Consider the following 144,179-nt stretch of genomic DNA (forward strand, 5'->3'; position numbering starts at 1 on the left):
GCAGCACTTGCAGTAGAAACCTTTGGGCCGTGGTCGTCAGACACCAAAAAAGCCGTGAAAGAAATTCCTCACAAACTTGTCTGGGTGTCCGGCGACCTTCGTGCGGGCCAGTGCGGGCGAATATTTCGCTCAGCGGTTAAGTCTGGCAACCCAGCGAGACAATGCACCAAGCGTTCTGGGGAAGATGCCCCGGGCAACCCTATTAGGTTTATATTTTGTATATAATATGTTGCTGAGTTGCCTAAATAAGGTACAAAATTTTGGTAGCAAAAAAATAGTAATAGGTACTAAAATTAATAGTTTGGCAAGTCAATTTTAATGCCGTTAGAGCTTTTGTTTATTTTAAGGCAAGTACCAATTATTTATTTGGCAACTGAGTAATTATATTGGAGACTAATTGTAAAGCATATTTTAAAAAGAAAACGACTTCTTTTAAAATATTTAGATAGCAAATTAAAGTAAATGCACATTTAAAATTTGTATATCGAATTACTTAAGCTATAATTTTACTATAAAAAATAGTCTAATAAGTTATCGTGGTCTGAACGTCGAGCCTATGGGAAGAAAACTTGGAGGAAAGAGGAAAGGAGACGGCCGCTTCTGCATACAAACGTAGTACCCATTTTCCTCTCTGTATATTGACATTATAGAAAATACTATTTCACGTCAGCAGCTGGAACAAGGGTAATTTGCTGCCTAAAAACAGTGAGCAAAATCGCATTTTTCTCACTGAGTGAGACAAAATAACATTCAAGTGACCTTTATATTGAAATGTCATTTCAATGTGCGGGGCCTAATACAAGTTCGAAGTATTTGGATTCTATTATCTTTGTCCCTTTCACATCATTAGCAAAAAGAAAGAGACAAAAAAAGTGCATACTTAATTCAACGGTATATTGACGGTTTATAATAGACCCCCGAAATAAGTCAGACCGCATCGTTCCAAAACACCCTACGAGTGTACTTACTTATAATTAATTAATGAAATACAAGTTTAAAATTTAATAAAAACACCATATTTTACGTATTTTATTATACAATCAAAACAATGAACTTATACAAATTTACGCAATTGTTACGCAGTAAATAATTCTACTTAAGAGGCTGTCAATACCTAAAGCGCGCACACTGTCTATTTGTATCGGAGTAAATGAGATAGCACTGCCGCATGTTACTGGGCCTGGGCAAGGGAATAATAAGAAAAATATTTAAATAAAAAAAAGTGGATTATTAGTGTAATATTTTACTCAATAGCGGTTTAGATATAAATGTTTTGAAATTGTGATTTTAATTGCAGACCCATAAGTCAAAACAAAAAAGACATAAAACCGTTTAATTGTGATTTTAAGACCAATCTTTGCAATTATTTTCTATCGAGCCGATTTCGTTCAATCATGTATCGAGTATAACCACGGTCTTTGAAATATAATTAATATGAACATATATTTTTCTTACTTGACTAAAACAAATAGTCTTTCTTAAAAAACTGTTTAAGTAACATCAATTTCAAGGACATTGGGTGTTGACAGCCTCTTAAGTAACTACTTTTAACGATCTCTACTATAGGTAGTTGACAAATAGTAGTATCCGCAATTCGGACCGTATCTTACAAAGGTTTTTTTTTACAAAAAAAAGTTTTCGATTGAACTGTCAATTGATGTTCGTTAATTCATTATTTTCGTATTATTTTATTGAAATTTCTTTCGATTTGTTTTATTCCGGTAATTAAAGTTAATTGTTAGAATACCTTCAGAAAACATGAGTGAAATAGTGATGAAGACGGATTACATTTTTTCAGCTTGTATTTTTTGATGGCTGACTGACGTGAGAAATTTTGTGTACTACACGTGATCAAAGTTATTTACATCTCGTGCGCTTTCGAGTCCCTTACTACGCTCAAGATTCTAAATTAGATTCACTCGCTACGCTCGTGAATATATTATAGAATCTTTCGCTTGCACGAGACTCAAAACAAGCACTCGAAGAAATATCAAACTTTGCTCTCTTGTTATACAAATAACTATTATGTCATTTGATGTATATTAACCATAGCTATGCCCCTATGTTAGATTTATTGATTATTGTAAAAATGTAGAGTGGATAACTAATTCCATAAAAAAAAAATTAAATGCTCCTAATTCAAACACAAAAAAATCTTGTTGATGTACCTACCTACAACAAATTGTGTAAAATATTTTCAATAATGGCCATAAATACCAGTGAGGTATATAGTACTAGAATCGGCATCCATAAAAAAATGTTTCCGCACCTCAATGAAGTGCCGGCACTCCACTGTGTTTAGTACAAAAAATGTGTTTTTTTTTATATGTTCAAGTTTATATATAATTTTTTAATTTTTATTGTTTTAGACAAGTTTAATTTAGTAAAAAAACGTAGTTAAGATTATCACTTATACACCACCATATTACAATAAATAGTTATAACCGAGCAAAGCTCGGTCGCCCAGGTACTAAGTTTTTAAGTTACATAAACTCGGTTTAGTATTTGAGATAAAAAAAAAATTGAAAGGTTTTTTATAGTTTTCTCAAACTTGTAGCGTTTTAGAGTTAATATTAGGAAAAATAGCATCTTACATCCAGGCAAATAAATCGGCAAAACAGCAGTCAACTTGTTGTCTGCTGGGCTAAGATGGTCGGCTCTTTATCATTTGTCACCATGCCTGTCACGTTCTAACAAATATGTAAGCGCGAAAGTGACGGACATAGTGCCAAGTGATAAAAATGGAACCATGATACCGCCGCAGGCTGTCACAATGATGAATTGGCGAGTACCATCATCATATTCATCATGTCTATGCCTTGGTCTTAGATGGTCGCGCTTCGTTTGTCACATATGAGCCGATACATGGCTAGAATCTATAGCGTCCATGTTTCGCTAACACCGAAGACGGGAAGTTCATATTAAATGTAAGAAATAGTATAAATAAAAATAACGATAGGCTTGCGCCAAGCAAGCACCTACCTTGTTCCCAACTTACCGAACAACGCCCAAATGTATAATAACGAATAATTGATATTCCGTTCAATTTTATACCATGACAATTTCATGTTCTTGGGAATCAATGATATGGTTTATGATTGCAATGCATTGATGAGCAATTATAATTATTCGTTCTGCTAGGTACTCTAGAGTTCATATTGAACCAAAATATAAGTAGATTATTTCAAAAATAATTTAAAATAATATAATTAATCAATCTTTGAGTGTTATTTAATTCAATTCATTATTGTTCAAATATGGTAGATTGTTCCACAAGGGAGCAAAATTACATATATATATACTAAGTATAGTAAAGGATTAAAATTTTATCGTCTAAAGTGAAAAATAATTTCTACCATGTAACATAAACAAACTGCATTTCACATCATGACATCACCTATTAAGAATTAATTATATTTCAAAATATTATTTAAAAATATTAAAACTCAAACATGACATTGACATTATGCTCTTCATATTAGGCTGGGAAGTATTACGTTTCGGGCGCGGCAAGACGAGACATCTTTAATAAAAAAATTTACAAAGTTGCAGGCCTAGGCCCGGAAGTTGGTCTTTATTTAATTTTCATCACTCTTGCTCGAAAAAGATCTTATTTCACGCAGGTGTACTGAAGGGCAAAGGCCTATATTGTTCCCGCGGGAGTTGTTATGGATTGAGAAAAAATAGTTATAGTTTTTTTTTTGTTACGAATTCGTACGAATTAACTAGGTATAAATGAGTTTTACTTTTAAAATTGTAACATTTATAATTCAGTATTTTAGTTCATGTTTAAAACTAAAAAGGAACTGGAGACGCAGCAACCGTGTGTAATATTACATGAACCATTTATTGGACCCCTTCACAACTTGACCCCTATTTAATCTACACACATGAAATCTGGCACACTTATTCAAATCCCTTAGCTTGTCTAAAAAAATCATAAACGTAGCTCAAACAGTTATTGATAAATCAACGTTTAAAAACTGGCATTTTTGTGACTGACTGACTTGTAGATCAAAAACCTGACCCACTTCCAGATGACCTACTTGCGAACGCACGTTGTTCACCTGTCCACTGCGACATCGCGACTAAATAACCCGCACGAATAACGAAGCCAACGCGGCCCCCTCCCCGCTCCTCCGCTCAACGGTTACGGAGAAATTCAAAATTTAAATCCTGATTCTGCCACCGGACACACTGTAGAAACTTGAAATTTGGCACCTAGGTAGACTCTTCTTCCTCGCCTTGTCCCGGCATTTTGCCACCGCTCATGGGAGCCTGGGGTCCGCTTGACAACGAACAAGGTAGGCTATTAAGTGTACATATGGTAAAAAATCTAAAACTAGGAAATTATTAATACTTCGATACAATTAAGCATATGTTGCGACTGCAACTTAATATTATATAAAAATCAATGCAGTAGCTAAACGCAGCCGTCGGGCTCGGCTAGCATTCGGAGGCTTTTTAAAAGCACCAATAGGAGCGCTCCACATAATCTGTTTCGCGGCCAATTGGAAGCATTTAAATCTGAACCTTTGTACTGATCAAGTAAAATATTGCAAATCACTCTTGCATCATCCTCCATACTTTCAACACCTATCTTCTACATTGAACCGTTTTGACAAGAACCCTTGTAAACCAGTACCCCTTTGGAAGATTATACTTCACTTCATTATAAATCGAAGTTTTATTTAAGTCGTCGAGGCCCTGACCTGCACGGCGGCTACACATATATTGATAATTATTCGATTAATTAAGACTTATAAAAGTTATATACCAAAAACCTACCCCTCACTTCTAGACGACCTAGAAACTTGATAGTTGGCATGAAGGTAGACTATTAGGCGCATACAAAGGAAAAAGTCTGAAAACTGAAAACTTTTGACAATTGACCGCGCGTTAGCGAGGGTCTCCTTTTTAGCTTGAGCTCAAATTGTACATTCCAAAACATTTTTGAATTTTTTTCGTAGTGAAAAAAATTGATTTATTGAGGAAAAGGTGAAAAAAAACCATCTCCGAATTTTACCGACGAAAAATTATGAAATGTCTACATAATAATAACATTAGTATAAATTTTACAGGAAAAATATAATCAGACCTCTAACTTGGTAACTTTTTTAAAATTATTTAAAAACCTTTCCGAATTCAGTTTGCAATTTAACCAACATTACGTGTGTTTATTTTATTACACTTGAAATTTCTATGAGATATACAATTAATACACCCTTTTAGGGTTCCGTAGTCAACTAGGAACCCTTATAGTTTCGCCATGTCCGTCTGTCTGTCTGTCTGTCTGTCTGTCCGAGGCTTTGCTCCGTGGTCGTTAGTGCTAGAAAGATGAAATTTGGCATGGACATATAAATCAATAAAACCGACAAAGTCGTGCAATAAAATCTAACATTATAATTTTTTTTGGGGTACCTCCCCTACACGTAAAGTAACTATGACTAATACATAAGTTATAGAAATTTGACAAGACTACCGGTAAATGCACACCCGCATGCTTGAGATGCTCAATACTGAGGCCGTCGTGTCCAGGTGATTTTCCCCTATGCATCTTACTAATTTTACTAGCGACATGCTTGGCCGAAAATCTAAATAAAATAAGTACCTATATTTTAACATCAAATAGGTAGAATAGGTAAATGAAATTGAAAAACATGCTTAATATATTAATGTGCAGGGCCGACCCTAGCATTTTCATTAAACTGATAACGTTGTGTTCTAATGATACTTAAGTTAAGACGCTAGGTAGGCCCAATGTCCTTGAGCGTCTGAGCGGAATTGAGCGCTCTCTCCCCGCACTACCCGCTTACCTCGCTCACTGCGATCGTACGTGAATTTTATCTCGCTGCAACGCAACGAGGTTCAAAAAATAAGATCCAGCCCAGAGGCGCGCGGTTGGCGTTATACTCGTATTTGTGTATCATTGGTAGATCTTTTCTCGTTTTAGTATGATCTTGATGATCATGAGTTTGATCATGAGTTTAATGGAGGTCGAAAAATATAATAATAATATGTTCCCTTATGCATTCATAATACTTTACAAGCCTCATGTAGTTAATTTGTGATTTATCCGTTTCTTACAAATAAATACCATATGTTATGTCAAAACGACAGATTAAGATTAATGAAATAGGCAAAGTTAGCCACAAAACGGCCTGTTGTAATGTTTCTTTTATAGAGATATAAATCACAGGAAAAAAGTCAAACGTTAAAAATGTTGCACGGTCACGTCTGAAAATATCGACACGAAAAAATTGCCAAAAATATGTATACACGACTTTATTGCCCATATATTAAGGTAGTGTATACATATTTTTGTTACATTTTTTCGTACCGATATTTTCAGACGTGACTGTACATAGAATGAACATTCATAAATATTTTGAAGAAATATGCTCTAGAAAGTAAACGTTTTCGCCAAAAATGGCGCCTAGCGCCTTAAGTCAACGAGCTTGAAATTACTTCAATTATCCGCCAAATGAAAAATAGAATGAGTTTTGGTACCTATAGATTAAATTCCCGCGGTTTTAATTAAGTTATGCTCAAATTAATTAGCGATGCATCTACGGTATCTAATAAACCAATCTTTAACCGATGGCGTTTACCCTGATTTGTTACAGAATGCAAAAATTAAGTCTTTAAACGAAAATTAGATATCATATTAAAGAAAAGTAAAACTGAATATAATTTGATTTTTCCCAAAGTTGTATAGATGACAGCACCATCTCTTTCCCTATACCTATATCGTATTCCCGTAAGAGATTCGTTTAGGATGCAAGCACCTACTGCTCACTCTTATAGTTGGCCAAAGACGCCTAGTCTTTCTAAGATAACATATAGGTAGTCGAATAACATGGATCCATAAATCGTGCATGGCAACAGAACGGTTAAAAAACTACAATTTGGGTATACCTTTTTTTATGCCGCATACGGCCCGCCTGATGGTAAGCAGTCATCGTAGCCTATGGACGCCTGCAACTCCAGAGGTGTTACATGCGCGTTGCCGACCCTTTAAAAACCTGTACACTCCTTTTTTGAAGAACCCCATACTGTATACCCTCGGGAAAACACAGTGCGCAATCATTTAGGCTCTATAGGGTATGAGGATGAACACCCTGTCGACGGCGAGCGGTGCGGTGATAGAAAGTGGCCGTTGGCATCATGTCAAACAATTTTTCAGAGCACAGCCCATTGCACAAGCGGTAGAACACACACAAGGAGGCAAAGTCTCTCCTTAGACTTAATGGTTCAATGCCGCTTGTGAGTTTGGGATCGTCGACGATTCGTACAGCGCGCCTTTGGACTGAGTCGAAGGGTCCAAGCTGGCATCCAGGTGCTCCTGGTAGCAGTCTTTGCCACGGAGTAAAGTATCGCCTAGCTTTATTGAGCACACCGAGTTTTTTGGATGCAAGCTTAACCTTCCCTTCCAGGTGACTACGAAATTGGACGTCACTGGAAATGTCGACACCAAGGATCCCAATACTCCCTGACATGGTAAGAGCTGTGTGCTTGGAACTGTGGGACCACAGGAAATGGGGTTTTCTTAGCGGTAAACGCGCAAACTTGTGTCTTGGTGGGGTTGAATCGGACTAAATTGTCCCGACCCCACACCGAAAGTCTGGATAGAGTTCTCTCAATATCGGACACAAGCTTCCCATAGAAGTCCATAAGATGGCAACTTCGACAGGAGACCCCGATGCCAGACCCGATCGAACGCCTTCGCTATATCCAGGATAACTGCCAATGCCTAACCTTGACTCTCAATGGCCGAAGCCCAGCGGTGTGTGAGATACACTAGAAGATCACCAGTCGAACGACCGTGGCGAAAGCCATACTGGCGGTCGCTGATCAGATCGTGTTCTTCTAGGTATCTCAAGAGCTTTGCATTAATTATACGCTCCATGACCATAGAGAGAAGGGAGGTAATAGCCATAGGCCTGTAATTCGATGGGTCCGATCTATCGCTCTTTTTAGGCACAGGGTGCACAAGGGCCGTCTTCCACGAAGATGGAACATACTGTTTGGTGCTAGAAAGTGTGAAAAGGCGCGCTAACACGGGACACAACTCGGGAGCACACTGCTTGAGCACAACTGCTGGTATGCCGTCTGGCCCGCTCGACTTATGAACGTTTAGGGATAGCAATTCCCGCCGAATATCCTTCTGCGTGATCGAGATTTCTGGCATAGAGTATGCGCACAGCGGGATGGTGGGCGGCACGGCACTACCGTCGTCGTTCATGCTCGAGTTCGAGGCAAAAAGAGTACCTAGAAGATCGGCTTTCTCTTTTACACTATGGGCCAGATCACCATCAGTTTTCCGCAGTGGTGGTAAAGACGACTGACAAAAATTTCCCTCGGCAGCCTTGGCAAGTGACCAAAACGCGCGACTCCCAGTGGGGTAGCCCGCTAGCTTCTCACCAATTCTGCCGACGAAATCGTACTTAGCCCTGGCAATGGCTTTCTTACTGGACCTCGAGGCAGCGTTTAGTTTGAGTTTCACATCAGAGCCGTTCGGATCCTTATTAGCTACAGCCTTGGTCCAAGCCTTGTACGCAGCCTGCTTGCGAACTGTAGCTTCTTTACAGGGCCGATTAAACCAAGGAAGTCTCTGCTCCCGCAGCTATTACTGAGTTGGGAATGAAACAGTCCATTCCGGCTAGTATTGTCTCAGCGACACTGGCTGCGCAGGAGTCAAGATCATCTAATGTGAAACAGAGCTGCCTCCACGGGTACGACGCGTTGAATTCACGCAGTCCCGTCCCAATCTGCTGACTTATATTGACACACGCGTCGCGAGCTGGTTGGCCGTGGTGGATCGGGCCGCGCGCAGGGTGTCAGTGTCCGGACGAGGCAGTGATCGGACGAACCGAGAGGTGCGTTCACTGAGACGGAATATCCGTCCGGACGTGTGGTCAGCAGGAGGTCCAGTAGCGAGCTCGTATGGTCCTCGATATCTGGTATTCTCGTGGGAGAATTTACCAGTTGCGAGAATCCATAAGCCAGAGAAAATTCTTGAGCAGACCTCCCCGCGTGGTCGGTGGACCGGGAACTAAGCCACTCAACGTGGTGGGCGTTGAAATCCCCTAAAATCACCAGTTCTGCGGAAGGGTACTGCTCCAGAATTCTGTCAGTCGTCAATTGTAGGTGCTCGAAGAGCCGGGTTGTCTCCGTGTTTCCGCTATGAGACCTGTACAGGAACGCGTAGACACGAGTGTGGCCGCTGAAGTCCACACGCACCCACAGAACTGACAGGTCCCTGTCTTCAAAGGCATGGAGGCGGCGACAGCAGACATCCTGCTGGGCAAACATACATACACCAGCGTGTTTCATGAACTTGTGTTCGAGTGTATAGCCGGGATATAACAGGTACGAGTATGAAGTGTCCGCTGGGCAGGATATCTGCGTCTCCGTCAGAAATAGGATGGTCGGCTGCGCAGATTCCAGGTGGTAATGGACTGCGCTCAAATTTGAGTCCCCGAATGTTGCCCGGATGTACCTCCCATGTTCGTTTTACATTTTTTTCGCTTTAATCCAATTGTGTGGGATATCTTTGGATAAGTATTTCAAAACGAATAAGGGTCTCCAAAAAACATTTTTTGATAAAGTGAATACTTATTTTCGGAAAGATTCGCTCCGAAAGAAAAAAGATATGAAAAATTAGTATAACAAAAGTTTGATAAATACTTTCAATGAAAACTATATCGAACATAATTGGTCCAGCCGTTTTTGAATTATTGCAAAAAGTCATCTCTTCTTAGTAAAAATGACACTTGCTAGTCCTGGCGGTTCAGCCCGGAAATCAGTAAAATGCTGCAAAGGTGTTAAAGTTATGAAAATCGGTACGATTGAACTTTAGTACATTTAAATCAATTTGACCCGTAGCACCAAAAATAAATAAAAATTTGAGGATTTATGACGTCAAGCGCTGGTGGCCTAGCGGTAAGAGCGTGCGACTTGCAATCCGGAGGTCGCGGGTTCAAACCCCGGCTCGTACCAATGAGTTTTTCGGAACTTATGTACGAAATATCATTTGATATTTACCAGTCGCTTTTCGGTGAAGGAAAACATCGTGAGGAAACCGGACTAATCCCAACAAGGCCTAGTTTATCCTCTGCGTTGGAAGGTCTGATGGCAGTCGCTTTCGTAAAAACTAGTGCCTACGCCAAATCTTGGGATTAGTTGTCAAGCGGACCCCAGGCTCCCATGAGCCGTGGCAAATGCTGGGACAACGCGAGGAAGAAGAGAGAGAAGAGGATTTATGACGTCATTTTTTGTATGGAAAAAAAATCGGTAACGGACAATCCAATCGGAGAAGTGGGAGACGAGAAGAGTAACGGCGAGCCGAGAAGAGAACAGCATGTATTTACATTACACACTCGTTCTCGGCCTGTCTCGGGGTCTCTCAACGAGTGTGTGTTGAAAATATTATTAATCCTACCAGTGGCGGCGCGTCACAAATATTCGTAGGGAACCCGGAGCTGATTTTGCTTTCCTTTTCTCCATAAACCGATCGTGAAAGTACTCAACGGGGTGAAATTAGACAAGCCGGTGGGAATCGAGTTCTTTGAACGATCCGCCACTGAATCCTACTAATATTTATACTGATAGTCACTGACAGATTGATAGATCATAATTTATAATGAAAAATTAAATAAAAAAAACCTAAATCTAAATATTTTCGACATTCCTTTGTTGGGGTTAGATATGAGGATGTTAGGTATTACTTGAGGTATATTTTACAAAAAATAATTCAGTGGTATTGTATCTGGAGGAGCTCAAACTTGGTACGTTTTGAAAATTATTTTAAGGATTATACCACTGCACCTACTTATATTAGTAGATTTTACGTAATTTTTTAAATAATTATTTTAAGTGAAGGTTTCGCCCCCGCCCCAGCATGTTGGCAACTCCAACAGTAATATTCATTAATTCATGCATTCGTTCTAACACTTGCTCCGTTCTCGACGGTCGGGCAATCTGTCGCCATATTAAGTACGGTCACGTCTGAAAATATCGATACGAAAAGAGTGTCAAAAATATGTATTATTTTTTATTTATTTAAGCCATTTAATTCCTTAATAATACATTTCATAATTAAATTAATAAATAATAAATTAAATTAAATTAAATATTATCAAACTAATTTACATGCATTTTCAAATCAGTGGTAATTTTGTACAATAAGTTTAGTCATTTTTTTTATTATTATTAAGGACCTCTTGACGAGTAAAGGCCTTTAGAGGCCTTTAAAAATATGTATACACGACTTTATTGCCCATATATTAAGGTAGTGCATACATATTTTCGCCACATTTTTCGTACCGATATTTTCAGACGTGATTGTACATATATTTCTGTGTTTTAATCATTAAATACAATGTGACCATCAAGACGCCTTTCTGTTATTTGCGCATCTACTGAACCAGCCACTAGATCTCCGCTGAACAAGCATTATTTCACTCAAAATTCCTATGGAAAAATTAATATCGAAATTGGAATACCTACTTATGGTCCGCTGAAGCAAAATAAAACACATATTATGCGCAGTTATGTATTAAAAATGTTTAAATCATGCGAGGTCCGGCGTCCAAAGCTTGAAAGTTCTGTCGTAAGAGCACGTCGCTATGTACTTGTTGTCGAACGATATGTCGCCCGACATCACCTGTAAAATTATATTTTTTTATAGATCTAAGAGACTCAGAGACGCCACAGGAGATCAAAGAGCTGGCAGCTTCCTCGCTCAACGCATCAGTCTAACGATCCAGCGAGAAAATGCTGCCAGCGTCTTCAGTACAATGCCGCAGGGGCCATTTTTAGATTTATTTTAGTTTTATTTAGTCATATTTTAGTTTAGTTTACATTATTAATTGTAATAATTACTTTTAAAAATTCATTTTATAATACTTATGTAATAATTATACTATAACTAAAATATAAATATAAATGTTTATTTTTAAGTAATGTTATATTCCCATTTCCCACCGGGAACAGATGGGAATAGGCGCTTTATATACCTATACCGTGGGCTCGAGTAACCCGATAGATTTTAAGAGGAAAGGTGACGGCCGTTTTTCCACACACACACACACATAGTCCCCATTTTCCTCTATAGTTACGTACATTACGGATAATAATAATCTTTTGCCCCTAGGTTTGACTTTTTTCGATTTGGTTTATTAAAAAAAAAACATGAAAAACAGTTTTCATAATACTTTTTAAATTTTTAAAACTCTGATAATAATTAGAAATTCGAAAAAACGTAACATCCCGTACATAGATAGATTGATATACAACAAATTAATAATGTTAATATCCAAAGGGGAAAATGAGGAGTACGTTTATATGAAAAGGCGATGGCGTGCGGAGCCTCCACTTTCCCCTTAACAACACATCCTGAAGTCATAAGGAGCAAAAATGTCTTTTTACCACGTCGGTGGCAAACAAGCCTACGGCCCGCCTGATGGTACGCAGTCACCGTAGCCTATTGACGCCTGCAACACCAGAGATGGTATGTGCACGTCGATAACCCTTTAAAAACCTGTACACTCCTTTTTTGAGTTTTGGTCAAATATTAATTTGAGTTTAGCTCAACTAGGGACGTTGCAGGCGTACATAGGTTACGGATACTGCTTACCATCAGGCGGGCCGTGTGCTTGTTTGCCACCAACGTAGTATAAAAAAAAATTGTCACATAAGTATAGAAATTTCTTTTTAGCCAATCAAAACTTTTATTACCCAATCACATTTTTTACAGTACGTACGGTGCTACTTCACCGCGTAATGTGCTAATTATCGCACTAGTGCGGTAAAGTAGCGCCATATGTACTGTAAAAAAAAATTACCAATCACGTGCCGCGGCGCTCCCACAGAAAAGACTAAACGGGCGACAGATAGCCGCGCCTTTATGTCTTTTGTACTACATTTTTATCCAATGAAATATTTACCAATTTCATTAATTATTTAGGTTTTATAGTAAAAAAAGTATTATTACAGTACATATGGTGCTACTTTATAGCACTAGTGCGAAAATTAGCATATTACGTTACTGTGTCGAACATTTAAAGGGCCATATGTACTGTAAAACGTTGTACGATACATGTGCGAAATGGTAATTCGCAACTCGTGTCGATTTAAAACACTCCCTTCGGTCGTGTTTTAATTTATCGCCACTCGTTTCGAATTTCCTATTTTTCGCACTTGTATCGTAATGTACTATTTTAGATGACTCGTAGAAAAGTGTTGTATACAATAGTGATATAATCAAGCTTTTTAATATCGTACCTTACTTAGGCAACTCATCAAGCTCCGTTGCTTAAACACGGTGCTCGACTGAAAAGCTCTCTATTATATCACGTATGTATAAAATACTAATTTAATTGCGGGAAATTTGTGTATTGCGTTTGGATAATATTGATAAACAAAGTTGCGGGCGGGGTGTATTTATTATTATTATTTTTTTATTTTTTAGAAGCAGTGGTGGCCGAGTGGATATGACGTCCGACTTTCAATCCGGAGGTCGCGGGCTCAAACCCCGGCTCGTACCAATGAGTTTTTCGGAACTTATGTACGAAATATCATTTGATATTTACCACTAGCTTTTGGGTGAAGGAAAACATCGTGAGGAAACCTGCAATACATCTGCGAAGAAATTCAAAGGTGTATGTGAAGTCCCCAATCCGCATCGGGCTAGCGTGGGGACTATAGCCCGAGCCCTCTCGCACATGAGAGGAGGCCTGTGCCCAGCAGTGGGACGTATATAGGGTGAATAATTTAATTTTTTTATTTTTTTATTATTATTTTAATCACGCATTCCTGAGGTCATAAGGAGCAAAAATGTTATATGAGTTTTGGCCAAATTCGCAAAAAAAACCTTGGTAAAAAAAATCATTACAGCGAATAAGTATTTTATTTTATTTTACAAATAAAAATTGCGAGTTTACTTCAAAACTTTAATGTCTGTCAGTAAATATGTCTTACAAGGAAGGGTACCCAACTGTCCGACTCCGATTTGATTCATTTTGATATATGTTATAGAGTAGTCTAAAATAACGGACACGTATTTTTTTTTAGCTGCCCAAACTCAACCTATTGGGAGAAATTGTCCTCCAAAGTACTAAAAAGTTACTAAATCTTCTAACTCCTATAGAAAGTGATGCTCGAGCAACTTGCTAGTTAATGGCTTGTTTGAGTATATGTTTGAGAGCAGGAAAAAATTATGTACACGTGTTTTGTTATATCTGCTTAAACTCAAGTTTTCCTAAGACATTTCTGGTAATTCTTTGAATTTATCCGGCAACTTATTATAAATTTTAATGCACATGCAGTGAGACATGAACTGAAATACAGAAAAGCCATATTTTAAGTTGAAATTTCACCAAAAAAAGTTTTAAAGTTGTGAACAGATAAGGTGTAGTAGATATTCGGTATTCGGCCGAATATCGAATATTCGTGGCATCTCTATTTATAACTACACAACATAGTAAAATTGGTGTACAAGCACCAGGTAAAGGCTGCGATCGTTCCAAAAATAGCACCTTAGTTACTTACACATAACTTATTTCATACAATTTTATTGACTTGGTCGACTAATAGGGACCGTGCGCGTTGGAGGGTCTGCCATCTTGTGGCCTGAATCGGAACAATAAACATGTAAATTTACACGTCACGTGTTTTTCTTGTGTATAGTAGGTTCTGCCATCTTGTGGGCTACATCGATACAATAAACATCACATTTACGCCTCGCGTCAAAAATCTGACGGCTCCTGTGCTGCCTCCTACAGTTCATGCACGCTCCCTATCGGCAAGACAATCCGTATCATTAAATCGGATGTGTCATATATTGTACAGAGGATAACCGTTCGCTAGTTTGCAGTAAGTACAGCGCCATCTAACGGCAAATTCATCAACATGGCGTATGCCCAACTGAACCTTGGCTCCAGTGGGCCTACCGCGAATGTGTAGGTCAAAAACTTGATTCGCCCATATACAATAAAAAGGGTAGAAGTAAGTAGTACCTTGTTGTCGTGTCCGGCGAGCGTGCGGAGGGGATGCCAGGCCGGGTTGGACCACAGCTTTGCGCTCTTATCATAAGACGTCGTCATCAGGAAGTGACCGTGGCTCTTTTGATATCGCACGTCTAAAAAAAAATTGTTAGAAACAAATTACAATTTTGAATTAAATTGTGACCTTTTCTCAGTACAGCCGCCATCAGTCGGCCAAGGTGTCACAAATATGTGAACAAAGTCTTTGCTTTTCTGCTCCTGGCAAATTTGTCCTTACCAAAAAGCGTGATTGTTTTACTTAAATATGATGGTGATCGATCCGACCACATTGAGGCTTAGTCTTGCTCACGTCTCATGAATCAGCATGTATACACCGTGTTTTTATTGAATTCCGTTAACTTCGGGGTATTGGTAAGTACGTTAAAAGAAACTTCATGACATAGGTAGTTAATTTTCCAAAAAAAATTTTTTTTTTTATATTTTTTTTTACATTTTTTTGTTATAAAAAGTAATTAAATGTCGCATATAGCGTTGTTGTTGCACGAGCATCACATTAATCCCAATCAAACAATTGAAAACTGTGACATGTCAATGTCATTTCGAACATCGATCGTCCGAGATAGTACTTACGTTTAGTAGCAAATGTATTAACCCGTACTAAACACTAATCAATATGTGAACGGGCCCTAAGGTAAGTGTACACACTCGTAAGGGCTTTATAAGATAAAAATAAAATATTGATTATCTCCGAAATGGAGTTAATTAGAATACCGGTGTCTTTGAGAAAGTTACTTAATTTAAGCTCAGGAATGCACCCTTGAAATTAAAGCAAATCAAAAAAAACACGGTGTATATAAACATTTATATTTATTGAAAGAATAAAAGTAAATATGTGTATAATTACCGCTTAGTAGATGTGTGTGTGCAGCTATAGTGTACACGCAAGATCTCTTCCTTAGGTCCCAAATCTTAGCCTGCAAATTAAAAATTAAATAATTATTAAATAGAAGTACGCGCGTGAACTATTCTAGCAAGTTTCCGAAGAGTTCTGTTCTCATTTTAAAACTAAATGTTGGATTGTAATGGAATTTTACACATACAATGACATGAGGTATATCTATTCCTGTAATTATTTTATATAGCTACAGTTTATAAAACAAACGAATAGTGCAAAAACAAGTTTTATTCGAAAAACTTAAATTCGCTATATTTTTTTAACTATCTTATACCTTTAAACGAGCAATTCTTGTATGTATATATATATATACACCGTGTGTTTTTTTTTTGCGTTAAATTCGAGGGTGCATTCCTGAGCTTAAATTAAGTAAATTTCTCAAAGACACCGATATTCTAATTACCTCCATTTCGGAGATAATCAATCATTAATTTTTATCTTATAAGGCCCTTACGAGCGTGTACACTTGCCTTAGGGCCTGTTTACTTATTGATTAGTGTTTAGTGCGAGTTCATACATTTGCTACTAAACGTAAGTACTATCTCGGACGATCGACGTTCGAAATGACATTGATATGTCACAGTTTTCAATTGTTTGGTTGAGTTTAATGTAATGCCCGTGTTACAACAACGCTATATGCAACATTTAGTTACTTTTTATAAAAATAAAAATAGTAAAAAAAAAAAAAAAAAAAAAATTAACTATGCCATTTAGTTTCCTTAAACGTACTTACCGATACCCCGAAGTTAACGAAATTCAATAAAAACACGGTGTATATATTTCTGTGATCTCGGAAACGGCTCTAACGATTTCGCTGAAATTTGGTATATGGGGGTTTTTGGGGGTATACAATCGATCTAGATTAGTTTTGTTTGGGAAAACGCGTGTTTTCGAGTTTTCATGCGTTTTTCTTTCGACGCAGAATATGGTCGCTAATTTCGTGTTGCCGGCCACTGTCCGTCTGGTCCAGCGGGTTAAGACGCGGACGGCTAGAAACGAGTGTTACGGGTTCGAATCTCGCCCGGTGACTAACTTTTGTTTTTTTTATATGTTCAAGTTTATATATAATTTTTAAAATTTTATTGTTTCAGACAAGTTTAATTTACTAAAAAAAAATGTAGTTAATGTTTGAGATAACAATATATATTTCTCATAAATATGTCTAACATTTACCTATACTGATTACGTGAATAAGATTTATGCTTTCGAGTTTTTATTTTATCGAGACATAAAAAAATCATATTAGTTTTTAGGATCACTGAAATCAAACACCTGATCTACACAGAAATCGATTGTAAATAATAATAATTATCAGTTCACATTTTACTTTTTAAGTACGAGTATATGTAGATTATCACCTATACACCACCATATTACGATAAATAGTTATAACCGAGCAAAGCTCGGTCGCCCAGGTACTAAGTATTTAAGTTACATAAAGGAATAACAGGACTAGATATACGTTATCCTATTGTAAGTACAAAGTTTCATAGCAATCTAGCTCATCGTTTTAAAATGAGAGCATAAAGTCCGTTTGCCTGGAGACCCTAGCTTGCTGGGGACCCTTAACCATTCGGTGGTCAGTGAGAGCATATGATTTCGCTATGAGGGCGAAACAAAATTTTGACTGACAAATCATTCAAACTTCATTGTAAAATTTCACTTTTAAATAATGGCTTTTCTGTATCACTTTATAGTGTATGTTAAACCATTATCCCCCATTGTCCCCCAACAGCGAACGGGTTTCATGTCCAATTCTTTCACTGTTCAGGCAATCAGGCTTTGGAACGTTCTCCCACCCTCTATCAGACAAGCGCAGACCAAATTCACATTCAAGCGCATGTCGCGCAAGTATTTCCTTGAAAAACTTTCATCTTCATCAACTTAATGATTCACACTTGGTATAATTATGTATGTATTAATATATGTATGTTTATTTGTATTAAGTATATGTGTAAGCTTATCTATATATAGTTTATATTCATATATAGTCTCGGTTACAAATTCATTTACTTTAAAAAACACTGCACCTACTTAATCTTTCTGGTTTAACCCATTGGTTGACTGGTATAGAATGCCTTAAGGCATTAAGTCCGCCATTTGTACCTTCATGTATTGTGCAATAAAGATTAAATAAATAAATAAATTAAAGGCCCCCGACTGCTGAACCTAATAAACAGAAACTATGTATTTAGAAGCTCGAATTCTTGGCAATTCCCGAGACATTTTGAGTAACGCAACAAAAAACTGATAGTCAAAATGTTGATTCACCCATAAATAAATATATCTATATATGTGACGTTCCGTGGAAAAAGGTACCTTATGGAAAAAGGTATCGGTTGGCACAATCTTGGATCCTTTTTATTGAAAACGCTTTTTAAAAATTAGTTTATATTATAATTGTTACATATTTGCTGTTACTTATTTTTCAAAAGTGTTTTTTAATATATATACACGTCAAGATAGCTTATCTTCTTTCTACTGTTAAAAAAAACGAACTGTATTGCAGCGTTGTTAATAACAGCGTAAGTGCCAACCGTCATACAATACAATACAATACAAATACTCTTTATTGCACACCTCAATACAGAAACAGTACAAATAATACAACACATAAAGAAGAGGTAAACAACAGGCGGTCTTATCGCTAAAAAGCGATCTCTTCCAGACAACCTTTAGGTAGCGGAATTTAAAAAAAAATGATGTTATGTCAGTAGGTGTTCCAGATGCAATAAAAGAAGTCTAGCACAGAATAAACACAAAACAAAACAATATATATTATCACCGTCATTTTCGACGCCAACTACGGATATATTCGAACCGCAGGTTTAACGCCAACCACGGATTAATCCGTCACAGACCATAGACGTCATAAGGTACTTGTAACGGGGAAATAATATTCTAACTCTCGGCAGTTTTGTCTTCGGAGAAGAATGCGTGGTTGTTGCCTTCAGAGTGTCCCCTATGAGCTTAGAATGCTTAGATTTCATGCGTGCAAAAATGGAATATTGCCCTTTTGATTCAATCCGTCATTTTGACTGGAAGAGATCCCTTGTAGGGATAAGTTCGCCTTTGTACATTGCCAACATTTTATTTTATTTTATGTTTACCTCTCTTATTTACAATAATATGTATGTATGTTTAATAATGTTTAACTTTAAATTAACGGCGTCTAACATGTAATAGCAGACAACCATCAGCAAAAAATACCAAATTTCATCTTTCTAGTTGCCCCCAGTAGCACAAGGTTCGACACCCAACGTTTTCGAATCGATACGCCGTTAGCCAGTTTACGGTGGGCACAGCGCCATCTAACGGGGAATTGGGACAACTCAGTGGAGTCTGTCTATACTTTATGACAATTCCTCCAAGTCGCCTTTGGATAGGCTTAATTAAAAACATAATTGAAGAACTATGTTTTTACCGTATTTTTATTACTCAAATGTTACATTTCTAAATAAATTCATGTGCTATACTTCCAAAAAATTACTACAAACAGTGACAGCTGGGCTACAACCGCGAAAATCGAAGTTCGTCGATTGCGGGAATTTTTCTCTGTCACTCTAATTACGTCTTAGTGAGAGTAAAAGAGAAAGATCCCCGCAATTTGCGAAATTCGGCTTTCGCGACCCCTCCTCCATATAAAAATGAAATGACCATAATTGGGCGCGCAAGGGTCAAGCTAACTTTACACAGTATTGAATAGAGCAAACTGAGGGAGTTATAGATAACATATTTTCATAAAAATTTGTCATTAACGCATTCACTGCCACCGACGCATATATGCGTTCACCGTCATACAAGTTTGTTCCTAGGCCACGCCCCCTGGCAGTGAATGCGTTAATGATGACGTTGCCACACTTTAGTCATTGCAAATTACATGATGTCGGAACGCCTAATAGGAGTCTCGAGGGGCCACAGAGCGGGCTCCTTCTTTGCTCAGAGGTTGAGTCTGGCGGTGCAAAGAGGTAACGCCGCCAGCATTTTAGGGTCTATGCCGAAAGCAGGGGATTTGGGGGAGGTATTTTATATTTTTTTTTATACCACGTCGGTGGCAAATAAGCATACGGCCCGCTTGATGGTAAGCAGCCACCGTAGCCTATGGACGCCTGCAACTCCAGAGGTGTTACATGCGCGTTGCCGACCCTTTAAAAACCTGTACACTCCTTTTTTGTAGAACCCCATACTGTATACCCTCGGGAAAACCTATTTTAATATTTAGTTGTAGTCATAGTTTTAGTTTAGTACCTAGGTTTAGGTTTTAAGTTATTAAATTTATCTACATTTTGTTTATGCATTTTTAGTACATTTGGTTAATAAAGATTTGTACAGCGTAAAAAAAAACGGGCTGCACTCCGGGAGTACCGGCAGAAGTGAAAACTTGAATATTAACGTTGTGCATTTTTGATTGGTTAGGGAATAATTTTGCACTAATTTACTATCATTTATGTGGTTAAATACAATATTCATTTATTCCGCTATCGTACACAAACATGACAATTTATACTACATTAAAAATTTAATACTTGAGAACTATTGCAATTATTTAACATTAAAAACTTTATCTCTCAGAAGAATCAACTTCCATCCATAATTTCAAGGGCTTCGATGACATTGGAACAGTTTTTCGATCAGGTCACGTGTCCGTCTTACGAATTTTCAATCTGTCGGTCACGTGACCTGTCGCGAGTTTAATTTTTTTTTTTCTCCATCACTAAAAGTGCACAGCTCCGCTATAGTACATTACGATACAAGTGCGAAAAATAAGAAATTCGAAACGAGTGGCGATAAATTAAAACACGACCGAAGGGAGTGTTTTAAATCGATACGAGTTGCGAATTACCTATTCGCACATGTATCGTACAACGTTTTACAGTACATATGGCCCTTTAAATGTTCGACACAGTAACGTAATATGCTAGTTTTCGCACTAGTGCTATAAAGTAGCACCATATGTACTGTAAAAGAAGTTTTCACTTCAAAAAATATATAGGACTATTCTGTGTGTATGTGAATGTGATACATAGCTTCAAATTCAAAATACTACTACGAAACATTAAATCGAACGGCGTCGAACATGTAAATGCAGACGACCGTTAGCAAAAAATACCAAATTTCAACTTTCTAGTTGCCCAATGTAGAACAAGACTCGACACCCAACATTTTCAAATCGACACGCCGTTAGTCAGTTCACGGTGGGTACAGTGCCATCTAACGGAGGATTGGGACAACTCAGTACTCCGTCTAAGCACAGAATAAATAATAGTACTACAGTACAGAAATGACACGTCCTACAAAACCGAAGTGTGACAGCGACTCAGGGACAGATCATGCTGTCTCTTTCTAATGTATGTCACTATCCCTTTCGGCTATTTAGGGTTGTCAAAATTCAAGTCATTATCTTATCTGTGGTTGAGCACGCAAAGGGACGTCAAGTTCCAACCCTAATAATTGCTCGTAGCAATGCTGAGCCGAACAGAGCCGAGAATGCCCGAACGCTCTAGTGTCTCCCCAGTGGTCTAAGGATGGTATTATGGACGGTAGAGAAAGGACGACAATCTCTTATGGCAGAACCGTTGCAAAAGTGACCAGCTTTAAACAATAGTTCCTAATCTCTCCGGTAGCGCTAGGTAGGCTCATGGATTACATGAACCATAGAGTTATATAGAGATGAAATGGGGAGGGGTAACAAATAACCCGACCAAATCACATAGGTCGCCTTTGGCATGCTGTCAGGAATGCCATAACGTGTTTTGAATTTTGTCGCATTGCGTATGTTCTATCCGTCACTGGCGCACGCGTATAGCATCTATATAAAATATGGAAGGTAGAGTTAAGGAACGCAATCTCCATAGGCAGAACTTATGCAATAGTGTCCAGTGGTCAGCTATAAATAATAGTTCCAAATCTCCCCAGAGTAGCGCTAGAGTAGCTAAGAACCTAGGCGTTATTGACGGAGTGAAGTGCGCTGTCTATGATTTGTTTTTTTTTTTTTTTTTTCAAGTATTCTAGGTATTGTAGCGCCACCTATTTAAGGTTTTTTGATGACACTTTTTGGTATATGGAGATTCCATTCCTTATCTCCACCTTCCGTAATATGAAATACAAGGTGTATGGCATGTCATTTCGGTGTAGCGAATGTAGTACCTCTTAGAGATGTGTAAATTTGCAAGGCAAAATACTCACATGTTAAAATAAATAACCGGTCAAGTGCGAGTTCGTTTACCTCGCGCACCGAGGGTTCCGTATAAAATTTCAATTTTCTCATGTAACAGTAGGGACCGTGCGCGTTGGAGGGTCTGCCATCTTGTGGCCTGAATCGGAACCATAAACATGCACATGTACACGTCACGTGTTTTCTTGTGCATAGTAGGTTCTGCCATCAGAGAGCGCTGGTGGCCTAGCGGTAAGAGCGTGCGACTTTCAATCCGGAGGTCGCGGGTTCAAACCCCGGCTCGTACCAATGAGTTTTTCGGAACTTATGTACGAAATATCATTTGATATTTACCAGTCGCTTTTCGGTGAAGGAAAACATCGTGAGGAAACCGGACTAATTCTAATAAGGCATAGTTTAGCCTCTGGGTTGGAAGGTCAGATGGCAGTAGCTTTCGTAAAAACTAGTGCCTACGCCAATTATGGGGATTAGTTACCAAGCGGACCCCAGGCTCCCTTGAGCCGTGGCAAAATGCCGGGACAACGCGAGAAAGAAGAAGAAGAGAGTAGGTTCTGCCATCTTGTGGGCTACATCGGAACAATAAACATCACATTTACGCCTCGCGCCAAAAATCTGACTGCTCCTGTGCTGCCTCCTACAGTTCATGCACGCTCCCTATAATCACGAAAGACTTTTGACCTGAAGTATACTATTAGCCCTTTAGTGTCATAGGAATTTCAATTATAATAAACACCCGCAAACGTTACCCGATATTTTCTCTTATTCGTTATCCCAATAAACCATAATATTCGCAATGTTTTTATTGAGCATTATAGACTCTGATTGACGTTTTAATTATATTTAAATTATTGTTTCTTTTTTCATATTCTTATTTACGTATCTTATTTTATTAGATTTAATTTATAGATATTAATTAAGTAAATAAAAATTGATTCGGCATACTGTTAATTCCAATTAAAAAAAAATGTGAACAGTTTTGAGACAAGAAAGCAGGCAGAGCTTTAACGATTTCTATATCCAAACATATTATATATTATACCGGGTGTGGCCTGTAACACGAGCAAAAAATTAAACCGCAGGCTGTACTCCTCAACTGACCAACATTTGTTCAGAGAGGTATGGGCATTGTGAATGTCATCTCGCTTTGTGTGGTAGGGCACAGCCAGCGGATATCATTCCAAATCTAGAGTGGAGTCCAACTGGGGAAGCCTACCTCCACCTTACAGAAAACCGCAGCCAAATAACACTAGACCCTACTCATAGAGTTGTGATCCTGCCGGTGAGTAAGGTTGCCAGAGCTCAACGAGGGGGGGGGTGGGGGGGGGGGGGGGGAGACTCCTCTGGAGTTGCAGGCGTACATAGGCTACGGAGACTGCTTACCATCAGACGGGCCGTATGCTTGTTTGCCACCGACGTAGTATAAAAAAAAGAGACTTAAATATAAGTTGTATTTTGATTTTTAGCATAATTTAACGTTCATTCTAAGACGTAATTTATTGCAAATTTTATTAATTTTAAAGCGTGACACTCAACGTCAGTTACACAGATGACAACATACATAAGGTAATATTTAATTTGTATGAAAAATAGGAAATCTAAAATCTTCATAGTTTTTAAAGTCGCTGAACAAGTATTGGTCAATTTGAGAAGTACAGTCTACAGTTTAATTTTTTGGTCGTGTTACAGGCGTTGGAGGGTCTGCCATCTTGTGGCCTGAATCGTAACCATAAACATGTACATTTACACGTCACGTGTTTTCTTGTGCATAGTAAGTGCTGCCATCTTGTGGGCTACATCTGAACAATAAACATCACATTTACGCCTCGCGCCAAAAATCTGACGGCTCCTGTGCTGCCTCCTACAGTTCATGCACGCTCCCTATAGCAAAGTCGCCTCACCGCGTCTATCCTATCTGTTCGCTAACAACTTTAAAACCAAGGAAATTTAAAAGAAATGTACGCGATTTTTTCCTATCGAAACTTACATAAAATTTAGTTTCACTTTGAAAACTGACAAGCTGCCCATTAGTAAACGGTACCTAGCATATATATGTAGAACCGTCATCAAAAAATGTCAAATTTCAACTGTCTAGCTGCCGACACAGCACTAGACTCGACACCCAACGTTTTCACATCGACACACCGTTAGCTAGTTCACGCGAGGCACAGCGCCATCTAGCGGAGGATTGGGACAACTCAGTGGAGATTAGCGGTAAGGCGCTGCCACTGGAGGGCTTGTTCACTTTATAATGGGGATGTATATATGGAGCGTGCATAAACTGTAGGGGGCAGCACAGGAGACAACAGATTTTTGGCGCGAGGTGTAAATGTGAAGTTTATGCTTTCAATGTAGCCCACAAGATGGCAGAACCTACTATGCACAAGCAAACGTACGAGAACGGTAGACGGCAGCACTTGCTTTGGGGTGGACTGAGCCCCAATCCCCCCCCCCCCCCCCTAACAGTTCTCAGTGCAAAATTTAATACTCAAGCCGTAGCCACTTTGGTGGTGGGCAAGCTGTGTATGTGTATGTTTTTAGCATGTTTTTAGGGATGGAACGGAATAGCAATAGGGTTGTTTCCAATTTTTTGAAACGCTTGTATTACGTTCTATATTAACTAAAAGTTGCCCTAAAATTCAACTTTTATACTAAAAACGGCTTTAAATATGTTAAATTTAAAAAATATATTTTGACAGATGCTTTCGCGCCCAAAACGCTCTTTGAAAATTGTGTGACGTCACAGTTTACGGTTTGACACATAACTACATACACACGTAGAAGATACGAACTGTCAACTGACATTTGTCATTTGTTGTTTATCGCCTAACTGTCAACAGTGACAATCCGAGAGTTGTGACGTCATCAGAATCTTCAATAACATTTCGAGTTTGGTCACGTGACGTGTGCCAAAAGATATTTTAAATTCAATATTTACAAAAATATGGTCATTACAGGTCCCCTAAAAGTAGTTTAACATGTTCTTATAATCCAAAAGAATTTATTGGGATACAATTCTGCCCTAAGATTTGTAGATGGAAACAACCCTATTAGTTGAAGTTTCGATATCTTGACTAAAAATGGATATACCTTTTACATGTCTCTGCTTACCTGATGATCTTGCGCGGCAGTAGCGAGTGTGTAACCGCACGGGGACCAGTCGACCCCTAATACAGGGCCTAAATGACCCTCCAGGAACATGACGCAGCGCCCCGTGCGTAAGTCCCATACACGGCCGAATGCGTCCATGCCGCTGTGGAAAGAATACAAAACAATTAATAAATAAATAATAAATAAATATTAAATATTATAGGACATTATTACACAAATTGACTAAGTCCCACAGTAAGCTCAATAAGGCTTGTGTTGAGGGTACTTCGACAACGATATATATAATATATAAATATTTATAAATACTTAAATACATAGAAAACACCCATAACTCAGGAACAAATATCCATGCTCGTCACACGAATAAATGCCCTTACCAGGATTTGAACCCGGGACCATCAGCTTCGTAGGCAGGGTCACTACCCACTGGGCCAAACCGGTCGTCGTGTAATTGAAATAATTTTATGCGGAATAAATATTTCAATTGGTACGATGACACTCTGCAATGATTTGTCGGTTTTGATTCCGCTGAGCAAGACGAGATAGAGTGCATATATGGAGGTACGTGTGTAGACAAGACAAGAAGTTTCAAACCCCGGCTCGTACCAATGAGTTTTTCGGAACTTATGTACGAAATATCATTTGATATTTACCACTAGCTTTTCGGTGAAGGAAAACATCGTGAGGAAACCGGACTAATCCCAACAAGGCTTAGTTTACCCTCTGGGTTGGAAGGTCAGATGGCAGTCGCTTTCGTAAAAACTAGTGCCTACGCCAAATCTTGGGATTAGTTGTCAAAGCGGACCCCAGGCTCCCTTGAGCCGTGGCAATATGCCGGGACAACGCTAGGAAGAAAGAAAAGTGTGTAGACAAGACATCGTCCCATGCCTGAAATTCATTCAGCAAGAAAGACCCCAACCACGACATCATTAGTCTCGAGTCTCGTCGCAAGCGCGCTAGTGACAGGTTGTGACCTAGTGACCCGTGAGTGCGCGCATGCAAATTAACGGTACAAAATGGTTAAATGTTGTAATTGCAGTAGGGTAGTCAATATTAAAGCCCCCGGAGCACAGTGTAATAAGTGTAGTAAGTGGTGGCACGCATCTTGTGCCTCATTATCTACCGAACAACTCAGTGCATTGTCGGTAACGGACTCAATAGACTGGAAGTGTCCAAAGTGCGTTCCAATCAAAGGTGCTGCCAAGAAACGCATATCGGTTATTTTACCAGACCGAGAGGATGAAGAGTCAGAGGCCGAAACAACAACAAACAACGAAGCAGATAAAGTATTAATGGAAATGCGACAAGAAATTCGCCAGTTACGCCAAGCCGTTAAAGACATCATACAAGAGGAACTTAAACGTACCCTCAATTTCTACTCGGACAAGATTGATGAATTTGAAAGTCGAATGAAAGATTATGAGACAAAATTTAAATTGATGGAAAATCAATGTAAAGATGTGGCCAATACGTGTAAAAACCTAGTGCTGAAAAATGAACTCCTGGAACAAAAACTTCACAAAAGCGAGCAAGCACAGGTGTACAATGACATTGAAATATGTGGAGTAGCGGAAAAAGAAAATGAAGATGTTAAGAAAGTCGCGACATCACTATGCCAGCTTTTAAACCAAGACCCTAACGATATTATTAGAACATACAGAAAAAAGAAGCCGACCCGTCCCGGATCCGCGCAAGCCGAACGCGCCAAAATGGACTCGCCTATAACGGTCACCCTGCGCGAGGGGAGACGCGACCACTGGTACGACGCGGCCAAATCAGCCAGAATAACGGCACAGGATATTGGCGGTGAAGAAGATAGGAAGGTTTATTTACGAGAGTCACTCACACCTACAACGTCTTACCTACTGTGGAAAGCTAAAACAAACCTAAGGGATAAATCGCTTTGCCAATATGTATGGTACAAACACGGACAGGTAATGGTGCGCAAAAAAGATGGTGACAAAAAAATATACTACATCAGAAATGAAAAAGACATCGAGCGAGTGGGGAAGGATTTGCAAAAAACATAGGTACGTACCGAAGCGCCTACTAATATTATTATCCCTCACTTCCTCAACCTTTTAAGTCGAGCGGTCAAAATTTAATTAAAGTGCGTAATATGCATTCAATTGATTTAAACAAAGTAGAAACATCCCACGACTCATGGTCAGATTTTATGCAAAATATATCAGACGCGCAAAATAAACTGATTTTATTGCACGTCAACATAAGATCAACAATTAAAAATCACTCTCAATTAGAGTACATCGTCGCAAATAGTCCACGATTAATACATCTAATAATATTAACGGAAGCTAACATAACAGAAACAATTGCAAGTTTGTTTACGATGGATGACTATGTTATGTACACCGAGCTGCGAAGCCAAAGAAAAGGAGGCGGCATTATTATCTACGCGCATAAAAGTATTTCTTTCATCAAGACTCCCGTAAAGACAATATCCTTCGAGTGTTTGTGTGGCGAAGTGGAAATATTTCAGGGCAAGAAAATAAACTTGTGTTCAATTTATAGACCGCCGAATCTAAGTAAGTCTGCTTTTATTAGTGAATTGGCGCATTTGTTATCAAAATATCCTAGTCATTCGGACTGTATACTAATAGGTGATATGAACATTGACACCTCGTGCACAGACATTACTGTAAAGTCGTACCTAAACAACCTGAATGAAATAGGATTTGATTGTTGTATATCACAATTTACGAGAGTCGAGTCGAACATAAATGGGACATCCAAATCCTGTATTGATCATTTGTTCATTCGTGACGCATGCAAGCGAGGTGCGTCTGGGTACTCTGTGCGCTCAGCTGTTGTGCGAGAAGCGCCGGCCGACCATTACATAATAGGACTCGCTCTTATCAGCGAGGCCAGCGTAACTACAAATAAAACTATAAACATGTTAAATAATGAAAAACTTAAACTAGAATTAAGCCAAATAGATTGGAGCCCGGCATTTCGTTGTAGCGACCCGAATGAACTAATTGATCTTATTATTGGCAAATTCCAGACAATTTATAATAACTGTACCTATAAAACTAAAATACATGTTAATAAAAAACAACAAAGTAGCTGGATAACGGATAAATTAGTAAACATGTGTGATAAAAAGAAAGAACTGTTAAAAATATATTTAAAAGACACTACAAATAAACAAAATGAGTTAATATATAAAAAATATAGAAACAGGACGAATAGAGTTATATGTAACGCCAAAAACAATCTTATAAAGAAAGAAATATGTAATAACTTTAAAAACCCAAAAAAAATGTGGGGAATAATAAACAGATTGATTGGGAGAATTGTTAAAGCTATCGATGATGTGATCCTTAAGTCCTTTAGGTTAAGAGCAAAACAATTATGTAACAAATTTGCTATTGACTTCGATAATAATGTCAACAACATAAAAATAAATTGTGATACGCCGTTACTTGATGAGAAAAATTATATAAATTGGTATCAATGCGACTGGAAAAAATTAATGAACAAGTTTTACATAAAATCATACTACAAATAGATGACAAAAAAAGCCCAGGATATGATAAGATAAGAGCTAAAGACATAAAGTACATCTCCGGACATATTACCCCGGTTCTAACTCATTTAATCAATTTATGCATATCAAAATCTACATATCCCGATAAATTAAAGATGGGAATTGTAAGACCCATACATAAAAAAGGTAGTTACACGGATACTAATAATTATAGACCGATAACAATTTTATCCGTCATAGATAAAATTATAGAAAAATACCTAGGTAACTCAATAAGTACATTCCTATCAAGTAACGGCATTATACACAAAAAGCAATTTGGTTTCCAACGGAATAAAAGCACGTCGCAACTTTTGTCTTTGTTTACTGATGAAATCAATGACTACCTAGATAAAAAACACCATGTACTCGCCATAATGATAGACTTTTCTAAAGCATTTGATACTTTACGTCACAGTACACTATATGAAAAACTAAAACAAAATGGTATACAAGGACCCATGCTGGAACTCATAAAAAATTATCATACTAACAGACACAACGCGGTCAGCATCGCAGGCGAACAAAGCGACCTAATTCCAACCTTATGCGGCACAGCACAAGGCTCAATTTTAGCTCCGACCGAATATTTATTATACGTCAACGATATGTGTCAAATATTCCAACATGGATCTGTATATCAATTCGCAGACGACACATGTATAATTGTAGCTCACGAGGACTTGGATACTGCGCAGGTCATGATGCAAAACGACTTCGATGCATTGTGCAAATGGGCCCACGATCTAGGTCTATCGCTAAATTATTCTAAAACCAAACTTATGTATATACACTCACCTTATAAAAATGTAACCTTGACGCCTAAGATCGTGGCCCACGAACATAAATGTATGCACATGCCCCGCGCGGACTGTAATTGTGCTAAGCTTGAGACTGTAAAGGAACACACCTACCTTGGACTAAAAATAGACCAGAAGTTCAACTGGAATCCACATATTAATCATGTTTGTAACAAACTTAGAGCTATCTTGTCAAAATTATTTGTACTTAAAAACAAAGTTCCCTACACTACATTAAGACTTTTGTACATGTCAATGGCCGATTCAGTCATAAGTTACGGTTTGGAGAGCTTTGGAAGAACATATAAAACATATCTAAACGACATTTACAACCTACAATTACGTCTACTTAAAACGATTGTACCTACAAAAATCAAATATAAATTCAAAGATAACTATGAAAATCTATTCAAATACTGTAAAGTGCTAACTGTATATGAAAAAGTTGATCTAGCCATTGTAACTCAATACTATAATCATATAACAGAATTAAGAAAAAAAACACGACCTGCGCGATTACGTAACTTAGCCAACCTCCCGACATTTGAAGTTGCAAAAACAAACAATGTATACGGGCAAAGAGTGTGGAAGTGCATGTTACCGAGTATCTTGAATAGATTTCCACAGGAATTATTAAAACTTATAGAAGGACGAACAAGTGGACAAGCTAGAAATATGATTAAAAAATACTTTATTAAAATAAGAGGGCAGTCTACCGAAATCATTTAATTAGATGACCTATGTACCTAAAACTAATAATAATTAAAATGTATAAATATTTCATATAGACTCCTTAACTCAAAAAATCTTTTGAATTTAAGATTAGTAGTTAAGTTTAAGATTACGTAATGTGATTTTTTTTATTGAAATAAACAGCTGAAATTTTTTTTTTTTTTTTATTACTCATGTGGTTCATTCATAACAAACAGATTTCTCGCACAGCGTTGGCGTGCGATGGATGCGTGGCGACGAAGTGTGGCTGTTATCTAATAAGCGAGCTGGGTGCGGTGGGGGACAGCGGAGCCTCACACCCTTCACTGTTCTTAAATGTACATAAACCCGACTTGTTTCCAGAGCTGCGAGGATAAGTAAATGAAGTGTTCATAACACACATCCCTCGGTACGCGTCCTCGCATAGTTTTGGTATAAACGCGGCCCTAGCAGGCGTGGTACACTCGGCGATTTGATCGCGCCGCTACAAGTAAATGCGGCCCTGACCAGTTCCGGTTGGTCACCTAGCAATAGTTTGGCCGACCGGTTTGGCCTAGTGGGTAGTGACCCTGCCTACGAAGCTGATGGTCCCGGGTTCAAATCCTGGTAAGGGCATTTATTCGTGTGATGAGCATGGATATTTGTTCCTGAGTCATGGGTGTTTTCTATGTATTTAAGTATTTATAAATATTTATATATTATATATATCGTTGTCTAAGTACCCTCAACACAAGCCTTATTGAGATTACTGTGGGACTTAGTCAATTTGTGTAATAATGTCCATTAATATTTATTTATTATTTATTATCATGTCTGTCTTTTACAAATTCTCGGGACCATGGGGTCCCGGACATTTGGAAGGCGTGCGTGAGGCCGAAGCCAACACGTAGATGCCCCTTGTAATAAGACAATTTACTCTAAATGTAACGTGACACCAACCGACGATTATCCCTGTTCACACTATAGCAGTGCACCCAAGGACAAGCCCCGGTTAGTGTAGGACTATTGTAAAAAAAAGGGTACCAAAATAAACCGGGCTATTGGGTTGAGTTGCAAGTGGACTGGTAACCGGGACTATGGAGAATACTATGGCACCTGCCCTGATCATATGTTTTTAAAATACGACAAAATGGGCAGGTGGTGACTTGCCAACTCACAATATGGGTCCCCGAAAACGGCCACTTATTATTAATAATACTGCCACCGATTGCGATATTACTGCCGAGTGCCCATACCACGTCTTTCGAAAGAGCTCGGTGCGCTCAGCGACGTTTAGATACGTTCGGTATACCTAAACAGGGGGTTTGTTATACAGTGAACCTTCTTTGCGTAGTACCTCTTAAGGCCCAGCCATAGAAATGAAAAATCCAAAATTTGCCACTGGAATTTGAACCTATAGTGCACGGAATACAGTAGATTTTATTTTGTTTGAAAATTGCACGAAACAAAACAAATGCAACTCTGTCCTAATTGAATATGATTTAAATTTCATCGAACTGAATAAGTCCTATAGGTAGGACCTTGGGCCTTACGAGGATAATTTATTCTGTAGCGTTACACGCGCTCGCTTTGCTGACCACGATGCAGACTCACCCGGTGACCGCGAGAGACCCGTCGCACTGGAAAGCGACGCTGTACACCTCTTTCGCGTGACCTTCTTGATGCAGGACCTCCGTCGCTGAAAAACAAGTTTACAGTTAAGGTGCTGGCTGAGAGAACGGAGTTTTGAATAGTCGTAGCGCTTTTTTAGATCACATGCCGGGCCGCAAGCCACGCCCCCGCCCTGTCCGCTGTCACTCAGGACGGTGTCGGGGCGGGCCAGCAGGCAGCAGGCTGGCCGGGCCAGCAGGCAGCAGGCTGGCCGGGCCGCAAGCCACGCCCCCGCCCTGTCCGCTGTCACTCAGGACGGTGTCGGGGCGGGCCAGCAGGCAGCAGGCTGGCCGGGCCAGCAGGCAGCAGGCTGGCCGGGCCGCAAGCCACGCCCCCGCCCTGTCCGCTGTCACTCAGGACGGTGTCGGGGCGGGCCAGCAGGCAGCAGGCTAAATATTAATCTAAATATTTTCGAAATTCCTTTGTTGGGGTTAGATATGAGGATATTAGGTATTACTTGAGGTATATTTTACAAAAAATAATTCAACGGTATTGTATCTGGAGGAACTCAAACATGGTATGTCTTGAAAATTTATTATTTTAATTTAATACAAGTGAAAGAAATGTAATGATGTTATATATTTTTAGAACCGGCTCAGAGTGCCCTTTCATTTGATACCACACACGATAGGTTACTGAACAAAAAAACATTTTTTTTCCATACAAAAAAAGATGACGTTATAAATCTTCAATTTTTTAATTATTTGTTCGTGCTACGTGTTAAATTGATTTAAATGGGCTAAAGATCAATCGTGCCGATTTTCATACCTTTAACACTATTTGCAGCATTTTACTGATTTCCGGGGTGAACCGCCAGGACTAAGGGCCTGTACAGACGGACTGCAACTCGACTGCAACTTGTATGGGAACTGCATGCCGACTACACTCCAACTGCAACGTCGACGTGCAGTTCCCATACAAGTTGCAGTTGAGTTGCAGTCCGTCTGTACCGGCCCTAATTACTGAGAAAGTGCCTCGGATTAATATGGGCAATAACATACTTCAAACTATAGCAAATGCAATGTATTCTAAAATTATGTAATGACAAGTTTAGTTTAGTTTATTATTTGTAAATAGTCACCACTAGTATTAAGATTATTGTCATGCCCTAACAGGGTGTCATGTACAGACTACGTTATGTTTTAATACCATCCTATGTACAAATGAACATGGACGCAATAAAATATATGAATATACACCGTGTTTTTATTGAATTTCGTTAACTTCGGGGTATCGGTAAGTACGTTTAAGGAAACTAAATGGCATAGTTAATTTTCAAAAAAATTTTTTTTTTTTTTTGTTTTTTTTTTTTACTATTTTTTTTTTATAAAAAGTAACTAAATGTTGCATATAGCGTTGTTGTAACACGGGCATTACATTTAACTCAACGAAACAATTGAAAACTGTGACATATCAATGTCATTTCGAACGTCGATCGTCCGAGATAGTACTTACATTTAGTAGCAAATGTATGAACTCGCACTAAACACTAATCAATAAGTAAACAGGCCCTAAGGGAAGTGTACACGCTTATAAGGGCCTTATAAGATAAAAATTAATGATTGATTATCTCCGAAATGGAGTTAATTAGAATATCGGTGTCTTTGAGAAAGTTACTTAATTTAAGCTCAGGAATGCACCCTCGAAATTAACGCAAATCAAAAAAAACACGGTGTATGATAATAACAATAATAATTCAGCCTATACACGTCCCACTGCTGGGCACAGGCCTCCTCTCATGTGCGAGAGGGCTCGGGCTATAGTCCCCACGCTAGCCCAATGCGGATTGGGGACTTCACATACACCTTTGAATTTCTTCGCAGATGTATTGCAGGTTTCCTCACGATGTTTTCCTTCACCGAAAAGCTAGTGGTAAATATCAAATGATATTTCGTACATAAGTTCCGAAAAACTCATTGGTACGAGCCGGGGTTTGAGCCCGCGACCTCCGGATTGAAAGTCGGACGTCATATCCACTCGGCCACCACCGCTTATGCAATACATGAATATATGAATGAATGAATAATATGGCTTCGTACACGAAGGGATATGAATGGATGGATGGGGATGGAATGGATTGGACAGGGTCATTATGATTCGTCTTTTGAACATTCCGCCCACTAAAATTTTACTATTTAGTATTATTTTTTTATACTACGTCGGTGGCAAACAAGCATACGGCCTGCCTGATGGTAAGCAGTCTCCGTAGCCTATGTACACCTGCAACTCCAGAGGAGTTACATGCGCGTTGCCGACCCTAACCCCACCCCCCTCGTTGAGCTCTGGCAACCTTACTCACCGGCAGGAACACAACACTATGAGTAGGGTCTAGTGTTATTTGGCTGCGGTTTTCTGTAAGGTTCTTCCCCAGTTGGGCTCTGCTCTAGATCTGGAATGACATCTGCTGTGCTGTGCCCTACCACACAAGGCGAGATAACATTCACATTGCCCATACCTCGCTTTTGGACGTAGTTTAAGGACATACCCGGGTCCACATAGCCACTTGAACATTCTGGCAAACCAATTCTTCATAAAAAAAAACCGGCCAAGAGCATGTCGGCTCACGCTCAGTGTAGGGTTCCGTAGTTACTCTTCCGTCACAATAAGCTAAACTGGAGCTTAAAGTATAGTAAATTGTTAACCAAGGGATGAAACGGTACCTTTCACCCGAGTTAAACAAATAGGCAAATTTGCATAATCAGTACGTAATTAAAGTCTTTTTACTATGAAGGGGAAACTTTTTGCGATAACTCAAAAACAGCTAAACTGATCATGTCCGCTATAATTTTGATTTAATTTATTTCTTAAGCTCTACTTCCACGATTTTTTTCATATTTTTTGAACCTATGGTTCAAAAGTTAGAGGGGGGGGTGACACTTTTTTTTCTGTCGGAGCGATTATCTTCGAATATATTCACTTTATCAAAAAATGTTTGTTGAAACCCGTATTAGTTTTGAAAGACCTTTCCAACGATACCCCACACTGTAGGGTTGAAGCAAAAAAAATTCACCCCCAATTTACGTGTAGGGGAGGTACCCTAAAAAAAATTAAATTTTTAGATTTTATTGTACGACTTTGTCGGCTTTATTGATTTATATATTCATGCCAAATTTCAGCTTTCTAGCACTAACGACCACGGAGCAAAGCCTCGGACAAACAGACAGACAGTCAGTCAGACAGACAGACAGACAGACAGACAGACAGACAGAAAGACAGACAGATAGACAGACAGACGGACATGGCGAACCTATAAGGGTTCCTAGTTGACTACGGAACCCTAAAAAGAGACGCAAAATTCAACATGTACATGAGAGATTGCAACTCCGTCTACATTTTCTAATTGGCCGCCTTTTCTACTGACAAAATTTGAACATTCCGCCCACCAAATTATAGGTACTTGGCTACTAGTAAAATGTTACCTGTTTCAAGGTCCCACAGCCTCCAGCTGCTGTCGAAGACTGCTGCGGCCAGCATCCTGCCGGAAGGGTGGAACTCCACTCTGGACACGCGATGTGGGCTGTGGCCAGGCAGAGACGCCATCGGCGAATCACTGTAACATTTTAATAGTATTTTTTGCAAACGGTTACGTAAAAATGATTCTTAATATCCAAGGGCCGAATTTACAAAAAGAAGTGTAGTTGAGTTATTTAACCTTTTGAACGCCACGCCTATCGTACGCGGCGCGTAATCGTGAACCTTGTCGGTACGCATGAAGGTTGATATTGGGCTGTAGCCGCGCGCGTCATATGACGTCTTTGGCGGTCAAAAGGTGAAAGACATGCCCTATAATTTAAAGACCTAAATTTGTACCGTTGCACACAATATTATTTCTAAGAATAGAGCAAACTAAAATGATAAATAAAGTCAAGTTGGTTTGTAGATCTTTGACTAGAAGTTTGCGTTAAAAAAATACAATAATAACAGTTTCATAATATTTTATGAATATTCATAACCACACTGCTGTTTTCATCCTATAGCCAAGGACCTCCGCCCTAATATAGTGCATTGTGCAACGAGGGGGGTACGTGAAATTTTGTATACGAGGGTGGTAATTTAAAAATAAAAATTAAAGACCCGAGTTTGCAATATTCTTAACCCCAGAGTTACACACAATGTTTTTCATCACACTTGCGAAGAAAAAACTAAATTTTAAGCGAAATAATTCTTAAATACGGTGACATATCAAACATTCGTCCGCCATTTTGTAATTTCTTGACAGGTTAGCATCGAGGGCACAGACCTATTCGGCATTCAGCCACGATTGAAAATTATGTAAAAATATTTTAAACGGCTGTTAAATTAATAAAATTAAATAATTTTAAACATAAACAAAAATATTAAATTATAAACGTCAGTATTTTTAAAGTAAAACTCATTTAAGCTAGGTACTTGGTTTGTATGAATAAGTGACATAATAAAAAAAAATTTCACAATACATAACTCCCGCGGGAACAAAATAGGCCTTTGTCCTTCAGCAGACATGCATGAAATAAGATCTTTTTCGAGCAAGTGTGATAAAAAAGTAGATTTCGATATCACTGGCAGTCATTTAATCAAGAAATAGAAGTGCTGGAGTAGAAAAAGCACTATTAATACACTGATGAACGAAAATGAATATATATATTTATTTTGAATTGCTAACAATAGGGTGACTTTGCGGCCCTAAGTAAATTATAGATAGGAGCAAAGATAACCCTAAAATGGGTTTCAGACAGGGCTCGGAACCGGTTTATTTTTAAATCCCAAAATAGCCCAATATTTTTACTTATTTTATACTCTTTACGTAGGACTGGATCATGTGTTTAGGTAACAACTTCGCATTATTAGATACTCCCATTAAAAATGAAATAATACACCAAAGAACGAAAAAGAACGTAATACCGGTATTTTTTGTATGAAGAATAAACCGGAACCGAGCCTTGGTTTCAGATATACCTATATAAAAATACTTCATAATGTTGCTTTACCGATAAAAATATGTTAAGATGTTTTCTTAATATCAATTCATCTCAATATTTCATAGTGAATATTTCACAACACCTAAAGGCGTCGTTACTAGTCGTGCCCACAGCGCCAAGGACAACTATAGGTGTTATGGCGGACGCTGTCAAAGTAACTTTCACACTTTTTTTAATACCACGACGGTGGCAAACAAGCATATGGCCCGCCTGATGGTAAGCTGTCACCGTAGCCTATGGACGCCTGCAACACCAGAGGCATTACACATTATGACGACCAGTTTGGCCTAGTGGGTAGTGACCCTGCCTACGAAGTCGATGGTCCCAGGTTCAAATCCTGGTAAGGGCATTTGTTCATGTGATGAGCATGGATATTTGTTCCTGAGTCATGGGTGTTTTCTATGTATTTAAGTATTTATAAATATTTATATATTATATATATCGTTGTCTAAGTACCCTCAACACAAGCCTTATTGAGCTTACTGTGGGACTTAGTCAATTTGTGTAATAATGTTCTATAATATTTATTATTTATTTATTTATTACACTTTTAAGTAAGGTTTACAATAGCTCGCTTACGCGCGGGAGCTCAATGACGTTTTTAGGGTTCCGTAGCCAAATGGCAAAATGTCCGTCTGTCTGTCCGATTATGTCACAGCCACTTTTTTCCGAAACTATAAGAGCTATACTGTTCAAACTTGGTAAGTAGATGAACTATGAACTATGAACTATGAACCGCATTAAGATTTTTACACAAAAATAGAAAAAAAACAATAAATTTTGGGGGTTCCCCATACTTAGAACTGAAACTCAAAAAATCTTTTTTCACCAAACCCATACGTGTGGGGTATCCATGGATAGGTCTTTAAAAATAATATTGAGGTTTCTAATATAATTTTTTTCTAAACTGAATAGTTTGCGCGAGAGACACTTTCAAAGTGGTAAAATGTGACCCCCCCTCTGTAACTTCTAAAATAACAGAATGAAAAATCAAAAAAAAATATATGATATACATTGCCATGCAAACTTCCACCGAAAATTGGTTTGAACGAGATCTAGTAAGTAGTTTTTTAATACGTCATAAATGGTACGGAACCCTTCATGGGCGAGTCCGACTCGCACTTGGCCGCTTTTTTTATGACGAAAAGCGTTCAAAAGGTGGGGCAAAAAGCGAAGTATAAGTAGGACCTTAAGGGGAATTTAAAATATTACCTGCTAAAGTTCCATAAATGGACTGTCCCGTCGTATGCACAGGACGCCATAGTACATACTTCTGATTTTTCCTCGCTCGAGCCACCGGTCTCCATAGGTTGATTCTCAGGGTCTGACTGTATGGTTAACTGTAAAACAATAAATAGAATAGAATAGAATAGAATAGTTTATTGCATATCACATTACAAGCATGGATGCAATGGAACATATAGGTATACATGTGACACCCTGTAAGGGCACAGCAATATAAGAGGGCTACAGTAGGTAATTAAATTACAATTATTTCGCACATCATTAAAATAATATTACACATACATTCACGCATGACCATTTGATTGTATTATAACATTATTTCCTTACATAAACGAAGCACGGTAATATTTTCATTTACTGGCTTTATCAAAATATTCATTAAGATTATAAAAACATCCATTAATTAAAAACAGCTTCAGGTGTTTTTTAAATTGACCTACATTGTCCAGATCTTTGATAGAGTTTGGGAGGTGGTTGTAGATTTTCATAGTCATATAATGTGGGCTACTTGTGACAAGTTTTAATTTTGAAAAAGGCACTTTTAGTTGATTTATGTTGCGATTATTTCTTTTGATTTGAGTTGTATCTTTGAATGAATATAAGTTTAAATGTTTCCTAACGAATTTACATGATTCGAATATGTACATAGACGCAACGGTCAGTATTTCATGTTTAATAAAATAAGGTTTACACGACTCCATTTGATCAATACATTAATACATGTTTTTAGAGTTCCATACCCAGAGGGAAAAACGGGACCCTGTTACCAAAACCCCACTGTCTGTCTGTCCGTCACCAAGCTGTATCTTGAAATTTTCACAGACGATGTATTTCTGTTACCACAAAAAATCCTAAAAACGGAATAAAATACATATTTAAGTGGGGCTCCCATACAACAAACGTGATTTTTTGCCGTTTTTTGCGTAATGGTACGGAACTCTTCGTGCGCGAGTCCGACTCTCAGTTGGCCGGTATACTCACATCCTGGACACTGTCAAAATGACCCTCGGCCCAGTAGTCCGTAAAAACGAGGACTGGTTTGATGAGAACGACGGGGCTCTGACGGCATTGTGCAAGCACAGACGTCTACTGCAGCGACACACGACTGATACTCAACAAGGGGGGAGTATAGCCCTATTATGATAAGGGCCCAGATTTCGTTCCACCTGTTAGGTTAAACGGGACAGAATTAAAATGTGTAAGTAGTTTTTGTAATGTACAGCACGGCTAGCACATGACGGGCGCGACAGTCGACAGGCGAGAAAATGCCGCGACATAGAGCTTTCTCGCGAATCGGTAGCATAAGACGCGCGCGACAACCCGCTGTCTCGCGGACAAATGTCAAAAAGACATAATTTTGTCGTTTGACAGTTCCACGCGGGATACTCTCGAAACTCGTAGCACAAGTGCACTATGGGAGAGAAAATATCCCGCGTTTCAACGTCAAAAGGAGAGAAACTGTCTTCGAGGCTAGAGGGTCGCGAGAAGCATATTTTGTCGAAGTTTTGTTGACTTTAGTCCTAAAAGAAAGTTAATTTTCTATATTTTGTATTTATATCATACTACAGCAATTTTCTGTGTAATTTTAATATGAATCCTGAGTTTTATGATTTGTCCGTTAGCTAGGTAGGTAAGGTGTAGGTACGTGGTATTGCTTTATAACATACCTATTAAGATACCTATATCTATATCATGCCGGTAATAACAAAATGATTGTATTTTTTCACATTTACTTGTTTGTTCTCTAAGTTAAATGAAAACCCGACAGAAAAATTAAAAGCCTAAGATTGTGCCACCACATCAACAAAGCAAACAGTTTGATGGAGAATTGACTAGAGGGTGATTAATAGAAACTACTTTGTGGAAATCCGTATTAATTGATACAAAAATATTACTTCGCTAATCCACGAAATAATTAAGTGCTAGTCAATCAGTGCTAACCCGTTACACTTACACGCGTATTTTTACAGTCAATGCATGCAACCTACCACCTAAAAAATATATACGCAAATAGTTAAATAAACCACCACCTAAGTACAAAAACTCGTCACGTGCTTCAATTGATTGTGGGATATAAACCGCGGTCTTGGGGTTTAATTATAGGTATATCCGGGTACTAATGATTTATAATATGTGTACAAAAACGCACCACCTAGAGAGGATGGGAGAGGATCGTGCTGTGAGAAGAGTGTATGTGGTGCACCCGGGTGAAAAACGTCCGTCTGGGCGTCCCAGATACCGCTGGAGCGACGAAGTCCTAAAAGACCTGTTCGCCCTCGGAATACCCAACTGGCGTGAAGTGGCGCAGGATAGGGCAGAGTGGCGCTCTCTTGCGTCAGAGGCCAAGATCTTGTTTGGGTCACTGAGCGAGTGAAGTAGTAGTAGTAGTAGTACAAAAACGCAATGTATTTTAAAACTTTGGAGAAAGCCTTCAGATTGGGTAGGTGTAGACCTACTGTACTTAGGTACCTATTACTTACTCTAAGTAGGTGTCTAAGTACACTTTTGTTACTATATGCATTATTTTATTATACGCAGATAATAAAATAATGCAAAATGAATCTGGCAGCCCAACTCAACCTCCACCTTACAAAAGGCCACGGCCGTAATACGAGTATTCTGTAGTTACCACCCTAATGTACGATTCCCACCGACTGGCTGGAGTCAGGCCGCACCGGAGCGCATTTTTAATGTGCCTATACATTATATATCGCAGAAGCGATAGAATCCGTCCGGAGGCGTCTCCGCGTCCGCGAGCAGCCGACCGGCTTGCGGCCACATAAATGTGAAATGCGATCCGACTCCGCCCGTTCGGTGGGAGTCGTAGTAGTCGTACTTAAATCTAAATATCTAAAAGAGGTCAGAGTACATAAAATAACTTAATGTTTTTGTGTATTTGCAATATGAGAAAACTTAAAAAACTAACGCTGCATCCATAGATCGCTAAAATACAAAACACGCAAAAATAACTCATTGTTATTAACATTCGAGTATCGTTGTATGGAGTAGGTTCCCAACTTAAGGCCCTTCTATGTCCTCCGTGGCAGGATGGCTGCGCCCAGCAGCAGCATGCTTAGGTATAGGCGCCGTGTTTGATGACAGACTTGTGCATGTCATCAATCTATCTTCAAAGCCAGCGGTGCAGCAACTAGCCAGCCACAAGGAAGATATGTTGGGGATTATCATGAGATCTTCAGTCTTCTTCGTAAAGATGGTAGCTTATTAGCCAACACTTTCGGATAATCTCAATTATCTTAAAAAAACACCAATCATTCGTAAGGAGTGGTATTTAATTATTAGGTAGGTAATTATCTTTAGATATAATAATGTACTCTAACTTGTAACGACAAAGCGAATCAAATTATGATTGACACATTGACATTTCCGACTTCAAAATAATATTTGCTATTTCTTTAATCTTAATACTGCGAGAAGGAGACAAAGTTATCGTGACTAGGGACGCTCCGTTTCTAAAGCTGACTATTCATTATTTTTCCGATTATGTTAGTACCGATTCAGTGTTGCCACGAAAGAAAAGTTTGTTCCAAGTATAAATGGCCACACTGGCTAAGTCGCGCGCGGGATGGCTCTCTCGCGTGGAATTCTTTTCTCGATCTGCCAACTTATGCTACCAAAATCGAGAAACTGACAGGTCGAGATAGAAATTTGTGACACGCGACTGTTTTTTCTCGCGGCGCGAGTTATCCCGCGTGTAATCATGTGCTAGCCGTGCAGGTATGCTGTAACAGAACGCAACTACAGACTGTATAAAATGACCGATACACAGACAGATATGCGAGTGACAGTGACAGCGAGCGGCGTTTGTTGAGTACAGACGTGATGCATGGAGAATGAACTGGGTAACTATAAGGTTACGGGCATACTGGATTGACACGTGTAAGAGCGTTCATGTTGGCTTGAGAATATTAAGGATATTATAATAAACTTGGTGTTATAATAACAGTTGTTTTAGTGCAAAACATAAGTAAAAAGTAAGTAATAAGTATCTAGGGCATGTAGGTACACATCTAACAGAATGGGTTTGTGTAATTACAACGAAATATACTCATTTTTATAATCAACTGTTTAAACAGTTGTTTGCTAATTTTAAACTTTAAACAGGCCAATTTTAAATAAACAATAAAATAATGGTAAATGGCTGTTAGATGTGTACCTACTATTTAAATAGTGTTATGTTTTATCTCTTTAAATTAAAGAACGTAAAACCACCCAAATATATTTGTGTGAAAATCCGGCCCTGTTTTTTACCTGCTCTTCGAGAAACATAACATTGCTTACTTGGCGCTAGCTAGCCGTGCGCTCGCATTACCAGTGCAAGCGAGGTCTTCGAATACGTATCTTTGTTTCGGATCGCAGTGTCACAAGTTAAGCTGGTTTGAGAGCGTTTAGTCGCCTACCTTAGACGCACCAATAGAGATCAGACAGCTATTCTGTTAGAATTATGTATTAGTTCATAATGAATCTTATTCCGTCCTCAATAGAGTAGTAATTCAATAAACGCTACCTATGCGGCCTGCCCATTTTTTCATAGTGGCACGCGCCTTTGCGGTTTTTAAACAATAGATAAGACGATAATCCGTAGAAGCTCACGGAGAAAAATATAAACTATACCATTTAATTCAGTCGACGGTGAGTACCAGCTAAAAAGGAGAGAGGATGTGCTTAAGAGGCGGGCAGAATATTTTAACTCTCTGCTTAACGTGGATAGAACAGCGGATCTACCACATATTAACACGATGCCTCAACTCCCTATTGGGACCGTGCGAAGTGCATGGTGGGGGTAAGTAAAGCGATCCCAGCGCATAAGGTGGTAAAAATTTGAACTAACTGCGGATAGCGTCTTTAACATTTCGTACAATTATATGGCTCGAAATGAAACTTTGTTTTACGATTACTCCTGAAATTTTCATTTAAATTGTATGGCCCAAGGGACCATTGTAATCTGTATGAAATGCTTAATATAACTAACGTATTTATTTTGATAATTGTTAATAATGTATCCATGTAAATAGCTTTGCAAATGCCACATATTACGTGATCTTTTTTTAAAAGTTACGAATATGTATAGTAAGTTATCCTTAAAAGATACACATTTCACATCGCGGACTTTTATGTAGACCTATGAATGAGAAACAACCCCACCATACATTGTGTTGTTATAGCTCAAACGGATTAGGCAGCGTTTTCGATTAAAGCTCCTAGTCAGCGTGATTTTTTCCGACAACATCGTTATATTTCAAACAATTTACACAAAACCTTAACAAGTTATATACTTAAGCTTTCCTCAAGAATCACTCTATTGATAGATGAAAGTCGTATGAAAATCCGTTCAGTAGTTTTTAGTTTTGGAGTAGTTTTATAAGATGTAGTGAATTGACGTTTTCCCCTAGACTTGCGGACACTAGGTTGCGTGACAGTCGTGCACGCTCCCAATATTGACTCAGCTGGACGAGCCTCTGTCTCGCGACGAAGTCGTGCTGGCCATCAAACAACAACACAATAAACGCGCGTTTGGCATTTACTTACTGAAATACGGAGGTGATGAGTTCCACGCGTCTGTATTTGTTCGTATGTGGGCGGAAGAACGTGTCCCAAAAACCTTTGAAAAATCTCGAATAAGTCTACAAGAAGGAAGAAGAAGCGGTGGTGGCCGAGTGGATATGAAATCCGACTTTCAATCCGGAGGTCGTGGGTTCAAATCCTGGCTCGTACCAATGAGTTTTTCGGAACTTATGTACGAAATGTCATTTGATATTTACCACTAGCTTTTCGGTGAAGGAAAACATCGTGAGGAAACCTGCATACATCTGCGAAGAAATTCAAAGGTGTATGTGAAGTCCCCAATCCGCATTGGGCTAGCGTGGGGACTATAGCCCGAGCCCTCTCGCACATGAGAGGAGGCCTGTGCCCAGCAGTGGGACGTATATAGGCTGGATTATTATATAAGTCTACAAGAACAAAAGTGACCGTGCAGACTGCTACTCTTATCCCACTCTTTGCCGAATACCTCTTTGACTGCCTTATGAAGCTCTCTGAAGAGATTTTGCCTGAAACACAGTTCGGCTTCCGACCTGATCGGGGAACCAGTGAGGCCATTTTCTCATTGCGTCAACTGCAATACGAAAGCAGAGAACAGGGTCAAAATTTGTTCCTCTGCTTTGTCGACCTTGAGAAGGCATTTGACAGTGTTCCCCGTGAAGCCTTGGGGATGCTGTTGGCAAAGTTGGGATGCACGGATCATACGACTCGTGGGTTTGCATAGCGACATGGAATGCTGCGTCGCTGTAGGTGTCGATGAGTCAAGCTTTTTCCCCGTTACCCGTGGGGTAAAGCAGGGGTGCGTACTTGCACCTACACTTTTCGCCCTATACTTCGCAGTCGTTTTGTGTGGCGCTCTCGTTGCAGGTGTAGCTCCGGCACCGAGTGAAGCGAGGATCACTGTGCAAGTACCTTGTCCTTGAAACGTTGGGGCATGGCGGCTGCAGGGTGGAAGGCGGCGCCGCTGACGTTGCAGGTGTAGCTCCGGCACCGAGTGAAGCGAGGATCACTGTGCAAGTACCTTGTCCTTGAAACGTTGGGGCATGGCGGCTGCAGGGTGGAAGGCGGCGCCGCTGACGTTGCAGGTGTAGCTCCGGCACCGAGTGAAGCGAGGATCACTGTGCAAGTACCTTGTCCTTGAAACGTTGGGGCATGGCGGCTGCAGGGTGGAAGGCGGCGCCGCTGACGTTGCAGGTGTAGCTCCGGCACCGAGTGAAGCGAGGATCACTGTGCAAGTACCTTGTCCTTGAAACGTTGGGGCATGGCGGCTGCAGGGTGGAAGGCGGCGCCGCTGACGTTGCAGGTGTAGCTCCGGCACCGAGTGAAGCGAGGATCACTGTGCAAGTACCTTGTCCTTGAAACGTTGGGGCATGGCGGCTGCAGGGTGGAAGGCGGCGCCGCTGACGTTGCAGGTGTAGCTCCGGCACCGAGTGAAGCGAGGATCACTGTGCAAGTACCTTGTCCTTGAAACGTTGGGGCATGGCGGCTGCAGGGTGGAAGGCGGCGCCGCTGACGTTGCAGGTGTAGCTCCGGCACCGAGTGAAGCGAGGATCACTGTGCAAGTACCTTGTCCTTGAAACGTTGGGGCATGGCGGCTGCAGGGTGGAAGGCGGCGCCGCTGACGTTGCAGGTGTAGCTCCGGCACCGAGTGAAGCGAGGATCACTGTGCAAGTACCTTGTCCTTGAAACGTTGGGGCATGGCGGCTGCAGGGTGGAAGGCGGCGCCGCTGACGTTGCAGGTGTAGCTCCGGCACCGAGTGAAGCGAGGATCACTGTGCAAGTACCTTGTCCTTGAAACGTTGGGGCATGGCGGCTGCAGGGTGGAAGGCGGCGCCGCTGACGTTGCAGGTGTAGCTCCGGCACCGAGTGAAGCGAGGATCACTGTGCAAGTACCTTGTCCTTGAAACGTTGGGGCATGGCGGCTGCAGGGTGGAAGGCGGCGCCGCTGACGTTGCAGGTGTAGCTCCGGCACCGAGTGAAGCGAGGATCACTGTGCAAGTACCTTGTCCTTGAAACGTTGGGGCATGGCGGCTGCAGGGTGGAAGGCGGCGCCGCTGACGTTGCAGGTGTAGCTCCGGCACCGAGTGAAGCGAGGATCACTGTGCAAGTACCTTGTCCTTGAAACGTTGGGGCATGGCGGCTGCAGGGTGGAAGGCGGCGCCGCTGACGTTGCAGGTGTAGCTCCGGCACCGAGTGAAGCGAGGATCACTGTGCAAGTACCTTGTCCTTGAAACGTTGGGGCATGGCGGCTGCAGGGTGGAAGGCGGCGCCGCTGACGTTGCAGGTGTAGCTCCGGCACCGAGTGAAGCGAGGATCACTGTGCAAGTACCTTGTCCTTGAAACGTTGGGGCATGGCGGCTGCAGGGTGGAAGGCGGCGCCGCTGACGTTGCAGGTGTAGCTCCGGCACCGAGTGAAGCGAGGATCACTGTGCAAGTACCTTGTCCTTGAAACGTTGGGGCATGGCGGCTGCAGGGTGGAAGGCGGCGCCGCTGACGTTGCAGGTGTAGCTCCGGCACCGAGTGAAGCGAGGATCAGTCAGATCAGTTTCGGCCGATCGCTCGGTGCGCGCGGACGCATTTTTTTGGTGACATTCGCCTTATTTGAAATTGTTTATTTCTTTTTTGTGATTGGTTGACGTTTGAATTTCTAATTTCTTGTTGCTCTTGAACTATTCTTATGAGCCGACCCCGCCCAGTGGGCGGCTCTAGAGTGGGATAGCTTGTGTGGACAGTGCTTCGGCTGCGGTGTGTTAACGGAGTGAACGCTTTTTGCTTTTTTATTTTTTCATCTCCTGGGGATCGAACCAGGATCGTCCGTGTAGCAGCTTGCTGTTGTATCCATTTAGCCACGAAGGCGAGTTCTCGGCGCGGCGAAATAACTCGGTATTAGGCGCGAGTTACGTCACGGCACAACGGATCGGCTACGCCACATTCGACTACGAACCAGTGCTACGTGCTACGAGCTACGCCGCCTTGTTACGGCCCACTGTCTGTAAGCATATCTAGGAATATTTGTTACGAATATGGATTCGGTACTGAATAACAGCATGATCTGTAGTGGGTGCCAGTCGGAGATGTTGGTAGGAGAAGAGTTCTTGCAGTGTATGGTGGAAAACTGCGGGAAGTTATACCATTATAGCTGTACCTATAAAAACCTTTCGGAGGCTGAAAAGGAGACTTGGGTCTGTCCTGAATGTGCCGCTGCTGCAAAAAAGGGTGGAAATAACTGTGAAACTCCTGTGGGAACTCCAACAAGTATGAAGAATGTGACGCTGCGGAAACCCTCCTCAGTTCCCCGCCGCTCGACAGAGCCCTGTTATCCGGAGAAAGATGAATCCATGTCCTTATCTCCCGACCTAGAAATAAAATTGCTTCGGGAACAAATTACATGCTTGACGGAGCGCCTAGCAGATGCTGTCTCTACAATCGAACGGTACCATTCTGCTCTTAACATGTGTACTAATAAAGTAGAAGCAGTCAGCGAGAAATTGTGCGAATTGGAGATTAAGATCAAGTTTCGAAGCAGGTCTGAGGTCGCGCCGCCGCCGCCCACCCCTTACAGCGAGATTGTAAAGTCCAGCAATGAATCAAGTTGCCTGACGAGCATCAACATCAGCGCCGTTAGTAATGGACCTAAAATCAAGGCAGGAGAGGCACAGAAGGAATCAGTTGGAGACAATCTTACCAAGAACATGTCAGACAGTGACGTCGCTCCGAGAAGTGGTTTTTCGCAAATCGACGTCAACGACAAACAGTTATCTGCAGGCAGCGACAAGCAGCAGGACCAACATAAGCCCAGCAGTAAGGATGGATCTAAGAATGTCAAAGACGACGCAGAAAATAAACAACAACGACTGGCTTCAATACGCTGCACTGGAGGTCCTGGTGTAACATCTCTCAGAGCAGTCGAACTCCGTAAGCACATACATTTATGGAATATGGTGTCGGAGGCTGGAGAGGTTCAAGAGTATCTGCAAACCTTGTGTCCAAATGCAACCTGTACAGTCGAAGAACTTAAATCGAAAGGGAATTACAAGTCTTATAAAATAGGAATACCCGCCGCTTTCTATGACAAATGTCTTTCAGCAAGTGTTTGGCCTGAAAATGCAAGAGTTAAAATGTGGACGTTTCGTCGACAAGGTGCAAAAAGACAGGAAAAGTAGGCGTAATATATCCCGTCAGCGTTCTTCAAATTCGTCTCTAAGCATTGCGTATCAAAATGTTCGAGGTCTCAACACAAAACTGAAGGCTTTTAGGCATATTACTCTTGCTCTCGACAGTGATATTGTAGCTGTAACCGAATCCTGGCTGTCTGATTCGGTTGAGGACTCAGAACTGGTCGGTAGTGAGTGGAGCGTGCTCCGGAGGGATCGTACTGGAGGGCGTCAAGGGGGAGGCGTGCTGTTGACGGCACGGCCAGGTGTTAGACTGCAGCGCAGACCGGACCTTGAGACGACTAGTGGCGAAGATCTCTGGGCTTCGTTCTATCTGGATCATACTTTGTGCCATGTGTGTGTTATATATATACCTCCTAAGGCTGCTGATGATATCTATATGAGTTTTTTCCACAAAGTTGAATCTGTTATTGATTCCTTAAAAGGTGTTGTGGTGATTGTCGGCGATTTAAACCTAAACCCGACTTATTCTTCTGTTAATATTTTAAGCTACTTTTGTTATTTTACAACTGTTTGTAACTTGAATGAGATGAATGATGTATCGAATGCATTTGGAGGAGTGCTAGATGTGGTGCTGGTGCGTGGTGATTCTAGCTGTGTAAAAGTTTATGAGATGGAAGATGGGGGGCTAGTCCCTCATCGTGATGCGTACCATCCACCGCTGGAAATTGAAGTGCCGTTTACAGGATCAGGGCACAAATCTGTTTTCATGACACCCAGCAATGTCGATTTAAGCCGTGATTGGAATTTTTCGAAGGGCAATTATGAACTCCTCTACCTGTTATTATCAAAGGTGTCCTGGCATGATCTTCTTGAGACTCGTGATGCCAATGTGGCTGTAGATCTCTTTTATGGCATATTATACGATATTTTCGATGCATGTATACCTAGGAAAGCAAGACCTAATAAGCCAAGTAAGCGTTATCCAGTTTGGTTTACGTCTGATATTATTATGGGCCTTAAGAAGAAGGCTAAATTGCATAGGGATTGGAAACGTTCAGGAGACGAGTCTATATATACCACCTTTTCTAGGCTTAGGGCTAGTCTCAAACTTCGTATATCAAGTGCATACGATGACTACATTAATAACTTGCAAGTCAAGCTTGCGTCCAACCCTCAAGCGTTTTGGCAGCATATTGGAAACTTAAAAGCTAAAGGAGGGTTCGAGTCTCAAGTTACCTTCCAGGGGGCAGAGTTTGAGGGGACAGAGGCAGCCCAGGCCTTCGCAGATTTCTTTTCATCTGTCTTTTTGTCAAATGTTCCAAATCTTGACTTTGAACAAATTGTTCGCGAGGATTTGTCTTGTAATTCTAATTACGTTCACGTTAACCAAATATCTCCGCAAGACATAGAAGCCTCAATAAAACGATTAAAACCACGTAGCTCCCCTGGACCTGATAATGTCCCGGCCTATATTTTAAAAGGGTGTAGTGAGTGGCTTATACAACCTTTATGCCACATTTTGAACATATCATTGTGTACTGGAGTTTACCCGCATCAGTGGAAAGTCACACGAGTGGGACCTATTCCTAAAACTTGTAACTCAACTCGCGTGGAAGACTATCGACCTATAGCCATTCTTTCGTCGATTGCCAAGGTATTTGAGAGCATTGTAAATAGGCTCGTAGCTCCTCAAATTAAGCCCTTTCTTAGCGATTCCCAGCACGGTTTTAGGCCTCGGCGTTCAGTGGAGTCGAATCTTCTAACTTTGGTGGACTCGGTTTCCGATCATATGGACAAGGGTATACAAGTAGACGTGTTATACTTCGACTTCCAAAAAGCATTCGATCGCGTGGATAACGATGTGCTATTGAGCAAGTTGTGCGATATCGGTTTTTTCCCCGCAACTACTCCGTTTCTTCGCTAGTTATCTCCGCGATAGGAGTCAATATGTGCAACATGGCTGCTTTATATCGGACACTTATCAGACTAGGTCTGGCGTCAGTCAGGGATCGGTACTGGGTCCTTTGCTCTTCGGTATAATGATTAATGACCTGGCATCCGTTCCGAGTTTCGCTAGATGCCTTCTTTATGCCGATGACTTGAAGTTGATCTATGGAGTACAAGGAATCTCAGATTGTGAATCTCTTCAAAAGGATCTTGACCAACTGCGCGAGTGGAGCGTAAAAAATAGACTATCCTTTAATGTCTCTAAATGTGCGGTTATAAGTTTTAGCAAGGCACGAAATCCACTTAACTACACATATATTTTGGGTTCAGACGCAATAGTTCGTGTTAGCTCCATCCGCGATCTCGGTGTCATTCTAGACTCTCGTCTCAATTTCCATGAGCACCTGAATGCATTGACCCGTAATTGTTACAAGAGGTTGGGATTTGTCATTCGAAATGCCAGGGATTTTACTGACTCAAGAACAATAAAACTGCTCTACAATGCCTTAGTGAGGAGTAAGCTTGAGACGGCCTCTGTCGTTTGGTGTCCCTACGAGACAACATATGTCTTACAACTGGAAAAAGTACAGAAAGTGTTCTTGCGCTTCCTATACAAAAAAATGTACGGGTATTACCCATTCCTTTATCCTACCAAGTTTTTGTTGGGAATGATGGGATTTAACTCCCTAGAGGTAAGACGCAGCTCAGCACTTCTCACTACAATCTGTAATATCTTACGCGGTGACTCTGACTGTGTCGAGTTAACAACACAAGTAGTGCGTCTGTTTGTCCCAACACCTTCTAGATTTGAGTTTCGGCCTCGTAATCGCTGTCTTTTATCTGTGCCGGGTTCCCGAACTGTGTCGCGCAGGAACGCTCCTTTTGTTCGAGCTTTACGCAGCTTGAATTCACTCCTCGCATCAGCGCCTGAATGTGATGTGTTTGCAAGTAGATGGATGTCAGTGCGTGATGAATGTCTGATGTTCAGCGAGATGATGGATATTCGTCCCTCCTCTGTGTTATAAGTGTCACCTGTATTCTAATTAGTATTTTGATGTTTCATGTCAACTCTTTCCAATTATACATGTCTAGATTGTCTAGGTTCAATATGTAATTTCACAGTGCTTTAGTTTTAACTGTTATACTGTGTTAATTAAAATGAATAAATAAAATAAATAAAATAAAATAAATAATCACTGTGCAAGTACCTTGTCCTTGAAACGTTGGGGCATGGCGGCTGCAGGGTGGAAGGCGGCGCCGCTGACGTTGCAGGTGTAGCTCCGGCACCGAGTGAAGCGAGGATCACTGTGCAAGTACCTTGTCCTTGAAACGTTGGGGCATGGCGGCTGCAGGGTGGAAGGCGGCGCCGCTGACGTTGCAGGTGTAGCTCCGGCACCGAGTGAAGCGAGGATCACTGTGCAAGTACCTTGTCCTTGAAACGTTGGGGCATGGCGGCTGCAGGGTGGAAGGCGGCGCCGCTGACGTTGCAGGTGTAGCTCCGGCACCGAGTGAAGCGAGGATCACTGTGCAAGTACCTTGTCCTTGAAACGTTGGGGCATGGCGGCTGCAGGGTGGAAGGCGGCGCCGCTGACGTTGCAGGTGTAGCTCCGGCACCGAGTGAAGCGAGGATCACTGTGCAAGTACCTTGTCCTTGAAACGTTGGGGCATGGCGGCTGCAGGGTGGAAGGCGGCGCCGCTGACGTTGCAGGTGTAGCTCCGGCACCGAGTGAAGCGAGGATCACTGTGCAAGTACCTTGTCCTTGAAACGTTGGGGCATGGCGGCTGCAGGGTGGAAGGCGGCGCCGCTGACGTTGCAGGTGTAGCTCCGGCACCGAGTGAAGCGAGGATCACTGTGCAAGTACCTTGTCCTTGAAACGTTGGGGCATGGCGGCTGCAGGGTGGAAGGCGGCGCCGCTGACGTTGCAGGTGTAGCTCCGGCACCGAGTGAAGCGAGGATCACTGTGCAAGTACCTTGTCCTTGAAACGTTGGGGCATGGCGGCTGCAGGGTGGAAGGCGGCGCCGCTGACGTTGCAGGTGTAGCTCCGGCACCGAGTGAAGCGAGGATCACTGTGCAAGTACCTTGTCCTTGAAACGTTGGGGCATGGCGGCTGCAGGGTGGAAGGCGGCGCCGCTGACGTTGCAGGTGTAGCTCCGGCACCGAGTGAAGCGAGGATCACTGTGCAAGTACCTTGTCCTTGAAACGTTGGGGCATGGCGGCTGCAGGGTGGAAGGCGGCGCCGCTGACGTTGCAGGTGTAGCTCCGGCACCGAGTGAAGCGAGGATCACTGTGCAAGTACCTTGTCCTTGAAACGTTGGGGCATGGCGGCTGCAGGGTGGAAGGCGGCGCCGCTGACGTTGCAGGTGTAGCTCCGGCACCGAGTGAAGCGAGGATCACTGTGCAAGTACCTTGTCCTTGAAACGTTGGGGCATGGCGGCTGCAGGGTGGAAGGCGGCGCCGCTGACGTTGCAGGTGTAGCTCCGGCACCGAGTGAAGCGAGGATCACTGTGCAAGTACCTTGTCCTTGAAACGTTGGGGCATGGCGGCTGCAGGGTGGAAGGCGGCGCCGCTGACGTTGCAGGTGTAGCTCCGGCACCGAGTGAAGCGAGGATCACTGTGCAAGTACCTTGTCCTTGAAACGTTGGGGCATGGCGGCTGCAGGGTGGAAGGCGGCGCCGCTGACGTTGCAGGTGTAGCTCCGGCACCGAGTGAAGCGAGGATCACTGTGCAAGTACCTTGTCCTTGAAACGTTGGGGCATGGCGGCTGCAGGGTGGAAGGCGGCGCCGCTGACGTTGCAGGTGTAGCTCCGGCACCGAGTGAAGCGAGGATCACTGTGCAAGTACCTTGTCCTTGAAACGTTGGGGCATGGCGGCTGCAGGGTGGAAGGCGGCGCCGCTGACGTTGCAGGTGTAGCTCCGGCACCGAGTGAAGCGAGGATCACTGTGCAAGTACCTTGTCCTTGAAACGTTGGGGCATGGCGGCTGCAGGGTGGAAGGCGGCGCCGCTGACGTTGCAGGTGTAGCTCCGGCACCGAGTGAAGCGAGGATCACTGTGCAAGTACCTTGTCCTTGAAACGTTGGGGCATGGCGGCTGCAGGGTGGAAGGCGGCGCCGCTGACGTTGCAGGTGTAGCTCCGGCACCGAGTGAAGCGAGGATCACTGTGCAAGTACCTTGTCCTTGAAACGTTGGGGCATGGCGGCTGCAGGGTGGAAGGCGGCGCCGCTGACGTTGCAGGTGTAGCTCCGGCACCGAGTGAAGCGAGGATCACTGTGCAAGTACCTTGTCCTTGAAACGTTGGGGCATGGCGGCTGCAGGGTGGAAGGCGGCGCCGCTGACGTTGCAGGTGTAGCTCCGGCACCGAGTGAAGCGAGGATCACTGTGCAAGTACCTTGTCCTTGAAACGTTGGGGCATGGCGGCTGCAGGGTGGAAGGCGGCGCCGCTGACGTTGCAGGTGTAGCTCCGGCACCGAGTGAAGCGAGGATCACTGTGCAAGTACCTTGTCCTTGAAACGTTGGGGCATGGCGGCTGCAGGGTGGAAGGCGGCGCCGCTGACGTTGCAGGTGTAGCTCCGGCACCGAGTGAAGCGAGGATCACTGTGCAAGTACCTTGTCCTTGAAACGTTGGGGCATGGCGGCTGCAGGGTGGAAGGCGGCGCCGCTGACGTTGCAGGTGTAGCTCCGGCACCGAGTGAAGCGAGGATCACTGTGTAAGTACCTTGTCCTTGAAACGTTGGGGCATGGCGGCTGCAGGGTGGAAGGCGGCGCCGCTGACGTTGCAGGTGTAGCTCCGGCACCGAGTGAAGCGAGGATCACTGTGCAAGTACCTTGTCCTTGAAACGTTGGGGCATGGCGGCTGCAGGGTGGAAGGCGGCGCCGCTGACGTTGCAGGTGTAGCTCCGGCACCGAGTGAAGCGAGGATCACTGTGCAAGTACCTTGTCCTTGAAACGTTGGGGCATGGCGGCTGCAGGGTGGAAGGCGGCGCCGCTGACGTTGCAGGTGTAGCTCCGGCACCGAGTGAAGCGAGGATCACTGTGCAAGTACCTTGTCCTTGAAACGTTGGGGCATGGCGGCTGCAGGGTGGAAGGCGGCGCCGCTGACGTTGCAGGTGTAGCTCCGGCACCGAGTGAAGCGAGGATCACTGTGCAAGTACCTTGTCCTTGAAACGTTGGGGCATGGCGGCTGCAGGGTGGAAGGCGGCGCCGCTGACGTTGCAGGTGTAGCTCCGGCACCGAGTGAAGCGAGGATCACTGTGCAAGTACCTTGTCCTTGAAACGTTTGGGCATGGCGGCTGCAGGGTGGAAGGCGGCGCCGCTGACGTTGCAGGTGTAGCTCCGGCACCGAGTGAAGCGAGGATCACTGTGCAAGTACCTTGTCCTTGAAACGTTGGGGCATGGCGGCTGCAGGGTGGAAGGCGGCGCCGCTGACGTTGCAGGTGTAGCTCCGGCACCGAGTGAAGCGAGGATCACTGTGCAAGTACCTTGTCCTTGAAACGTTGGGGCATGGCGGCTGCAGGGTGGAAGGCGGCGCCGCTGACGTTGCAGGTGTAGCTCCGGCACCGAGTGAAGCGAGGATCACTGTGCAAGTACCTTGTCCTTGAAACGTTGGGGCATGGCGGCTGCAGGGTGGAAGGCGGCGCCGCTGACGTTGCAGGTGTAGCTCCGGCACCGAGTGAAGCGAGGATCACTGTACAAGTACCTTGTCCTTGAAACGTTGGGGCATGGCGGCTGCAGGGTGGAAGGCGGCGCCGCTGACGTTGCAGGTGTAGCTCCGGCACCGAGTGAAGCGAGGATCACTGTGCAAGTACCTTGTCCTTGAAACGTTGGGGCATGGCGGCTGCAGGGTGGAAGGCGGCGCCGCTGACGTTGCAGGTGTAGCTCCGGCACCGAGTGAAGCGAGGATCACTGTGCAAGTACCTTGTCCTTGAAACGTTGGGGCATGGCGGCTGCAGGGTGGAAGGCGGCGCCGCTGACGTTGCAGGTGTAGCTCCGGCACCGAGTGAAGCGAGGATCACTGTGCAAGTACCTTGTCCTTGAAACGTTGGGGCATGGCGGCTGCAGGGTGGAAGGCGGCGCCGCTGACGTTGCAGGTGTAGCTCCGGCACCGAGTGAAGCGAGGATCACTGTGCAAGTACCTTGTCCTTGAAACGTTGGGGCATGGCGGCTGCAGGGTGGAAGGCGGCGCCGCTGACGTTGCAGGTGTAGCTCCGGCACCGAGTGAAGCGAGGATCACTGTGCAAGTACCTTGTCCTTGAAACGTTGGGGCATGGCGGCTGCAGGGTGGAAGGCGGCGCCGCTGACGTTGCAGGTGTAGCTCCGGCACCGAGTGAAGCGAGGATCACTGTGCAAGTACCTTGTCCTTGAAACGTTGGGGCATGGCGGCTGCAGGGTGGAAGGCGGCGCCGCTGACGTTGCAGGTGTAGCTCCGGCACCGAGTGAAGCGAGGATCACTGTGCAAGTACCTTGTCCTTGAAACGTTGGGGCATGGCGGCTGCAGGGTGGAAGGCGGCGCCGCTGACGTTGCAGGTGTAGCTCCGGCACCGAGTGAAGCGAGGATCACTGTGCAAGTACCTTGTCCTTGAAACGTTGGGGCATGGCGGCTGCAGGGTGGAAGGCGGCGCCGCTGACGTTGCAGGTGTAGCTCCGGCACCGAGTGAAGCGAGGATCACTGTGCAAGTACCTTGTCCTTGAAACGTTGGGGCATGGCGGCTGCAGGGTGGAAGGCGGCGCCGCTGACGTTGCAGGTGTAGCTCCGGCACCGAGTGAAGCGAGGATCACTGTGCAAGTACCTTGTCCTTGAAACGTTGGGGCATGGCGGCTGCAGGGTGGAAGGCGGCGCCGCTGACGTTGCAGGTGTAGCTCCGGCACCGAGTGAAGCGAGGATCACTGTACAAGTACCTTGTCCTTGAAACGTTGGGGCATGGCGGCTGCAGGGTGGAAGGCGGCGCCGCTGACGTTGCAGGTGTAGCTCCGGCACCGAGTGAAGCGAGGATCACTGTGCAAGTACCTTGTCCTTGAAACGTTGGGGCATGGCGGCTGCAGGGTGGAAGGCGGCGCCGCTGACGTTGCAGGTGTAGCTCCGGCACCGAGTGAAGCGAGGATCACTGTACAAGTACCTTGTCCTTGAAACGTTGGGGCATGGCGGCTGCAGGGTGGAAGGCGGCGCCGCTGACGTTGCAGGTGTAGCTCCGGCACCGAGTGAAGCGAGGATCACTGTGCAAGTACCTTGTCCTTGAAACGTTGGGGCATGGCGGCTGCAGGGTGGAAGGCGGCGCCGCTGACGTTGCAGGTGTGGCCCTTCAGGACCTGGAGCTCTTGGCACTCGGGCACCGACCACACCTTGACGAGACCTGACCTGGAAATAAATACGTAGTTTAATGGAAGGTGCAGTCGGTTCAGCCCGCAAAGTTTTTGAATAAAAATCCATAATACGGTTTGCCAATAAATCTTGCAACCTTGAGGCCTTTCTCTAACTTTATCGAAACCTGATTAAACAACTTCTGCTCTCTCTCTATTCTACATCGCGTTGTCCCGGCTTTTGACACGGCTCACGGGGTCCGCTTGACAACTGATCCCCAGAATTTGGCGTAGGCACTGGTTTTTACGAAAGCGACTGCCATCTGACCTTCCAACCCAGAAGGTAAACTAGGCCTTATTGGGAGTAGTCCGATTCCCTCACGATGTTTTCCTTCACCGAAAAGAGACTGGTAAATATCAAATTATATTTCGTACATAGGTTCCGAAAAACTCATTGGTACGAGCCGGGGTTTGAACCCACGAGCTCTCTCTTCTTCCTCGCGTTGTCCCGGCATTTTTGCCACGGCCCATGGGAGCCTGGGGTCCGCTTGACAACTAATCCCAAGATTTGGCGTAGGCACTAGTTTTTACGAAAGCGACTGCCATCTGACCTTTCAACCCAGAGGGTAAACTAGGCCTTGTTGGGATTAGTCCGGTTTCCTCACGATGTTTTCCTTCACCGAAAAGCGACTGGTAAATATCAAATGATATTTCGTACATAAGTTCCGAAAAACTCATTGGTACTAGCCGGGGTTTGAACCCACGACCTCCGGGTTGAAAAGCAAACGCTCTTACCACTAGGCCTCCAGCGCTTCTAAATGCGCTTCTCGATTGAACAACATCACGAAAATAGGTCTCAAACGTTAAATATGAGAATTGCTACTAAATGTTATTTTAGAGAAAACTCATAGATGCCGTTTCTGTTGTTAAAAATAACTAAAAAAACATTTCAATAAGTGTTTCGTTTCAGGGGGCTTAGCCAAGGTGACAATCGTTGGCAGGAAACGAAACAAAACGCTATTGTCTCTCTATCTCCTATTAGTACATTAGAGACCGCGTTGCATTTCGTTTATCTGCGAACGATTGTCATCTTGGCTGGGCCCCCATGAATTAAGCTGTTATAAACTAATATTACAGAATACAATTATAACTCACCAACTGGACGTTATTAACATCTGACTGTCGGAGCTGAAGCGGCAGAAACTGATGGGCCTCGAATCGCCGACCTAAAACAAATACAATCTGGGGTTGCAGGCGTCCATAGGCTACGGTGACTGCTTACCATCAGGCGGGCCACATACCTGTTAGTCACCGTCGTAATATAAAAAAATACATACAAAGGGTAACAAAAATAAATCCGGTTAGAAAATAGACAAAAGTCTGCATGTCAATGCTGACAAAGTCATTGACGCAAAACTATTTTCATTTTCAAAACTATCAGTTTTCATATAAAATGATTCAATAACGATTTATTTTCTTGAAATAGATTTATTGATTAGTTTTTAAAATTAAAAATCCACCGCACAGAGTCTCCGCTCAGACTCGGTTAAAGTTTAAGCCATTGTACTAAACTAAGATACAACAATTATTTCAAGGTAATAAATATTTTAATCTATAAATAAAATAAGTGTACTATTGCCAAATTCAAATACATAAATTTAATCTTACCACCCTCTTAAGTCCCACGGCCGCCCTACCGCGTCCAATATTACAAACAAAATTCATCATATATGTAAATTCTAACATTGTTTTAGCCGGCAATTTAGAACTCTGGTAGCTATTACGACCGGTTTGGCCTAGTGGGTAGTGACCCTGCCTACGAAGCTGATGCTCCCGGGTTCAAATCCTGGTAAGGGCATTTATTCGTGTGATGAGCATGGATATTTGTTCCTGAGTCATGGGTGTTTTCTATGTATTTATAAATATTTATATATTATATATATCGTTGTCTAAGTACCCTCAACACAAGCCTTATTGAGCTTACTGTGGGACTTAGTCAATTTGTGTAATAATGTCGTATAATATTTATTATTTATTTATTAGCAAAGTTAGTAATTAGCGACATAGGTTATAGTATTGTTTAAAATGTGGCTGTTTTGTTTTAGAGGGTGAACGTGAGAAAATAATCCTTGGCCGTCATATTTCCTTGGAAAGGCTCAAAATCAAAAGGCACGGATCCGCCACATAATTCCGACTAGTTGTAGTTCCCGGTGACCATCAACAAGACCGCTGCACTGAGCTGTGGAGCAGAAAGTGTCCGACAATCGGATAGATGTAATAACAACTTTGGCTGTCATAATATTCATGTATTTATAGTTTTTTGGGCTGATATATATGATAAGATTACAATGTACACTAATTGCAATTGTGGAGTAAAATCAGATGTGCCAAAGATCATGTTTTAGATATATAAAAAGCTATATTAAATGCAATAGATAGTATATGTATATATATAAAATTGTTTTTATCATGAAGATTTTAATGACTTCTATTTATTGTTACAAAGGTAATCTGGGAATTAAAACATGCGCTAAAAAATAGGCGACCTAAACATAAATAACGCCTTAAAAAAAATCAAAAGATAATAATCACACGCACAGGAGAGGTTAACTATTTGGTAGCCACAACAATAATGAACCGAAATTACCGACCTGTGGTCTCATTGAATAAAATTCATAATAGTTATGTAGATATTATATGGAAGTGTCACAGTTAGTTCAACAAGCCCCGTCCGATACAGAAAATGACTTTTTTCCTGCCTATTGTATGTTTTTCGAACGAATTAAGCTCTTTTGATCCTAATATATAGGCATAATAATATTTATAACTTGATAATAAACTGTTTTGTTACCTTTTATATTGAAAAAACTTCAAAATATAGATATCATGATCTCTTAGGACAAAAGATGCCTGTGATTTTGATTAATAAAAAAAAAATGCATTTATTTCAGACAAACATGGTCCATATTTTGTTAGTACATCTTAAGAATTACAAGCTATGACTAATGTTAACTTAAAAATAAACTTAAATTTAATATGTGACAAAATATTTTTTTATCTGTGAAATGCTAATTTATAAACCTCACCCCAACAAAAACAAAAATGAGAAATACAAAAAGAAATTCCATCGCCGGGATTCGAACCCAGAACCACTAGCTAGAACTGGATCACTACCTACCAAAACCCGCCAGGTTAAACCGGTTGTCAATTTTTTTTTTTATACTACGCCGGTGACAAACAAGCATACGGCCCGCCTGTTGGTAAGCAGTCTCCGTAGCCTATGTACGCCTGCAACTCCAGAGGAGTTACATGCGCGTTGCCAACCCTAACCCCCCCCCCCCCCCCCCCCTCGTTGAGCTCTGGCAACCTTACTCACCGGCAGGAACACAACACTATGAGTAGGGTCTAGTGTTATTTGGCTGCGGTTTTCTGTAAGGTGGAGGTACTTCCCCAGTTGGGCTCTGCTCTAGATCTGGAATAACATCCGCTGTGCTGTGCCCTACCACACAAAGCGAGATGACATTCACAATGCCCATACCTCTCTTTTGGACGTAGTTTATAGATACAAAGAGAGCGCCACTAGTATAAACGAACTTTTGAAAGGGACATTTTTTTGTATGGAGTTATCGTTCTTCTCCTAGTGAGTATTATTTATTTACAGTGGCACTGTGTCGATGTGTAAAATAATGGGAAAATATTTGTGTTTGCAAATAAATAAATACCTGACTGCAGTAGATGGCCACGGCGGCGGCGCGGCGCTGCGCGTCCTGCTTGCTGGCGGCGCGCACGCTGCCTGCCAGTTGCAGCTCTGCCCGGGCCTTGTTTAATCTGGGAACACATTACTATCATGAATGTGTTATTACTTCACCCCATAAAATTGGGTAGATATTTTTGTTTGCAATTACGGCATAAATAAATTACTACCGTTACTGTATGCTATACGTTATGAAGAATTTAAAAAACTTATGAACTATTGAAATAATCCCAGTATTCGTTACGTCAGAAACGCCATAATGCAGAAATGCACGCGATGTGTTATTTCTTCACCCCATAAAATTGGGTAGATATTTTTGTTTGCAATTACGGCATAAATAAACTACTACGGTTACTGTATGCTCTACGTTATGAAGAATTTAAAAAACTTATGAACTATTGAAATAATCCCAGTATTCGTTACGTCAGAAACACCATAATGCAGAAATGAACGCGATGTGTTATTTCTTCACCCCATAAAATTGGGTAGATATTTTTGTTTGCAATTACGGCATAAATAAACTACTACGGTTACTGTATGCTCTACGTTATGAAGAATTTAAAAAACTTATGAACTATTGAAATAATCCCAGTATTAGTTACGTCAGAAACACCATAATGCAGAAATGAACGCGATGTGTTATTTCTTCACCCCATAAAATTGGGTAGATATTTTTGTTTGCAATTACGGCATAAATAAACTACTACAGTTACTGTATGCTCTACGTTATGAAGAATTTAAAAAACTTATGAACTATTGAAATAATCCCAGTATTCGTTACGTCAGAAACACCATAATGCAGAAATGCACGCGATGTGTTATTTCTTCACCCCATAAAATTGGGTAGATATTTTTGTTTGCAATTACGGCATAAATAAATTACTACGGTTACTGCATGCTCTGCGTTATGAAGAATTTAAAAAACTTATGAACTATTGAAATAATCCCAGTATTCGTTACGTCAGAAACACCATAATGCAGAAATGCACGCGATGTGTTATTTCTTCACCCCATAAAATTGGGTAGATATTTTTGTTTGCAATTACGGCATAAATAAACTACTACGGTTACTGTATGCTACACGTTATGAAGAATTTAAAAACTTATGAACTATTGAAATAATCCCAGTATTCGTTACGTCAGAAACGCCATAATGCAGAAATGCACGCGATAAAGTCCGGTTTTAGTTTATATACACCGTGGCCCATTTAAACCCGACAGATATTAAAGGTGTAGTCTTGTGTTTCTTCGCGTTAAAAACTGCCTACTATAATATTTCGTTATTTTTAGAATTAGAAAAAAGGAAAAAAAAATCGACGTGCCTTTTTATAGAAAATTATTGAAAAACAATTTTTAAAAGTTAGTTTATATTACTTAAGAAAATAATCGTAGGTATATGATTTATATCTGTGTAAAATATTTGCCGTGTCTAATTCTACAAATGTTTTTTAATAAAAAAAAATACACGTCAAGAGCGGTTACTCTCTCCCTAATGCTAATAAAGCGAACTATAGCGCCATCTAGCGATACATTGAATAACCAAAACAGCTTACCTGGCTTTAGCCCTGGGTAGCGAATATTTAGCGATCCAGAGCCTAGCTTCGCGTAACTCCTTAGGCCCTTCGTGGTACCAGGTCCCTTCGCGTCCTCTGTCTCGTTCTATCCTAGCTTCCTCCTCTTCTAACTTCTTGTGGATCGCGTCCTCGCCCAAGCTGGAATAATCAGCTTTTATATGTCATAACTGTTATGAAATCAGGTAATTGTGTCTTGACATCAAGGTTAGGAACCGGTTTTATAAATAGAAGTAAATACCGGTTTATTTAGATTTTACTCCGAACTTTCATAAGAACGCGAACGAACGATTAAACGAACAGATTAAAACGAACGAACGATTTAAGAACTTTATTGTAAACTAACAAAACATCATGGACAGGTTTTCCCGGGCATGCACTTTGTTCTCCATGTCCATCAATGCCAAAAAGACAGTCGTATTAGTGCAGGGCAGTGCGGAAACACCCAGAATACTGGTGGATGGCACCGCTCTGGAAGTCGTCAATAAGTTTTGCTACCTTGGGTCGACTGTGTCAAACAATCTCTCGCTTGATGCAGAGATCGATATTCGTATTGGCAAAGCAGCGACCATGTTCGGGAGGCTACGTTCAAGGGTATGGTGTAATAAACACCTCACTGTTAGAACCAAGATGATAGTATACCAGACTTACGTTCTAAGTATACTCTTGTACGGAGCAGAAACCTGGACGACGTATGCAAAACAGGAGCGACGGCTCAACACTTTTCACATGCGCTGTCTACGCAACATTTTAGGCATAACTTGGCAGGACAAAGTGACAAATCAGAGGGTTCTTGAAAAAGCGCAGCTGCCCAGTCTTGCCGCTCTTCTCAAACAGAGACGCTTGCGGTGGCTGGGACATGTGCACCGGATGGAATCCTCTAGAATACCTCGACGTGTCTTGCTTGGTGCAGTTGCGTATGCTAAAAGGAACGTTGGAAGACCGATGCTGCGCTTTAAAGACTGTGTTAAGCGAGACATGTCAGCATTTGAAATCGACCACCATGCCTGGGAAACTTTAGCTGAAGACCGTGATGGATGGCGCAAGCGTGTTGTGGAGGGGAGAAGGCTATGCGACCAATCCTGGTTTACTACGTTAGATAGCAGAAGGTGTCGCAGAAAGCAAATCGGGACTGGAACCTCAGGTGGCATGAGCTTTTTCTGCCAAAAATGTGGGAGGTCGTGCCGCTCACGCATCGGCCTCCACAGTCACCAAACCCGTTGTCTAAACAGCAATGCTTAAATCGTCTGCAATAGACGCAAAGGCCTGTGATGATGATGATGATGATTGTAAACTAAATAAAGCGGTTTATTCGACGAGCGACGAGACGGCCGGCCGGCCTGTTGGTGTGCCGCGTAAACAAAGACACAGACATAGGTTTTTATTGCTCTAAACAGATTAACCTGAAAAGAACTTTATGGAAATGCCCTCTTAAAAACCGGTTTCAAAATAACGGTTTTACAAACGAAACTGAAATTAAATGGTTTTGCGCCAAGTAATGGTTTGGACATTTAACCGGTTCCCAAGCCTTGGTTTCTAGGCATACTTGAATAATTTTGTTTTGACATTTTTATTTATTTATTTAATCTTTATTGCACAATACATGAAGGTACAAATGGCGGACTTAATGCTTTAAGGCATTCTCTACCAGTCAACCAATGGGTTAAACCAGAAAGATTAAGTAGGTGCAGTGTCTTTTGACTCTGCGGACATTGGTGTGAATGTACTTACTAGCTAAGCAGATCGCGCAGCCGCACGCGCCGCTCGGCGGGCCCCTCGCCGAACAGGCACACGGGCTCTCCTAACTGCCGAAGACTCCTACGCACCTGAAATTATATTTAAACTCTTTGGACTCTCTTTTTGGACGAAGACGTACCCGGGCGTCCTTAAACTACGTCCACAAGAGAGGTATGAACATTGTGAATGTCATCTCGCTCTGTGTGGTAGGGCACAGCACAGCGGATGTTATTCGAGATCTAGAGCAGAGCCCAACTGGGGAAGTACCTCCACCTTACAGAAAATCGCAGCCAAATAACACTAGACCCTATTCATAGTGTTGTGTTCCTGCCGGTGAGTAAGGTTGCCAGAGCTCAACGAGGGGCGGGAGGGGGTTAAGGTCGGCAACGCGCATGTAACTCCTCTGGAGTTGCAGGCGTACATAGGCTACGGATACTGCTTACCATCAGGCGGGCCGTATGCTTGATTGCCACCGAAGTAGTATAAAAAAAAATCTGTTTGGCTCGATGGTTGACTGATAGAGACTTCGTGAGACTTCGCCATCCGCCACGCGTACCGCGGCCCTCCAACTCAGTCTGGCAGACCACAGCTCGGCGTCGACGGTGCGCTGCCACGTGTGCGCCGGCCGACCCCATCGCCTGCTCCCATGCGGCATCAGCGTGAATGCGATCCTGGCCTTGTTGCGCTCTGGTCTTCGAAGGGTGTGCCCCGTGTGCTCTATCCACTTCGGAGATTCGGTGAGCGATTTCTTGCTTAACCTTGAATCACTAGTATAATGAACTCGACCGAAAGCGAGATGAGCTTAAGGCTCGGCCGCCAAACTCTATTTCCCACAATTATGTAGGCGGTGTGTTGACGTGTCCAAAATGCGCTCGGAAATTGAGTAGGAAGGTAGGGTACGCGAGCCATCTAAAAGCGCACCAGAGAGTGGAACAGCTACATGTTAACAGTAATTAATGGAATGTCGCAAGCTTCCATCAATCCATTAGACCGTTGGGAGGAGCTTGCGGTTCAGAGATCAGAATGGCACAATAAGGTAAGAGAAGGTGTAGCTTTTAACTAACTTTCGAAGAAGCTCGACTTTCGAGCACCTGGTCCAAAAGCGCCTTCAACGGAAGACTCGACCTAAGCCGTCCTACGCATACACATATAACGACCAAGGGCAGCTTTATTGTGCACAGTGCGACCGGGCATTTAAGACTATGTTCGGTTTCGCGAGCCATATACGTGCTCATCAGAGGAAATTGTAAAGGTAGCCGTTGTCGGATACGACACGGAGGACTATATTTATATTTTAACAGTAATTAAAAATGTCCACTCCAGAACACAGAGTGTGGCCGAAATCGGTCAGGAGTCATGATCATCACCAGAATAACGTATACTAACCTCGTCATCATCTGTAGACACATTCAGCTGCCGCGCCTTCCTTCTGCGCTCAAACTCCTCCAGCAATGCTTTTTTGTCTTTGGACATCTCATCTTCCAGGTCCATATATTCTGGAAATAGTTGATAAATATTAGTAAAGCATCTTGTAAAATATGACAATAATAATAAAATAATCAGTAATTATTTAATCACTGACAGGACTATTTTAGCCAATAAGACTGACATCGTGATAATAGATTGATCGCAACGCCGGGCCGTGCTCGTCAACATCAACATCCCCCATGATCAGAATCTCGTAAAAGTCGAGTAGGACAAGTCCAGTAAGTACCTAGACTTGGCTCAGGAGATAACCGCCATGTGGGATGTTGATTTAACGATCACTGTCCCGATAGTCGTTTCAGCGAAAAAGTCTCATCTTAGCAAAGAGTCTCGACCAACACCTAGAGAGACTCTCGCTAGCCGGTTGGATCAAAGGTCAGATGCAGAAGGTGGTGATCTTGGACACGTCGTAGATAGTCCGGGGGTTCCTCTCTGCAATGCGGCCCTGACCAGCGGCAGCTTAACTGCCCCATTGCCGGCGGCGCCCTAAGGTAAGGTTTTTAATAATGTGTTTATATATTTTTGTACGTGTTTTTATACTTTACTTTTATATTCATATTGTAAAAAACACAAACTTGCCATTTTGCGGATTTTCAATGGTACTAATGTCTTTTACTTGCAACAAGTACTCTTTGACAACGAACGTTGGATGTCACCGATGTAAACAAACTTAATAACATAACTTAATAACCAGTAACCACCTCTATAACTGAAATAACCTCTATTTTCACCTCTATTAGTGGAACCCTCTGTAAATGAAACCGATATTTTATACCTAGGTAAGTGGAATACCTCTTTAAGTGAGACAAATCGGCAGGTCCCTTGAAGTCTCAGTTATCAGTTCAATTAGCAAACCTCTGTTAAATTTTTCCACTTTATCTCACTTATGCGAGCGGAGCCGCGGGCATGTCTAGTAATAATAATAAAGATGTTTTTCATGACTAATTTATGGCGTAGCATCTGGTCAGTGCCTGTCGAACACACCGAGGGAGGTTGTATGAGTGTTGTCGAACGTGAGTGCGAGTCCATCGAACCTATGGGGGCGGTCACCATCAGCCCCGATGACGTAAGTTGTACCATCCGCACGGCCCAGAACTGGAAAAGCCCTGGGCCGGATGGATTGCACAACTTCTGGCTAAAATGGTTCCAATGCTCGCACTCGCGCTTGGCAGCACAATTTCAACGAGCCCTCGAGCTTGGTTCTCTCCCACCTTCCTTAACAACTGGTGTCACCTTCCTGCTCTATAAGTCCGGTAGTACCACGGAAGCTAAGAACTACAGACCCATCACGTGCTTGCCTACACTATATAAGCTCCTTCCATCCATCCATCCATCATCCATCTTGAGATCAAAAATAAACGCGCACATTGTCGCTAACAACATTTTGGCCTCCGCTCAAAATGGATGTAGGGTTGGGTCCCGTGGTACTAAAGAGCTCCTCCTCATAGACATGACCATTTGCCAACAAATCCGGCAGAACAGAGGGGCCCTCTCAGCCGCTTGGATTGACTACAAGAAGGCCTATGATTCGGTGCCTCACTCATGGCTGGGGAGAGTTTTAGAGCTGTATAAAGTTGATCCAGCTTTAAGATCCTTCCTAAGAGCGTGTATGAGGCAGTGGACCACAGTCATTCGTCAACCAGGAGGCGGGCGGGTAGTAAGAGTTTGCGATGTTGACTAGACGATCATTGCTCCGATAGTCGTGTCAGCGAACAGTCTCATAGCAAAGAGTCTTGACCAACACCTAGACAGACTCTCGCTTGGTGGCTGGATCAATGGTCACATGCAGAAGGCAGTCATTTTCGACACGGCGCATATAGTACGTCGGTTCCTCTCTCTGTGGCCCTGACCACCGGCAGCTTGGGCCCTGCCCCACTGCTGGCGGCACCCTAGGTTAAGTTTTTTATAATGTGTTTATATGTATTTTGTATTGTTTTGTAAGTGTTTTTATATTTCACTTTTATATTCATATTATAAAAAAACCTAATCTAAGATATGCAATGAATAAATAGTAATAATAATAATATTATCTTAATACATGGGATGTACTCAAATAAGTATGGTGTAACAGAAATGAATGTACTATATATACATAGATAGAGAGAGACAAAAAGAGGAAGCGTGCCAGGCCAACAAGAAGATGGGATGATGAAATTAAGAGTGCAGCAGGAGGTTGCTGGACTACAATAGCAAGGGATAGGGATAAATGGAAAGAGTTAGGGGAGGCCTTTGCCTACAACAGGCATACAGGTGGAAATTAGATATATATACACCGTGGGCCAATTAAACCCGACAGATTTCAAAGGTGTATTCTTGACCACATTTAGAGACTAAAATGTCATTCAATGTTTTCTGAAATCGGTCTTGTTTTAGAGATAATGACAATTTGTGTGAAAATTTGTTTCTTATATAACTTAGTCAAAAACGCCTTTTTAGCTGTGACGCTGACACTATGTGACTTGGTTTAGACATACCTACTGACAGATATTAAAGTTTTAAAGTAAACTCGCAATTTTCATCTTTACATAAAAAAAAAAGTTGTAATGATTTTTTTTCACCAAGGTGTACAAATAAATAACGTGTCGTGTGCAGAAAACGCAAAAGGATTTATTTTTGGCGAATTTGGCCAAAACTCATATAACATTTTTTGCTCCTTATGACCTCAGGAATGCGTGGTTAAAATCTGTCAGGTTTAATTGGCCCACGGTGTATATATATATGTTAACAAAATGTACTTACAAAATACTTGTCTGAAATAAAGGCTATTTCATTCATATATATATAATATAGGACACCACACGAAACACCCTGCTTAAGCATCTATTCACGTTGCAGACCAGGCGCGGATACAAGGGGGGGGCCATAGGGGCAATGGCCCCCCCCTAAAACCCTGGCTCTCACAATACTAAATTGAGTAACATTTTTTTTTACCTTATTTTCTGTGCAAAAATATATGATTTTCTCAAAATGGCCCCCCCCTAAGCCAAATCTTGTATCCGCGCCTGTTGCAGACTAACAGCTCAGTACCAGATAAGTTCTACCTAACTACTCTGGTCCTATTACCATATAAGTTAGCATATTACATTTTATCCGAAAGTCCAGGCAAGTAGAAATGAACTGTATAGAAATATATTTTCACCAAGTTTATATTTATGTATTATATAAGTTTTGTGTATAAGTTTATGCTGTTAAATCCTGAGGGATTCTTTAAAATATATCACATTTACTCATATAAACATTATGCTTCTCATATTCGAGTTTGCGGAAGTAGAACAGTTAGTAGGCATTGGTACCTTCGAGGAACACTAACCACGACCTACACTAACCACCAAAAATTTGTATATAAAATTACAACAGCGGTACTCACCATTCGAAACCTGGATCTCGCCCAAGTCTTTCCCTCCAGTATCTTCCACGCCTTCTTTGGCCGCGGCAGCCAGGGCTGCGAGTCGCGCCTTTTCCTGCTCTTCCAGTGATCCATAGTGGATCTGCTTACTTCGTTTCACTAAAATTACATCTTCGTCGTCAGACATTTTGAGGTTATGTTTGTACACTAAAAACGATATAGATGATTTAAGAGAATTAGATTAAGAAATACGTTGTCTTCTAAGTTGTTATTACCACAGTCTCAATGTGTAATAACTGTTTACACATAATCACAATTATTTAACGTTCACATTTCACAACTATTTAACTGCCCAACAAACTGGCAATAGTGGCAATGGGGTTGGCCGGCCGAAGTATTAAACAGATGGCGCCATCATAGCTTGCCCTGTCAATCCCTAGAATTGTGTCAAATTCTTGTTTTTTTTTTGGAATTTTGTGACCTGGATTCCAGTACTTTAAGCCAAATCTCATAGAACAAAACTAGATACAGGGGCAAGCTATGATGGCGCCATCTATGCAAACCTTTGACAGTTGCCAACCCCATCCACCATAAAGGTATATATTAAAGTGGAGAGCGCAATGACTTTTTTGCCATACCAAATAGAACCTTATCATTGAGCGAGGAAGGTGTTCGTACCAAACTAGAGAAAACTGTCCACCTGAGATAGCAAACCCGAGCCCTGTGTCTCACTCGCACATGGTGCCAATGTTAAAAAGATACCATGGTGGTAGTAATAATATCAATATGCTACTAAGTCAATTACCTTGAATGAATGAATGTTTATTTGAGACAAACAAGCGTATATCGTTAAGTGTTACATTTTTGGTTTTGACCGATCCTTGTTTTGCCATGATTGGCATACAAATATTGTTTTTTACTTACTAACTAAATTAACTATGTACAAGATATAAACCTAACCTTACATACTACGATAAACATTACAATGTCATGCAATTCATGCAAGTAATAATGAATTACAAATAAGGTTTTAAATAAAATAAATAAATAAATAAATAATACCATTGGCGGAATAATTTAATATTACAATTTACATTTGGTAATGAATTCATTAACAGAATAATAACAATTATCAATTAAATAATTAAATAATTTCTTCTTAAAAATATTAAAAGGCATTTCTTTAAAAGTATCAGAGAGAATATTATATATTTTAATAGCCATACAGTATGAATTTTGCCGTGATAATGCTAGATTGGTTTTTGGTAAGTTTAACTTAATCCTATGTGTCCCTCTCTTAGAGTTAGTGACTCTTACATCAAACAGTTCTATATTTTTCTTTACAAATAAACACATTTCAAACACATACAAACATGGAAGTGGCAGTATACGTTTGGATTGGTAAAGTGGTTTACAGTGGTCTAAGAAATCGGCTCCACATAAAGTGCGAATGCATTTTTTTTGTATTTTAAAAATGATTTCAGCATCCGTCGAGTTTCCCCAAAGTATGAGTCCGTATCGCAATATTGATGCCACATAACCGTGATACGCAGAAAGGGCTGCTTCTTCTGAGACAACATTTCGTAACCGATATAAGACATACACAAAACGGTCGAGTCGCATGCGCAAATTATCAATATGACTCTTCCAGTTACACAAGCAGTCCAATGTTATTCCCAAAAATGTCGCAGACTTTACCTCTTCAATTGATTGATTATTATATGATATATTTAAATTAGTCGTTTTACTTTTACGTGTCAAAAATTGTATAAATTTAGTCTTTTCCAAGTTAATGCTCAAATTATTATCTTTCATCCAATTAATTATGTCATTTATGGCTTGATTTATTTCGTATTCAAATTTTAAAACATCATTACAATTTATAAGTAAGGTAGTATCATCCGCGAACAATATACATTTGTGATTCGTTGCATCTGGCAGGTCGTTAATATAAAGAAGGAATAGCAATGGACCTAATATACTTCCTTGAGGTACGCCGGTAGGATTTAGCTTGTAGTTAGATCTATATGCCAATCTGTTATGACTAGTAATTCTCATGATTTCTACACACTGCTGTCTGTCACTGAGATAACTAATAAGCCAGTCATAAGCAAGACCCCTTATTCCATATCTAAATAGTTTCTTCCTTCTTATACTATTTTAGCGCTATATTCAAATTACAGTTCTGATATCTTTTAAGTAATTTTTGTTGAAGTGAAACTTCTTATGCGACTTCCAACAAGGTTGCGTTAAACGTTTAAAGCTATAATCGGGTAGTAAGAGTTTGTGATGAGTAAATTCTTCGATTAGCTCAGCCGGTTCCATGGTGTAATGGTTAGCACTCTGGACTCTGAATTCAGCGATCCGAGTTCAAATCGCGAGTCGCGGAGGGACTCCACGCACAATTTTTTTTTGCAATTAAATATGATGTTTATATTATTAACTAATTAAAACAAGCATGTGCACAATAAAAATCGCATTAAATTTAATATACTTAGTAGAAATTGTAGTGACTTTGAATATTAATTGATATCCCCAACTTGATGACATATTTTCGTGTATTTTCAAAATACGTTAATGGCGCCGCTCAGCATTGGTACGTAACTACGTATAAATTGCAAAAAAAAAAATGGTTAAAAAAATGTTGTGTGACGGGTTGGAGGAGTAAAAGCTATGCTGATTGTGGAATATCTTTTCACAGGTAAGTGACAATTTTACGATAAAAATACAAGACTATATTGTCAAACTTATTAGGGTGACTATGATGTCGGCACGATATTAATCGGTCTTATATCTTATTACATACTTAATGTAAAAGTAACTTTATCTAAATAGGTATGTCTTTATTTCGGCATGTTTAATGATTGACTAAATTTAAATCCAAAGTCCTTAAAACATTACAGACCCACATTTATACATAATATTTTATTACTGAAATGTTGCTTCAAAACACTTATATATATATATATATATATATAATCGATTCTACATAGTTTGGACACACATATCCGTCCGTAGGACATGACGGCAAATTTGAAAAATTTTGCTGTAATCACAGCCGTGAGTAATCTGTCGATACCCCCCGTCAGGGGGGTATGAGGGGCCGCTACCGCCTCACGGCTGCGGCGGCTGTCGCGGGTCGCTTCCCCACCGACTGGTGGGGTGGTCGTATGGCCGTCGTTTTGGGGACGGTGTGGGTAGCTGGTGTAGGCCAGCTCTTCGCTACCGATCGTTATCCAACCCCACGGCCCCTAACCTGGTGCTACCGTTTGAGCGGGGCCAGGTTATGGAGCCGCGGAGAAGGCGACCGGCAGCTTAGCTGGCGTGTGTGGCGTGCTGGATCCGAGTGTGAGAGTGCAATCACAGATCAACGATGATGCTTACGCTTAAAGTTAGCTGAACATCCCATGAGTGCGAAAGAGGCAGACTATAAATGAAAAAACCTGACCAATGACCATTTTTGAGTTCGACAATAGTCGCCAACGGCTGACATTTATGATTTATTCATTTACAAACACATGGAATCGTAACACTTATATTTTTTAAATTAAGTAGAAAATATAAATCAATCGTGGAGAAAACGTATTGCAGTCAAAATAGTGTCGTGTTGTTTAACAGGTAATTGTGATATTCTATGCGCAATTTTCTGAACGATAGGTAACTATTTTGTTAAATTAAGAGCATAAAAAGCATTAATAAACGCATAATAGTGTAAGAAGCCGGTTTACATAGTGAAATAAAAGTTTTTATTTCGTTGTGTGCTAATATTTTTTATTCAATAATCAAGATTATTTTGTGTAAAAATCTTAATTGTTACGCTACGCTAGGACGTGACGGACCCACTTTCTGATTTCCAATTGACCTGAAACTTTTCAGTCTACGGACCGGGCTCGGTCTATAAACATCGCTAGCTCGAAGAAGTTTTTGCAACGAAAAACAGTAACTACTCTGGTATACAAAAAATGGCGTTTCATTTCAAAGGTATGCTGATGTTTTTTTTTCATTACGTGACATTCCTAAGTGCGAATATAAGATAATATGTCTGTGCTCCAAAGGAACAAGCGCTAGCTAGGTAAAAACTGTAATGATTGGCGTACCGGTCCACGACCCTGGATATCGGTCTCGCTCTTAGTTATAGCTGGGATTTTGACGGACGTCCGGTGGACCACCTTCCTCACCTCACAATCGACCATGATCGCGATCCAATACACCGATCTCTAGCAGCTTTTAGAACGATTAAATTAAGTGACGTTGCTCAAAGCGTTTTACAGAAGAGAAAAAAAAAACATAGTTTTCTGGAGCAATTATATATATAGATATATATATAATATAATTATAGTCCTACTCATCGTTTTCGATAACGGTGACCCTAAATAAACACTATGAATGTTGTCTAGCGTGAGCCCTAATGTGGCCGACAGGCCGAACTTGCTCTTAAATACTCTATTGCACGCATGACAATAAAGTTGACCTGCTGCGTGCGTGCGGAGTATGATTCTCTCTTACTATGCACGAATGAGAAAAGATCCTGGCCTAACTATACATTCCAAATTTCCAACTTACCCTAATATGCCACATAAATATGACTTATGGTCACCCTAATTAGAACGAACGAGATGCAAGGCTCTGGTTTGACTTCTCATGTGGACACACTTTTTTGGCCAGTGAACTCTATCCAGCTTATTATCTACGGCCGTGGTTTCAACAAGGGCTTTATATTCTTATGTCTAGGCAGTATGGCTTAGAGCTTTAGCCTATCCAGATGGAAGAAAAAAAATATTATCCTATGTCTTGTGTCACGCACGACATGGTCACCAGACATAGACATACAATATTCACCAGATCAGTGTTGTCACATCTACCAACTTTTTGGTAGATCTACCTATTTTGCCTGCGTTCTACCTATCTACCTCCCTCGGCCTGAAATCTACCTATTTTTCAAAATGGTTCAATTGTAAGCAATTCTCAATACATGTGACGGAACATTACTTAATTTCTACCGAATTTAGATTCGATTTAATGAAAACTTGCCAAAGAAACAGATTATACAAGCAGGTTTATTACCTACAAACAATGGAAATCCTAACTTTTGTTTCAATTTCATTAATAAACATGTGTACTAACGTGACAATATTAAAAACTTATAAATAATTCAAAACATTTTATACACATTTTTAACCATAAAAATGTACTTCTATTGAGTGGTAGATCTACCTATTTATCATTTTAAACTCCACCCGTTTCTACCATTTTTGCACCCTGTTCTACCATTTCGCCAAAATTGTATGTGACAACACTGCACCAGATTGTGACGTGACTTTTAACGAAACAATATCTTATTTTTGGAGAATTTTTGGATTTTATTATTTTTATTTCGTAAATCGTGAGGAATCAGGGTGTAGGACTAGAAATTATTAGGCGACATGGCCCCGCCGACGGACCACGGTAAGTTACTAGGTTCAGTAAATCCCGTGAAAAACGTCTAATGGTCTTCCGTTAGAAACTAGAGAATATGCTACTAATAATATTAATGTTAAAATTGTATATTTAGGACACTGGTTACATAGACGCAAAAACGACTGAATGGATATTGTTGAAATTTGATACTCAGATGCTTTCTAACCTAGAAAAGGACTTGAGTACTTTAAAAAAGCTTGTTACACCTACCTGAATTTAGTAACTGGCGAATGGGACCATAGAAATAAGCGTTTGACGTCTCTGAATGGGACACAGCAATACGTAAACGTCAGCCTACTACCCCAGAAACCGGTGGTCTATAGCTGCGTACAAAACAACCCGCCCAGCGGGTTGTCCGGCATCTGAACAAAGTTCACGAGCGCCCACCAGGTGGGTTCCTGGCAGTGAATATGTTAAGCCTCTGTGTAACTATAAATACGTAATGCATAGTTCTTTGAAAAAAAATTATTATATCTTATACCTTTAAACGAGCAATTCTTGTATATATATATATATATATATATATATATTTCTGTGATCTCGGAAACGGCTCTAACGATTTCGCTGAAATTTGGTATATGGGGGTTTTTGGGGGTATACAATCTATCTAGATTAGTCTTATGTTTGGGAAAACGCGTGTTTTCGAGTTTTCATGCGTCATGTTGCCGACCACTGTCCGTCTGGTCCAGCGGGTTAAGACGCGGATTGCTAAACGAGTGTTACGGGTTCGAATCTCGCCCGGTGGATTAACTTTTGTTTTTTTTTTTCATATGTTCAAGTTTATATATAATTTTTATTGTTATAGACAAGTTTAATTTAGTAAAAAAATGTAGTTAAGATTATCACCTATAGACCACCATATTACAATAAATAGTTATGACCGAGCTTTATACATTATACAAGGTGCCCGTGAGCATTGTGAGAAATTTTAACTAAGTATTCCTGGTAATATTTAGAAACTAAAATGTCATATAAAATTTTCGGGATTAGGCCTAATTTCAGATATAATTAAATGTTTTTCGAAATCATTCTTTCACCATAAGTCGGTACAAAACACATTTTTGACTGCGGTATTGCCACTTTGAGGTCTAGTCTGTGGACATACCTATTGATTGACATCAAAAAATTAAAAAAATGTATTCGAGAGGCTACCCCCAAATAAAAAAAATCTTTTTAGTTAATTTTAGGTTATGTGTTTATCAATAAAAATTGCGTTTTATGTACACGAGTGTTCAAAAAACGGAAAAAAAAAAAACAAAAAAATTTTTTTTTCTTGACTTTCACAAAAAGTCATATAACATTTTTTGCTTCTGTTGCCATCAGGAATGCACTGTCAAAATCTCTCGCAATGCTCACGGGCACCTTGTATAAAATAGTTATACAGTTTTTTGTAATAAAATAAATCAATAGTAGGTAGTTATGCTGGGCATTTTCCGCAAATCGACATCCATTGTGCCTATTTTGTGTGAAAACGAGGTAATTAGTGTTTCTCTAGCCACCCCAGTTCCTCCAGGAAGCCTAGCAATGTTTTCAGGTTGCTAACTGCCTCTTTTAGTGTGCACGGAGAGCTTTTTAGTGTGTCCTTAGGTATTTGTTCCTGTATACTTCTACCTGTTTATAATCTAGGAGAATATGTTTCACCGTTTCCCCTTATTCCATGTACACTCTGCACATGTTGCGAAAAAATAAGAAAAACGTCAAGTAATTTTTTTAATGCATGTTCTATAAGACAGAAACAATTGTAAATATAGAACATTGTACTATTATGACGTAAGTATAATTATTTACGATTATTTGTGTATCGTATATTTAAATTGTTTAAAACAATATCGAATATCGAATGTTGCCTTTGGAAACTTAAAACATACCTGTACCCCTAGTGTAACTTTGATCGACATCATAACGTGAAGAACGCGTTTGCGTTAAGGCGCTCTTATAGAGAGATTTTAGGTTTTTGAGGGGGTGAAGCAGACGAAGTGGTAAAGCAGGCAGGCGGGCGCCCCGCGCGCCGCGCTCGCAGCAAGCCTACGTCCTTATTCTGACGCCATCCGTATTCTGGTTTGTTAGTTCTGGGATCTTTTCCGGAAATTTATATTGATTATGATTTAAACTTAATTAAATTAAAAATTTTATAATTATATATAATACTAGAATATACCGCGGCAAATTGAGAACCTAGTAAAATGATACCAAATCGTTTTGTGTCGAAATAATATTACTTACTAATTCAGACAAAAGTTACAACTGTCTGCTTTAAATCATATACCTATTCAAAACTTAGTTGACCTTAAAAATGCAATAGAAGTCAATTTCGGGCAAGTAGTGAAAAAAGGAAGAATACTAGCAAAGCTAAGTAATTTGTGGAAGTGAACGTAAAAAGGTAGCATGTTTTTGCTGGTATTGAGATAACTGAAAACATAAGCATAAGGTATGCACAAGCATATGTAGCTCCAAAAAGTAGATAAATTATGCTATCTTCTCAAAAAAGAACCATGACTCTAACTGTAACGACTATTTCTATATTATTTTTTGAATTGACGACAATGAAGACGATTATAAATTTTAAATGCAAAAGTCGAGAAAACTGCTATTATTATTTATTATTTAAAGTTTATAATGGCAAAAATGCACTTATACTACTACTACTACTTCGAAGTTATATAGTAATGAGTATAATTGACTGACTTTAATTGATGTTTAATGAAGAATCAGTCTGGTGTCTGTCTACTCTGTCTGTAATCAAATATTACAAGTATATTTGACCCACTGAGGTTTCAGATGAAGTTGAAAATCTGCATACATATGTAAGTAGGGTGACAATGAAATATTATGGTACCATCGAGCTGACCTGATGCATGAGAGAGGAGGTGGCCATAGGAACTCTGTGTCAAAATATCGCAACCAAATTGCGTTTGAGGTTGTTAGAATTGTCTCAATGAGTATTATTTTCCTTTGGAAAGAAGTACAGTTAAGACCTGTTCCGTAAAGTTAATTAACATACAAAACTTTTCCGATGAACAAAATTATTTTATCGTCAACTATGTTATTTATCCCTTCAAGTGGTGGCCCACCGCTCACGGATCGATGCGATAGCCAGAAAGCTGTCGGCCAACAGAGGGTGGTTAGTGAGGTGTTGCCATATTTAGTGGCAAAATTAAAGGCTTTGAAGTATATTTACGCTCTTCTAGCGCCCAAAAGTAGCTAGCAAGTTAGACAAGGAAAACATACATACACACGCTTGTTAACACTTGGTTGCTAAGGACCGTTCATCCGGGATCGAACGCCTAGGTCGAGTTCTGTCTTGATTTTTAAAGAGGTTATTTTGTAAATACACGGTACCTTCGAGGAAACGGAAAGATTTTAACAGTATATTCCGGATCGTATTTAGAGGCAAAAATGTCATATAAACTTTTTTAATTCGCCTAGTTTCAGAGTTAATACCAATTAAAAAAAATATTGTGTTTTAGTGCATAACGCCTTTTTGATGGCTATGTCGCCAGTCGCCACTTTGGGACCTAGTCTAGACTACCTTCTTGACAGATATCAAAGTCCCAAGGTACCATTTGAATGGACTAATTTTTACGAAAAAAAATGTACCAATTTATATTAATCCATAAATTTTCCAAGAACATGAACTTAATATGTTTAAAAACATACAAAAAGTAAAAAAAAAAAAACAATTTTTTTTTTGCGGAATTGACTTAAACTTGTACATGAAATTCTTCTTATGACCTCAGGAATACGTGGTTAAAAAAATTCCGTTTCCTCACCGGCACTTTTTGTGACTTAACCTTTGAATTTTAAGCCCTACGTAGAAAATTAATTAACAATTACCTCCAATCATAACTTTGTTTTGTGGTGGTAGTCATTTTTAATAACGAAACTGGAAAACTGTCACTGTTGCTAGGTTTAATTAGTTAGGTGCATGTGGCGAAATGCATAAACATTACAATAATTTAACAACAACAAGGACAACTTCAACAGAAGGACATGATGTCACGATCCTCAGCATTGAGGGACCAAGAAGAAGAAGACAATAATTTAATTGTTCTATTCGAATAGCGTATTTAGTGCTTATTCAAACGATATATGCTTCAATATATACTTTTATACATAGATAAGCTTAAATAGTTGAATTTGTAATATTCTCTAAATCCGCGCTGAACACCCGACGGGGCCCCGCCACGTGACTACTTTTTACGTTTTGGCTTCTGCCACTTGAAGGGATATACTATAGGCCTAGACTAGTGATTCATTTAAAAATAAACTATTTTAATATATACATATTACACATAAGCACCCTAATGCAAAAATGAAGAAAATATATTTTGCGAAACTTTCGATCGATTTTTCCACTTATATTTTGTATTGGCAGGAAAAATAGTAAAAGCATATCACATAACAAGGTCCAAGGTTTTAAAGAAGAAGGTAAAATTGGCTAAGACCTGAAATTGACGGCAGAGTGTCATCGAAATTTATACTTGAAATAAGAAATAAAATGTCACCAGTTTTCATTTCATACAAAACAGAAATAGCACACTTTGCTAAAAGATTTGGTATACACAATCATTTAGCAGTATACAAGATAGTCAACAAAAATTGCGACATTAAAACCTGCTCGGTAAGAGAGGCTCAATATAAAGTCAAAATATGGTTAAGCACTCTAAATTATGTTGAAACAGAAAAAATATTACCATACTAATAGACACACACACACTCACACACACACACACACACATAACATATTACACGTACTCTTCCTCAAATACGTACTCATAATTCCTCCAAATTCCTTGCCTTGGTTCTTTGTAATTGATTAGCACAAATTTTTTATTTTATTTTTTATTGTTAAAAATACAAGACAAAAATTGTCGTATAATTTTGTAGTTAACTGTAATGTAGCATGCAATTTGTTATTTTTAGCTGATAGTGAATTCTTTAGCGCCTATAATCAATAAAAACTGGCAAACTAGGAAAAGTGCCATCCTGCGAGACAGGCCTAGCCTAGTGCAGGTGTCACGGGCAATTTCTATAACCTGAAACAACATTTAGCAGTGTTTAACTGGAATAAGTTTACTTAACCTTGTTTTAATTATAAGTTTCACTGTATTAATAAACTATTTTGATTTTTGATTTGATTTTTTTTTTGAGCATGGTATAAAAGTATTATACCAAACTTTTACAAAGGACTTTATGTTTAACATTATCAAAAATGGAATTTAGTGACATTCTTGAATTTACAGAATAATTAACCAGTGAAATAAAAATATTGGCGAGAGGTACAAATATATACGAACTGCCGAACCGAGTACTTGCAAAATTTTGAATGGAATTTGAACGGTAAATATCACTCCTGCTCACCTTACAAAATAAAATAGTTGATAAATGTTGTAAATAAAGTCTTAAGTGTATACCATATGAAAGTTAATAAACCAGAAATACCAAACAAATTCAACACTTATAACATAAACTATTACAGCCATTTGAGCACTTCCACAAAAACGTGAAATGGTACCTTTCACTAAGCACTATTTAAATCCCACATATTTAAATCCAGTATATCTCCTGCATCCTGTATGTGTTAAAAATGAAGCTGTTCCAATATAATGACTTATATAAATTAAACAAGCGGATTAATTTTATTTGTTTGCGTTTAAAAATAGGTATTCAATTTGATTACTACTGTAATAGCCATTTAAAATATTATTTTACCTAAATTGATAGTTAAAAGTAGGTACCCCTCACGAAATAAGTACTACTGAATTTTATACTTAGCAGTGTTTTTTAAAATGTACATGTATTTTACCTTCCTCGTATTAAAAATGAAAAGTAGAGTGTTTAACTCGGGTGCAAGGCACCATTTCATCATTTGGTTAATCGTGGCTGTATGCCGGACAGGTGCGTGTGTAAAACTTGTCAAAAAAGATAATATGACGGATGGATGTCTGAAATGTCACCGTATTTAAGAATCAATTAGCTTAAAAATTAGTTTTTTCTTCGTAAGAGTGATGAAAACATTGTGTGTTTAACATATTTGTGTATTTATAGTGTGATTATCCATTTTATGTAACGTCCGCTAAACTAGCACAGGTCCGACGCTGACAGTGGTCACGGGCGTACTGGCGTACTGACGGTATTGCCGCGCAGGGTAACGTTTAGTAGACAAAATGTTGAATTCATAATTATGAATGAAAAATTTAACGCATCGATAAACTGACAAGCAAAATGTTAGAGTTACTTAAAAGCTATTGAATGAAGTAAATTTCATATTGATATTCATCATAGTACTTCTAAAATATCGAAATAAATACAGTTTTAAGCATATTTTCAAAGCAAAAATCTATCGAGAAAAAGATGAGCCATCGTGTTTCTGACAAGCATACGGCTAGTTCAAAGACTGAAGTTATACATACTAGAAAATAATCGATGAAATCCTTGTACAAGCCTGTAAATATCGATTTAAAAATAGCGCATTTTACTATACACCGCGCCTTAAGTCTCATTTTGTATAGGATTTTGAGGTTCCAAAACGTCCCGCTTGGCGCGCTCTTTCGAAATCCAATACAAAATGAGACTAAACGCAAACGCGTACGTCACGTTTGGAAATCGAATTTATTTACACTAGGGGTACTGCAGTAAAAAAAAAACGCCTCTTCTTTGACAAGCGTTTCAGCAGCTATTCCGTTCCATTCAGACAACTTATTAAGAACGGTTTTTCAATATTCAATATTAAAAAATAAACGTGTTATAATGATGAAGAGGTAAGTAATAAAATACGAAATATGTACGTATATTTTTATCTCCTTTAGCTCGTGGCGTATTCCTTTACAATGTTCGCCTACGCCTTCGGCTCCGGCTCACATAGTAACTCACGCCACTCGCCTTTTTTGACCCTTCTTATACAACTGTTGCATAAAATACTATAATTTCTACTGTAATAATCTGTATTGTATCTGCTGAATAGATGTTTTTCTCAATTATCACCTATACGCAGATGACGTTCAACTTTACTATTAGGGAATGCAAATCGGTTATAACCGATTATTCTGGCCTGTTCACATAACCAGTTATTGAAATTTTGTAATAACCGAATTCGGTTATTTTCGGTTATATTTTCTATGAATGATATTTTGGCATTAACCTATAATATCGATACTGTTTCAATATTATTAAGTATTTTTTAATATTTTTAAGTTTTCTAATTAAAAGCAATAAAATTAAACCAATTAACAAGTGAAATAAGTAGGTAAACTAGGTAACAGAATGTAATAGACTAATATTAACAAACTAATTAGTGATTTTTCATTAGTAATTTTTCAATAAAACATTCAAAAGTAATGTAGGATTCAATCAGCAAAATATAAACCATCAGGCGGGCCGTATGCTTGTTTGCCACCGACGTAGTATAAAAAAAAATGGCCTTGTAACTTACCCCTTTGCCAAAAACTTATTTCAATCCTAGTAAAAAAATATCTCCTAAGGCTCCATAAATTTATGCACACCTAATATCGAGAAAACTCTGATTACACGCATTTACGACCAAATTAAAATTAAATTAAAAATTGTTTATTCTGTTTAAGAATCACTTATACACTACAGTTTTAAGTAACAAATGCCTGTGAAAAGGGGCACCGCTCTTCCTTAAATAGTACTTTAACTTCAACAAAAAAAAAATATTATAGAAATTAAAAGAAATAACAAATGAAAATATTAAAAAGATTTCCAGCTAACTGGGAATTAATTCCTCAAAACGCTATTTTTGGACCTAATTTGATTGGCCCACTATATCATAATTAAGTTTCGATTGCCGTTTCTATCAATGATTTCTTACTGACATTAGTACCTTTTTTTTTTTTTTTAACGCAGCTGTAAATGCATTTACGCATCTCACCACCGGGCCGGGGAAGCCCATTGGGGGGTGGTATGTGAATGAATGAATGAAATTTAATCCAGAAAATTATTTCCATATACATTATACATTTACACATAATTACATTACATAAAGAATTAAATTAAATTAAAATAAAATTTAATCAAATTAAATAACATCCTAAAATTTAAATAACAATATATTATATTGTAAGGGCAAAGTCGATTATTAGGTCGAACCATAGTAGTCTCATTCGATATTTAATAACACCGTTAGAGTAACATGAATAGATATATGTATAAACAATAAAGTAAGAGTGAGACAGCGCTTTACAAATAAAAGACACTTCCAATATGTCGTTGTTTCAATAATCAAGTCCTTACATGGCGCTCGGCCAAATTAATTAAAAATAATTAGTTAAACGTAATGTAAAGTGAAAAATAAACATGAATTTAAAGAAATCATAGCTTAAATAATGTAAAAAAGTTAAAATCAAGTTTAAAACGTTTGTTAAAACACGGATGTAGCCGGATTGCGAGGATAGTCCTACGTTGAAGGAAATAAGCACGCGATACGATTAATTGCGATACATTAAAATTCAAATAAGGGCCTGTGTCCCGGGTTACCCTGAGCCCGTCACGATAGGCTTGTGGTAGCCCCTCCAGCGCTCGTGCAGCGGGCTGGCGTCCTCTCACCGCCGACAGTAGCGTGTTGGAGGAGCCGTATATTGCCTTTCTGGCGGTGGCGCTTCTCGCGCGCAGCAGCGCGTCCCAGCCCGGCGCGCGCCCTTCCGCGAACATGGCGCTCGCGCTGCACCAGCGCGGCAGGCGGAACAGCGCCCGCCACGCGTTGTTGAACTGCACACGCAAGTCTCTGACCGCCGCGCAGGTGTAGTCGGACCATAGCTCCAGTGTATAGACGCTTGTGCAAAAACTGAGGAACAGCTGCCTTTTTACCGCTGTCGCTACATTTGGCGAATCTTCTAGCCAACATATTCGCGCGTATCGCAGTGGCTCGCCTTTGCCTTTCTACGTCCTCCAGATCTTTTAAACTAGACAATAGAATATGGCCAAGATATTTGACTTCCTGTACTCTACGCAATGGAACCCCATCAAGTAGTAGCGGAGGTATGTGTATGGGCATATGTGCCGCCTCCATAAGCATAAACTCAGACTTGTCAGGATTGTATCAGGATTGTATGTGGGACTCGCTCCTCCCGTAACACCCTCTGTTAGCCAGAGGAAGGGGAGGAGAATACCCACTAACATCCCCTGCGGCGTCACCCTCTTTGCCGTTAGGGGAGCGTCATGGGATCGCTGGCGGCATTCTATCCGCGACGCCCCCCGGACTGACATTAGTACCTATGGTTTACCCTACCGAATGCGAACCTTACTGTTTACTGGACTGTTTCCTAAATACACTAAAAGTTGCCCTTTATTTCAGATCAAGCATCAAACCCGAATGTGCCGATAGCTCCAACCAAGATCAACAAAAAGAAGTCTAATAAACAAAGCAGAAGTAAAGTGAACTCACTCAAAAAAACAAACTACTCGAGGAAGAAGGAGTCCTGCAAAATATGTAATAAACAGTTCGCGGCATTATATATTAAAAGACATGAAATAGTTCACGCTAGACAGAAATCCTTCACTTGCACAATATGTCAGAAGGGATTTATCAGATTTTGTGAATTAAAGAGGCATGAAATGAGCCATTCAAAAGAGAAGAAATACACTTGCGAAATATGTCAGAGGGCTTATAAACACGAGTATGATGTGAATAGACATAAAAAGATACACGCAGGTAATAAAACTTACTTGTGCTTGATATGTAACAAAAAGTTTTTGGAAAAGAAAAAACTACAAACTCATGAACTTACCCACACTGGGGAAAAGCCCCATTCCTGCGTAATATGTAAAAAGGGGTTCACGTCAGTGAACACATTAAAGGCACATGAACGTACCCACACTGGTGAAAAGCCATATTCATGCGTGATATGCAAAAAGGAGTTTGCGAAATTATGGACTTTAAATTCACATATACTAGTTCACACTGGTGAAAAGCCTTATTCTTGTGATGTATGTAAGAAATCGTTCACGTCATCGAATTACTTAAAAGTACATAAACGTATACATAGCGGAATGAAGCCTTACTCTTGCGAGAGCTGTAATTATAAGTGTGTGTCCTTAACTAGTTTCAAACACCATAGAAAGAAGCATGAGATTTAAAGCTTTTAATTTGTTTACACCAGCCAAAGCAACGTAGGTACGAGTATAACACGTGTTATTTTTTCATACTATTATTTCCACTTGGCATTTAAGTGCATGATTTCATCATACCAATACGTCGGAAGGGGACAAACGATGATTAGCGGCATCGTCACTTTAGTACACGTTTATGAATAAGGGGGTTAGAGTATAAGCATTATTTGTGCAACGTTTTCGCTACGCAAGGTCAGATGGATGCCATTTACACAGACTTTTTGAAGGCGTCTGATAAGGTAGATTATCATATTCTGTCACAAAATTGAGGCCTATTATGGAATTCATGGTAGTCTTCTTCGCTGGGTTCATTCTTACCTTCAAAACAGAAGTCAGCTCGTCGCCATCAACGGGTTCTCTTCACCTGAGCTTCCCATAACTTCAGGCGTCCCTCAAGGTTCTCACCTGGGCCGTTGTTGTTTGTCCTATTTATAAATGATCTTGCTGATTGTTTAACATGTCTCTGCTAGTATGATAAAGATACTACTTGAATAAATTATATTTTATCTTTATTTTTATTAAAATACAACGTGAACGTATAAAAATAAACAAATCCAAGAGGTGTGTTTGAAAAAGAAACATGTCAATCAGTAATTTAAAAAATATACAAATTATACATCATTCAATACATTTATTCATATATAATAATAAAATTTTAGTATTTAGGGGTCGTTTTAACTATTTACGTACACATAAGGTAAATTTTTCAGTGTACACATTCATTATGTTCTTCGAAAGCCCTTTGAGATTGGAATTTCTCGTGACAGATGTTGCAGTTGTTAGGTTTGTTACTCGTATAAGCTTTTATATGTCTTTTAAAGTCAGTAGATGTTATAAACCTCATCTTACATATTTCGCAGGAAAAAGGCCTCTCTCCAGTGTGAATGAACTCATGTTTTCTTAAATGACTTGAGCTCGAAAACTTTTTTACACAATACACATGCGTAAAGTTTAATTCCTAAGTGTGTAAGCTTATGAGCTTTCAAATTGCCTGATTGTCTACACTTATAACCACAGACATCGCACGAGTATGGTTTCACTCCAGTGTGAGTTAGTTTATGTCGATTTAAGGAAGTCAATGTATTGAACTCCTTTTTACATGTTTTACAGGAATAAGGGTTTTCGCCAGTGTGAACTCGTTCGTGTTGATTTAAATTTCTTGATTGTGTAAACTTTTTTTTACAAATAAGGCACGAAAAAGGTTTATTTTCATTGTCTAAGTGTACACGTTTATGTATATTTAAGTTTCTTACGGTTGCGAAGATTTTCTTACAAATTTCACAAGTGTGAGACTTCTCTCCAGTGTGTCCATTAGTTCATGATTCTTTAAATGCTCCAATTGTGAAAACTCTCGTTTGTGTATACGTTTATGTTTCTTCAAAGAAGATGAATATTTAAACTTTTTTTGACATAATTCGCAATTGTAAGTCTTCACATTCATATGAACACGTCCATGTGACTTCAAGCAGCTTCTGAATCTAAACTTCTTGTGACATATTTCACAGGAGTAACGTTTTTCCCCTGTATGGGTGTATTCATGTACCTTTAAATTACTTATATGTGTAAATCCTTTCTTACAAATGACACACGAGAAAGGTTTTTCCCCTGTGTGTACGAATTCATGAGTTTTTAAATTATATTGTGTAGTAAACACTTTTTTGCATATTACGCATGGGTACTCCTTCTTTTTACGTGTGATCAAAGTATGTGCATGACGCTCTCTTGCGGTGTTTGCGACGGACAGTCCGAACTGACTCCCACCACTCAATGAAACTGAAAAGAAGCATACAAAGTTTTAGGTATTCATGAAACAAGTTAAATGTTTGTTTAAATATGTGACAGTCCAAATTAAAAGGGACCTTATAGCAGTTGGCGCTTACGTCGCGTAGTATTAGTATTGGCGCGCCGTTAATAAGACCGCCAGAAGGTCCCTTTCGATTTGGACTGTAATATATTTTAGTATATCTATATAGAAAAATAATGCTTCAAACAAAAGTAAAATATTATTAGAGTTAAAGTTATGTTTTAACTCGATTTTAATCCTATGATATCTGGCGACAGAAGGTAATTTTAAACGTAAAGGAGAGATATAGTTAAACGCAATGACATAACGGCATTCTTGTCGCCCGTCACCATGCCTATCACATTCTAACAAGTATTTAAGTGCGAAAGTGACAGGCGATTAAAATGCAACCATGCTGCCACCGCAGCTTTAACGTCCGCATAACCGCGCATTGATATAAGGTAAGGTGTGGTTAGAGGAACTATTGGACTACGGGGACACTTGCAGGGAAAATAAACAGTTAGAGATACTATAAATATTAAGAAATAAATAAAATGATAATACCAAAAATAAACCTAATGCATAAATCACACTGAGTGAAAAATACCTACGTAGGACTTTCCTCATACGGTTTCCGTTACCCCGAGCAAAATAATAGTACATTGTGCAACGAGGGGGGTAAGTGAAATTGTGGATACGAGGGTGGTGGTGGTAAAGACCCGACTTTGCAATATCCTTACCCCCAGAGTTACACACAATGTTTTTCATCACACTTGCGAAGATAAAACTAAATTTTAAACGAAATCATTCTTAAATACGGTGACATATCAAACATTCGTCCGCCATTTTGTAATTTCTTGACAGGTTAGCATCGAGGGCACAGACCTATTCGGCATTCAGCCACGATTGAAAATTATGTAAAAATATTTTAAACGGCTGTTAAATTAATCAAATTATAAAATTAAATAATTAGATTAATTAATTACATAAACAAAATATTAGTTTATAAACGTCAGTATTTTAAAAGTAAAACTAATTTATGCTACTTGGTTTGTATGAATAAGTGACATAATAAATAAAAAAGGTAGCAGAATAGCGGGTGTACCTAAATAAAATTAAATGAAAACCATACCATATTTTTGTACCTAATTTATACTATTGGTACCTCCTTTAAAAAAATTTTTACCTCACGGTACTTAAAGTTATCACCAAAAAACAGTACACCCGCCATCCTGACAGTCAGAATGGCGGGTGTACTTTATTACGCTATATTCCCGTGGTTATTGATAAATTCTATAAAAGCCAAATGTTTGTACCTTGATATTCAATTATAATATGAGCCATTTTATATGTGGTTTCCAAGTTTTACTCATTTATATTTTGCTTGCTATTACACTTTTGCAGGCGTTATAATTTTTCAAGTTATCTATCTCATTTTTAAGAAAAAACGCTAAGGTACAATTCTTTTTATTACGTCAGGAATTAGTAACTTTAATGTTTAATCTGTTAAGATCAAATAACTGACAAGGAATGGTACCCAACTGTCCGGTTCCGATTTAATTTATATTTATATATGTTATAGAGTAGTCTAAAATAACGGACACGTATTTTTTTTTTAGCTATAGTATATGTTAGATTTAAGTTTTATTAATAAATAAATAAATAAATAAAAATGTTTAACTGAACTGAAGTATATGTTTGAGAACAGGAAAAAATAATGTACACGTGTTTTGTTATATCTGCTTAAACTCAAGTTTTCCTAAAGTACAATCGAGTTCATAAATATATGAGCAAATCTGAGCCTTCAAAAATAAATGAACATAGAAAGGTACATATGCATCTGAACAGATTAACCAATCAAAAATATGTTCACATATCACCTGTCATATTAATCTGAGCAAGTATCACAATAATATGTAAGCAACTGAAAACTGAAAAATATGTGTACAAATATTTTTCAAAATTATTTAACCAAGTGAAAGTACACAAATAGTTACGCAAAAGTTTTTTAAAATATTTATAAGCATTATGCAACAACTTCACTTTTTTTTTCTTTATTGGGGAATAAAACACATACAGGCCAGTAATATACACGGATAAGATTCTAAAATAATAAATTTAGCCTACATCCTAACAAAATTCCCACTAGGAGTTCAGACACTGTAAAGTATGGCGAATTATTTGATTTGAATGACCAAGTGATCCATGTTTAAGTGTCGTGTAAATTTGTCTTAATAAAAATAACTGTTTGCTGAAATATCACGTAGAATAAATATTTTGTAACTCTTGTATAAAATAAATAAGAATATTACATCAAAACTGTTTAATTTATTTAGTACCTATGTCAGAGCTTGCATAATGATGGAAATTTCCATCATATTAAAAAATAGACATATTTCGTAAATCTTATATATATATATATACATATAATTTACATTTTTACCGTAATGTGGAGGCCAACTAACATTATCCTGATTTATTTCAAAAATAAATAAAAAAGAACTAGCTTTGTAACTATTTTATCCCAAGAGTAATGAAAGTGTAATGAAAAACATTGTGTGTAACTCCGGGGGTAAGAATATTGCAAACTCGGGTCTTTAATTACCACCCTCGTATCCAAAATTTCACTTACCCCCTCGTTGCACAATGTACTATTGAACTAGTGTGATTTCCTTTGTTCCATTCGCCCCCTTCGAGACGATTAAAGCTGCTCCATCTCTACCTATTGGGAGAATTGTCCTCCAAAGTACTGAAAATTGACTAAGCCCTTTAACTTTCTGTAGAGAGATTCGGTAAAAATGGCTAGTTTGATTATATGTTAGAGAACATGAAAAGACATTGACCCGTCCACGCCTTCCCAGAAAAAAGCCTTTAAATGGCTTAGTCGTTTATTGAATAGCCCCAACGATTAGCTTTCCCTTTGATTTGCTTACCCGTTCATTTGACATAGCTCTAGGAAGGGGTTTCCCTTTCAAAGATACCGCTAGAACGAAATGGTATCCCCTCCCTAATTAAAAAAAATATGACACCTGTGCTGTCAACGCGCTGGAAACCCAGTCCTTCACTTTAAACATAAATAAGCAATATTTGATTCTATTTTTATGAATAGAAAGTTGAAAATGGCATAATTGTTGTAATTTATAAACGATACCTCTTCAAGAGGTTAGTGCTTAGGCACGGGTATCAGCTTACCAGTATTATGAAGCCAAATGAAAGGGTTTAGTTAGCAACGGCTTTTGTAAGCAAAGACTCGGAGGGGATACCGGACCGGTCCCTGTGAAAAAGTTATGAGCATGTGTTTTGTTATATCAACTCATATTTTCCTAAAAAAAAAACAACTTTTCAGTGCTTTTGTACTTTGAGAAAGATTGTTCGCAATAGGTTGAGATTGGGCGGCTAAAAAAATACGTATTATATCATATTAAAATGCGTGGTTGCAAGGAGCGGATGAGCGCGGATTAACGAAAAATAGTATGAGCCATGCTAACTGGCACGCGTGCGATGGATTCTACCTGCAATGATACCCGCGTGCATACGCCTGCTCCGAGCACTAGATAGCGGACGCTTTTCTTTAGATACCGTTCTTTGGCAGCAGCGGTCAAATTGTTTACATTCTTTATTTCGTTTTCTTGACCTTACTTTACAAACATGACTCACTTGTGATATCATCATCATCAACTCCCATGTTGTCGGTGAATGCGCTCACAACAATCCGCTTGAGCCGCACACAGCAGTCCTTCAGCTTGATGGGTTCACTGCATTTGACGAAATTTAATTAATATAGAGCAGGAAGTCCCAGGTTCAAATCCTGGTCAGGGCATTTATTTGTGAGTTCATCGTATATATTTGTATCTGAGTTAAGGATGTTTTCTATACCGATATTTAACATATATGTACTCGTATTATCTAGGTATATTGTCGTACCCACTACACAATCCTTATTGAGCTTACTGTGGGACTAGGTTGATCTTGACTTAAACGACCAATTCTTATATATATATTTCGAAGGTCTCGGAAACGGCTCTGACGATTTCGATTAAATTTGCTATATGGACTCTTCGGGGGCGAAAAATCGATCTAGTTAGGTCTTATAACTGGGAAAACGCGCATTTTTGAGTCAAGTTAGACGTGCCTCGACCGAGGCGGCGCGCGCGTTTTCCTCGCCCGAGCGCGCCGCCTCGGCCGCGGCACGTCTACACTGGCCGTTTTGTGCGCGAGAAAATTACCTCGCGCGTATGTTCGCTCTGTGTGGACCCGCCTCTTCAGGCTTGCGTACGCACGTAACAATGTATGTAATATGTAAAAGTGCATGAATAATGTAATATTAGCAATAAGGTTTTCTCAATAAATTATTTATTCTATTCTATTAATTTCTTTGCTAAATGATTTTTATAACAATAAAATTTACTGGAAACCTCTGGAACCTATCAAAGGCTTTTTGTCCATCTGGATTAGTAAAGTCTCACTATAGTGTAAGTAATGAAATAATGAAAATATATATTGGAAAAATTTATATGAATATACTTACACAACCAATGATATTATAACTCCTGATAGGTGTTCCCTTCGAGCAACGCCGGGAAGGGAGACGGCATTCGTACTATTTCCCCTCTGCCGAAGCATAGGTACACCTATGGTGGTGCATGTTGTGACTTGTCCATACACAAAAAGAGATCGAGGTGTGCAAGATTTGTCTTTGACGTGTGTCATTTTCTATGTATTTGTGTCGTCATTACAGATTGAATTTTGTATGTAGTGAGTGAGAAGTGCGACTGTGTGCACGTTTCCCCCGCAAAAAATGCCAGAACGATTTTTACAGTGAGATATCGCTCGGCCTCCCTTCCAACGTGTCCGAAGCCGGTGTTGCTCGAAGGGTGTTCCAAAATTGAACGTTTGAATTAAACAGTTGTGCTAGTTGCACCTAGGCAACCTCTGACTTGCTCCGTACAGTCGACCCCAATTCAGTGGCTGCCAACTCTGAGCCACTTACCTCCACCACACCTCAGAAGGCAGCAGCCTGCGCTACCCGCCCTACAGAATGGCACAGGAGTTAATGAAGGACAAATTTAACATCGGAGATAAATGGATGGAGGAATTGAATTCCAACCTGCCTACAACCTGCAGCGACTACAATCCCACTGAAAGGCCTAAAGGCTTCTCGGCCCCAAGACGCGAATGGTGCCAGCTTAATAGGCTTCGCACAGGGCACGGCCGATCTGGCGATTTCATGTTTAGGTGTGGATGGAAAAACACTCCGGAATGCGATTGCGGAGCGCCTATACAATCGATCCACCATATTATTAACGAGTGCCCGAGCCGAATATCCAGAAAGCTGTAGTGGTCTACAGGTCATTAAGTATGAAATTCTAACCCTAACCTCTATGTATATTTTCGAAATTTGTAAGTTCGTAAGAAAACATTTGGACCTATTTACAAAATTCGTAGACCAGCCACGACGCTTCGAAACAAGGTTTAAACATAATTTAGCTTTGCCTTCAACCTCTAAACTCAAACTCCATAGTACAAGTCCAAACGTCATGGCAGTTAAAATATACAACGTGTCCCAAAACTCAACGATAAGCCGGCACCAGAGGATGGAGCTGCTTATGATTAGTCGAGAAAAAATAAGGAAAAAAATATATCTCGATTATTTTAGAAATTACAGAAAAAAAATGAAATTCATCGAAAATCGACATCCCTAATGGTATTTTTAACGACCATGTCACAAATATTCAAATATTACTGTTTTTTTTTTTTTGTTTTTGGAAACTTAAGTAGCCCTGCTATCTAACACAGTTCTTAAAAATACCATAATACATGTAGTTTTTACACAAAAAATAATCAAAATTCATTTTGTCCCTACAATTTTGAAAGATTTTTTCTTATATGTGTAAATCCTTTCTTACAAATGACACACGAGAAAGGTTTTTCCCCTGTGTGTACGAATTCATGAGTTTTTAAATTATATTGTGTAGTAAACACTTTTTTGCATATTACGCATGGGTAGTCCTTCTTTTTACGTGTGATAAAAGTATGTGCATGACGCTCTCTTGCGGTGTTTGCGACGGACAGTCCGAACTGACTCCCACCACTCAATGAAACTGAAAAGAAGCATACAAAGTTTTAGGTATTCATGAAACAAGTTAAATGTTTGTTTAAATATGTGACAGTCCAAATTAAAAGGGACCTTATAGCAGTTGGCGCTTACGTCGCGTAGTATTAGTATTGGCGCGCCGTTAATAAGACCGCCAGAAGGTCCCTTTCGATTTGGACTGTAATATATTTTAGTATATCTATATAGAAAAATAATGCTTCAAACAAAAGTAAAATATTATTAGAGTTAAAGTTATGTTTTAACTCGATTTTAATCCTATGATATCTGGCGACAGAAGGTAATTTTAAACGTAAAGGAGAGATATAGTTAAACGCAATGACATAACGGCATTCTTGTCGCCCGTCACCATGCCTATCACATTCTAACAAGTATTTAAGTGCGAAAGTGACAGGCGATTAAAATGCAACCATGCTGCCACCGCAGCTTTAACGTCCGCATAACCGCGCATTGATATAAGGTAAGGTGTGGTTAGAGGAACTATTGGACTACGGGGACACTTGCAGGGAAAATAAACAGTTAGAGATACTATAAATATTAAGAAATAAATAAAATGATAATACCAAAAATAAACCTAATGCATAAATCACACTGAGTGAAAAATACCTACGTAGGACTTTCCTCATACGGTTTCCGTTACCCCGAGCAAAATAATAGTACATTGTGCAACGAGGGGGGTAAGTGAAATTTTGGATACGAGGGTGGTGGTGGTAAAGACCCGACTTTGCAATATCCTTACCCCCAGAGTTACACACAATGTTTTTCATCACACTTGCGAAGATAAAACTAAATTTTAAACGAAATCATTCTTAAATACGGTGACATATCAAACATTCGTCCGCCATTTTGTAATTTCTTGACAGGTTAGCATCGAGGGCACAGACCTATTCGGCATTCAGCCACGATTGAAAATTATGTAAAAATATTTTAAACGGCTGTTAAATTAATCAAATTATAAAATTAAATAATTAGATTAATTAATTACATAAACAAAATATTAGTTTATAAACGTCAGTATTTTAAAAGTAAAACTAATTTATGCTACTTGGTTTGTATGAATAAGTGACATAATAAATAAAAAAGGTAGCAGAATAGCGGGTGTACCTAAATAAAATTAAATGAAAACCATACCATATTTTTGTACCTAATTTATACTATTGGTACCTCCTTTAAAAAAATTTTTACCTCACGGTACTTAAAGTTATCACCAAAAAACAGTACACCCGCCATCCTGACAGTCAGAATGGCGGGTGTACTTTATTACGCTATATTCCCGTGGTTATTGATAAATTCTATAAAAGCCAAATGTTTGTACCTTGATATTCAATGTACTATTGAACTAGTGTGATTTCCTTTGTTCCATTCGCCCCCTTCGAGACGATTAAAGCTGCTCCATCTCTACCTATTGGGAGAATTGTCCTCCAAAGTACTGAAAATTGACTAAGCCCTTTAACTTTCTGTAGAGAGATTCGGTAAAAATGGCTAGTTTGATTATATGTTAGAGAACATGAAAAGACATTGACCCGTCCACGCCTTCCCAGAAAAAAGCCTTTAAATGGCTTAGTCGTTTATTGAATAGCCCCAACGATTAGCTTTCCCTTTGATTTGCTTACCCGTTCATTTGACATAGCTCTAGGAAGGGGTTTCCCTTTCAAAGATACCGCTAGAACGAAATGGTATCCCCTCCCTAATTAAAAAAAATATGACACCTGTGCTGTCAACGCGCTGGAAACCCAGTCCTTCACTTTAAACATAAATAAGCAATATTTGATTCTATTTTTATGAATAGAAAGTTGAAAATGGCATAATTGTTGTAATTTATAAACGATACCTCTTCAAGAGGTTAGTGCTTAGGCACGGGTATCAGCTTACCAGTATTATGAAGCCAAATGAAAGGGTTTAGTTAGCAACGGCTTTTGTAAGCAAAGACTCGGAGGGGATACCGGACCGGTCCCTGTGAAAAAGTTATGAGCATGTGTTTTGTTATATCAACTCATATTTTCCTAAAAAAAAAACAACTTTTCAGTGCTTTTGTACTTTGAGAAAGATTGTTCGCAATAGGTTGAGATTGGGCGGCTAAAAAAATACGTATTATATCATATTAAAATGCGTGGTTGCAAGGAGCGGATGAGCGCGGATTAACGAAAAATAGTATGAGCCATGCTAACTGGCACGCGTGCGATGGATTCTACCTGCAATGATACCCGCGTGCATACGCCTGCTCCGAGCACTAGATAGCGGACGCTTTTCTTTAGATACCGTTCTTTGGCAGCAGCGGTCAAATTGTTTACATTCTTTATTTCGTTTTCTTGACCTTACTTTACAAACATGACTCACTTGTGATATCATCATCATCAACTCCCATGTTGTCGGTGAATGCGCTCACAACAATCCGCTTGAGCCGCACACAGCAGTCCTTCAGCTTGATGGGTTCACTGCATTTGACGAAATTTAATTAATATAGAGCAGGAAGTCCCAGGTTCAAATCCTGGTCAGGGCATTTATTTGTGAGTTCATCGTATATATTTGTATCTGAGTTAAGGATGTTTTCTATACCGATATTTAACATATATGTACTCGTATTATCTAGGTATATTGTCGTACCCACTACACAATCCTTATTGAGCTTACTGTGGGACTAGGTTGATCTTGACTTAAACGACCAATTCTTATATATATATTTCGAAGGTCTCGGAAACGGCTCTGACGATTTCGATTAAATTTGCTATATGGACTCTTCGGGGGCGAAAAATCGATCTAGTTAGGTCTTATAACTGGGAAAACGCGCATTTTTGAGTCAAGTTAGACGTGCCTCGACCGAGGCGGCGCGCGCGTTTTCCTCGCCCGAGCGCGCCGCCTCGGCCGCGGCACGTCTACACTGGCCGTTTTGTGCGCGAGAAAATTACCTCGCGCGTATGTTCGCTCTGTGTGGACCCGCCTCTTCAGGCTTGCGTACGCACGTAACAATGTATGTAATATGTAAAAGTGCATGAATAATGTAATATTAGCAATAAGGTTTTCTCAATAAATTATTTATTCTATTCTATTAATTTCTTTGCTAAATGATTTTTATAACAATAAAATTTACTGGAAACCTCTGGAACCTATCAAAGGCTTTTTGTCCATCTGGATTAGTAAAGTCTCACTATAGTGTAAGTAATGAAATAATGAAAATATATATTGGAAAAATTTATATGAATATACTTACACAACCAATGATATTATAACTCCTGATAGGTGTTCCCTTCGAGCAACGCCGGGAAGGGAGACGGCATTCGTACTATTTCCCCTCTGCCGAAGCATAGGTACACCTATGGTGGTGCATGTTGTGACTTGTCCATACACAAAAAGAGATCGAGGTGTGCAAGATTTGTCTTTGACCTGTGTCATTTTCTATGTATTTGTGTCGTCATTACAGATTGAATTTTGTATGTAGTGAGTGAGAAGTGCGACTGTGTGCACGTTTCCCCCGCAAAAAATGCCAGAACGATTTTTACAGTGAGATATCGCTCGGCCTCCCTTCCAACGTGTCCGAAGCCGGTGTTGCTCGAAGGGTGTTCCAAAATTGAACGTTTGAATTAAACAGTTGTGCTAGTTGCACCTAGGCAACCTCTGACTTGCTCCGTACAGTCGACCCCAATTCAGTGGCTGCCAACTCTGAGCCACTTACCTCCACCACACCTCAGAAGGCAGCAGCCTGCGCTACCCGCCCTACAGAATGGCACAGGAGTTAATGAAGGACAAATTTAACATCGGAGATAAATGGATGGAGGAATTGAATTCCAACCTGCCTACAACCTGCAGCGACTACAATCCCACTGAAAGGCCTAAAGGCTTCTCGGCCCCAAGACGCGAATGGTGCCAGCTTAATAGGCTTCGCACAGGGCACGGCCGATCTGGCGATTTCATGTTTAGGTGTGGATGGAAAAACACTCCGGAATGCGATTGCGGAGCGCCTATACAATCGATCCACCATATTATTAACGAGTGCCCGAGCCGAATATCCAGAAAGCTGTAGTGGTCTACAGGTCATTAAGTATGAAATTCTAACCCTAACCTCTATGTATATTTTCGAAATTTGTAAGTTCGTAAGAAAACATTCGGACCTATTTACAAAATTCGTAGACCAGCCCCGACGCTTCGAAACAAGGTTTAAACATAATTTAGCTCTGCCTTCAACCTCTAAACTCAAACTCCATAGTACAAGTCCAAACGTCATGGCAGTTAAAATATACAACGTGTCCCAAAACTCAACGATAAGCCGGCACCAGAGGATGGAGCTGCTTATGATTAGTCGAGAAAAAATAAGGAAAAAAATATATCTCAATTATTTTAGAAATTACAGAAAAAAAATGAAATTCATCGAAAATCGACATCCCTAATGGTATTTTTAACGACCATGTCACAAATATTCAAATATTACTGTTTTTTTTTTGTTTTTGGAAACTTAAGTAGCCCTGCTATCTAACACAGTTCTTAAAAATACCATAATACATGTAGTTTTTACACAAAAAATAATCAAAATTCATTTTGTCCCTACAATTTTGAAAGATTTTTTCTTACAGTCCACTTTCAATCATCATGGTGTAAAAAAATAGTATCGACACCACTATGGCAATTTTTTTCAAAAGTTGACGCAACTATCCAAGATTCCAAAATGGTATAATACTTTAGGAAACCTAGTCACAAAAAAAAACAACGAATTTTTAAACAAGAATCGACATTATTTAATGTTGGCGGTAATCACTTTTACTGTACCCAAAAAAGGATTTTTGTTGTTGAAAAATGTTGAATAAATGCAAAGAAATGGTACAATTTTTTTTCCTTTTTTTTAAATTCATTTACTACATTATTAATACTACAGTAAATGTTCAAATTGCCTGCCACCGGCATTAATACAGACATGACATCGCCTTAGAAATGATCGTTTTATCCGTCGTGCATATCTTCTACCATTGATATGATCCGCAGCTTGTGTGATTTTTTGGCGAAGCTCGTCCAATGTTGCTATGGGTTTTGAGTAGATTTTGTCTTTAAGACAGCCCCAGTAGAAGAAGTCCAGGGGGTTCAGGTCGGGCGAACGGGGTGGCCACAAGATAGGACCAAGTCGCCCGATCCAACGCCCTGGATACTCTTGGTTTAAGTATTCTCGCACTGCACGGGCATAGTGAGCTGGGCAACCATCATTTTGAAACCACATGTTTTGTAAATCACGTAAAGGCACGTCTTCTAATAATTCAGGCAAGTCGTTTTGTAAAAAGGTCAAATAGCCATCACCATTAAGGTTTCCTTGTAACTCAAAGGGTCCAATTACATTTCCATTTAAGATGCCCGTCCATAAGTTAACCTTGAATTGATACTGAGATTTGTCTTCTCTCATCAAGTGCGGATTTTCATTGCTCCAACATGTAAGTTGTGTAGATTTGAATAGCCATCTTTCTTGCAGGTTGATTCATCCGACCATAGAACTTTGTCTAAGAATTGGGGATCTTCCCTGTGCTTTTGCAGCATCGCACGGCAAAATGCGACCCGATGTGGATAGTCCCGCGGTAGTAACGTCTGCACACGCCTGTAGTGATATGGGTGAAGTCTGTGACGTTTTAGAATTCGATGTGCAGAACTTTTTGGTATTCCCGTAGCTAGTTCTATGGCACGTACCGAGGTAGTTGAATCGTTTTCTATTTCATTGAGAACTTCTTCATCGCGTTCCAATCTAGGTCTTCCAGTGTGTCTCCTGTCAAATGGTAAACGACCTTCCGCAAAGGCTTGATGTACATTAATAAACACTCGATAATCCGGATGTCTTTGAACATTTGGGTACCTTTCTCGATACAATCTGCTAGCAGCGTTAGCATTGCATCGGCATTCTCCATAAATGAGATGCATATTAGCGTATTCCACCACCACCTTAAAAATGATATCAATGCTCAAAAAAATTACAAACAATTTAATAAAAAAATGTACTCTGGTGACCCTCTGGACTTAATAGCGTTTAGTGAGAACGCAGCCCAATGGGTGAAGAACCTAGATATAAATCTGTAAAAATGAAACCGTAGAACGACTCATAATCATAATGTCATACAAATAAATAAACCTCTAACTGCATACATGCTACTGACTTAAACCTATGTTCAAAAACCAGTGTAACAAATGCAAGCATCACAGTCGTAATTATCATGTATGTGACCTTATACTGATAATACCATAAATAATAAATAAACAAATATTATAGGGACATTGTTATACAAATTGACCAAGTAGGCTTGTGTTGTGGATACTCAGACAACGATATATATAATATACAGATACTTAAATAGGAAGATAACATCCATGACTATAACATGCGCTCAGGCGAGGAACATAGTCATGGATAGCACATGTGCGAGGAAATTGCCTCACACATATGCTCGCTCTGTGTGGACCCGTCTACTCAGGAAAAAATATCTGTGCTCATCACACAAATAAATTATTCGAATCCAGGACTATCGGATTCATAGGCAGGGTCACTACCCACTAGACCAGACTAGTCGTCAAACCATGTAGTTTGCACCCGGCTTTAAATCTCTGGTTGTTGTGTTCATGACCACATATTTATTTTTATGGAGAACTGTCAGATATTTTTTAGTAGGAATAGGATTGTGTGACTTAAGGAGATACATTAATAATTAATAAGTTCATCAAGAGTAATTAATAAAACTGAACTATATTGATAGAAATTAAAGTTTGAATGCATACAAAGATGAACGGTATAAGAAAATGTATCCGGAAATAATGGAATTATTTATTGTGCTCCTTATGTATGAGTACAACCTATCTATATAATATCATTAGGAAAAAACTGGAAAGAAATGGCAATAGATAGACAAAAATGGAAGAAAATGCTGGACAAATACCTAGATATAATAGAAAAAGGTGATTCGGAAGAGGCCTAGGTCAAAAGACCTTACGAACATGTTCATAGGAATTGTTAATATAATAAGGAATTGTTAAATAGACTGCCAACAGTTCGTATAATAAAGCCTTTAATAATAATAATAATCTATTTTCTCTTAAATTATTTTCTATATTTTGTATTTACATGTTGATTTTTAACTTTATTTTATGGAAAAAAGTACCCTTGACATGTCTACATACAATCAAGAATCATATATCGGGTATAATAAGATACCATAAATGTTCGACATGTATTACAAGATGCATACCTAACGGAAATGATTACGAGAAGTAAAACACGCGGCCAATTAGCGTCTCTACAAAACGCACGTTCCACCACCCTCGCCCGCCTCGTCCGTCTCCTCGCAACCGTCGTCGGGCGATGAATTCGCCACCGCGCCCGACACCAGCGAGTCGAGCGACGAGTGCGGGCCGCCGCCGCCGCCGCCACGACCACCTGCGCGACGAGGGCGGCCACCGCTGCCGGCACGCTTGGGGCCTGCGGGACATCCTGCCCCGCCCACGGCTCCCGCTGCCGGTGGTGTAGTGCGTCGCATGCGATGGTCTCAATCCATGAATGAGAACGTCATGCGCGCCTACTATGGGGCTACAGAGGGGGGAACACAGCTATCCGCGGATCGCTCAAGAATACTTCCTCTGTTTCAGGCTCTTGAACCTACCATCATCATAGCGAAGAGTCTCGAACAACACCTTGAGAGACTCTCGCTAGGTGGTTGGATCAAGGGTCAGATACAGAAGGCGGTGATCTTGAGCACGGCGCGGATAGTCCGGCGGTTCCTCTCTCTGCGGCCCTGACCACCGGCAGCTTGGGCCTTGCCCCGCTGCTGGCGGCACCCTAGGTTAGGTTTTTTTATAATGTGTTTATATCTTTTGTATTGTTTTGTAAGTGTTTTTATATTTTACTTTTATATCCATATTATAAAAAATCGTAATCTAAGATATTAAATGAATAAAGAGAATAATAATAATAGTATCATTGTACACAACAGAATAAGCTTAAAATATATTCAAAGACATTTGCCTCTTTAGAGTACTGTTGTGGGTACCCTATTATGGTGAGGAGGTAAACAAAGATTCACTTAATTACATCTATTTATTCAGACTCCAAATTAGTATCAGAAAGTTACATTAATAGAAAACACGAACGTTTAGAGAAAAGGCGCAAGACCAGGCGGCGTCGCGGTATCGCGTATGTATTAAGAATGTGCGCACTTGTCGAGCTGCGCTAAGCGACTGCTCGTACTAAATGTTCATTTAAACTGTTTACCAAAACTGCTGACTCTAATGTGCGTCGACGCCTTGCCGCTACACCTCTATGACCGGTCTGGCCTAGTGGGTAGTGACTCTGCCTATGAAGCCGATGGTCCCGGTTTAAGATTCTGGTAAGGGCATTTTTTTGTGTGATGAGCACGGACATTTGTTCCTGAGTCATGGGTATTTTCTATGTATTTAAGTATTTATATATTATACATATTGTTGCCTAAGTTGATGAATGAATTAATTTCGGATGGCACAATTTCACTATCCAAAGACTCCCTATTGTAATGCGAATTTTCGCGATACTAGGCCTATGGGGCCGCTATCATGTAGCCAGGCTCCCCTCCTTTTGTTTACAGTGTTAAAAGGGGTTTCAGGCAGCGGAACATATTTTAAAATTTACACATCGACTCATACATTTTCTAGTTCGCTTTTTGTCACATATGAAGATTTAATTTTCTCTAGGTCATTCTGAAGCTTTACTATATCTTTTAAAAGCTTTGTGCAGTCAAGGTGGCCAAAAGAAAGAGGGGGCAATTTCTCCAAATTTCGAGCAAGCACAAACACTGGTAATGTATCCACAACACAAGCCTTATTGAGGTTACTGTGGGACTATAATATTTATTTATTTGCTTTCATGTCATGAGTGATACCGCAAAAAATAGGTTATTAGCAAAATTTACACAAAAATTGTTGTTAATGTTACTTTCGTTGTTGCCGCCGTTAATTTGTTTTATTTTTAAACCACATTGGTAGCAAACAAGCATACTGCACGCCTGATGGTAAGTGATGAAACGTGTACAACATTTTCACAATTTATTTACTTTATCGGAACGTCATCGCGTACATAAACTATAAAATCACCTCCGACGTTGCGAGGACGGCATTGCCCTCATTGTTTCCGAGAAAGACTTTAAAGCTTTAATATACGCGATTACGGTAAAGAAAATAATGATACGTGCACATCTTCAATACAAATATTGAGAAAGCTTACCACATAACTGGTAAAACGTCTTCCATTGCACGAGTGGCGTTTACCCCGTATGCGGATAAATAAATGTTTTAACATCTTTTACCAACATTTTTGAACACTGGCGTATCACTGTAGTTTTGCATTCTATTCTCTTACGTATATAATTGTAATACCATGCAAATAAAACTTATTTATAAAATTATAACCTATGTTGATAACATTTTACTTTGACATTTGCGTAGATGGGATCAGATGGGATCAAAGAACATATAATCAAAGAGCATATAATCACTACGTTTTTAGGATGAGATTGTGCTATACGCGTGCGACTGTGAGAGATAGAACATCATACTCAATGCGTGCAATAAAACAAAAAAACTTTTTTCTAAGTTTGACTGGACTAACTAAATTTACTTACGACGAGTACGACGACTGAATTACGCTTGAATTATGTGTGAATCATTAATTTTAGTCCTAATAGTGCTAGCAGATGGGCATATCGGATAGCGACCGGGCGACGAAAAATCGTATAATTTTAGAGGGCCCTATTTAAGGGCCATTTACCATCACACTTCCCGATATCGGGCCTGATTATCGTTGTCTGTTTCACGGCATATCAGGCACAATGTCAGCACATCGTTAACAATATTTGAAATGTAAAAAAATATTAAACATTTACAATCAAATTATGGCAATTAGAGACAAAGTATTTTGTATGTCAAATATTGTCAAATATTTGGTGAAACGGAAAAATACTCTTGCTCAGACCTGACATCGGGCGATAGCGAGTGTGGATGTAATTGGACCATTACGGGCCAATTACATCCACACTTTCCGATATCGGTCCCAAAGTCAGTCCCGATGTCGGGCCTGATAATCGTTTTCCGTTTCACGGAATATCAGCACATTCTTAACAGTATTTGAAAGGTAAAAAATACGTTGTCTCTAATTGTCAAAAAAAAAAAGTTCAATATTTGATATTTTTGGTTATGAACCATTTTTTTACATTTCAAATATTGTGAACGGAAATTTACTTGCCCTTTTTTCGTAAGCTATGAAATGTCATCATTGTCATCAGTCAATTCAGTCATTGTCAAATTCTATAGGTTAACCTAGGGCTAGTATTATTGTACACTTTTTTTCTCCATTTATCTACAAATTAAATCTTAGTTGTATTATTACCATTCATTAGTTATTGCATCATCGATACCGACTGACATCTGTTTTTTTTTGCGTTTATGTTAATCAGAAACAAGCAAATCATTACATAAAGAACTGACTGCTTGCTTCTCGTTTTCTATATTAAAAGTACACAAGTTATTTGTTGGTTTGGCCCCATAATGTCCGTGGAGCCGCGCGTGAAACAGGAGCCCGAGTACGAACGCGAGGAGCTGACAGCGCAACTCGTGGACCGAGGTGAGCCCGAAAATTAGTAAGATACCGGATTCAACAATCTCCTAGCCACAGAATTAATAATAGTACTAACCTACAGAAACGACACTTCCTACAAAACCGAAGTTTTACAGCGATTCAGGGACGAATCATGCTGTCCCTTTCTAATGTATGACACTATTCCTTTCGGGTATTTAGGATTGTCAAAATTCAAGACATTATCTTATCTATGGTTGTGAAGCAAAGGCACGACAAGTTGTGCCAACCCTAATAATTGCTCGGAGCAATGCTGAACCGAGAATGCCGAAAGGAAGAGTGTCGCCTCACTGTCCAAGCCTACTCAGTAGTGGTCTTGCCTATGAATTAAGATTTCCCTAGCATTTTTGTGTTGGTGGTTTACGAAAGACGGGTAATTTCTAACTGTTAATGTTGTTAATCATACTGTGTATTTATCTGTTATCTATATACATTTTTATATTGTCACCCAAAGTATTAATATTAGGAAGGTGGGATATCATGCAGAATAATGATCTCTTGAGGTTGCAACCTGCAGTCATGAGGAAAACGAGGAAGAAGTAGTCATACTACTACTAGCTTTGCTTAGTTTGTGGTTAGGTTGGTCTTTGTCAGATTCGTTTGTCCCTTTCCGACGTATGGGTATGATGGAAAGGGACAAACGATGATTAACGGCATTGTAACTTTAGTACACGTTTATGAATAAGGGGGTTAGTGTTTATTTTTTACACACACTAAATGCCAAATGGAACCACTAATTGTCCATAACACTTATGTTCATTCATTTTGCAGTGCGTGTGAAAAAGGAGCTAGATTTCACGGTTGAGGTGTTTTGTGAGAAGGTGGAGCCCTCAAGCGAGCTGTATGCAGACCACATTGTCAAGGAAGAGCTAGTGCTGGGGCCGGAGCACCCGCAACGCCCCGACGTCGGCCTCGTGGTGCGCGGTTGGTAGCTCTTATTTTATACCAAAAATATATTTTACTACAAGATGTGTCTCAAACATATTAGCCCTGAATGGCCCTGATGCTGCGAAGTTTGTCTAGTAATCAGGCAATATGTTATTTAGTATTAAAAAAAAATCACAAATAGATAAAACAACTGATGGGACCTATGGGAAGTGAAAGATGGAACCCACAAAAATAATGTTAAATGAAAAATGGAACCCACAAATGTAATGTTAAATCTAGTTTATTTTGATGATTGTTAGAAGAAATCAGTATGAGACTTTTACTACAGAAGAAAATTACTTAAAAAACCGGCCAAGAGCATGTCGGGCCACGCTCAGTGTAGGGTTCCGTAGTTACTCTTCCGTCACAATAAGCTAAACTGGAGCTTAAAGTATAGTAAATTGTTAACCAAGGGATGAAACGGTACCTTTCACCCGAGTTACACAAATAGGCAAATTTGCATAATCAGTACCCAATTAAAGTCTTTTTACTATGAAGGGGAAACTTTTTGCGATAACGCAAAAACAGCTAAACTGATCATGTCCGCTATAGTTTTTATTTAATGTGTTTCTTAAGCTCTACTTCCACGATTTTTTTCATATTTTTTGTACCTATGGTTCAAAAGTTAGAGGGGGGGGGACACTTTTTTTTTTCTTTCAGAGCGATTATCTCCGAATATATTCACTTTATCAAAAAATGTTTGTTGAAGACCCCTTAGTTTTGAAAGACCTTTCCAACGATACCCGACACTGTAGGGTTGAAGCAAAAAAAAATCACACCCAATTTACTAGTAGGGGAGGTACCCTAAAAAAAATTAAAGTTTTAGATTTTATTGTACGACTTTGTCGGCTTTATTGATTTATATATCCATGCCAAATTTCAGCTTTCTAACACTAACGACCACGGAGCAAAGCCTCGGACAGACAGACAGACAGACCGACATGGCGAAACTATAAGGGTTCCTAGTTGACTACGGAACCCTAAAAAAAGGTGTTGAAATCATATTCATACAGCACTTCTGCATAAAGCGAAATTATCACTATCAGTACAATGACAGAGCCGTGTTGCTTTCACTTGTAATAGAACTAGGAATCTGTATTGCGAAACCATGGTGCATAATAACCCACACCCACATGGCACCCTGTTATGGCATTCCAAATAAATCTTACACTTTTTTTTTTATTTATGGAGGATAGGCAGGCGTTTGACCACGATCACACCTGATGGTAAGTGATGATGCGGTCTACGGTGGAGCACGCTTACCTATGAGATACCTATTTACTCTAGCCTTGAAGAGATTCAGATTGTACTCATACGGAAACACAGACTCGGGCAAGGCATTCCACTCCTTGGCAGTTTTTGAATAGTAGAACTAGTGTTGGTACATAACTTGTTATGTTCCTAATTAAATATAAACAACATTGTCTTAACTTGTTTCTGCTAAGAATTAATAGCCCTTTCTACATACGAGTTTATTCCTTCCCAAAAGAATTTTGAAAAGATAATGCTTATTTCTCTTTGCTTAATAGATATTTCTAGTATTTGAATTTTGTCATGCACATTCCATATAAAATTAAACAACATAGTATTAGTCTTAAATAAATAAATAAATATTATAGGACATTATTACACAAATTGACTAAGTCCCACAGTAAGCTCAATAAGGCTTGTGTTGAGGGTACTTAGACAACGATATATATAATATATAAATATTTATAAATACTTAAATACATAGAAAACACCCATGACTCGGGAACAAATATCCATGCTCATCACACGAACAAATGCCCTTACCAGGATTTGAACCCGGGACCATCAGCTTCGTAGGCAGGGTCACTACCCACTAGGCCAAACCGGTCTCGGTCGTCTATATACATTATTTTCTTTCTGCTGAGTACGGCACATGTAGCCGACTGCAGCTTAGCAAATAGGGAGAGTCAGGGATCGGAACCGGTTTTTTGCAAAAACATCGAAATAACTATATATTTCGGTTTTTTTTTAACTCAAAATGTAGGACTCAGTTGTGTTTTTAGATAACGACTTCGTATTATTAGACTGCCCGATTAGGAATGAAAAAATTCACAAAGAACGAAAAATACCGGTTTCCGATCCCTGGGGGGAGTCCAGCCTGTCGCCTATCATGTTCATGATGGTGTTGGGGCTGGCGCGAATCCTGCGCACCAGGGATGTGGCCCTCTTGCGGATAGTGGCATAGAAGCAATCGACCCCGGCTTCGGTGAGCATCCCTGATGCGCTACAGCAGTGCGGCAGCCCCATCCACACCCGGACCGCGTTATGTATACGCGTTGTTGTTAGTATAACACATCATTTCAATTAATGTTTGACATGAGCTTAAATCTCGCTAGAATGGATGATTGGTGACGCGGATGTCTGCCCACGGGCGGCGGGCGGCCGCGGCGGCACACCGCTCGCGCTGCGGGACTGCTCCGTGCGGCTGCACCGCCTCCCGGAGCCCCCGCCGGCACACACAGGGACCACACACCAGAATACACCTACGAGTGCTGACACCCAACCTGATACACAACTTGATCGTGAAAAAGCCTGTAATTTTTGTGGCAAGGAGTTTTCACTAAAGTCTGATTTAATGAAACATGTCATGACTCATGTCCACCTGTCTACAGAGCTCGAGTATGAAACAGGAAATGAAACATACAATACTACATTAACTTGCGACCAAAAACATGTATGTGACATTTGTGGAGAAGCGTTCAGTCAGAAGGGGGAGTTGGTGAAACATGTTGTTATTCACATCCACACCGAGGAGGCCACAGACGATGTTGCAGACAGTGGTGAGTTATTATTATAGAGCCTTTTTATTTACAATCAGCATCCTTTTCTTTTTGCATGCATTTTATTTAAGTAACATTTATATAATATGTCGAAAGATGGCAGTAAATTTACGTCGCTACAAAGTTTTCTTTGACAATACATCTCTATTTCAAATTCTCTTTTAAATATCAATACATTAGTGTGCGCAAGTACTGTTTATCTCGGATGATCGATATTGGAAATGTCATTAGCCGGGTCGTGCGCTTTCCTCGGCCGAGGCACGTTTACACTGGCCCGTTTTGTGCGTGAGGAGATTGCCTCGCGCGTATGCTCGCTCTGTGAGGACCTGCCTAATCAGTTTCCTGAAGTGTACTTAGCCATGCCCTTAAGTTAACGGAGTTTAACAAAACACCGTGTATGTATATGCGTAAAGTGGAACTTATTGAACCGCTTTTAAGCTCATAATCCTATTAGTTCTTGGCTTGATCTTGATAGTATGATACAAATGTAAGTAATAGTGTTTGCGTTTTCTTTCTGTGAAATAACCATACTAGTGTCCAGTAGAACTGCCACAAGAGACCATCATGTTCTCGCTTGATTGTATTATTTTAGTTTTGGACACTGAGAGACCTTATACACCTCTAAGATTTTATTTTATTTTAAATTTTATTATATTTTAAATTTCATTTTATTTTAATACCTATTTTAATGATTCGGACACTTAGAGACCTGTACATGTCTAAGTCAATTTAAATTTGTAATTTAGTTTTATAGGTAGGCATTACTCCTTACGAATAATGTGTAGTCGCGTTTATGTGGCGCTATGCCGTCTTTAATGTAACTTACAAGCACAAATGTTGTATCTCACAATTTTTTAATTATATTTATATTAATACAACCCGGCAGCTTGAACATGTCATGCTCGCTTAAAAGTCTTTGCTTACGGTGGCGTCGTTGATCGGGTCGCCACTTTCCCGACTGAAGGTTGAGGGAGGCGATGGCTGAGATACACGTCATACTCGTGAACGGGTGCTGTTTGTGGAGACCGGTCTGTTTAAGCTTACACGGGCTACATGTTATGTTATAAGTATGTAACTTTAATTTTGAGTGGCATTAAAGTAAGACACTTCATTCGCCAGGATAGTGTTAGAGCTGGCACGCACATATATCTCTAAAGAATTATACATCTCTAAGGAGTTTTAGTATTTGTTGGTTTTATTTTTTTATCATAGTTTTTTTTTGTGTAATTTGACATTTAGAGACAGTATACATCTCTAATAAAGTATACCTATATTATTTCATCGATTCCATATTTGTAATTGTTTTTTATAATTTTTATTGTGTAAAAATAAATGTTTGATATTTGGGGACCGTATGATCTACTACCTCATCTGATACAAGGATATGCTCCTTGGCACACGTTCATAAAAGTGATGCTCAGTTTGGAAAAATATAGTAAAAAAAAAATAGAATTGGCCGAAAGCACAGTTACAAAAAAAGGTGAAATTTATAGGAATTAATATGTAGCTTCGGAAACCAATCGTCTGCCAGTTCCTATATGGCCGGAAGTGCGTCTGCCGGGCACTTTAGAGGTACCAAAAAGAGTGGAATTTACTTCATCTGATACGAAGATGAGATGATGGCAACAGATAGGAATTTAAAGCCTGACCAGTAATATAATTATGATCATGCGCCATATTGCGGAATTTCGTTGGAATATTTTTTTTCATACTAAACTGATCTGTCACATCTATACATGAGAATAACAGCGCCCTCTTGACAATGATCATATATTTCTGGTCGGGCTTTTTATGTAGGTTCAGAAAATACTCGTCTGCCAGCTTCCAAATGGCCGAAAATGCGTCTGCCGGTGCTGGGCACTTAAAGGTACTTAAAAAAGTGGAATTTACGTCTACTGATACAAAAAAAATGAGACTTGTGGCAACATATAGCAATTTATATGTAGGTTCAGAAAATACTCGTCTGCCAGCTCCCAAATGGCCGAAAGTGCGTCTGCCGGGCATTCAAAGGATCGGAAGGAACTGATTGCTTAAATTGAGGATGCCATTTGGGAGCTGGCAGACGAGTGGTTTCTGAAGCTACATATAAGGTTGTAATTTTTTTCGTGCTTTATATCAATTCTACTTTTTTTACTATTTGTTCCAACTTGGCATAAAGTTTATGAACGTATGCCATGGGGCTTATCCTTGTATCAGAAGACGTAAAATATAATACAGTCCCCGCCCGTACTGAAAGGGCGTCCGAAAAATAACGCAAAATTTGAATCGAATGGAAAACACATTTTTTCTTTCATTATGTTTGTTTATAAAATCATAAAATACACTAAAATGGGTTTTGTGTGGAATAACACGGTGAGCAAATGGCCTCCACGGCTTTGCTGGCATATACGCACTCTTGTCAACATTTTCTGTGAACATTTTGCATAAATGGGGTTGGCAACTGTCAAAGGTTTGCATAGATGGCGCCATCATAGCTTGCCCCTGTCTGTAAATTTGTTCTATGAGATTTGGCTTAAAGTACTGGAATCTAAATAGGTCACAAAAATCCAAAAAAAAAAACAAGAATTTGACAATTCTAGGGATTGACAGGGCAAGCTATGATGGCGCCATCTGTTTAATACTTCGACCGGCCAACCCCATTTGATATTGCCATTTGAACGGCTTGTTTTTGGACGACCAGTGGAATGGCCACCATGAATTGATCCACTCTCTCTAAATTTTGCAATCACTCTTCTCACAGTTGCCGAAATCAAATCAATATTCCGACCATATCTTGCACGAGATTTTCGAACTGTGCCCGCCATACTTTGATTACTTTTGGAATAGTGTTCAATAATGAAAACGCGTTGTTCAATCCGCCATTTTACAAACCCTAAACATTCAGCTGTCAAATAGTTTTTTTTAGGGTTGCCAGCACTAAAATGTAAAACGGCGGCAAATTCAAATTTTGCGTTCTTTTTGGGACACCTTTATATATATATATTAAACCTGCGTCCTTTTTTAATTATAATTATCTAACTTTTGTGGTTTTATTAATTGGAATTTTTATAATTGTGCTTTTACTAACTGTTTGACCAATTGAAATTTGTTAAATATATAAGTTTCAGTTTTTCCTCGCAAGTGTGTTAAAAACGTCTCATAAAACACATGTGCACTGGTCATTCAGCATTTCACACGCACCGACTTTCTTATTGCACAACGTAGTGTGTAATGAACAACGTATCTCACTTGTATGTACAATCATAATATTTTTTTGCAAAAATCCCACGTCATCTGACTTGTATTAAAATAGAAGAAGTCAATTTCTTTTGTTTTTCAGAGATGTTCGAAATTTGAATGTCATTATACCTAAGTCTATGTTTATACATTTTAAATTTGCGTTAGATCGCCAATACTCGTTAAATTGCTATCAAATCGCATTTTACAAGCTGGTGTCGTAATAATACATTATGATACAAGTGCGAAAAGTAGGAAATTCGCAACGAATGGGGATAAATTAACACGACCAAAGGTAGTGTTTTAAATCGACACGAGTTGGGAATTGCCTATTCGCACATGTATTGTACAACATATTACAGTACATATAGCCCTTTAAATTTTCGACATAGTTACGTTATGTGCTAATTATTGCACTAGTGCAGTAAAGTAGCACCATATGTACTTTAAAATATATTGTAGTGTTCACCGTAACTTTTCCATTGTTTTCAGGTTTCCTGGTTCCGGAGGGGGGCGCCACAACCGACCTCGTGAAACAACCACAAACTGACTCACGGCGAACAACAAACACACATACCCTTCAAGTTACTTCCGATACGAATATTTACGTCTGCGACTTCTGTGGGACCACGTTTGAACGAAAACATAAAATAATTCACCATATTAAGAAGCACATGCCACTAAAATGTGAAACTTTATCAATGGATTCAATATCTAACAACGAAATAAGAAAAAATAAATCTACACAATCGGGCAGCTTACAAACACACAGACAAACCCACACCGGAGATAAACCTTTTTCCTGCGAAGTGTGTAAAAAGGAATTTAAGCAATTAAATGTCTTAAAAATTCACAGACAAATCCACACGGGGCTAAAGCCTCATTCGTGCCATATATGTGAAAAGGAGTTTACGCGATTGGGAAATTTAAAATCCCACATGCGAATACATACTGGTGAAAAACCATATTCCTGTGAAGTATGTAATAAGCGGTTTGCGCTATTGAATGGTATAAAATACCACAAACGAATCCACTCTGGCGAAAAGCCTTATTCTTGCAGAATATGTGATAAGAAGTTCGCACTCGCAAACACTTTAACCTTTCACATACGGGCCCATTCTGGAGAAAAACCATATTCTTGCGAAGTATGTAAAAAGAAGTTTACGCGACCGAACTATTTAAAATCCCATATACAAGCCACCCACACTGGAGAAAAACCTTATTCTTGCGAAGTATGTGAAAAGAAGTTTGCGGCATTGTCCTTATTAAAATGCCACATAAAAACCCACACTAGAGAAAAACTTTATTCCTGTGAGGTATGTAAAAATAATTTTTCGACATCAAAACAATTAACAAGACACAAACGCACCCATACTGGTGAAAAGCCCTTTACTTGCAACATATGTGAAAAGGAGTTTTTGAAATTGGGCAATTTAAAAAACCACATACGAAGCCACACTAGAGAAATCCCTTACTCAAGGAATATAATAATTTTAATGTAAATAATTGCCTATTATCGTATTTATGCCATACGATTAAATAAATAAGGAGTATAATAATATATGTACAGTAAAAGAGCAAACTCGCGAATTAATGTCAAAAAACCTCGACACAAACGCCCCAAGCGGAATTTTGGTACTAACCTTTACGTATGTGTGCGTGACATACATTGATACTTATAATAACTTTGGCGTCTTTTTCCTTGACCGTGTACAGTGAACTAGAGAGTGCAAGAAGGTGAAAGAATGGAAACCTCGTTGTAGTTCACTGTACACGGTCAAGGCATAGAGAAATAAGAAGTAATAGAGTGCTCACTCTATACATTAGTTTTGGTACCAAAATGATTTGTTTGCCGCGATATCTATTGTCGAGTAGCAGTACTGAGAGTTCCGCTACTCGATGCTAGATGTCGACTGCGAATATAATAATCATTTTGGTACCAAAACTGATGTATGGAGTGAGCACTCTATTACTTCTTATTTCTCTATGGTCAAGGGAAAAGGCGCCAACATATAATACCTATTTATTCAGTGACCATTTACAATACCAGTCTTTTATGACGACCGGTCTGGCCTAGTGGGTAGTGACCCTGCCTATGAAGCTGATGGTCCCGGGTTCAAATCCTGGTAAGAGCATATATTTGTGTGATGAACACGGATATTTGTTTCTGAGTCATGGGTGTTTTCTATGTATTTAAGTATTTATAATTATATATTATATATATCGTTGTTTAGGTACCTACAACACAAGCCTTATTGAGCTTACTGTGGGACTTAGTCAATTTGTGTAATAATGTAAATAAATAAATATTATAGGACATTATTACACAAATCCTATAATATTTATTTATTTATTTATTATTTATATTTATAATAAATGTTCACACCAAAAATTTTTTTTTGCATAAGTAAAAACACGATGTGTACAATATTTTTTTTTTTTTTTTTAGAAAACAAACAGCCTTTTACAAATATATTTAAAATAAATGAACTAAAAATAGGCCTAAAGTTTCCTACATTACTAAGAAAACTATTACATAGAAATGTAAATTACGCAATTATAAATTACCGGTTTAGTTGTGTACTACATGCAAGTAAGGTAAGAAAACATACAAAAGTATGAAAAATATGACTGGAACCAAATTGGTCAATTTCTAGAAAACAAAATTTGCCGAACTTTGTTCTTGAACACGAACTATGAACAAAAATATCTATATCGTTAAGAGATTCATTATACAAATAACAAGTGCGCCTAAAGAAAGAGTTTTTAGCATACTGTGTGCCACAGGAGGAAATAGAAAATGTGGGTTTAGAACGTGAGTGGAAACGAGAGATTTTGAAGGAAACGCTATCTAATAAAAGGTTAGAATCTATGTGATTTCTAATAATTTTAAATAAAAATAAAACATCTAGATATGCTCTTCTTTTCTCCAACGGAGGGAGACTATGTCTAGCTGCTGACGAAAAATAATCACAGTTATAGCGGCCGGTTCTGTAATCAAGGGACTTACAAAAAAAAAATCTGAATCCTTTCAAGTCGTGACTTATGAATGCCAAAATGTGGGCTCCAAACAACACTGCCAAACTCCAAAATACTACGTACGAAAGAGTAATACAAAAATTTTAACGTGAATGTACTTTTGAATGGTTTACTTAAACGCAAAATCATACCTAATTCACTTCCTTCACTACCTTTCACTACCTTTCGCTGCCTTAACTTGCCTTTATTTATGATTGTATAATATATAATGTATATATGTATTATATTGTTTGCGTCTTCATTTTGTTGAATTATATGTATATCGGCACTACCCGTTCAATGTTGTAAGTTCATTGTTTCCTGCTACCCAAAGGTTGTCTGGAAGAGATCGCTTCTTAGCGGTAAGACCGCCTGTTGTTACCTAACTTTTACGTGTTTTTTCATTTCCTATCTATTTTTAAATGTATGGTGCACAATAAAGAATATTTACTTACTTACTTACTAATTTTTTATATGCTCTCGCCACAATATTATCTATTTGTTCAACAAACGAGAGTTTAGCATCCAGAGTAATCCCTAAATCTCGGATCGACGACACCCGTGAGACACTGCTACCAGCTAACTTATAATTGAAAGTTACAGGATTATGTTTACGGAAAAATGTGATAGTAAATAAATAAAAATAAAAATCATTTATTTCGGACGACACAATCCATATTTTGTTAGTTACGAATATACTTAAATTACTATGTTAGTAGTGTAGCATTTCTCAGCGTTTAGAATTAAGTGATTTCGCTGACAATAGTCCTCAAATTGTGACAAATCGGATTGTAACGCAACACAATCATCATAATTCCTAATAGTCTTATATATTTTTGTGTCGTCTGCATAAAGTATGTGTGATGAAGACTGAAAGATAGTATCAATATCATTTACATATAAGACAAATAGAAAAGGCCCCAGGTGAGAGCCCTGGGGAACCTCTGAGGGAACGGGTAGAAACTTCGACCTATAGCCCTTGAGTGCAACCGCCTGACTTCTATTACTAATGTAAGACTTTAACCACCTAAAGAACGGTGACCGTGTATACCGATCCTGAAAAGCTTCTGAAGTAAAATTGAATGATCTATTTTATCGAAGCATTTAGAGAAATCGGTATACACGGCGTCCACTTGATAACCGGCATTGATAATATGGTCGGTATAGGTGACTAGGTTAGTGTCGACGCTTCTACCTTTGAAAAAACCATATTGATGCACAGAAATGTGTCGAGAGACCACAGCAGTCATTTCATTCGTTACAATTTTTTCGAAAACCTTAGCGAATATGCAAAGTTCCTTTGACTTCAATCTTTGATATTTTCTTAATTTAGCCTGGAAATCTCGTTTTAATTCTGAAGACGCTGTTGAGGCAGGACTGCTTGGACAAGATGATATTTCAACTGAATGTATACTACTTATACTTGGCGTGCCACAAGGTGATCTTGGTGCGGAGTGCTGCAGACTACTTGATCGCAGAAAAAACCGCATTGATCGTAGAACCCGATCACTTGACATTGATGTATTAATTTGCAAGTCAGGCTGGGATCCGCTTAATGCTTGTTGATCAACTTCACGGTTGAAATGTCTTGTCTCTCCTCTTAGCTGTTGCGTTTCACCATTATCAGAGTTTTCCCTTTCAATTAAATTTTGTGGAGCTAATAGAACGTTAACGTTTGAGGGATTAATACATTTTGCAGCGGCCTTTGCTTTTTTTCTCCTATAATAAGCTTTAGCACTAATTCTGTTTTTGTTTCGTAAAATTTGAAGATTGTGGGGGTCCAGTTTACTTCTTGGAAGCAACCCTTCTCTTTTTCTTCTTGCATATCTCTCCCTTTCTTTCTGCTGGTATCGTTCACGTAATATAGGATCATTTCTTATCTTTTCTTTACGTCTCCTTTCATACTCATTGTTTTTTGTTCTTTGCTCTTCATTCGTGGCATTCTAAAAGCAAATAAATCTCACATCAAAGTTGGTCGAAATCGCGAAATTTTAACTACGGACTCTTAAAAAAATTATAATAAATAAATGAAGTAAATTTGAAAAAAAAAAGAAAGAAAGAAGTGTTTTTCGAAAAATAGTTTTGATTAATAATTACCTACTTGGAGTAATTTTGTCAAAAATTGCCTAAGACAGGTGTTTACCAGTTTACCGAGAAACACCCAATTGATGTTAATGCCTATTTTGTAACCACAAATTCAGGGGTCTAGCTTTACCCATCATAAAACGACATGAGGTTTAATTGCTTGTAGAAAAAGATGTTACAGCCGGAATCTTATTTTGTCGGACTTGGCGGGGGCATGGCAGTGCCCCCAAATAATACTTAAACACAAAAGTGAAGCTACTTTTGATATCATTCTGGTGGGTATTAAAGCCATTTTACTACACCGAAATCACCGGAATGAAATTGGTGGAATGATGAACCGAGGTGAAATAAAATTATAAAAAAATAACTAAATCCCACATTCTTTAACTATCGCGACATTTAAACTCACAAGTACAAAATACACGATCTGTAAATATTTGAAAAATCACAAATATGAAACAAAAAAGATATAGCAAACTCCGGAATGATATTTTTTTTTTGTCCCCGTAACATCGAAATGACATGACTCGCGTGTGTAGCGGATCTTTTCGGCATCACGTCGACGTCTTCTTGCGGTGAGAGTCGCGGCACAACTGATTCTCAAAGCGCGCAGGAGGCGGGGGGGCGTACGAAGTCAAACTTAGCCAATAAACGTCGATGAAATTTGTCCGCCGTTACAAGGATTATTTTGTCGGACAAATTTCTTTACGCATAATAAGGGGGTTTATTAAAGAGTTAGTAAGCAAGTAATATTTTAAAGGGTTCTTTATTGATATGATATTATAATGAACTAAAAACTAATTTGATATCTTGTATAGTTTTAGAGTTATGCGGCATTAAACAAGAATAACTGGGTTCCGGACAACCCACCTGAATGAAAAATTGAGCCTTAATTTTTTTTTCATTTATTAAATTATTTAATATTTTAATATTAGTTATTGCCCGAGGTCGATAGCTAAGAGATGTTTCCAAAAAAAAAAGTATATGACTATTTTGACTTTCTGTACCAGCGTTTTCAGTCTTGCCATCAAATTTTATTGCTTGGGATATTCACCCACACCTGTCATCACCCCGGCGACTGTGGCGCGGTGCGGGCGCTCCGGCCCCAGCACGAGCTCGTCCTTGACCTCGTGCTCACTGTACAGGCCGGCCAGCATGGCTGCCTCGCTCACGCCGCGCCCGTCGCCGCTGTCCGACCACTCCTCTTCCTTGACACACACCTCTTCATCCACGAATTCTGCTTCCTCTTTAACAAGGGCTGAAACAAAACGTTGTAATTACCATAGAATTCATGACATTAGATACTTACTAATAATCTAACCTAAATAACACCCTACACTAGAAATTCACCCCACGACCCCCCCGACGCAAAAGTACCCATGACGATCGCCGCGTTGCCACGTTGAACGGCTATGGATAACCTTTGCATCAGGAAGGTCCCTGAGCGAGGATCCTACCCTCTCTCTCGCATGCGTCTCCCCACTTCCTCGAAAAAGGCCTTGGCCTCGGCACACCAGCACCCGGCGGTTTCTACAGCAAGCGGGACAAATAAATAGTTCGCAAGGACCTCATATTTCTCCCGCTGGCGAACCGCAGCCAACTCGGCCGCTGCCCCTGCCGTCCTCACCGTACGGCCAATATGCGACGCCGCAAAAGTGCTGACGCACGTTGCGTCTCACACTAACATTTCCCCTTTTCCCAGGGAACCAACCATTACCATTGGATCAATTAGTAAGAGTGAATCAACTTTTAGAACACTTAAATTTTTTTGACATGCTTGTTAAGTCAGACAACCAAGCCAACACTTATGTAAATGTATAAGTAAAAAAAAAAAATCATTTTTATGAATGATAATAACGCAGCAGGCCACAATGTTGCTTTTCGTTTTGTATAAAAAATGTGAATTTTTCTTCTGTGTGTTTGAGAATTTAGGAACATTTATTGTGTTAAATTTTTGTTTCTTTAAAATAAAATCATAAATAAAACAATAAATGGGTGAAATTGGTTAATTTGAACACTTAATAGTTATATTTCTTCTACCTAGCGTTGCCCCGGCCTTTGCCAGGGTCCGTTTTCCTAATTGCATACACTTAATACTTACTTATTATGATGCAAAATCTTCTGGTATTTTTTGATATTGTAAAAGATAATAATGACCGATCTGGCCTAGTCAGTAGTGACACTAGTGACCCTGCCTCTGAAGCCGATGGTCTTGGGTTCAAATCCTAGTATTAAGGGCATATACTGGTTTCTGAATCAAAGGATGTTTTGTTTTTGTGTATTTGTATATTATACATATATATATAGTTCTCCGAGTACCCACAACACAAGCCTTCTTGAGCTTATGTGGGGCTTAGTCAATATATCCTCCCAGATTCTTTAGATTTGATTTTGAATTTGGAACCTTGACTTATTGAATGAAAGTTGAAACTAAGTTTTGGACTAAAGCCTCTTATAAAGGCCTCTGGGACTCAGGAAGAAGGATGTCCTTTAATATTATTTCTTTATTTACGCATCAGGTTAAAAATTAGGCTTCTGATTCATTCATCATTTTGTAGTAATTACATATTTTATGTATACAATGTTGTGGTCACAAAAGGTTGTATTGAAAATGTAACTAATCAGACCAAAAAAATTAGCAAACTTTTTTTCTCAGTTAAAATGGAATAAGCTTGTGAATCTGAATATAAATAATATAAAAATGCCTCATTCTAACACAAAAATCTTAGGTATCTTTTGAAACTAGGTAAAAGCACTCTGAGACTACTGACTGCTCATGACACTCTTAATAGAGATCTGAAGATAATGATCATAAGTAGAGACACCTCCTGTCCACACTGTTGTAAGGAGGAGACTAGCTTGCACTTACTAGCAGAATGTATTATGTATGCATCACCGCAATATAATACATTCGGTAGGGATACACTAAAAGAGAGTGAACTTAAGGATGTCGAACTTAAAGAACAGAAGTTCTGCAGGAAAATGAGAAGATTTGAAGAGAATAGTGTGGGAATGCCACCAGCATAGTAACCTGCAGCTCCAACTCTATGGAATTGGGGTGAATGAACACTTCAAGGGATCAACAGCCCGCCTGCTTCCAGTCGGGCATCCCAGAACTATATCTATATGATTATATTCTTTGATATAACTCGGTTATGTTATCACACACAAAATAAATCCGCAAACACTTTCACTTATCTACTTATATACAACTTACTGACACCTTTTTTACCGAGTATATGTCTATGTTCTTAGTTTCATAGTTATAATAAACATTCTTATATCATTAAATATAGTTTATATAGTAGCTACAACAATATGGATTCTGTTAAAATAAGAGCTGCAACATTTCGATTTTTCTCTGAGGTCTAGATTCCCACGATACAGTGGAAAAATAAATATATTGTTATATTCTATAAACCCACGCTGCTCCGACTGGTCCGTCGCTATATCAGGCTCCTCCTTCACGCGTACCGGCGACACGTTGCCGGCGTCAGCACCACTTGTCTCCATCTCTCACAATAACCTTCACAGTTCTGTTACTCAAGAGTGTATTATAGACAAGTCTTACTCGAAAGCAATTACAAGATTTTTTTTTAATTATTGATCATTCTAAAGTTCTAAACCTACAAACAATGAAACAACGACGCTCTTGTACGAGATGAGATAACACCACACACCTCAGCGACAATGCACTGCCAGTGCCAACGTCAAGTTGTCAAGTATTTTTAAGCCTTAGCAGACAGGCGTACCGGACTGCGACCTTGGTCTGGTCCGAGGCCAGTTCGCTCGTAGTCAGTTCCGCCGTCGCCCGCACGTTCGTTAAGGACGCAGCTATTAGTGAGAGCGAGAAAGACTAACTATTCTACTCTTAGAACTCATGGAGATATATACAAGTCCGTGCTTTGAATAACTATAATCTGCCGTTATTCTAGTCTGTGGTAAGCGAACGAAACTGTCAAATTGAATTTGACAATGGAATTGTCATTATAGCCAAATTTGTTCGCGAGCCCCGTCTAATCGATACTCGATAGACAGACTTGATAGTTTGATTCCTTTTATTCTCAGTAACTATTATACATTATACTGTTAGTCACATTAAAATACGTATTATTCTTCATAATATTTGCTTATTTACTCTTATACTTCAATAAATACAAAACTATAAACATAAATATCCACAAATGTTGTCTACAATATCTTGTTCCTTTTATAAGGACAGTTCTTGTAGGCCTGTCGACTAGGGCTTGCAATAATACTAATAACCGGATAATTCCATACTAGTCGAACCCGGATCGCAAGCTATGCAGGCAAGCGGCGTTTCTTTGGAGTTTGTTCGGGTGAAACAAGAGCCTGTGTGGGAGCAGAGTGTGGACGAGCCCACAGGACCGAAGGATGTTGTGTATCTACCTGAACAGAGTGAGTTTTTTTATATTCTTTTTTTTTTTTTTTTTTTTTATATAGTTTGGCCTAGGACTGTCTCATAGATATAAAATAATCATACCGTCTTTGTCTTACGCTATTACTAGCACCAAAAAAAGGGATATGATTAGTTGGTTTTGGTCATATTTATTAACAATACATTTCGGCTGGTGTGATGTTGATATTCTCTGAGTCAATTTTTTTTCGCGATTTTGCAGTTGGTTCCTGATCACTGCGTTCAGAATTGATTTGAGAAAAATGAGTTTTTGGTAGTTTGAGCTCCATGCACAGCCTTTTTGGCAGAGCCTTTATCGGACATAGCAATCAGTGTATACCACTTTATTGATCTCTCCCTTGCGTAGCGAACTATGAAAGCACCCATGAGGCTGACATGTTCACCTAGAGTGTCCAAAGCCTCAATAAAAATCAGTACTTCTAGCCATAGTACAAGCTTTACTTAGTTTGGGACTACGTCAATCTGTGTAAGATTGACCTCTCATATTTATATTTATCTTATTTCATTCTCCTGGCCTCAAACTACCTCACACCAATCTAAATTGGTTCAGCAGTTTAAGTGTGAAGACCGATTGCGTAAGACCGCCTGTTGTCTGCCTCTATCTTTAATCAGTTGTTTATGTTTAAAAGGAAAAAAGAGCTGGTGGCCTAGCGGTAAGAGTGTGCAACTTGCAATCTGGAGGTTGCCGGTTCAAACCCTGCCTCGTACCAATGAGTGTTTCGGAACTTATGTACGAAGGTCGGTGAAGGAAAACATCGTGAGGAAACCGGTTTAATCCCAATAAGGCCTAGTTTACCCTCTGGGCGTAACGTCAGATGGCAGTCTCTTTCGTAAAAACTAGTGCCTACGCCAATTCTCGGGATTAGTTGCCAAGCGGACCCCAGGCTCCCATGAGCCGTGGCAAAATGCCAGGACAGCGCGAGGAAGAAGGAGTTGTTTTTGTTTAAGCTGTATTGTTTACTGAGGTGTGCCAATAAAGTATATTCTTTCTATCAAATAATTTAATTAAATTTAAATTTAGTTTAATTACTTTCAGTTGTCCGCATCTCCTCTTACACCCTCGATCGCTGTTTCATATCAGTTTTTCTGTGAAGAACTACTCCATACTTTTTTGGTATACGATGTAGCGTATACCAATTTAAATACGATGTAGGTTGCTTTCAAAGTTCATTGGCTAGTCTAAAAAATATAGTTAAACATAAGTTGTTTTAGTACCCAGGTACTTATATATTTATGTTGTATGCAGTTCATTTTCCATCATTTGATTTAAACATTAGATATACATACTTGTACCTATAAGTAGTTATTTCAGTTAACATAATTTATAAGTATGAACCTCCAGGTCTTTTTGTTGCCTTGTTCTTTTGTTCCAGTACATTTGTATTGCCTTGTTAATGTGTTTATATGACTGTTTGGTTTCTGAATAATCTAAAAAAAAAAACTCATTGGCCTTTAGCATTAAGTTTAAATATTGCATTGCAGAAGAACTATTAGTTAACCAAGTAAAATTCAAGCTTAGCAGGAATTTAATAGCCTAAAAACATTATCTTGATGTGAAGAGTGTAATTTCATTGGTACTAGGGAAAAAAAATCCGCAGCCGACCACAAATATGTCCTTACCATGCTTCGTAGGCTACCGACTTGGCCTAAATAGGCGCCATCGTCCACTCAAATCACTCGTCCATCTTTAAGCGGTTTTCTGGCCTCTCCTACAATGTACTATATAGTTTTTAAATAGGTAACTGTACAGTTAAATAACAACTTTTTGGAACGATAATCGTTTTTACAGTACATATGGTGCTACTTTACCGCAGTAGTGCGAAAATTAGCATATTACGTTACTATGTCGAATATTAAAAGCCAAAAGGGCCATATATGTACTGTAAAACGTACGATACATGTGCGAATACGTAATTCGCAACTTGTGTCGATTTAAAACACTCCCTTCGGTCGTGTTTTAATTTATCGCCACTCGTTTCGAATTTCCTATTTTTCGCACTTGTATCGTAATGTACTTACACTCGTCGTTGTCGTTTAATTTTCTTTCCTAATCAGTTTTGGGTTAGTCAAATTACTAATATTACTTTTATCAATTTTGTTTCTTAAAATATGAACTATACTTTGATACCTAATTCGATTTGCCGATTCCGTTGAAAACAAAATTGCCTAATATGTGACGTCACACTCGAGACGTTTGCCAAATGTGACTAAGTGTGACAAGGAGGGGGAAAGGGTCAAAAAACCTAGAAATTCGTGTGATGTAATTAATGGATGACCTTAAAGAAATTTTAAGATGTATATGTATTACAATTAACACATTTTCCTTACAGTAAAAATAGAAGTGGAATTTGAAGAGGAGAAACCAGTGTGTGTAAAGGAGGAGCCTATGTGTGAAACGAAACTAGAGGAGGGGCCGGCAGTGAAGCTTGAAGTGACTCCTGAGCTCTCCGGTAAGTATACAAAATAAAAATAATAATAAATATTATAGGACATTATTACACAAATTGACTAAGTCCCACAGTAAGCTCAATAAGGCTTGTGTTGAGGATACTTAGACAATGATATATATAATATATAAATATTTATAAATACTTAAATACATAGAAAACACCCATGACTCAGGAACAGATATCCATGCTCATCACACGAATAAATGCCCTTACCAGGATTTGAACCCGGGACCATCAGCTTCGTAGACAGGGTCACTACCAACTAGGCCAAACCGGTCGTCTCAACAAACATACAAACAGCAACACAACACAGTACTCCTTATTTAATTGCTATAAGAATCGAAATTAATCTTTCGTGAGTTTCTATAATATTTAAATATCACGGTTACAGTCACTTCTTTTTTCATCGCATTTTTTTTATACCACGTCTGTGGCAAACAAGCATACGGTCCGCCTGATGGTAAGCAGTCACCGTAGCCTATGGACGCCTGCAACTTCAAAGGTGTTACAAGCGCGTTGCCGACCCTCATTAAATAAACGTTTTATCTATCTATATTCCCGTTACTGATGTAATGTAAGAAATGGTGTTACGTATGAACAACAATGTGTTGTGTTGCAGGTTTAAACCAACCAGTTGTCATCAAACAGGAGCTCCGCCCAGACTCAGTAGAACCACCGCCCTCCAGCCCTTCGCATGAATCACAAGTCGCGAACGACCTGCACACGGAGGACAGGGACCGACAAACCGGGATCTACGTTTGCGACACCTGTGGAAACACGTACCAACAAATACACTACCTAATCCAGCACATTCAGAGGAAAGCTTGCAGTCACGCTGCCGAGAAATCCTACTCCTGCGACATATGTGGAAACAAATTCGCAACCAGATCTAGTTTGAACCAACATAGACACACACACGCCAGTACGAAGCCGTATTCGTGTGAAACTTGTGGGAAACAGTTTACTGTGTTAAGTTATTTAAAAGCCCATGAACGAAGGCATATAGGTGAAAAACCATTCAGTTGCGATATATGTCAAAAAGCTTTTGCGAAAGTGAGTGATGTGGAAAAGCATAAACGTATCCACACAGGTGACAAGCCATACTTTTGCGAGGATTGTAACAAGAAATTCGCGCATTTGAGTGATTTAAATAAACATAAACGAACTCATACTGGTGAGAGGCCATACTCATGCGATGTTTGTAATAAGAAGTTTAAAATTTCGACTCATTTAAATACACATAAGCGAATCCATACCGGTAAGAAGCCGTATTCCTGTGACTCGTGCAATAAGCAGTTTTATGATGAGGCCTCTTTAAGTATGCATAAACGGGTTCACACTGGGGAAAAGCCATTCTCGTGCGACATATGTGAAAAGGAATTTACGCGCAACAGCAGCTTAATTACTCATAGACGAATTCATACTCATGTGTTCTTTTGCGAAATATGTAAAAAGAATTTCAAGCAATTAGCTAATTTAAAGAAACATTCTAAGAGACATACCCGAGAAAATAATACTAAATTAAAGGGTAGAAAGAAGACATCTCCTGAAGTTATAGAGATCCTATAGAGAGCATAATTTACACCGACTTACATGGATTTCCGTAGTTAAGAAAGACCTAGAGAATAAGAATATAGACCCAACGACGACCCGGAACAGATGTAATTGGAGAAAATTGATTAGGAGAGCCGACCCCAAATAAAAATGGTATAAGGCCAGAAGAAGAAGAAGATAGAGAGCTTAATTGTATTGTATTGTATTCGGGCGATTTTCCGCAACTCGACGACTTGCGCCTATTTTGCGTGATATGTTGGGGGTGGGCTAGTCCTGCCAGCCCAGCTCCTCAAGGAATCCTATCAAACCTATAATGTTGAGTAGGACCTCGGGGAGGTCTCTCGGAGATCCGAGACGTTTAGCCCTGTATGGAGTCACTCCGCTGCATTCCAGCACCACGTGAGAGAGCATAATTGTATTTATTTGAGTATTTCATGTTGCGGCGGAAGGATGATAAGATAAAGATAAAGAGATATCCATTACAGGGGCTCCCAGCGGTTTTCATCGATTTTTGTAAATTTTTGAGTCGTTATTCCTACATTTGCACTACAGATAGAATTATAAGACAAACGGCTATCGGTTCTTAAATCTTTTATCTCCATTCTGGTCTGCCGGATTTTGAAAAAAATGAATACTTATTTTTTTTTTTTTATTGTCTAAAAAACACTTTTTTTGTTACTCCATTGCTGTGAAGGATCTTACGCATACGAAATCTACACATTTGGGTTTGTCTTTGACGTCTCTAAAAACTGGTTAGAAATTATAATTTTAAACAAATTAATACAAAAGTTATGGCCAGAAAACAAGGTTTTTTTGGCCTAAAATTGTTCAACTTTGATGCCAAATATCTCGAAGACAATGAACTTTGAAGTAAATATGGGATAATATATTGCTTAAAACAGTTGCTGTTAATATGATAAGCTACAAAAAACATTAGAAAACCGAGGGAATCAGATCGAAGGTCATTGGCGCCCCCTTAAGGCGCTCTTATAGACAGACTTTAGGTTTTTGAGGGGGTGAAGCAGACGAAGTGGTAAAGCAGGCAGGCGGGCGCCCCGCGCGCCGCGCTCGCAGCAAGCCTACGTCCTTATTCTGACGCCATCCGTATTCTGGTTTGTTAGTTCTGGGATCTTTTCCGGAAATTTATATTGATTATGATTTAAACTTAATGAAATTAAAAATTAGATAATTATATATAATACTAGAGTATACCGCGGCAAATTGAGAATCTAGTAAAATGATACCAAATCGTTTTGTGTCGAAATAATATTACTTACTAATTCAGACAAAAGTTACAACTGTCTGCTTTAAATCATATATAGATACCTATTCAAAACTGCAATAGAAGTCAATTTCGGGCAAGTAGTGAAAAAAGGAAGAATACTAGCAAAGCTAAGTAATTTGTGGAAGTGAACGTAAAAAGGTAGCATGTTTTTGCTGGTATTGAGATAACTGAAAACATAAGCATAAGGTATGCACAAGCATATGTAGCTCCAAAAAGTAGATAAATTATGCTATCTTCTCAAAAAAGAACCATGACTCTAACTGTAACGACTATTTCTATATTATTTTTTGAATTGACGACAATGAAGACGATTATAAAATTTAAATGCAAAAGTCGAGAAAACTGCTATTATTATTTATTATTTAAAGTTTTTAATGGCAAAAATGCACTTATACTACTACTACTACTTCGAAGTTATATAGTAATGAGTATAATTGACTGACTTTAATTAATGTCTAATAAAGAATCAGTCTGTTGTCTGTCTACTCTGTCTGTAATCAAATATTACAAGTATATTTGACCCACTGAGGTTTCAGATGAAGTTGAAAATCTGCATACATATGTAAGTAGGGTGACAATGAAATATTATGGTACCATCGAGCTGATCTGATGCATGAGAGAGGAGGTGGCCATAGGAACTCTGTGTCAAAATATCGCAACCAAATTGCGTTTGAGGTTGTTAGAATTGTCTCAATGAGTATTATTTTCCTTTGGAAAGAAGTACAGTTAAGACCTGTTCCGTAAAGTTAATTAACATACAAAACTTTCCGATGAACAAAATTATTTTATCGTCAACTATGTTATTTATCCCTTCAAGTGGTGGCACACCACTCACGGGTCGATGCGATAGCCAGAAAGCTGTCGGCCAACAGAGGGTGGTTAGTGAGGTGTTGCCATATTTAGTGGCAAAATTAAAGGCTTTAAGTATATTTACGCTCTTCTAGCGCCCAAAAGTAGCTAGCAAGTTAGACAAGGAAAACATACATGCACACGCTTGTTAACGCTTGGTTGCTAAGGACCGTTCATCCGGGATCGAACGTCTAGGTCGAGTTCTGTCTTGATTTTTAAAGAGGTTATTTTGTAAATACACGGTACCCTCGAGGAAACGGAAAGATTTTAACAGTATATTCCGGATCGTATTTAGAGGCAAAAATGTCATATAAACTTTTTTAATTCGCCTAGTTTCAGAGTTAATACCAATTAAAAAAAATATTTTTCGTTGTGTTTTAGTGCATAACGCCTTTTTGATGGCTATGTCGCCAGTCGCCACTTTGGGACCTAGTCTAGACTACCTTCTTGACAGATATCAAAGTCACAAGGTACCATTTGAATAGACTAATTTTTACGAAAAAAAATGTACCAATTTATATTAATCCATAAATTTTCCAAGAACATGAACTTAATATGTTTAAAGACATACAAAAAGTAAAAAAAAAAAAAACATCTTTTTTTGCGGAATTGACTTAAACTTGTACATGAAATTATTCTTATGACCTCAGGAATACGTGGTAAAAAAAAATCCGTTTCCTCACGGACACTTTTTATGACCTTTGAATTTTAAGCCCTACGTAGAAAATTAATTAACAATTACCTCCAATCATAACTTTGTTTTGGGTGGTAGTCATTTTTAATAAGGAAATTGGAAAACTGTCACTGTTGCTAGGTTTGATTAGTTAGGTGCATGTGGCGAAATGCATAAACATTACAATAATTTAACAACAACAAGGACAACTTCAACAGAAGGACATGATGTCACGATCCTCAGCATTGAGGGACCAAGAAGAAGAAGACAATAATTTAATTGTTCTATTCGAATAGCGTATTTAGTGCTTATTTTAACGATATATGCTTCAATATATACTTTTATACATAGATAAGCTTAAATAGTTGAATTTGTAATATTCTCTAAAGCCGCGCTGAACACCCGACGGGGCCCCGCCACGTGACTACTTTTTACGTTTTGGCTTCTGCCACTTGAAGGGATATACTATAGGCCTTGACTAGTGATTCATTTCAAAATAAACTATTTTAATATATACATATTACACATAAGCACCCTAATGCAAAAATGAAGAAAATATATTTTGCGAAACTTTCGATCGATTTTTCCACTTATATTTTGTATTGGCAGGAAAAATAGTAAAAGCATATCACAAAGACATAACAAGGTCCAAGGTTTTAAAGAAGAAGGTAACATTGGCCGAGACCTGAAATTGACGGCAGAGTGTCATCGAAATTTATACTTGAAAAAAGAAATAAAATGTCACCAATTTTCATTTCATACAAAACAGAAATAGCATGGTATAAAAGTATTATACCAAACTTTTACAAAGGACTTTATGTTTAACATTATCAAAAATGGAATTTAGAGACATTCTTGAATTTACAGAATAATTAACCAGTGAAATAAAAATATTGGCGAGAGGTACAAATATATACGAACTTCCGAACCGAGTACTTGCAAAATTTTGAATGGAATTTGAAGGGTAAATATCACTCCTGCTCACCTTACAAAATAAAATAGTTGATAAATGTTGTAAATAAAGTCTTAAGTGTATACCATATGAAAGTTAATAAACCAGAAATACCAAACAAATTCAACACTTATAACATAAACTATTAGCCATTTGAGCACTTCCACAAAAACGTGAAATGGTACCTTTCACTAAGCACTATTTAAATCCCACATATTTAAATCCAGTATCTCCTGCATCCTGTATGTGTTAAAAATGAAGCTGTTCCAATATAATGACTTATATAAATTAAACAAGCGGATTAATTTTATTTGTTTACGTTTAAAAATAGGTATTCAATTTGATTATTACTGTAATAGCCATTTAAAATATTATTTTACCTAAATTGATAATTAAAAGTAGGTACCCCTCACGAAATAAATACTACTGAATTTTATACTTAGCAAGGTTTTTTAAAATGTACATGTATTTTACCTTCCTCGTATTAAAAATGAAAAGTAGAGTGTTTAACTCGGGTGCAAGGCACCATTTCATCATTTGGTTAATCGTGGCTGTATGCCGGACAGGTGCGTGTGTAAAACTTGTCAAAAAAGATAATATGACGGATGGATGTCTGAAATGTCACCGTATTTAAGAATCAATTAGCTTAAAAATTAGTTTTTTCTTCGTAAGAGTGATGAAAACAATGTGTGTATAACATATTTGTGTAATTATAGTGTGATTATCCATTTTATGTAACGTCCGCTAAACTAGCACAGGTCCGACGCTGACAGTGGTCACGGGCGTACTGGCGTACTGACGGTATTGCCGCGCGGGGTAAAGTTTAGTAGACAAAATGTTGAATTCATAATTATGAATGAAAAATTTAACGCATCGATAAACTGACAAGCATAATGTTAGAGTTACTTAAAAGCTATTGAATGAAGTAAATTTCATATTGATATTCATCATAGTACTTCTAAAATATCGAAATAAATACAGTTTTAAGCATATTTTCAAAGCAAAAATCTATCGAGAAAAAGATGAGCCATCGTGTTTCTGACAAGCATACGGCTAGTTCAAAGACTGAAGTTATACATACTAGAAAATAATTGATGAAATCCTTGTACAAGCCTGTAAATATCGATTTAAAAATAGCGCATTTTACTATACACCGCGCCTTAAAAGGACAAGATCGAATGGAAATTTTAAATCTATAATGGAATTAAAGAAGGTACCAAACACAAAGCCGCAAAAATGACTCTGGGTCTAAAGACATTGCTGGACCCAAGTGTGTAATTTTCGGATTTTAATGTATACATCATTTATATAAATAAATAAATATTATAGGACATTAGTACACAAATTGACTAAGTCCCACAGTAAGCTCAATAAGGCTTGTGTTGAGGGTACTTAGACAATGATATATATAATATATAAATATTTATAAATACTTAAATACATAAAAAACACCCATGACTCAGGAACAAATATCCATGCTCATCATACGAATAAATGCCCTTACCAGGATTTGAACCCGGGACCATCAGCTTCGTAGGCAGGGTCACTAGGCCAAACCGGTCGTCAAAAAAAATCTGTTGTTTTTTTGTTTTTGTTTTGTTGTTATTATCATTATCTTTATATCTTATTTCTTTCATCTTCTTATAGAATAGAATAGAAAAACGTTTATTGCAAAACCATCTACAAACAGCACCACATTAGAAAACAAAAAAAGTAAGAAAGAAGATCTAATACACTAAACAGTTATAAGTGTTATAACTACTTGTAACTTATACTAACATGCAATAGTTACAGTGATGATGCTGTAATAGAGGCTACAATTGGACACCACTCAGCATATGCTCTAACATATATATGCTACAGCGCTGGTCTTCTTGTCCTGTGTATGTGTGCTTTATGGAATAAACGTCATTTCTTTCTTTCTTTCTTTAAAGATAATAACAAAATAGGCATATTTATAACTTATCGATAATTAGACGTATACATTATTTAATCGAAAGAACCTGTTAAATCCTGAAGGGATTCAACTAAGTTTATCTATGGAAGAGCTGTAAACCTAATATGCCCAACTCCTAATGCCCTAACCAACCCTAATTCCCTAGCCCTACCATAGATTCAGTTTACATATAAATAAGTAATACCTGGGCGACCGAGCGTTGCTCGGTTATAACTATTTATTGTAATATGGTGGTGTATAGGTGATAATCTTAACTATATTTTTTACTAAATTAAACTTGTCTAAAACAATAAAAATTAAAAAAAGTAAGAAAAACGCATGAAAACTCGAAATCCGCGTTTTTGCAAACATAAGACTAATCTAGATCGATTGTATACCCCCAAAAACCCCCATATACCAAATTTCAGCGAAATCGTTAGAGCCGTTTTCGAGATCACAGAAATATATATATATATATATAAGAATTGCTCGTTTAAAGGTATAAGATAATAAATAGGGATGTCTGCACCTTTGCCACCTATGGCTACAGACGGAAGGTTGGAAGGAAATGGGTATTTGGATAATCACTGCTAGTAACACTATCCGCAAAAACGTCGAAGTCGAACAGATAGTAGCTGAGCCAAATATCATGGGTGTCACAAAGGCGCAAAGGCTGCGGTGGCTCGGTCATGCCGATCGGGCGGTGAAAAGAGCGTTTGAGGGAAAACCGACAGCACGCCGCCCGGCCGGTCGACCTAGGTATCGATGGGCGGATGTGGTGGACACGGATCTGCGCGAGCTCCAGGTTGAAGACTGGCGACAAACTGCACAGGACCGGGATCAGTGGCGAGCAGTCGTGTTGGAGGCCAAGACACACTTTGGGTCGCTGCGTCAGAGAAGTAAGTAACACAGAGTCACGGAAGGTGTCTTAAGCCACAGTGATGGAGGGTAACCTGGTCGATGAAGCAAACACAGTGTCCAAATGAGAAAAGAGACTATTTACAATAGTTATTCTATTTATACAAAAATTCTGCCGAGTGATTCTATACATTTAAAGTGTTAGTGTGCGTTTCAGTAGTCGGCGGTTTTGTTGTCCCAATTTGCTCTGCTGCGGATGTAGTCGTATGTTCATGAACAGAACCTATGTCGAAATAAAATTGTCGATAAAATCCTGCGTGTCAATATTCAACATATGAGTACAGACTGAAAGACGAACCACTGATTTAAACTTTCACGATTTTTATACATTATTAAATCATCGAAACGGGACTTAATATCGATAGTCGAAAAATCAAATATCGTTAGTGTTGTGTGCCGGAGTAACATCCCTAGTGTGCAAAACGTTAAAGTAAATAAACAATACCAAGTGCGGATAGTTAGAAAAACTCGCTAGAGGTTGATGTCAACTTTAGCTAGTCTTCTCCGAGACCACGGGGACAACGCCGTCCTTGAAACGTCGGAGGTAAATTTAAAACTCAATACGCTATTAAGTCCCGTTTCTAAGATTGGATAATGTGAAAGACGAACCGTTAAAATAAAGAGTAAAATTAGGAATTAATTTGTTTTGTTGTTTTTTAAATTTTTCGTCTGTGTACCACCATATTCAAGAAATGTTTATGGTGTATTGACATCTGAATTCTTAATTCCTATTTTTTTTCTGATTGTGATAAATATGTAGTTCAAACTAAACAATAATACACAACAATATTGGACGGGGCAGGCCCAGGCGGAGATGGCGGGATGACCTGGATAGCTTCCTGAACAACTGGCCGGAGGAAACACCAAATCGGGAACCGTGGAAATTTATTTATTAATTTATTTTATTTATTTATTTCAAATAACAAATTGCACCTTACAGCTAATGCCAAAGCGGCACAAATTGGAACACATTAACAACATAAAGCATTAACATTATAAGGCAATAACGCATGAGCAGCTAAGACACAGGAATTCATAACGGTATAGTACTCTCAGGCATCTCTCTTTCTAATATCCTCTTGCATTCCATTATCACTCGCTCCATCGCACTCGCAAACAAATCGCACTGTGGCTGCGCCTCGAGCAGGGAGTCGAGCAGTGCGTGAGCGCGCGCGACCGGCGCCTGCGCGTGCGCCTGCGTGCGCGCCGCGCCCCTCCCCCCGCCCCGCCCCGCCTGCGCGTGCGCCTGCGTGCGCGCCGCGCCCCCCCCGCCCCGCCAGCAGCGGGTGCCGTCGCGCGCGGGTGTATTGGTTCGGTACAAACAGGCGCACACAGACTTCGACAAGTTTTATACTATCAATTTTATTTCTAAAGATTGCTAATATAAACTTGGCTAAGGAGAGCGACCTTCGCAATTGCTGCGATTTTAACAGTTTATTTGAATCGAAGATATTGACAATTCGTCGGCATAGTTGCGTGTGGCCATTTCATGTTTCTTGTAGGCAAATCTGTAACTATGTTGAGAGATGAGGATCTAGAATAAATTCAGGTTGGGCCCCGTGTCTCCCAAAATTATTAATGTTAATAGTATTTGCATCAGGTGAATACTGACAATACAGTATTTTAAATATCAAAGAAAACTACTGTATTCATATCATTGTATTTATTCATAACCTAGGCATTAAAATTTTTAGTTATACGGCTAACTCAACCTAGTTATTTATTTTCTGTCAAACCATTTACGTTTGACACTGACTCAGCAGTCTTTGATGGAGTCTCGCCGACATGTAATCGTTTATGAATCTTTAAATAATCCGGCCGGGCAAATTTCTTTTCACATACGTCGCATGAGTACGGTTTTTCGCCCGTGTGTTTTCTTTTATGAAGAGTTAAATTAAATAATTCAGTGAACTGCTGCTTACATACTTCACACGTAAATGGTTTTACGCCAGTGTGGGTTTTTTTATGTCTAGTCAAGCCATTGGAATTTGTGAAGCGCTTTTCGCAAATATCACAAGTGTGTGGTTTCTCGCCGGTGTGTATTTTTTTATGTCTGATCAAGTAACTAGAATTCGCGAATTGTTTTTTGCATACTTCACAAGTATACGGTTTCACACCACTGTGTAACTTTTTATGTCTGGACACATGATCCGAACTCGCAAACAACTTGTTACAAATGTCGCACAGCAATTCCTTACGTGTGTTTTCTCCTATATGGCTTTGTCTGTGCTTCACTAAAGCGTTCTTGTCATCGAACTGTTGTTCACAAATTTTGCACAAATATGGCTTTTTACGATTATGCGTCTGTTTATGTTTCTTCAAATCAGTAGATGTTACAAACTTCATTTCGCAGATATCACAACAGTGTGACCTGTCACCTGTATGGTATTTTTTATGTATAACCAGGCCATTCCATCGCGCAAAGTGCTTATTGCAGATATCGCATGAGTATTTCTTCTCACCTGTATGAATGCGTTTATGTAAATGCAATATACTTGCATGCGCAAATTTCTTTTCGCATACTTCACATTCGAAGGGCCTTTCCCCGGTATGTATCCGCCTATGATTTGTCAATTCTCTTGAACGCAAAAACTTTTTTTCGCAAAAATCACACGAGTAGGTTTTATCTACAGTATGCGAACGTTCATGTACAGTCAATTCACTGCGGCGTAAGAATTGTTTCTCGCACATATTGCAGGAGTAGACTTTTTTGCCTTTATGCTGTCGCTTATGTACAGTTAAATGATTGTAGAACTCAAACTGCTCGTTACATATGTCGCAGGAGAATGGTTTTGTTTGATTGCCAAGCCGCGCGTGTAGGGCGGCAGAGGGTTCTGGTCCTTGCTCCAGTTTCGCGGCTACTAAGTGGTTAGAAGCTGAAACAAAACAAATAGAATACTTTTTAATAAAAAGGCAATTCTCTAAAGAATAGTACATTAGTAGCCCTATGAGCTGTAGACCTAGCGAACCCCTAAGCCTTTTTTTAAGGGCACTGTCATTTAAAAATTTCGAAAGATCGAATAGCCAAAAAATAATAGTTATCGAACCTGCTCACCAAGGTTCATGTGAATCGCGAAAAATGAATATATTTCATTTAAAATGCGAACTATAGAGGAGAACTTTCCGTCTGTCTGTCAAGACCCTTTATCTCGGGAACGCGTGGAGCTACGGAGTTGAACTTAAAACCATAATTAAGGTGCGAGCACACCGCAGCTTAAAAAACGGTCACGATACGGAATCGCAGAGACGCGTCGTATGCGTACCGTTTTTGACGCAATGCGATACTATTCATTCTTTTTTCAGTCACAACTTACAAATCTGGATTAAATTGGATATTTAAGTAAATAACACTAGACCCTACTCATAGTGTTGTGTTCCTGTCGGTGAGTAAGGTTACCAGAGCTCAACGAGGGGGGGGCGGGTTTAGGGTCGGCAACGCTCACGTTACACCTTTGAAGTTGCAGGCGTACATAGGCTACGGAGACTGCTTACCATCAGGCAGGCCACATGTTTGCTACCAACGTAGTATAAAAAAAATTACCACTTTATTGATCTCTCCCTTGCGTAGGGAACTATGAAAGCACCCATGAGACTGACATGTTCACCTAGAGTGTCCAAAGTCTCAATAAAAATCAAAAGAAACACTCATCACTCTATTGATAGGTGAAAACCACCGCATTAAAATCCATTCAGTAGTATTTGAGTTTATCGCGAACCTAGTTGGTGGGAACTGCTGGGATTTGTTATCTTAACTGAGAACAGATACAATGAAACCAGTTTTCACCATTACCCCTGGGAACAACTTGGTGATAACTAGGGGAACTAACCATTATTTTCTTATCGGGAACGTCAAAGGGCAGTAAGATAAGAAAGACCTCTCACCTGCACTCCCTGTGCTCACATGGTCATCTTTGACCTCACACTTGTCTTTGACCTCATAGTTGTCTTTGACCTCATGGTCGTCTTGGACTTCATGGTCATCTTTGGCCTCAATGACGTCCTTGTACTGCTCGGAACAGGCGGGCTCTTGCTTGACAATTTTTCTCTTACACTCTAGCTTAATCTGAACTGTGAATGAAAGTGAAATAGTTTATGTTATTATATAAACTTATATTTATTAAAAATAATATGGTCATAAATGAAATTGAATTGAAATTGAGATTTCTGATATTTTACTAAGAAAAATCACTTGATGATAAATAGAAAAGAAAGTGTCCTAGGATATATATTTGACGACCGGTCTGGCCTAGTGGGTACTGACCCTGCCTATGAAGCTGATGGTCTTGGGTTCGAATCCCGGTAAGGGCATATATTTGTGTGATGAACACAGATATTTGTTCCTGAGTCATGGGTGATTTCTATGTATTTAAGTATTTATATATTATATATATTGTTGGCTGAGTACCCACAACACAAACCTTCTTGAGCTTACCGTGGGACTCTGTAACAGGACAGTGTAAGTGTAAGTATGTCCTAATATTTATTTCCATACCAATACCATTTTAATCCACTTTGTATGACAGCAACAGAATGGAGGGTTCAAAAATGTATGAAATTTTTTTCAGTTCAGGGACACTTTTTTCCCTTCCCCCATATAACTTATTACTAATTATTTAAAAAAAATGAATAGAGCACTCTAAGGTTGCTTATTTGTCTATGGTCATGGCCACACATAAAACTCACTATATTCAGGTGACGGCACATTTGTCTGCTCTTCGGGCGCCTCGTTCACACCATTTTCCCCGGGTTCCTCTTTCACGGCCACTATTTCCACAGACACATAATGTCCCTCCATTTCAGTGGACGTTTAAGATCATAGGTCTGTATGTGGGTATGTCTAGGTGCTGGAGAACAGTATTATGTAGTACGATCGATTACTTCATTTTAATTTGATAAGATACAATTTTTTGGAACCTAAAATTTAAGAACTGTCGTCGTTACTGTATATGAACTATATAGTAAAGACGGTAAAAAAGTGTACAGGACTTATTGTTTAAAAGATATTGGCTGTGTAAATAGAAAAATTGCATGAAAATACTGTTCGCATTTTTCGCATAACCTACACAAGGAATTAACGTCATATACGCTGACCTGACAGATTAAAACAAAACACAAACCGAAAACTACCATAGACCAGAATAATCAATATTAAATTTGTAACAGACGGGCGTATCGGACGCGAGTATGAACCGGTCAGCATATCTTTGTCACTAAAAATCAGATTAGGGGGCCTACCAAATCCGCAAATTGCGGGGATCTTTCTCTTTTACTCTTAGTAAGACGTCATTAGAGTGACAGAGAAAAATGCCCGCAATTGACGAATTTCGATTTTCCCGGTAGCCGCCCAGAAATTAAATTTGGAAATTTTATAGACCATTTGGAGTCCCCAAGTGCGCACTTTCATAGTTGTCGCAAAATCACATAATTTGGGCTGTGTATTTGACAGTTCTGGACTTATGGAATCATATGCAAAAATATCAAATGTTGAACATTTTTGGCAATTAGAGACAAAGTATTTTTTACATTTTAAATATTGTCAACGATGTGCTGATATTCCGTGAAACGGATGATTATCAGGCCCGACATCGGGACTGATTTTGGGCCCGATATCGGAAGTGTGGATGTAATTGGCACTTTAGGTGGTCCGCCGTACGGCCGTTAAGGACGCAGCTAGAAGTGAGAGCGAGAAAGAAATATTTTGACGGCACCAAGGTTGCGGTGCGGTTGTCTGTAGTAACTATTATATAAGAAATAGCAGACAGGCGTACTCCAAGCTGACTGATCAAGTTTGTGATCCCGTACGCCCGTCTGTTGGATATTTCATAATGGCTAATCTGTGGCAAGCCATTCTGTGCGGCTACCGGGAAAATCGAAATTCGTCAATTGCGGGCATTTTTCTCTGTCACTCTAATGACGTCTTACTAAGAGTAAAAGAGAAAGATCCCGCAATTTGCGAATTTCGGTTTTCGCGGTAGGCCCCCTCTCACTAAAAATCAGTGGAAAAAAAAACAAGTCATATCATATCAATGTCATGTCATTACTGACTGTCATTGTTATATTGTATGTCTATGCTGTCATTTGATACGTAAGAGGAATTTTCGTGAACACTATTTGTTATCATTCAATTGTTAATTAATTTAATTTTATATCACAGTTCTCAGTATATTCTTTGCGTGAATCTGTCCTTCCCAGTACTATAATTTTTTACCATTTTAAATTGTGTTCAATTAAAATCAAGCTCATCGAACTAGATATAACAAAATTCATTGATCGCAATAACAAACTAGTTAATCCGATGTTTATAAATATACTTATTGTTACTTGACATATAAAAATCTGCGTTTTAATGGCGGCAAGCGATGGCAGCGTGTCGCAGCGTGTGAAGGTGGAACCTAAGTGGGACAGAGCAGGGGAACACAGTATGTTTTAGTATATTCTATATTTATAAGGAATAGTAGAGCGGCTCAGAGTAAGAGCTACTACTATCCTCTAGGGATACTGCAAACAGAATGCTTGTCTGAATTGTACTATATTAGCATGTTTACGAATTGAATTTGGTTCCCATGGCGGCGCGGGTAGCGGCGACGACGGGCGGTGACTGCCTCTGCCAATGTGGTCCAAAACAAATTCATTCAAGACTTGATCAGATTGTATTGATTTGAATGAGTCTATTTTGGTTGATGGTGCATTCAGTTCGCAGCCTTAGTATGAAGTGTTTTACTATTGCTACTTTGTATTTTTGTGATTAGACAGAACTACGTAGAACGTACGTACATGTTATCCCTTGGAGTGGTAGACCGTCGACTCCCGACTGATTATTATTATTATTATTATTATTATTTATAAATGCACAGGCAGCTTATAGCTGATATGTGCACATCAATGTCCTGCACTTGTGTTTTGTCCATTAATAAAATGTTTGTCGAGTCTATTTTTAAAAGAATTCACTGAGGGTGCACTGATTACGGATTCGGGCAAACTGTTCCACACTTTCACTACACGGTTAGACAGGAAGTGTCGTCTTGGGTTGCTACTACTCTGCGTCCGTGTCAGCTTCAGAGAATGTCCTCTCAGTCTGTCACACATATTCCGAGTGAAAATATCACTCAATGCGGGTACGTTGTAGTGTCCTGTAAGTATTTTGTATGTTTCTATTAAGTCACCGCGTTGCCTTCGCTGCTCTAGGGTTGTCAAGCCCAATTCCTTTAACCTATTCTCATATGGTCGGTTGCGAAGAGATGGAACCAGTTTTGTTGCTCTTCTTTGGACTTTTTCAATAATATCAATGTCCTTCCGGAAATATGGATTCCAAATTTGGAAGGCATATTCCAATAAGGGTCTTATATATGTCTTATAGAGCCTAATGAAAAGATTCTTATCCATATAACGAAAAGCTTTCTTGATCATATATAATATAGAGTTGGCTTTTTTGGTCAACCCCAAAATGTGTTCTTCCCATTTTAAGTTATCAGTTATAATGATACCAAGATCTCGCTGCTGCTGAAGATTATGTCACTTAAATTTCGAATTTGATTAATTGAAATAAAATCAAAATTCCAATAACTCAAAAACTACATATGCCACTTGAAGAGTTATGCTGTCTTATTTGTAGTTAATATTGAGTAACAATCATAAAATACCATAGTCACTGGAGACCAAGGTGTTTAACCAGTGTGCACTGCCCGCCATGACCTACAATGTGCGGAATGATGAGGCTCACAGTTGCACAAAGCTATGGAACACAATATGCTCGGTATATCTCTCTGGGATAGAATCTGAAACAAGGAGATCCAATGACGGACCTGACATCAATAAGATTGCAGGCCCACTCTGGAGGAAGCAAGCAGGCAGCAAATTGGGCTGCTTGGTGGAGATTTGGCGTATGCCCAACAGTGGGCGCATATTCGCTGAGGAAGAAGAAACAACATACTGCTTGAGATCATTGCATTAGTATATGACATAATTTTGCTGATAAATATCTTCATGTTAATGGTGTATTGAGGTAACTTCAAAGGCCAAATTGGGACTGTGGCAAATATATATAAAACTAGAAAGTGTATTTAAAGTGTAATTCTATGGATGCTTCGGCACTGGTAGATAAACCACATGATAATGATTTATTTGGTGATGTTGTTTTACTGGAAAAGTATTAACCAATCAATAAATATAATAAAAAAACTAATGCTTTCCTAAAAAAACTGTTTTTTGGAGCATTCCAGAAAAATACAATACAATACAATACAAATACTCTTTATTGCACATCTCAATACAGAAACAGTACCAATAAAGAAGAGGTAAACAACAGGCGGTCTTATCGCTAAAAATATTGGTTATGTGACACTATTTTTTGAACACTTCTGATAACTTCGATTATTTGGCATGATAATGTTTGACAATTTTTTTTTTTTTAATACTACGTCGGTGGCAAACAAGCTTACGCCCGCCTGATGTAAACAGTCTTCGTAGCCTATGTACGCCTGCAACTCCAGAGGAGTTACATGCGCGTTGCCTACCCTAACAAACCTCCCACGCTCTGGCAACCTTACTCACCGGCAGGAACAACACTATGAGTAGGGTCTAGTGTTTATAAGTAATTCAATCGGATAAAGGGAAGTGGGTCTAATTTAGTTTGCAAAAATTGATCCAAACATACATACAATAACTACATTTTCACACTTAGGTAATTATTGATTTTTCAAATAACCTAAAAACAAAACGTGTGGTTACAGATTCAAACCAGTCAGTCACACAGGAGACCAAACGGGACACCATACACCAATCAGAAGAGACACACCCTGGCGATATTGGCGACCGACAAACCGACAGAAACGAAGACGAATATAACTGTGATACCTGCGGCAAAACATTCCAACAAAAACAGGACTTAATTCAGCACATCAAAAAAGCCGCTAGTGAATGTATACCTATAGAAAACTATATATATTCAGAAATCAAACAGAAAAAACAACATACAGGAAACAAGGCATTTTGGTGCGAAATATGCGAGAAACAATTTCGAGATTCCAGCGACATTGCGAGGCATAGGCGAATCCACACTGGTGAAAAACCGTATGCGTGCGATGTGTGCAAAAAACAATTTGCACAGCTAAGTGTTTTGAGCAGACATAAACGAATTCATACAAATGAAAAACCCTTTCAGTGTGACGATTGTGAGAGACAGTTTAGGACTTCAAGTGACTTAGGTAAGCATAGAAGAATCCATGTGGGTGCCAAAAAATTAAGTTGCAAGAATTGTAAAAAAGAATTTTGGGATGTGAAAAGTTTGGCTATCCATAGACGTACACATGAGGGCAAAATGCCATACTCCTGTGAAGTATGTAAAAAACAGTTTGCAGTGTTGAAATATTTGAAGAAACATGAAAAACGAATCCATAGCTGACGGCGCATGATCATGTAAAGTTAAAATCATTTTTGCAGTTTCGAGATCAAAAAGAAAAATAAAAGAAGAAGTTAAAAGTTTTCATTATAGTTCAAAGTTCGACTTGTGCTTTCAAAAGGACTTAGGGACTTTGGATAATGCTGTTATCTTTAATTTGTGCTTGACATTTTTTTTTACACATTCGATATCGCTGCAGAGGATTTTCGCCATTATAAACAATAACATTAGTTTTCAATTAAGTAGTGTATTTATAAATAGAAAAAAATAACTGATTTGATATTGGTCCATAGTTCTGAATAAAACAAGACCGATAATCGAAGATATTTCTAAAAAAATATTTGTCTGTCGCGAGTTTTAATTAGTGTCTAACTATGTAACAAAGCAATTTTTTGTCATCTAGTTTAATATTTTTTAATTACATGTTATAAAAAGATTACAGTTGTTTTACTTTACTTCAGAATCTCGAATTCGGATCGGACATAGCAGATCATACGGTCCCCGCCCGTACTAATATATAAGTACAAAAACTACCTAACTGCACACATCTTTTAGATTAAGTTCCGTCCGAAAGCCACAACTTTTTTAAATTCGCCTTTTAAATATTATAAGACATTATTACACAAATTGGCTAAGTCCCACAGTAAGCTCAATAAGGCTTGTGATGAGGGTACTTAGACAACGATATATATAATATATAAATATTTATAAATACTTAAATACATAGAAAACATCCATGACTCAGGAACAAATATCCATGCTCATCACACGAATGCCCTTACCAGGATTTGAACCCGGGACCATCAGCTTCGTAGGCAGGGTCACTACCCACTAGGCCAAACCGGTCGTCGAATTAGCCATGCGATCGATTCGCCTGATCCACACAGAGCGAGTACCTATACGCGCGAGGCAACTTCGCGCGTATGCTCGGCTATTGAGTATTGACACTGTCGAAGAAAAGACGGTAACGAATTCCACAATTTGACAAAGTACACAGTAAAAGACGTGTCATAGGTGAGGCGGGATAGCCAGAGAGAGATCTGCACGGAACGGAGCCGGCGCCCGCTCCCATCTGCTAAGAATTTAAATCTCTCCGAAAGATAAGGGGGAGAAGGAGAGAATAGGACGCTAAAGAGAAGGGAAAGTAGATGTATGTCTCTACGACGTCGAATGGGCAGCGATTTGAGCCTTTGTAAAACCGTAAATCGTGGACTTGAGGTTGAAATTCTATTCAAAATAAAATAGGAATAGGTAGAGTTTTTTAATGACTCCAGGGAAATTAAAAAACACACATACAGACTGGCGCGAGCGTAAACCCGCAAGCAAGCATGCTTAGTTTAGTGTATTTTATTTTTGATGACAAGTACCTCCCTCAGGGCCGGATTTAGAGGGAGGGCAACCGGGGCTACTGCCCCGGGCTTCCACAAAAGAGGGGCCCCCCACAATAGAGAATACGGAAAATTTACCATTTTATTTGGAAACAATTTGGGGCCCGGGGCCTCCACTCCTTTATTGCCCGAGGCCTCCAGACCTCTAAATCCGGCATTGACCTCCCTCATGTAACCTTAGGAATATCAGTTCTCAACCCAAGCAACTTTGCTCACTGGGCGGGCCTCATTCCATGTACAGTCGCGTCTAAAAATCTCGATACAAAAAATGTGCCAAAAATATGTATACACTATATTAATATTATACTGGCAATGAAGTCGTGTAATATTTTTGGTGTCGATATTTTCGGACGTGACCGTATTAAATTAATGCGCTTTTTAATAATAAATATTTTTTGATTTTTTAAAATGTTATTTATTTAAGCAGGACAATTAATTACACATTTGGTGCAGGTGTTTTTTAGGTTTCCGTACCCAGAGGGTAAAACGCCTATTACTAAGACTCCGCTGTCCGTCCGTCCGTCTATCACCAGGCTGTAGCTCATGAACCGTGATAGCTAGACAGTTGCAATTTTCACAGATGATGTATTTCTGTTGCCGCTATGACAACAAATACTAAAAAAGTACGGAGCCCTCGGTGGGCGAGTCCGACTCGCACTTGTCCGGTTTTTTTAAACACCGTTAACTTCGGGGCATGGCTAAGTAGATTTAAGGAAACTGAATGGCAGTTAATTGTTTTTTGTAAAAAAATAATGAATAGCGTAGTTGTAACACGAACATTATATTCAAATCCACCAAACAATTGAAAACTATGAATGACATATCAATGACATTTCGGATATCGATCGTCCGAGATAGTACCTGCGTTTAGTAGCAAATGTATAAACGCATACTTAACAGTAATCAACATGCAAACAGGTGTACTAAGTGTACACGCTCGTAGGGACCGATAAAAATAAATCATTGATTGTCCCCAAAATGGAATTGACTAGAATAGCGGTTCCTTTAAGAAAGTTACTTAATTTAAGCTCAGAACAGAAATACACCCTTGACACATCTGCATAACAATTCAATAGGCCTACCAAGCCCTGCCTACGAAGCTGATGGTCCCGGGTTCAAATCCTGGTAAGGGCATTTATTCGTGTGATGAGGATGGATATTTGTTCCTGAGTCATGGGTGTTTTCTATGTATTTAAGTATTTATAAATATTTATATATTATATATATCGTTGTCTAAGTACCCTCAACACAAGCCTTATTGAGGTTACTGTGGGACTTAGTCAATAGGTGTAATAATGTCCAATAATATTTATTTATTTTTTTAAAAGGCGGGTCCGCACAGAGCGAGCTTACCCGCGAGGCAAGCGAGCGTGCCGCCGCGGCCGAGGCACGTCTACACTGGTCGTTTTTTGCGCGAGGAAATTGCCTCGCGCGTCTGGTGGCTCCGCGTGGAGTAGTAATATGATTCATTATTGCTATGAACTTGTGTTGGTAATTAGTAAGTTTTGCTTGTCACCTGACGATATAATATCGAAAAGAAGTGACTAGTAACTAGGATGTCATATAAAATATAGTTGATCAACTTCTTCATAGGGAATATTAATTTGAGCGATAAAGACGCAGATGACTAAATTTCGAGTTTCCCGGTAGGCCCTTAGTAAACAAACCGCATTGATGCATCAATGTCACATTTTACTATCTGTGAAAACTTGTCAAAATACAGTTTAAGGCGCAGTATGTATAAGTTACTCTATGATTTAAGACACGTGCTGCACTCTGGCGGCAGAATATTGCAGTAATATTTCCTATTGTGTTAAGTTTTCCAAATTAATCTCAAATTCCTTCATGAGAGATGGGTTTTATTAATTTTATACCAATTATCAAATTGTCACTGAGAATCAAATCTAAAACACATTACACGCCACGCACGCATCAAACTTCCTCGCAATCATAATTTCATGAAAATACTATCTACAGGTTTTATAAGGGAAGTCATCTTATTCGACTTAATTACAGATAATTTTATATGAAAACCAAACTTCGCACAGGAATTACTTCATAGTAAACGGTTGGTCAATATAAACGGATTTCACAATAATATTTCTTTATCTAACAGTGATCATCTAGATTCTCTGTGGTTTCGTTCAAATGTTTCTGTTTATGTACCTTCAATTTATGAGTACGTGTAAACTGTTTATTACATACATCACATGAAAATTTTTCACCAGTATGGGTTCTTCTATGATTCACCAATATGTTTCTTTGCGAAAACTTTCTCCCACATATTTCGCATGAGTATGGTTTTTCACCGGTGTGGACTCGTATGTGTGTGATTAAACCACTTCTATGCATGAACTGCATTTCACAAGTTTTACACTTGTATGGCTTGTCGCCAGTGTGGACCCGTCTATGTTTAGTCATAGAGTCTGAATCATAAAAGCTTTTTTGACACATATCGCATTTAAACGGTTTTTCACCAGTGTGTAACCTTATATGTAGTCGTAAATCAGCTACAGTTTTAAATAGCTTTCCACACGCTTCACACTTATACGGCCGTTCATTAGTATGTATTCTCATAATATGTTTGCCCAATTCATTCTGTTGTCTGAACCGCTTTTTGCACATTTCGCAGGGGAATGGTCTCTCTCCACTGTGGATCATTTTATGTAAGTTTAAGGAGTTTGTGCATGAAAATTCTTTTTCGCATTCGTCGCACGGGTATTTCCTAAGTCCAGTGTGACCCTCACTTAGCTTATGCTTCTGAAGTTCGGATTCGTTTAAGAATTGTAGTCCACATGTACCACAATCGTATTTCTTTCTATTTATTTTTATATCTATCTTAGACTTTAGGTGCAGTTGAAGATGTCGGATTAGTAGGTATTTCTGTTGATATGTTTTCCCGCAAGCGTCACAGACGTAAGTTTTTGTATCGGTGTTGTAGCTTGTCTGTTGTTTTTGAGTTGCTCCGGTGTGCCTCGCTTGTGGTAGCGGAGTAGAGCGGGGTTTGCTGAGCGGTACGAGAGGAGGACAGGGTATGGAGGTGAGACAGGCGCGTTGGTGCGCCGGATTTAGCGTTGTTAACTTGTTAGTTGAAGCTGCAACCAAACATAGTTAATGTTTAAATAATCAAATAATAGAAACGAAGATTTGATATCTTTATTTTCTTTGTTTGTTAGTTTTTATCTGTTAGTTGTTAGTTTTTGTCTGTAGCACTAACTTTCTAAAGGAACGATTTTTATTTATTTGTAAGATTTTGATGAAATGTAGTGGATAGATCTATATTCTATACAATACAATATAGGCGCCATATCACCGTATGTCCTAAATCTTCCCTTGAGTTACAAACATGTATGGTATTTTCGTTACACAACGTAAAACTACGTAAATTAATTTCGGGGCAAGTTTTTCGGGGGTCGAAATTATGAGTTCTTCAAATCAGCCCCATTTTATCGAAATCCAACGAAAAAAAACAGACACAATAATAAAAATCTGTCCCAAAAGATACTTACCAACAAGCGGCGGTAGGCGCTGTAACACGTCGTTGCTCGAGCCCGGCGAGGGCTCGTCAAACTCTACCTCCACCTTTACTCGCACTGTAAACAATATTCCACATTTAACTAGATGTTTCTCACACGCTAATGTCACTGTTATAGAAATAGGATAATTGTTAATAATGTATCCATGTAAATAGCTTTGCAAATGCCACATATTACGTGATCTTTTTCTAGAAGTTACGAATACGTATAGTAAGTTATCCTTAAAAGATAGACATTTAACATCGCGGACTTTTTTGTAGACCTATGAATGAGAAACAACCCCACCATACATTGTGTTGTTATAGCTCAAACGGATTAGGCAGCGTTTTCCATGAAAGCTCCTAGCCAGCGTGATTTTTTACGACAACATCTTATATTTCAACCAATTTACACAAAACCTTAACAAGTTATATACTTAAGCCTTCCTCAAGAATCACTCTATTGATAGATGAAAGTCGTATGAAAATCCGTTCAGTAGTTTTTAGTTTTGGAGTAGTTTTATAAGATGAAGTGAATTGACGTTTTCCCCTAGACTTGCGGACACTAGGTTGCGTGACAGTCGTGCACGCTCCCAATACGTCCCACTGCTGGGCACAGGGGGTCTACCGCGAAAACCGAAATTCGCAAATTGCGGGGATCTTTCTCTTTTACTCTCACAAGACGTAATTAGAGTGACAGAGAAAT

General features: G+C 39.4%; 8 protein-coding genes across 11 annotated transcripts in view; 4 read left to right on the top strand and 4 right to left on the bottom strand.

Moving 5' to 3' along the window:
* Positions 1-11,543: 11,543 nt before the first annotated feature.
* Positions 11,544-68,512, bottom strand: LOC133531703 (U4/U6 small nuclear ribonucleoprotein Prp4). The gene is made up of 14 exons (XM_061870073.1): positions 67,993-68,512; positions 64,527-64,636; positions 63,135-63,229; positions 61,386-61,544; positions 59,801-59,906; positions 57,234-57,304; positions 56,007-56,136; positions 38,128-38,255; positions 35,377-35,507; positions 31,901-31,985; positions 25,247-25,388; positions 15,913-15,982; positions 15,021-15,142; positions 11,544-11,668 (listed from the first exon to the last, which is right to left on the bottom strand). The coding sequence occupies exons 1-14, from the start codon at positions 68,156-68,158 to the stop codon at positions 11,576-11,578; spliced, it is 1,608 nt and encodes a 535-aa protein (XP_061726057.1). The 5' UTR covers positions 68,159-68,512; the 3' UTR covers positions 11,544-11,575.
* A 4,778-nt stretch (positions 68,513-73,290) lies between these two features.
* On the top strand, positions 73,291-84,085 carry LOC133531727 (gastrula zinc finger protein XlCGF67.1-like). The gene is made up of 2 exons (XM_061870109.1): positions 73,291-73,416; positions 82,742-84,085. Exons 1-2 carry the CDS (start codon positions 73,395-73,397, stop codon positions 83,521-83,523), a joined length of 804 nt encoding a protein of 267 aa, XP_061726093.1. The 5' UTR covers positions 73,291-73,394; the 3' UTR covers positions 83,524-84,085.
* Positions 84,086-91,101: 7,016 nt separating this feature from the next.
* Positions 91,102-101,210, bottom strand: LOC133531729 (putative zinc finger protein 705G). 2 transcript variants are annotated; one of them, XM_061870111.1, is made up of 3 exons: positions 100,657-101,154; positions 93,789-93,886; positions 91,102-91,440 (listed from the first exon to the last, which is right to left on the bottom strand). In XM_061870111.1, exons 1-3 carry the CDS (start codon positions 100,680-100,682, stop codon positions 91,199-91,201), a joined length of 366 nt encoding a protein of 121 aa, XP_061726095.1. In that variant the 5' UTR covers positions 100,683-101,154; the 3' UTR covers positions 91,102-91,198. The 2 variants fall into 2 exon arrangements, 1 of the variants encoding a protein (XP_061726095.1); XR_009801582.1 differs by lacking the exon at positions 93,789-93,886 and having other exon boundaries at positions 91,301-91,440; positions 100,657-101,210.
* A 511-nt stretch (positions 101,211-101,721) lies between these two features.
* Positions 101,722-112,152, top strand: LOC133531701 (gastrula zinc finger protein XlCGF57.1-like). The gene is made up of 4 exons (XM_061870069.1): positions 101,722-102,051; positions 102,835-102,987; positions 105,357-105,800; positions 109,509-112,152. The coding sequence occupies exons 1-4, from the start codon at positions 101,976-101,978 to the stop codon at positions 110,516-110,518; spliced, it is 1,683 nt and encodes a 560-aa protein (XP_061726053.1). The 5' UTR covers positions 101,722-101,975; the 3' UTR covers positions 110,519-112,152.
* Positions 112,153-118,290: 6,138 nt separating this feature from the next.
* Positions 118,291-123,199, top strand: LOC133531718 (zinc finger protein 239-like). Its single transcript, XM_061870094.1, has 3 exons — positions 118,291-118,538; positions 120,888-121,007; positions 121,627-123,199. Exons 1-3 carry the CDS (start codon positions 118,424-118,426, stop codon positions 122,574-122,576), a joined length of 1,185 nt encoding a protein of 394 aa, XP_061726078.1. The 5' UTR covers positions 118,291-118,423; the 3' UTR covers positions 122,577-123,199.
* A 5,477-nt stretch (positions 123,200-128,676) lies between these two features.
* LOC133531723 (zinc finger protein 22-like) lies at positions 128,677-139,007 on the top strand. 2 transcript variants are annotated; one of them, XM_061870102.1, is made up of 2 exons: positions 128,677-129,155; positions 137,904-139,007. In XM_061870102.1, the coding sequence occupies exons 1-2, from the start codon at positions 128,825-128,827 to the stop codon at positions 138,572-138,574; spliced, it is 1,002 nt and encodes a 333-aa protein (XP_061726086.1). In that variant the 5' UTR covers positions 128,677-128,824; the 3' UTR covers positions 138,575-139,007. The 2 variants fall into 2 exon arrangements, 1 of the variants encoding a protein (XP_061726086.1); XR_009801581.1 differs by lacking the exon at positions 128,677-129,155 and adding an exon at positions 136,686-137,176 and having other exon boundaries at positions 137,904-138,032.
* LOC133531719 (zinc finger protein 239-like) overlaps positions 129,080-144,179 on the bottom strand; it is an 18,839-nt gene continuing 3,739 nt past the window's right edge. Inside the window, exons 2-3 of one of the 2 annotated variants that reach the window (XM_061870097.1) lie at positions 143,469-143,552; positions 129,080-129,397 (exon numbers count right to left, since the gene is read on the bottom strand). In XM_061870097.1, coding sequence (XP_061726081.1) covers positions 129,300-129,397; positions 143,469-143,552 — 182 coding nt within the window. In that variant the 3' untranslated portion in view covers positions 129,080-129,299. Of the gene's footprint in view, positions 129,398-138,832; positions 143,055-143,468; positions 143,553-144,179 lie in introns of those variants that run through there. The other variant, XM_061870095.1, reaches the window with a different exon arrangement.
* LOC133531708 (zinc finger protein 883-like) lies at positions 130,823-134,243 on the bottom strand. Its single transcript, XM_061870081.1, has 3 exons — positions 133,858-134,243; positions 133,057-133,242; positions 130,823-132,050 (listed from the first exon to the last, which is right to left on the bottom strand). The coding sequence occupies exons 1-3, from the start codon at positions 133,967-133,969 to the stop codon at positions 130,891-130,893; spliced, it is 1,458 nt and encodes a 485-aa protein (XP_061726065.1). The 5' UTR covers positions 133,970-134,243; the 3' UTR covers positions 130,823-130,890.

The sequence above is a fragment of the Cydia pomonella genome, chromosome 25 (genome assembly GCF_033807575.1).
Source record: "Cydia pomonella isolate Wapato2018A chromosome 25, ilCydPomo1, whole genome shotgun sequence".
Classification (NCBI taxonomy): Eukaryota; Metazoa; Arthropoda; class Insecta; order Lepidoptera; family Tortricidae; genus Cydia; species Cydia pomonella.

Bases quoted from the DNA above. Each gene is read 5' to 3' on its own strand.
- LOC133531703 (XM_061870073.1), bottom strand. From the start codon at position 68,158: ATGTCTGACGACGAAGATGTAATTTTAGTGAAACGAAGTAAGCAGATC. The intron at 64,637-67,992 runs GTGAGTACCGCT...AACTATTTCCAG, and splicing joins CGAGATCCAGGTTTCGAATG to AATATATGGACCTGGAAGAT. The intron at 38,256-56,006 runs GTACTTGCACAG...ATTGTTTTACAG, and splicing joins CCCAACGTTTCAAGGACAAG to TTAACCATACAGTCAGACCC.
- LOC133531727 (XM_061870109.1), top strand. From the start codon at position 73,395: ATGGCCCCGCCGACGGACCACG. The intron at 73,417-82,741 runs GTAAGTTACTAG...CCTTTATTTCAG, and splicing joins GGCCCCGCCGACGGACCACG to ATCAAGCATCAAACCCGAAT.
- LOC133531729 (XM_061870111.1), bottom strand. From the start codon at position 100,682: ATGGAAGACGTTTTACCAGTTATGTG. The intron at 93,887-100,656 runs GTAAGCTTTCTC...CGTCAAATGCAG, and splicing joins GACGTTTTACCAGTTATGTG to TGAACCCATCAAGCTGAAGG. The intron at 91,441-93,788 runs GTGAGTCATGTT...GCTTCTTTTCAG, and splicing joins TGATGATGATGATATCACAA to TTTCATTGAGTGGTGGGAGT.
- LOC133531701 (XM_061870069.1), top strand. From the start codon at position 101,976: ATGTCCGTGGAGCCGCGCGTGAAACAGGAGCCCGAGTACGAACGCGAG. The intron at 102,052-102,834 runs GTGAGCCCGAAA...TTCATTTTGCAG, and splicing joins AGCGCAACTCGTGGACCGAG to TGCGTGTGAAAAAGGAGCTA. The intron at 102,988-105,356 runs GTTGGTAGCTCT...AAATCTCGCTAG, and splicing joins CGTCGGCCTCGTGGTGCGCG to AATGGATGATTGGTGACGCG.
- LOC133531718 (XM_061870094.1), top strand. From the start codon at position 118,424: ATGCAGGCAAGCGGCGTTTCTTTGGAGTTTGTTCGGGTGAAACAAGAG. The intron at 118,539-120,887 runs GTGAGTTTTTTT...TTTTCCTTACAG, and splicing joins TGTGTATCTACCTGAACAGA to TAAAAATAGAAGTGGAATTT. The intron at 121,008-121,626 runs GTAAGTATACAA...GTTGTGTTGCAG, and splicing joins AGTGACTCCTGAGCTCTCCG to GTTTAAACCAACCAGTTGTC.
- LOC133531723 (XM_061870102.1), top strand. From the start codon at position 128,825: ATGGGTATTTGGATAATCACTGCTAGTAACACTATCCGCAAAAACGTC. The intron at 129,156-137,903 runs GTAAGTAACACA...GTGTGGTTACAG, and splicing joins TGGGTCGCTGCGTCAGAGAA to ATTCAAACCAGTCAGTCACA.
- LOC133531708 (XM_061870081.1), bottom strand. From the start codon at position 133,969: ATGGAGGGACATTATGTGTCTGTGGAAATAGTGGCCGTGAAAGAGGAA. The intron at 133,243-133,857 runs GTGAGTTTTATG...TTTCATTCACAG, and splicing joins TGTGCCGTCACCTGAATATA to TTCAGATTAAGCTAGAGTGT. The intron at 132,051-133,056 runs GTGAGAGGTCTT...GTTTTGTTTCAG, and splicing joins TGTGAGCACAGGGAGTGCAG to CTTCTAACCACTTAGTAGCC.